Below are 136,333 nucleotides of genomic sequence, written 5' to 3'. Positions count from 1 at the left end.
TCATGAGCGCCCAGAATGTGCCTGACAGACGTCATTTCCCTAGTGCTCTCCTCCCCAGCAGAGACGTGTGCAGGTGGTTGGGGCCTGCCCTTGAGTGTCTGGACTCCCTTCCACAGCCCCAGCTCAGGGAAGCAGCTCCTCAGCTAAGACCTGTAGGAGGCGCGGGGCGCCCCCGCCGGGAAGCCTAATTTACAGCATGCCGGAAGCGAGCCTCCTCAGTACAAGAGAAGGCAGCCCAGCTGCGTGCGAATGCAATCAGTACTTTGGCGGAGCCGAGTGCCCCTCCAGTACGGCAGAGCTCCAGCTCTGCTCAAAGGCCCGATCTCTCATAGTTGCTGGCGTGAGCCTCCTGTGCCCTGGGCGAGCCTTGCCCAGACTTGCCTCGCGTAGGCTTCCTGTCCAGAAAGGAGCGGGCTGCGCGAGACTGGGAGATTCTACTGGCGCCTTCCTGGCCTCAGCTCCACTCCTGCCTTGCCTTTGCACCTAGTCCCCAGGCGTTCTTGTGGAGGGCTTAGTTGCCGGTGGGTTGCACACTGCCAAGCGCTCCAGCAGTGAGGGCTCTATTAGAGGCAATGGGAGGGCAACTGCAGGGCTCCTCCAGCGGTTGCTTGACCGCCCAGACTCAGCACAGCACGGAGAGCCCAAGGCTCACAGGGCCCCTGGCTGGGGTCTGCAGCCCCACACACGCGGAGGCTAACTCAGTTAGCGCCTAGATGGTGCCTGACAGACGTCATTTCCCTAGTGCTCTCCTCCCCAGCAGAGACGTGTGTAGGTGGTTGGGGCCTGCCCCTGCGTGTCTGGGCTCCAGTCCACAGCCCCAGCTCAGGGATGCATCTCCTGAGCCAAGACCTGTGGGAGGCGCAGGGGGCCCCTCCTGGAAGCCTAGTTTACAGCATGCGGGAAGCCAGCCTCCTCGGGAGAAGAGAAGGCAGGCCTGCTCTGTGCGGCTGCATTCACTGCTTTGGCGGAGCCGAGTGCGCCTCCAGTACGGCAGAGCTCCAGCTCTGCTCAGAGTCCGGATCTGGCAGAGTTGCTTGCGTTAGGCTGCTCTGTCCTGGGCGAGCCTTTCCCAGACTTGCCTCGCACATAGGCTTCCAGTTCAGGAAGGAGCTGGCTGCGCGCGACTGGGAGATGCTGATGGCGCCTTCCTGGCCTCAGCTCCACTCCTGCCTTGCCTTTGCACCTAGTTCACAGGCGTTCCTGTGGAGGGCTTAGTTGCCGGTGGGTTGCACACTGCCAAGCGCTCCAGCAGTGAGGGCTCTATTAGAGGCAATGGGAGGGCAACTGCAGGGCTCCTCCAGCGGCTGCTTGACCGCCCGGCTCAGCACAGCACGGAGAGCACAAGGCTCACAGGGCCCCTGGCTGAGGTCTGCAGCCCCACACACGCGGATGCCGAGTCGGTGAGCGCGCAGAAGGTGCCTGACAGACGTCATTTCCCTAGTGCTCTCCTCCCCAGCAGAGACGTGTGCAGGTGTTTGGGGCCTGCCCCTGCGTGTCTGGGCTCCCGTCCACAGCCCCAGCTCAGGGAAGCAGCTCCTGAGTCAAGAACTTTGGGAGGCGCGTGGGGCCTCGCCTGGAAGCCCAGTTTACAGCACGCGGGAAGCCAGCCTCCTCGGGAGAAGAGAAGGCAGCCCGACTGCGTGCGGCTGCATTCATTGCTTGGGCGGAGCCGAGTGCGCTTCCAGTACGGCAGAGCTCCAGCACTGCTCAGAGGCCCGATCTGGCAGAGTTGCTGGCGTGAGGCTGCTCTGCCCTGGGCGAGCCTTGCCCAGACTTGCCTCGCGTAGGCTGCCTCTCCAGAAAGGAGCGGGCTGTGCGAGACTGGGAGATGCTACTGGCGCCTTCCTGGCCTCAGCTCCACTCCTGCCTTGCCTTTGCAGCTAGTCCCCAGGCGTTCTTGTGGAGGGCTTAGTTGCCAGTGGGTTGCACACTGCCAAGCGCTCCAGCAGTGAGGGCTCTATTAGAGGCAATGGGAGGGCAACTGCAGGGCTCCTCCAGCGGCTGCTTGACCGCCCAGACAGCACAGCACGGAAAGCACAAGGCTCACAGGGCCCCTGGCTGGGGTCTGCAGCCCCACACACCAGAGGCGAACTTCGGGAGCGCCCAGAAGGTGCCTGACAGACGTCATTTCCCTAGTGCTCTCCTCCCCAGCAGAGACGTGTGCAGGTGGTTGGGGTCTGCCGTTGAGTGTCTGGACTCCCTTCCACAGCCGCAGCTCAGGGAAGCAGCTCCTCAGCTAAGACCTGTAGTAGGCGCGGGGCGCCCCCGCCGGGAAGCCTAGTTTACAGCATGCCGGAAGCGAGCCTCCTCAGTACAAGAGAAGGTAGCCCAGCTGCGTGCGGATGCAATCCGTACTTTGGCGGAGACGAGTGCCCCTCCAGTACGGCAGAGCTCCAGCTCTGCTCAAAGGACCGATCTCTCATAGTTGCTGGCGTGAGCCTCCTGTGCCCTGGGCGAGCCTTGCCCAGACTTGCCTCGCGTTAGGCTTCCAGTCCAGAAAGGAGCGGGCTGCACGAGACTGGGAGATGCTACTGGCGCCTTCCTGGCCTCAGCTCCACTCCTGCCTTGCATTTGCACCTAGTCCCCAGGCGTTCTTGTGGAGGGCTTAGTTGCCGGTGGGTTGCACACTGCCAAGCGCTCCAGCAGTGAGGGCTCTATCAGAGGCAAAGGGAGGGCTACTGCAAGTCGCCTCTTGCGTTTGCTTGACCGCCCAGACTCAGTACAGCACGGAAAGCACAAGGCTCATAGGGCCCCTGGCTGGGGTCTGCAGCCCCACACACCAGAGGCGAACTTCGGGAGCGCCCAGAAGGTGCCTGACAAACGTCATTTCCCTAGTGCTCTCCTCCCCAGCAGAGACGTGTGCAGGTGGTTTGGACCTGCCCCTGCGTGTCTGGGCTCCCGTCCACAGCCCCAGCTCAGGGAAGCAGCTCCTCAGCCAAGACCTGTAGGAGGCGTGGGGCGCCCCCGCCTGGAAGCCTAGTGCACAGCATGCGGGAAGCGAGCCTCCTTGGGAGAAGAGGAGGCAGCCCAGATGCGTGCGGCTGCAATCACTGCTTGGGCGGAGCCGAGTGCGCCTCCAGTACGAGAGAGCTCCACCTCTGCTCAGAGTCCCGATCTGGCAGAGTTGCTGGCCTGAGGCTGCTCTGCCCTGGGCGAGCCTTGCCCAGACTTGCCTCGCGGTAGGCTTCCAGTCCAGGAAGGAGCAGGCTGCGCGAGACTGGGAGATGCTACTGGCGCCTTCCTGGCCTCAGCTCCACTCCTGCCTTGCCTTTGCACCTAGTCCCCAGGCGTTCCTGTGGAGGGCTTAGTTGCCTGTGGGTTGCACACTGCCAAGCGCTCCAGCAGTGAGGGCTCTATTAGAGGCAATGGGAGGGCAACTGCAGGGCTCCTCCAGCGGTTGCTTGACCGCCCAGACTCAGCACAGCACGGAGAGCACAAGGCTCACAGGGCCACTGGCTGGGGTCTGCAGCCCCACACACCGGAGGTGAACTCCGGGAGCGCCCAGAAGGTGCCTGACAGACGTCATTTCCCTAGTGCTCTCCTCCCCAGCAGAGACGTGTGTAGGTGGTTGGGGCCTGACCCTGCATGTCTGGGCTCCAGTCCACAGCCCCAGCTCAGGGAAGCAGCTCCTGAGCCAAGACATGTGGGAGGCGCAGGGGGCCCCTCCTGGCAGCCTAGTTTACAGCATACGGGAAGCCAGCCTCCTCGGGAGAAGAGAAGGCAGCCCTGCTGTGTGCGGCTGCATTCACTGCTTTGGCGGAGCCGAGTGCGCCTCCAATACGGCAGAGCTCCAGCTCTGCTCAGAGTCCAGATCTGGCAGAGTTGCTTGAGTTAGGCTGCTCTTTCCTGGGCGAGCCTTGCCCAGAGTTGCCTCGCGGCTAGGCTTCCAGTCCAGGAAGGAGCGGGCTGCGCGAGACTGGGAGATGCTGCTGGCGCCTTCCTCGCCTCAGCTCCACTCCTGCCTTGCCTTTGCACCTAGTCCCCAGGCGTTCTTGTGGAGGGCTTAGTTGTCGGTGGGTTGCATACTGCCAAGCGCTCCAGCAGTGAGGGCTCTATCAGAGGCTAATGGAGGGCTACTGCAAGTCGCCTCTTGCGTTTGCTTGACCGCCCAGACTCAGCACAGCACGGAAAGCACAAGGCTCACAGGGCCCCTGGCTGGGGTCTGCAGTCCCACACACGCGGAGGCTAAATCAGTTAGCGCCCAGAAGGTGCCTGACAGACGTCATTTCCCTAGTGCTCTCCTCCCCAGCAGAGACGTGTGTAGGTGGTTGGGGCCTGCTCCTGCGTGTCTGGGCTCCAGTCCACAGCCCCAGCTCAGGGAAGCAGCTCCTGAGCCAAGACATGTGGGAGGCGCGGGGGGCCTCGCCTGGAAGCCTAGTTTACAGCATGCGGGAAGCGAGCCTCCTCGGGAGAAGAGAAGGCAGCCCGGCTGCGTGCGGCTGCATTCACTGATTGGGCGGAGCCGACTGAGCTTCCAGTACGGCAGAGCTCCAGCACTACTCAGAGGCCCGATCTGGCAAAGTTGCTGGCGTGAGTCTGCCCTGCCCTGGGCGAGCCTTGCCCAGACATGCCTCGCGTAGGCTTCCTGTCCAGAAAGGAGCGGGCTGCGCGAGACTGGGAGATGCTACTGGCACCTTCCTGGCCTCAGCTCCACTCCTGCATTGCCTTTGAACCTAGTCCCCAGGCGTTCTTGTGTACGGCTTAGTTGCCAGTGTGTTGCACACTGCCAAGCGCTCCAGCAGTGAGGGCTCTATTAGAGGCAAAGGGAGGGCAACTGCAAGTTTCCTCTTGCAGTTGCTTGACCGCCCAGACTCAGCACAGCACGGAGAGCACAAGGCTCACAGGGCCCCTGGCTGGGGTCTGCAGCCCCACACACGCGGCGCCGAGTCGGTGAGCGCGCAGAAGGTGCCTGACAGACGTCATTTCCCTAGTGCTCTCCTCCCCAGCAGACACGTGTGCAGGTGGTTGGGGCCTGCCCCTGCGTGTCTGGGCTCCTGTCCACAGCCCCAGCTCAGGGAAGCAGCTCCTGAGCCAAGACCTGTGGGAGGCGCAGGGGGCCCCGCCGGGAAGCCTAGTTTACAGCATGCGGGAAGCGAGACTCCTCGGGAGAAGAGGAGGCAGCACAGCTGCGTGCGGCTGCAATCAATACTTTGGCGGAGCCGAGTGCCCCTCCAGTGCGGCCGTGCTCCAGCTCTGCTCAGAGGCCCGATCTGGCAGAGTTGCTGGCGTGAGGCTGCTCTGCCCTGGGCGAGCCTTGCCCAGACTTGCCTCGCGGCTAGGCTTCAAGTCCAGGAAGGAGCAGGCTGCGTGAGACTGGGAGATGCTACTGGCTCCTTCCTGGCCTCAGCTCCACTCCTGCCTTGCCTTTGCACCTAGTCCCCAGGCGTTCTTGTGGAGGGCTTAGTTGCCGGTGGGTTGCACACTGCCAAGCGCTCCAGCAGTGAGGGCTCTATTAGAGGCAATGGGAGGGCAACTGCAGGGCTCCTCCAGCGGTTGCTTGACCGCCCAGACTCAGCACAGCACGGAGAGCAAAAGGCTCACAGGGCCCCTGGCTGGGGTCTGCAGCCCCACACTCCGGAGGTGAACTCCGGGAGAGCCCAGAAGGTGCCTGAGAGACGTCATTTCCCTAGTACTCTCCTTCCCAGAAGAGACGTGTGCAGGTGGTTGGGGCCTGCCCCTGCGTGTCTGGGCTTCCGTCCACAGCCCCAGCTCAGGGAAGCAGCTCCTGGGTCAAGACCTTTGGGAGGCGCGGGGGGCCTCGCCTGGAAGCCTAGTTTACAGCATGCGGGAAGCGAGTCTCCTCGGGAGAAGAGAAGGCAGCCCGGCTGCGTGCGGCTGCATTCACTGCTTGGGCGGAGCCGAGTGCGCTTCTAGTACGGCAGAGCTCCAGCACTGCTCAGAGGCCCGATCTGGCAGAGTTGCTGGCGTGAGGCTGCTCTGCCCTGGGCGAGCCTTGCCCAGACTTGCCTCGCATAGGCTTCCTGTCCAGAAAGGAGCGGGCTGCCGGAGACTGGGAGATGCTACTGGCGCCTTCCTGGCCTCAGCTCCACTCCTGCCTTGCCTTTGCACCTAGTCCGCAGGCGTTCTTGTGGACGGCTTATTTGCCGGTGTGTTGCACACTGCCAAGCGCTCCAGCAGTGAGGGCTCTATTAGAGGCAAAGGGAGGGCAACTGCAAGTTTCCTCTTGCGGTTGCTTGACCGCCAGGACTCAGCACAGCACGGAGAGCCCAAGGCTCACAGGGCCCCTGGCTGGGATCTGCAGCCCCACACACGCGGAAACTGACTCGGTGAGCGCCCAGAAGGTGCCTGACAAACGTCATTTCCCTAGTGCTCTCCTCCCCAGCAGAGACGTGTGCAGGTGGTTTGGACCTGGCCCTGCGTGTCTGGGCTCCCGTCCACAGCCCCAGCTCAGGGAAGCAGCTCCTCAGCCAAGACCTGTAGGAGGCGTGGGGCGCCCCCGCCTGGAAGCCTAGTGCACAGCATGCGGGAAGCGAGCCTCCTTGGGAGAAGAGGAGGCAGCCCAGATGCGTGCGGCTGCAATCACTGCTTGGGCGGAGCCGAGTGCGCCTCCAGTACGAGAGAGCTCCACCTCTGCTCAGAGTCCCGATCTGGCAGAGTTGCTGGCCTGAGGCTGCTCTGCCCTGGGCGAGCCTTGCCCAGACTTGCTTCGCGGTAGGCTTCCAGTCCAGGAAGGAGCAGGCTGCGCGAGACTGGGAGATGCTACTGGCGCCTTCCTGGCCTCAGCTCCACTCCTGCCTTGCCTTTGCACCTAGTCCCCAGGCGTTCCTGTGGAGGGCTTAGTTGCCTGTGGGTTGCACACTGCTAAGCGCTCCAGCAGTGAGGGCTCTATTAGAGGCAATGGGAGGGCAACTGCAGGGCTCCTCCAGCGGTTGCTTGACCGCCCAGACTCAGCACAGCACGGAGAGCACAAGGCTCACAGGGCCCCTGGCTGGGGTCTGCAGCCCCACACACCGGAGGTGAACTCCGGGAGCGCCCAGAAGGTGCCTGACAGACGTCATTTCCCTAGTGCTCTCCTCCCCAGCAGAGACGTGTGTAGGTGGTTGGGGCCTGACCCTGCATGTCTGGGCTCCAGTCCACAGCCCCAGCTCAGGGAAGCAGCTCCTGAGCCAAGACATGTGGGAGGCGCAGGGGGCCCCTCCTGGCAGCCTAGTTTACAGCATACGGGAAGCCAGCCTCCTCGGGAGAAGAGAAGGCAGCCCTGCTGTGTGCGGCTGCATTCACTGCTTTGGCGGAGCCGAGTGCGCCTCCAATACGGCAGAGCTCCTGCTCTGCTCAGAGTCCGGATCTGGCAGAGTTGCTTGAGTTAGGCTGCTCTTTCCTGGGCGAGCCTTGCCCAGAGTTGCCTCGCGGCTAGGCTTCCAGTCCAGGAAGGAGCGGGCTGCGCGAGACTGGGAGATGCTGCTGGCGCCTTCCTCGCCTCAGCTCCACTCCTGCCTTGCCTTTGCACCTAGTCCCCAGGCGTTCTTGTGGAGGGCTTAGTTGCCGGTGGGTTGCATACTGCCAAGCGCTCCAGCAGTGAGGGCTCTATCAGAGGCTAATGGAGGGCTACTGCAAGTCGCCTCTTGCGTTTGCTTGACCGCCCAGACTCAGCACAGCACGGAAAGCACAAGGCTCACAGGGCCCCTGGCTGGGGTCTGCAGTCCCACACACGCGGAGGCTAAATCAGTTAGCGCCCAGAAGTTGCCTGACAGACGTCATTTCCCTAGTGCTCTCCTCCCCAGCAGAGACGTGTGTAGGTGGTTGGGGCCTGCTCCTGCGTGTCTGGGCTCCAGTCCACAGCCCCAGCTCAGGGAAGCAGCTCCTGAGCCAAGACATGTGGGAGGCGCGGGGGGCCTCGCCTGGAAGCCTAGTTTACAGCATGCGGGAAGCGAGCCTCCTCGGGAGAAGAGAAGGCAGCCCGGCTGCGTGCGGCTGCATTCACTGCTTGGGCGGAGCCGACTGAGCTTCCAGTACGGCAGAGCTCCAGCACTACTCAGAGGCCCGATCTGGCAAAGTTGCTGGCGTGAGTCTGCCCTGCCCTGGGCGAGCCTTGCCCAGACATGCCTCGCGTAGGCTTCCTGTCCAGAAAGGAGCGGGCTGCGCGAGACTGGGAGATGCTACTGGCACCTTCCTGGCCTCAGCTCCACTCCTGCATTGCCTTTGAACCTAGTCCCCAGGCGTTCTTGTGTACGGCTTAGTTGCCAGTGTGTTGCACACTGCCAAGCGCTCCAGCAGTGAGGGCTCTATTAGAGGCAAAGGGAGGGCAACTGCAAGTTTCCTCTTGCGGTTGCTTGACCGCCCAGACTCAGCACAGCACGGAGAGCACAAGGCTCACAGGGCCCCTGGCTGGGGTCTGCAGCCCCACACACGCGGCGCCGAGTCGGTGAGCGCGCAGAAGGTGCCTGACAGACGTCATTTCCCTAGTGCTCTCCTCCCCAGCAGACACGTGTGCAGGTGGTTGGGGCCTGCCCCTGCGTGTCTGGGCTCCTGTCCACAGCCCCAGCTCAGGGAAGCAGCTCCTGAGCCAAGACCTGTGGGAGGCGCAGGGGGCCCCGCCGGGAAGCCTAGTTTACAGCATGCGGGAAGCGAGACTCCTCGGGAGAAGAGGAGGCAGCACAGCTGCGTGCGGCTGCAATCAATACTTTGGCGGAGCCGAGTGCCCCTCCAGTGCGGCCGTGCTCCAGCTCTGCTCAGAGGCCCGATCTGGCAGAGTTGCTGGCGTGAGGCTGCTCTGTCCTGGGCGAGCCTTGCCCAGACTTGCCTCGCGGCTAGGCTTCAAGTCCAGGAAGGAGCAGGCTGCGTGAGACTGGGAGATGCTACTGGCTCCTTCCTGGCCTCAGCTCCACTCCTGCCTTGCCTTTGCACCTAGTCCCCAGGCGTTCCTGTGGAGGGCTTAGTTGCCGGTGGGTTGCACACTGCCAAGCGCTCCAGCAGTGAGGGCTCTATTAGAGGCAATGGGAGGGCAACTGCAGGGCTCCTCCAGCGGTTGCTTGACCGCCCAGACTCAGCACAGCACGGAGAGCAAAAGGCTCACAGGGCCCCTGGCTGGGGTCTGCAGCCCCACACTCCGGAGGTGAACTCCGGGAGAGCCCAGAAGGTGCCTGAGAGACGTCATTTCCCTAGTACTCTCCTTCCCAGAAGAGACGTGTGCAGGTGGTTGGGGCCTGCCCTTGCGTGTCTGAGCTTCCGTCCACAGCCCCAGCTCAGGGAAGCAGCTCCTGGGTCAAGACCTTTGGGAGGCGCGGGGGGCCTCGCCTGGAAGCCTAGTTTACAGCATGCGGGAAGCGAGTCTCCTCGGGAGAAGAGAAGGCAGCCCGGCTGCGTGCGGCTGCATTCACTGCTTGGGCGGAGCCGAGTGCGCTTCTAGTACGGCAGAGCTCCAGCACTGCTCAGAGGCCCGATCTGGCAGAGTTGCTGGCGTGAGGCTGCTCTGCCCTGGGCGAGCCTTGCCCAGACTTGCCTCGCATAGGCTTCCTGTCCAGAAAGGAGCGGGCTGCCGGAGACTGGGAGATGCTACTGGCGCCTTCCTGGCCTCAGCTCCACTCCTGCCTTGCCTTTGCACCTAGTCCGCAGGCGTTCTTGTGGACGGCTTATTTGCCGGTGTGTTGCACACTGCCAAGCGCTCCAGCAGTGAGGGCTCTATTAGAGGCAAAGGGAGGGCAACTGCAAGTTTCCTCTTGCGGTTGCTTGACCGCCAGGACTCAGCACAGCACGGAGAGCCCAAGGCTCACAGGGCCCCTGGCTGGGATCTGCAGCCCCACACACGCGGAAACTGACTCGGTGAGCGCCCAGAAGGTGCCTGACGAACGTCATTTCCCTAGTGCTCTCCTCCCCAGCAGAGACGTGTGCAGGTGGTTTGGACCTGGCCCTGCGTGTCTGGGCTCCCGTCCACAGCCCCAGCTCAGGGAAGCAGCTCCTCAGCCAAGACCTGTAGGAGGCGTGGGGCGCCCCCGCCTGGAAGCCTAGTGCACAGCATGCGGGAAGCGAGCCTCCTCGGGAGAAGAGAAGGCAGCCCTGCTGTGTGCGGCTGCATTCACTGCTTTGGCAGAGCCAAGTGCGCCTCCAGTACGGCAGAGATCCAGCTCTGCTAAGAGGCCCGATCTGGCAGTGTTGCTGGCGTGAGGTTGCTCTGCCCAGGGCAAGTTTGCCCAGACTTGCCTTGCGGCTAGGCTTCCAGTACAGGAAGGAGCAGGCTGCGCGAGACTGGGAGATGCTCCTGGCGCCTTCCTGGCCTCAGCTCCACTCCTGCCTTGCCTTTGCACCTAGTCCCCAGGCGTTCTTGTGAAAGGCTTAGTTGCCGGTGGGTTGCACACTGCCAAGCGCTCCAGCAGTGAAGGCTCTATTAGAGGCAAAGGGAGGGCAACTTCAAGATTCCATGTGCGGTTGCTTGACCGCCCAGACTCAGCACAGCACGGAGAGCACAAGGCTCAAAGGGTCCCTGGCTGGGGTCTGCAGCCCCACACACGCGGAGGCTGACTCGGTGAGCGCCCAGAAGGTGCCTGACAGACGTCATTTCCCTAGTGCTCTCCTCCCCAGCAGAGACGTGTGCAGGTGGCTCGGGCCTGCCCTTGAGTGTCTGGAATCACTTCCACAGCCCCAGCTCAGGGAAGCAGCTCTTTAGCTTAGACTTGTAGGAGGAGCGGGGCGCCCCCGCCTGGAAGCCTAGTGCACAGCATGCGGGAAGCGAGCCTCCTCGGCAGAAGAGAAGGCAGCCCAGCTGCGTGCGGCTGCAATCACTGCTTTGGCGGAGCCGAGTGCCCTTCCAGTACGGCATAGCTCCAGCTCTGCTCAAAGGCCCGATCTGGCAGAGTTGCTTCCTTGAGGCTGTTGTGCCCTGGGCGAGCCTTGCCCAGACTTGCCTCGCGTAGGCTTCCTGTCCAGAAAGGAGCGGGCTGCGCGAGACTGGGAGATGCTACTGGCGCCTTCCTGGCCTCAGCTCCACTCCTGCCTTGCCTTTGCACCTAGTCCCCAGGCGTTCTTGTGGACGTCTTAGTTGCCGGTGTGTTGCACACTGCCAAGCGCTCCAGCAGTGAGGGCTCTATTAGAGGCAAAGGGAGGGCATCTGCAAGTTTCCTCTTGCGGTTGCTTGACCGCCCAGACTCAGCACAGCACGGAGAGCCCAAGGCTCACAGGGCCCCTGGCTGGGGTCTGCAGCACCACACACGCGGAAACTGACTCGGTGAGCGCCCAGAAGGTGCCTGACAGACGTCGTTTCCCTAGTGCTCTCCTCCACAGCAGAGAAGTGTGCAGGTGCTTGGGGCCTGTCCCTGCGGGTCTGGGCTCCCGTCCACAGCCCCAGCTCAGGGAAGCAGCTCCTCAGCTAAGACCTGTAGGAGGCGCGGGGCGCCCCCGCCTGGAAGCCCAGTTTATAGCATGCCGGAATCGAGCCTCCTCAGTACAAGAGAAGGCAGCCCAGCTGCGTGCGGCTGGAATCAGTACTTTGGCGGAGCCGAGTGCCCCTCCAGTACGGCAGAGTTCCAGCTCTGCTCAAAGTCCCGATCTCTCATAGTTGCTGGCGTGAGGCTGCTGTGCCCTGGGCGAGCCTTGCCCAGACTTGCCTCGCGTTAGGCTTCCAGTCCAGAAAGGAGCGGGCTTCGTGAGACTGGGAGATGCTACTCGCGCCTTCCTGGCCTCAGCTCAACTCCTGCCTTGCCTTTGCACCTAGTCCCCAGGCGTTCTTGTGGAGGGCTTAGTTGCCGGTGTGTTGCACACTGCCAAGCGCTCCAGCAGTGAGGGCTCTATTAGAGGCAAAGTGAGGGCAACTGGAAGTCTATTCTTACGGTTGCTTGACCGCCGAGACTCAGCACAGCACGGAGAGCCCAAGGCTCACAGGGCCCCTGGCTGGGGTCTGCAGCACCACACACGCGGAGGCTGACTCGGTGAGCGCCCAGAAGGTGCCTGACAGACGTCATTTCCCTAGTGCTCTCCTCCCCAGCAGAGACGTGTGCAGGTGGTTAGGTCCTGCCGCTGCATTTCTGGGCTCCCGTCCACAGCCCCAGCTCAGGGAAGCAGCTCCTCAGCCAAGACCTGTGGGAGGCGCAGGGGGCCCCGCCTGGAAGCCTAGTTTACAGCATGCGGAAACCGAGCCTCATTGGGAGAAGGGGAGCCAGCCCAGCTGCGTGCGGCTGCAATCACTGCTTTGGCGGAGTCGAGTGCCCCTCCATTACGGCAGAGCTCCAGCTCTGCTCAGAGACCCGATCTGGCAGAGTTGTTGGCGTGAGGCTGCTCTCCCCTGGGCGAGCCTTGCCCAGACTTGCCGCACGTTATGCTTCCAGTCCAGAAAGGAGCGGGCTGCGTGAGACTGGGAGATGCTACTGGCGCCTTCCTGGCCTCAGCTCCACTCCTGCCTTGCCTTTGCACCTAGTCCCCAGGCGTTCTTGTGGAGGGCTTAGTTGCCGGTGGGTTGCACACTGCCAAGCGCTCCAGCAGTGAGGGCTCTATTAGAGGCAATGGGAGGGCAACTGCAGGGCTCCTCCAGCGGTTGCTTGACCGCCCAGACTCAGCACAGCACGGAGAGCACAAGGCTCACAGGGCCCCTGGCTGGGGTCTGCAGCCCCACACACCGGAGGTGAACTCCGGGAGCGCCCAGAAGGTGCCTGACAGACGTCATTTCCCTAGTGCTCTCCTCTCCAGCAGAGACGTGTGCCCGTGCCTGGGGCCTGCCCCTGCGTGTCTGGGCTCCCGTCCACAGCCCCAGCTCAGGGAAGCAGCTCCTGAGCCAAGACCTGTGGGAGGCGCAGGTGGCCCCGCCTGGAAGCCTAGTTTACAGCATGAGGGAAGCGAGCCTCCTCCGGAGAAGAGAAGGCAGCCCTGCTGTGTGCGGCTGCATTCACTGCTTTGGCGGAGCCGAGTGCGCCTCCAGTACGGCAGAGCTCCAGCTCTGCTCAGAGGCCCGATCTGACAGAGTTCCTGGCGTTAGGCTGCTCTGTCCTGGGCGAGCCTTGCCCAGACTTGCCTCACACATAGTCTGCCAGTCCAGGAAGGAGCGGGCTGCGCGAGCCTGGGAGATGCTACTCGCGCTTTCCTGGCCTCAGCTCCACTCCTGCCTTGCCTTTGCACCTAGTCCCCAGGCGTTCTTGTGGAAGGCTTAGTTGCCAGTGGGTTGCACACTGCCAAGGGCTCCAGCCGTCAGGGCTCTATTAGAGGCAAAGGGAGGGCTACTGCAAGTCGCCTCTTGCGTTTGCTTGACCGCCCAGACTCTGCACAGCACGGAAAGCACAAGGCTCACAGGGCCCCTGGCTGGGGTCTGCAGCCCCACACACGCGGAGGCTGACTCGGTGAGCGCCCAGAAGGTGCCTGACAGACGTCATTTCCCTAGTGCTCTCCTCCCCAGCAGAGACGTGTGCAGGTGGTTTGGGCCTGCCCCTGCGTGTCTGGGCTCCCGTCCACAGCCCCAGCTCAGGGAAGCACCTCCTCAGCCAAGACCTGTGGGAGGCGCAGGGGGCCCCGCCTGGAAGCCTAGTTTACAGCATGCGGGAAGCGAGCATCCTCGGGAGAAGAGAAGGCAGCCCTGCTGTGTGCGGTGCATTCACTGCTTTGGCGGAGCCGAGTGCGGCTCCAGTACGGCAGAGAGCCAGCTCTGCTCAGAGGCCCGATCTGGCAGAGTTGCTGGCGTGAGGCTGCTCTGCCCTGGGCGAGCCTTGCCCAGACTGGCCTCGCGGCTAGGCTTCCAGTCCAGGAAGGAGCAGGCTGCGCGAGACTGGGTGATTCTCCTGGCGCCTTCCTGGCCTCAGCTCCACTCCTGCCTTGCCTTTGCACCTAGTCCCCAGGCGTTCTTGTGGAGGGCTTAGTTGCCGGTGGGTTGCACACTGCCAAGCGCTCCAGCAGTGAGGGCTCTATTAGCGGCAATGGGAGGGCAACTGCAGGGCTCCTCCAGCGGTTGCTTGACCGCCCAGACTCAGCACAGCACGGAGAGCACAAGGCTCACAGGGCCCCTGGCTGGGGTCTGCAGCCCCACACACGCGGAGGCTGACTCGGTGAGCGCCCAGAAGGTGCCTGACAGACGTCATTTCCCTAGTGCTCTCCTCCCCAGCAGAGACGTGTGCAGGTGGTTTGGGCCTGCCCCTGCGTGTCTGGACTCCCATCCACAGCCCCAGCTCAGGGAAGCAGCTCTTGAGCCAAGACCTGTGGGAGGCGCAGGGGGCCCCGCCTGCAAGCCTAGTTTACAGCATGCGGGAAGCGAGCCTCCTCGGGAGAAGAGAAGGCAGCCCTGCTGCGTGTGGCTGAATTCACTACTTTGGCGGAGCCGAGTGCGCCTCCAGTACGGCAGAGCTCCATCTCTGCTCAGAGGCCCGATCTGGCAGAGCTGCTGGCGTGAGGCTGCTATGCCCTGGGCGAGCCTTGCCCAGACTGGCCTCGCGGCTAGGCTTCCAGTCCAGGAAGGAGCATGCTGTGCAAGACTGGGAGATGCTACTGGCGCCTTCCTGGCCTCAGCTCCACTCCTGCCTTGCCTTTGCACCTAGTCCCCAGGCGTTCTTGTGGAGGGCTTAGTAGCCGGTGTGTTGCACACTGCCAAGCGCTCCAGCAGTGAGGGCTCTATTAGAGGCAAAGGGAGGGCTACTGCCAGTCGCCTCTTGCGTTTTGCTTGACCGCCCAGACTCAGCACAGCACGGAAAGCACAAGGCTCACAGGGCCCCTGGCTGGGGTCTGCAGCCCCACACACCGGAGGCGAAATCCGGGAGCACCCAGAAGGTGCCTGACAGACGTCATTTCCCTAGTGCTCTCCTCCCCAGCAGAGACGTATGCAGGTGGCTGGGGCCTGCCCTTGAGTGTCTGGACTCCCTTCCACAGCCCCACCTCAGGGAAGCAGCTCCTTAGCTAAGACTTGTAGGAGGAGCGGGGCGCCCCCGCCTGGAAGCCTAGTGCACAGCATGCGGGAAGCGAGCCTCCTCGGTAGAAGAGAAGGCAGCCCACTGCGTGCGGCTGCAATCACTGCTTTGGCGGAGCCGAGTGCCCTTCCAGTACGGCAGAGCTCCAGCTCTGCTCAAAGGCCCGATCTGGCAGAGTTGCTTCCTTGAGGCTGTTGTGCCCTGGGCGAGCCTTGCCCAGACTTGCCTCGCGTAGGCTTCCTGTCCAGAGAGGAGCGGGCTGCGCGAGACTGGGAGATGCTACTGGCGCCTTCCTGGCCTCAGCTCCACTCCTGCCTTGCCTTTGCACCTAGTCCCCAGGCGTTCTTGTGGACGTCTTAGTTGCCGGTGGGTTGCACACTGCCAAGCGCTCCAGCAGTGAGGGATCTATTAGAGGCAATGGGAGGGCAACTGCAGGGCTCCTCCAGCGGTTGCTTGACCGCCCAGACTCAGCACAACACGGAGAGCACAAGGCTCACAGGGCCCCTGGCTGGGGTCTGCAGCCCCACACACGCGGAGGCTGACTCGGTGAGCGCCCAGAAGGTGCCTGACAGACGTCATTTCCCTAGTGCTCTCCTCCCCAGTAGAGACGTGTGCAGGTGGTTTGGTCCTGCCCCTGCGTGTCTAGACTCCCGTCCACAGCCCCAGCTCAGGGAAGCAGCTCCTGAGCCAAAACATGTGGGAGGGGTAGGTGGCCCCGCCTGGAAGCCTAGTTTACAGCATGCGGGAAGCGAGCCTCCTCCGGAGAAGAGAAGGCAGCCCTGCTGTGTGCGGCTGCATTCACTGCTTTGGCGGAGCTGAGTGCGCTTCCAGTACGGCAGAGCTCCAGCTCTGCTCAGAGGCCCGATCTGGCAGAGTTGCTGGCGTGAGGCTCCTCTGCCCTGGGCAAGCCTTGCCCAGATTTTCCTCTCACCTAGGCTTCCATTCCAGGAAGGAGCGGGCTGCGCGAGACTGGGAGATGCTACTGGCGCCTTCCTGGCCTCAGCTCTACTCCTGCCTTGCCTTTGCACCTAGTCCCCAGGCGTTCTTGTGGAGGGCTTAGTTGCCGGTGGGTTGCACACTGCCAAGCGCTCCAGCAGTGAGGGCTCTATTAGAGGCAAAGTGAGGGCAACTGGAAGTCTATTCTTACGGTTGCTTGACCGCCGAGACTCAGCACAGCACGAAGAGCACAAGGCTCACCGGGCCCCTGGCTGGGTTCTGCAGCCCCACACACGCGGATGCTGACTCGGTGAGTGCCCAGAATGTGCCTGACAGACGTCATTTCCCTAGTACTCTCCTCCCCAGCAGAGACGTGTGCAGGTGGTTAGGGCCTGCCCCTGCTTTTCTGGGCTCCCGTCCACAGCCCCAGCTCAGGGAAGCAGCTCCTCAGCCAAGACCTGTGGGAGGCGCAGGGGGCCCCGCCTGGAAGCCTAGTTTACAGCATGCGGAAAGCGAGCCTCATTGGGAGAAGGGGAGCCAGCCCAGCTGCGTGCGGCTGCAATCACTGCTTTGGCGGAGTCGAGTGCCCCTCCATTACGGCAGAGCTCCAGCTCCGCTCAGAGGCCCGCTCTGGCAGAGTTGCTGGCGTGAGGCTGCTCTGCCCAGGGCGAGCTTTGCCCAGACTTGCCTCTCGGCTACGCTTCCATTCCAGGAAGGAGCAGGGTGGGCGAGACTGGGAGATGCGACTGGCGCCTTCCTGGCCTCAGCTCCACTCCTGCCTTGCCTTTGCACCTAGTCTCCAGGCGTTCTTGTGAAAGGCTTAGTTGCCGGTGGGTTGCACACTGCCAAGCGCTCCAGCCGTGAGGGCTCTATTAGAGGCAAAGGGAGGGCTACTGCAAGTCGCCTCATGCGTTTGCTTGACCGCCCAGACTCAGCACAGCACGGAAAGTACAAGGCTCACAGGGCCCCTGGCTGGGGTCTGCAGCCCCACACACCGGAGGGGAACTCCGGGAGCGCCCAGAAGGTGCCTGACAGACGTCCTTTCTCTAGTGCTCTACTTCCCAGCAGAGACGTGTGCAGGTGGTTGGGGCCTGCCCTTGAGTGTCCGGACTCCCTTCCACAGCCCCAGGTCAGGGAAGCAGCTCCTCAGCTAAGACCTGTAGGAGGCGCGGGGCGCCCCCGCCTGGAAGCCCAGTTTATAGCATGCTGGAAGCGAGCCTCCTCAGTACAAGAGAAGGCAGCCCAGCTGCGTGCGGCTGCAATCAGTACTTTGGCGGAGCCGAGTGGCCCTCCAGTACGGCAGAGCTCCAGCTCTGCTCAAAGGCCCGATCTCTCATAGTTGCTGGCATGAGGCTGCTGTGCCCTGGGCGAGCCTTGCCCAGACTTGCCTCGCGTTAGGCTTCCAGTCCAGAAAGGAGCGGGCTGCGCGAGACTGGGAGATGCTACTGGCGCCTTCCTGGCCTCAGCTCCACTGCTGCCTTGCCTTTGCACCTAGTCCCCAGGCGTTCTTGTGGAGGGCTTAGTTGCCGGTGGGTTGCAAACTGCCAAGCGCTCCAGCAGTGAGGGCTCTATTAGAGGCAAAGTGAGGGCAACTGGAAGTCTATTCTTACGGTTGCTTGACCGCCGAGACTCAGCACAGCACGGAGAGCCCAAGGCTCACAGGGCCCCTGGCTGGGGTCTGCAGCCCCACACACGCGGAAACTGACTCGGTGAGCGCCCAGAAGGTGCCTGACAGACGTCATTTCCCTAGTGCTCTCCTCCCCAGCAGAGACATGTGCAGGTGGTTGGGGCCTGCCCCTGCGTGTCTGGGCTACCGTCCACAGCCCCACCTCAGGGAAGCAACTCCTCAGCCAAGACCTGTGGGAGGCGCAGGGGGCCCCGCCTGGAAGCCCAGTTTACAGCATGCAGGAAGAGAGCCTCCTTGGGAGAAGGGGAGGCAGCCCAGCTGCGTGCGGCTGCAATCACTGCTTTGGCGGATCCGAGTGCCCCTCCATTACGGCAGAGCTCCAGCTCTGCTCAGAGGCCCGATCTGGCAGAGTAGCTGGCGTGAGGCTGCTCTGCCCTGGGCGAGCCTTGCCCAGACTTGCCTCACGTTAGGCTTCCAGTCCAGAAAGGAGCGGGCTGCGTGAGACTGGGAGATGCTACTGGCGCCTTCCTGGCCTCAGCTCCACTCCTGCCTTGCCTTTGCACCTAGTCCCCAGGCGTTCTTGTGGAGGGCTTAGTTGCCGGTGGGTTGCACACTGCCAAGCGCTCCAGCAGTGAGGGCTCTATTAGAGGCAACGGGAGGGCAACTTCAAGTTTCCTTGTGCAGTTGCTTGACCGCCCAGATTCAGCACAGCACGGAAAGCACAAGGCTCACAGGGCCCCTGGCTGGGGTCTGCATCCCCACACACGCGGAGGCTGACTCGGTGAGCGCCCAGAAGGTGCCTGACAGACGTCATTTCCCTAGTGCTCTCCTCCCCAGCAGAAACGTGTGCAGGTGGTTTGGGCCTGCCCCTGCGTGTCTGGGCTCCCGTCCTCAGCCCCAGCTCAGGGGAGCAGCTCCTTAGCCAAGACCTTTGGGAGGCGCAGGGTGCTCCGCCTGGAAGCCTAGTTTACAGCATGCGGGAAGCGAGCCTCCTCGGGAGAAGAGAAGGCAGCCCTGCTGTGTGCGGCTGCATTCACTGCTTTGGCGGAGCCGAGTGCGCCTCCAGTATGGCAGAGCTCCAGCTCTGCTCAGAGGCCCGATCTGGCAGAGTTGCTGGCGTGAGGCTGCTCTGCCCTTGGCGAGCCTTGCCCAGACTTGCCTCGCGGCTAGGCTTCCAGTCCAGGAAGGAGCAGGCTGCGCGAGACTGGGAGATGCTCCTGGCGCCTTCCTGGCCTCAGCTCCACTCCTGCCTTACCTTTGCACCTAGTCCCCAAGCGTTCTTGTGGGGGGCTTAGTTGCCGGTGGGTTGCACACTGCCAAGCGCTCCAGCAGTGAGGGCTCTATTAGAGGAAATGTGAGGGCTACTGCAGGGCTCCTCCAGCGGTTGCTTGACCGCCCAGACTCAGCACAACACGGAGAGCACAAGGCTCACAGGGCCCCTGGCTGGGGTCTGCAGCTCCACACACGCGGAGGCTGACTAGGTGAGCGCCCAGAAGGTGCCTGACAGACGTCAATTCCCTAGTGCTCTCCTCCCCAGCAGAGACGTGTGCAGGTGGTTGGGGCCTGCCCCTGCGTGTCTGGGCTCCCGTCCACAGCCCCAGCTCAGGGAAGCAGCTCCTCAGCTAAGACCTGTAGGAGGCGCGGGGCGCCCCCGCCTGGAAGCCCAGTTTATAGCATGCTGGAAGCGAGCCTCCTCAGTACAAGAGAAGGCAGCCCAGCTGCGTGCGGCTGCAATCAGTACTTTGGCGGAGCCGAGTGGCCCTCCAGTACGGCAGAGCTCCAGCTCTGCTCAAAGGCCCGATCTCTCATAGTTGCTGGCATGAGGCTGCTGTGCCCTGGGCGAGCCTTGCCCAGACTTGCCTCGCGTTAGGCTTCCAGTCCAGAAAGGAGCGGGCTGCGCGAGACTGGGAGATGCTACTGGCGCCTTCCTGGCCTCAGCTCCACTCCTGCCTTGCCTTTGCACCTAGTCCCCAGGCGTTCTTGTGGAGGGCTTAGTTGCCGGTGGGTTGCACACTGCCAAGCGCTCCAGCAGTGAGGGCTCTATTAGAGGCAAAGTGAGGGCAACTGGAAGTCTATTCTTACGGTTGCTTGACCGGCGAGACTCAGCACAGCACGGAGAGCCCAAGGCTCACAGGGCCCCTGGCTGGGGTCTGCAGTCCAACACACGGGGAGGCTGACTCCGTGAGCATCCAGAAGGTGCCTGACAGACGTCATTTCCCTAGTGCTCTCCTCCCCAGCAGAGACATGTGCAGGTGGTTGGGGCCTGCCCCTGCGTGTCTGGGCTCCCGTCCACAGCCTCAGGTCAGGTAAGCAGCTCCTGAGTCATGACCTGTGGGAGGCGCGGGGGGCCCCACATGGAAGCCTAGTTTACAGCATGTGGGAAGCGAGCCTCCTCGGGAGAAGAGAAGGCAGCCTGGCTGCGTGCGGCGGCATTCACTGCTTTGGCGGAGCCGAGTGCGCCTCCAGTACGGCAGAGCTCCAGCTCTGCTCTGAGGCCCGATGTGGCAGAGTTGCTGGCGTTAGGCTGCTCTGTCCTGGGAGAGACTTGCCCAGACTTGCCTCTCACATAGGCTTCCAGTCCTGAAGGAGCGGGCTGCGCGAGACTGGGAGATGCTACTGGCGCCTTCCTGGCCTCAGCTCCACTCCTGCCTTGCCTTTGCACCTAGTCCCCAGGCGTTCTTGTGGAGGGCTTAGTTGCCGGTGGGTTGCACACTGCCAAGCGCTCCAGCAGTGCGGGCTCTATTAGAGGCAATGGGAGGGCAAATGCAGGGCTCCTCCAGCGGTTGCTTGACCGCCCAGACTCAGCACAGCACGGAGAGCACAAGGCTCACAGGGCCCCTGGCTGGGGTCTGCAGCCCCACACACGCGGAGGCTGACTCGGTGAGCGCCCAGAAGTTGCCGGACAGACGTCATTTCCCTAGTGCTCTCCTCCCCAGCAGAGACGTGTGCCGGTGCTTGGGGCCTGCCCCTGCGTGTCTGGGCTTCCATCCACAGCCCCAGCTCAGGGAAGCAGCTCCTGAGCCAAGACCTGTGGGAGGCGCAGGGGGCCCCGCCTGGAAGCCTAGTTTACAGCATGCGGGAAGCGAGCCTCCTCGGGAGAAGAGAAGGCAGCCCTGCTGCGTGCCGCTGAATTCACAGCTTTGGCAGAGCCGAGTGCGCCTCCAGTACGCAGAGCTCCATCTCTGCTCAGAGGCCCGATCTGGCAGAGCTGCTGGCGTGAGGCTGCTCTGCCCTGGGCTAGCCTTGCCCAGACTTGCCTCGCGGCTAGGCTTCCAGTCCAGGAAGGAGCATGCTGTGCGAGACTGGGAGATGCTACTGGCGCCTTCCTGGCCTCAACTCCACTCCTGCCTTGCCTTTGCACCTAGTCCCCAGGCGTTCTTGTGGAGGGCTTAGTAGTCGGTGTGTTGCACACTGCCAAGCGCTCCAGCAGTGAGGGCTCTATTAGAGGCAAAGGGAGGGCTACTGCAAGTCGCCTCTTGCGTTTTGCTTGACCGCCCAGACTCAGCACAGCACGGAAAGCACAAGGCTCACAGGGCCCCTGGCTGGGGTCTGCAGCCCCACACACCGAAGGCGAACTCCGGGAGCACCCAGAAGGTGCCTGACAGACGTCATTTCCCTAGTGCTCTCCTCCCCAGCAGAGACGTGTGCAGGTGGCTCGGGCCTGCCCTTGAGTGTCTGGACTCCCTTCCACAGCCCCAGCTCAGGGAAGCAGCTCCTCAGCTAAGACTTGTAGGAGGAGCGGGGCGCCCCCGCCTGGAAGCCTAGTGCACAGCATGCGGGAAGCGATCCTCCTCGGTAGAAGAGAAGGCAGCCCAGCTGCGTGCGGCTGCAATCACTGCTTTGGCGGAGCCGAGTGCCCTTCCAGTACAGCAGAGCTCCAGCTCTGCTCAAAGGCCCGATCTGGCAGAGTTGCTTCCGTGAGGCTGTTGTGCCCTGGGCGAGCCTTGCCCAGACTTGCCTCGCGTAGGCTTCCTGTCCAGAAAGGAGCGGGCTGCGCGAGACTGGGAGATGCTACTGGCGCCTTCCTGGCCTCAGCTCCACTCCTGCCTTGCCTTTGCACCTAGTCCCCAGGCGTTCTTGTGGACGTCTTAGTTGCCGGTGTGTTGCACACTGCCAAGCGCTCCAGCAGTGAGGGCTCTATTAGAGGCAAAGGGAGGGCATCTGCAAGTTTCCTCTTTCGGTTGCTTGACCGCCCAGACGCAGCACAGCACGGAGAGCCCAAGGCTCACAGGGCCCCTGGCTGGGGTCTGCAGCCCCACACACGCGGAGGCTGACTCGGTGAGCGCCCAGAAGGTGCCTGACAGACGTCATTTCCATAGTGCTCTCCTCCCCAGCAGAGACGTGTGCAGGTGGTTAGGTCCTGCCGCTGCATTTCTGGGCTCCCGTCCACAGCCCCAGCTCAGGAAGCAGCTCCTGAGCCAAGACCTGTGGGAGGCGCAGGGGGCCCCGCCTGGAAGCCTAGTTTACAGCATGCGGAAAGCGAGCCTCATTGGGAGAAGGGGAGCCAGCCCAGCTGCGTGCGGCTGCAATCACTGCTTTGGCGGAGTCGAGTGCCCCTCCATTACGGCAGAGCTCCAGCTCTGATCAGAGACCCGATCTGGCAGAGTTGTTGGCGTGAGGCTGCTCACCCCTGGGCGAGCCTTGCCCAGACTTGCCGCACGTTATGCTTCCAGTCCAGAAAGGAGCGGGCTGCGTGAGACTGGGAAATGCTACTGGCGCCTTCCTGGCCTCAGCTCCACTCCTGCCTTGCCTTTGCACCTAGTCCCCAGGCGTTCTTGTGGAGGGCTTAGTTGCCGGTGGGTTGCACACTGCCAAGCGCTCCAGCAGTGAGGGCTCTATTAGAGGCAATGGGAGGGCAACTGCAGGGCTCCTCCAGCGGTTGCTTGACCGCCCAGACTCAGCACAGCACGGAGAGCACAAGGCTCACAGGGCCCCTGGCTGGGGTCTGCAGCCCCACACACCGGAGGTGAACTCCGGGAGCGCCCAGAAGGTGCCTGACAGACGTCATTTCCCTAGTGCTCTCCTCTCCAGCAGAGACGTGTGCCCGTGCCTGGGGCCTGCCCCTGCGTGTCTGGGCTCCCGTCCACAGCCCCAGCTCAGGGAAGCAGCTCCTGAGCCAAGACCTGTGGGAGGCGCAGGTGGCCCCGCCTGGAAGCCTAGTTTACAGCATGCGGGAAGCGAGCCTCCTCCGGAGAAGAGAAGGCAGCCCTGCTGTGTGCGGCTGCATTCACTGCTTTGGCGGAGCCGAGTGCGCCTCCAGTACGGCAGAGCTCCAGCTCTGCTCAGAGGCCCAATCTGACAGAGTTCCTGGCGTTAGGCTGCTCTGTCCTGGGCGAGCCTTGCCCAGACTTGCCTCACACATAGTCTTCCAGTCCAGGAAGGAGCGGGCTGCGCGAGACTGGGAGATGCTGCTGGCGCCTTCCTGGCCTCAGCTCCACTCCTGCCTTGCCTTTGCACCTAGTCCCCAGGCGTTCTTGTGGAAGGCTTAGTTGCCGGTGGGTTGCACACTGCCAAGCGCTCCAGCCGTCAGGGCTCTATTAGAGGCAAAGTGAGGGCAACTGGAAATGTATTCTTACGGTTACTTGACCGCCCAGACTCAGTACAGCACGGAGACACAAGGCACACAGGGCCCCTGGCTGGGGTCTGCAGCCCCACACACGCGGAGGCTGACTCGGTGAGTGCCCAGAAGGTGCCTGACAGACGTCATTTCCCTAGTGCTCTCCTCCCCAGCAGAGACGTGTGCAGGTGGTTGGGGCCTGCCCCTGCGTGTCTGGGCTCCCGTCCACAGCCCCAGCTCAGGGAAGCAGCTCCTCAGCCAAGACCTGTAGGAGGCGCTGGTCGCCTCCGCCTGGAAGACTAGTGCACAGCATGCGGGAAGCGAGCCTCTTCAGGAGAAGAGAAGGCAGCCCTGCTGTGTGCAGCTGCGTTCACTGCTTTGCCGAGCCGAGTTTGCTTCCAGTACGGCAGAGCTCCAGCTCTGCTCAGAGGCCCGATCTGGCAGAGTTGCTGGCGTGAGTCTGCTCTGCCCTGGGCGAGCCTTGCCCAGACTTGCTGCGGCTAGGCTTCCATTCCAGGAAGGAGCGGGTTGCGCTAGACTGGGAGATGCTACTGGCGCCTTCCTGGCCTCAGCTCCACTCCTGCCTTGCCTTTGCAGCTAGTCCCCAGGCGTTCTTGTGGAGGGCTTAGTTGACGGTGGGTTGCACACTGCCAAGCGCTCCAGCAGTGAGGGCTCTATTAGAGGCAATGGGAGGGCAACTGCAGGGCTCCTCCATCGGTTGCTTGACCGCCCAGACTCAGCACAGCACGGAGAGCACAAGGCTCACAGGGCCCCTGGCTGGGGTCTGCAGCCCCACACACGCGGAGGCTGACTCGGTGAGCGCCCAGAAGGTGCCTGACAGACGTCATTTCCCTAGTGCTCTCCTCCCCAGCATAAACGTGTGCAGGTGGTTTGGGCCTGCCCCTGCGTGTCTGGGTTTCCGAACACAGCCCCAGCTCAGGGAAGCAGCTCCTCAGCCAAGACCTGTAGGAGGCTTGGGGCGCCCCCGCCTGGAAGCCTAGTGCACAGCATGCGGGAAGCGAGCCTCCTTGGGAGAAGAGGAGTCAGCCCAGATGCGTGCGGCTGCAATCACTGCTTGGGCGGAGCGGAGTGCGCCTCCAGTACGAGAGAGCTCCAGCTCTGCTCAGAGGCCCGATCTGGCAGAGGGCTGATGTGAGGCTGTCTGCCCTTGGCGAGCCTTGCCCAGACTTGCCTTGCGGCTAGGCTTCCAGTCCAGAAAGGAGGGGGCTGTGCGAGACTGGGAGATGCTACTGGCGCCTTCCTGGCCTCAGCTCCACTCCTGCCTTGCCTTTGCACCTAGTCCCCAGGCGTTCTTGTGGAGGGCTTAATTGCCCGGGGGTTGCACACTGACAAGCGCTCCAGCAGTGAGGGCTCTATTAGAGGCAATTGGAGGGCAACTGCAGGGCTCCTCCAGCGGTTGCTTGACCGCCCAGACTCAGCACAGCACGGAGAGCACAAGGCTCACAGGGCCCCTGGCTGGGGTCTGCAGCCCCACACACGCGGAGGCTGACTCGGTGAGCGCCCAGAAGGTGCCTGACAGACGTCATTTCCCTAGTGCTCTCCTCCACAACAGAGACGTGTGCAGGTGGTTGGGGCCTGCCCCTGCGTGTCTGGGCTCCCGTCCACAGCCCCAGCTCAGGGAAGCAGCTCCTGAGCCAAGACCTGTGTGAGGCGCAGGGAGCGCCGCCTGGAAGCCTAGTTTTCAGCATGCGGGAAGCGAGCCTCCTCTGGAGAAGAGGAGGCAGCCCTGCTGTGTGCGGCTGCATTCACTGCTTTGGCGGAGCCGAGTGCGCCTCCAGGACGGCCGAGCTCCAGCTCTGCTCAGAGACCCGATCTGGCAGAGTTGCTGGCCTGAGGCTGCACTGCCCTGGGCGAGCCTTGCCCAGACTTCGCTCGCGGTGGGCTTCCAGTCCAGGAAGGAGCAGGCTGCGCGAGACTGGGAAATGCTACTGGCGCCTTCCTGGCCTCAGCTCCACTCCTGCCTTGCCTTTGCACCTAGTCCCCAGGCGTTCCTGTGGAGGGCTTAGTTGCCGGTGGGTTGCACACTGCCAAGCGCTCCAGCAGTGAGGGCTCTATTAGAGGTAATGGGAGGGCAACTTCAGGGCTCCTCCAGCGGTTGCTTGACCGACCAGACTCAGTACAGCACGGAGAGCACAAGGCTCACAGGGCCCCTGGCTGGGGTCGGCAGCCCCACACACGCGGAGGCTGACTCGGTGAGCGTCCAGAAAGTGCCTGACAGACGTCATTTCCCTACTGCTCTCCTCCCCAGCAGAGACGTGTGCAGGTGGTTGGGGCCTGCCCCTGCGTGTCTGGGCTCCCGTCCACAGCCCCAGCTCAGGGAAGCAGCTCCTCAGCCAAGACCTGTAGGAGGCGCGGGGCGCCCCCGCCTGGAAGCCTAGTGCACAGCATGCGGGAAGCGAGCCTCTTCAGGAGAAGAGAAGGCAGCCCTGCTGTGTGCAGCTACGTTCACTGCTTTGCCGAGCCGAGTTCGCCTCCAGTACGGCAGAGCTCCAGCTCTGCTCAGAGGCCCGATCTGGCAGAGTTGCTGGCGTGAGTCTGCTCTGCCCTGAGCGAGCCTTGCCCAGACTTGCTGCGGCTAGGCTTCCAGTCCAGAACGGAGCGGGCTGCGCGAGACTGGGAGATGCTACTGGCGCCTTCCTGGCCTCAGCTCCACTCCTGCCTTGCCTTTGCAGCTAGTCCCCAGGCGTTCTTGTGGAGGGCTTAGTTGCCGGTGGGTTGCACACTACCAAGCGCTCCAGCAGTGAGGGCTCTATTAGAGGCAATGGGAGGGCAACTGCAGGGCTCCTCCAGCGGTTGCTTGACCGCCCAGACTCAGCACAGCACGGAGAGCACAAGGCTCACAGGGCCCCTGGCTGGGGTCTGCAGCCCCACACACGCGGAGGCTGACTCGGTGAGCGCCCAGAAGGTGCCTGACAGACGTCATTTCCCTAGTGCTCTCCTCCCCAGCAGAGACGTGTGCAGGTGGTTGGGGCCTGCCCCTGCGTGTCTGGGCTCCCGTCCACAGCCCCATCTCAGGGAAGCAGCTCCTGAGCCAAGACCTGTGTGAGGCGCAGGGAGCGCCGCCTGGAAGCCTAGTTTACAGCATGCGGGAAGCGAGCCTCCTCTGGAGAAGAGGAGGCAGCCCTGCTGTGTGCGGCTGCATTCACTGCTTTGGCGGAGCCGAGTGCGCCTCCAGGACGGCCGAGCTCCAGCTCTGCTCAGAGACCCGATCTGGCAGAGTTGCTGGCCTGAGGCTGCTCTGCCCTGGGCGAGCCTTGCCCAGACTTGGCTGGCGGTAGGCTTCCAGTCCAGGAAGGAGCAGGCTGCGCGAGACTGGGAAATGCTACTGGCGCCTTCCTGGCCTCAGCTCCACTCCTGCCTTGCCTTTGCACCTAGTCCCCAGGCGTTCCTGTGGAGGGCTTAGTTGCCGGTGTGTTGCACACTGCCAAGCGCTCCAGCAGTGAGGGCTCTATTAGAGGTAATGGGAGGGCAACTTCAGGGCTCCTCCAGCGGTTGCTTGACCGACCAGACTCAGTACAGCACGGAGAGCACAAGGCTCACAGGGCCCCTGCCTGGGGTCTGCAGCCCCACACACGCGGAGGCTGACTCGGTGAGCGCCCAGAAGGTGCCTGACAGACGTCATTTCCCTAGTGCTCTCCTCCCCAGCAGAGACGTGTGCAGGTGGTTTGGGCCTGCCCCTGCGTGTCTGGGCTCCCGACCACAGCCCCAGCTCAGGGAAGCAGCTCCTCAGCCAAAACCTGTAGGAGGCGCGGGGCGCCCCCGCTTGGAAGCCTAGTGCACAGCATGCGGGAAGCGAGCCTCCTTGGGAGAGGTGGAGGCATCCCAGACCCGTGAGGCTGCAATCACTCCTTGGGCGGAGCCGAGTGCGCTTCCACTACGTCAGAGTTCCAGCTCAGCTCAGAGGCCCGATCTGGCAGAGTGCTGGCGTGAGGCTGCTCTGCTCTCAGCGAGCCTTGCCCAGACTTGCCTCGCGGCTAGGCTTCCAGTCCAGAACGGAGCGGGCTGCGTGAGACTGGGAGATGCTACTGGAGCCTTCCTGGCCTCAGCTCCACTCCTGCCTTGCCTTTGCACCTAGTCCCCAGGCTTTCTTGTGGAGGGCTTAGTTGCTGGTGGGTTGCACACTGCCAAGCGCTCCAGCAGTGAGGGCTCTATTAGAGGCAATGGGAGGGCAACTGCAGGGCTCCTCCAGCGGTTGCTTGACCGCCCAGACTCAGCACAGCATGGAGAGCACAAGGCTCACAGGGCCACTGGCTGGGGTCTGCAGCCCCACACACGTGGAGGCTGACTCGGTGAGCGCCCAAAAGGTGCCTGACAGACGTCATTTCCCTAGTGCTCTCCTCCCCAGCAGAGACGTGTTCAGGTGGTTGGGGCCTGCCCCTGCGTGTCTGGGCTTCCAAACACAGCCGCAGCTCAGGGAAGCAGCTCCTCAGCCAAGACCTGTAGGAGGCGTGGGGCGCCCCCGCCTGGAAGCCTAGTGCACAGCATGTGGGAAGCGAGCCTCCTTGGGAGAAGAGGAGGCAGCCCAGATGCGTGCGGCTGCATTCACTGCTTGGGCAGAGCGGAGTGCGCCTCCAGTACGAGAGAGCTCCAGCTCTGCTCAGAGACCCGATCTGGCAGAGTTGCTGGCCTGAGGCTGCTCTGCACTGGGCGAGCCTTGCCCAGACTTGCCTCGCGGCTAGGCTTCCAGTCCAGAAAGGAGCGGACTGCGCGAGACTGGGAGATGCTACTGGCGCCTTCCTGGCCTCAGCTCCACTCCTGCATTGCCTTTGCACCTAGTCCCCAGGCATTCTTGTGGAGGGCTTAGTTGCCGGTGGGTTGCACACTGCCAAGCGCTCCAGCTTGAGGGCTCTATTAGAGGCAAAGTGAGGGCAACTGGAAGTCTATTCTTACGGTTGCTTGACCGCCCAGACTCAGCACAGCACGGAGAGCACAAGGCTCACAGGGCCCCTGGCTGGGGTCTGCAGCCCCACACACGCGGAGGCTGACTCGGTGAGCGCCCAGAAGGTGCCTGACAGACGTCATTTCCCTAGTGCTCTCCTCCCCAGCAGAGACGTGTGCAGGTGCTTGGGGCCTGCCCCTGCGTGTCTGGGCTCCCGTCCTCAGCCCCAGCTCAGGGGAGCAGCTCCTGAGCCAAGACCTTTGGGAGGCGCAGGGTGCTCCGCCTGGAAGCCTAGTTTACAGCATGCGGGAAGCGAGCCTCCTCGGGAGAAGAGAAGGCAGCCCTGCTGTGTGCGGCTGCATTCACTGCTTTGGCGGAGCCGAGTGCGCCTCCAGTATGGCAGAGCTCCAGCTCTGCTCAGAGGCCCGATCTGGCAGAGTTGCTGGCGTGAGGCTGCTCTGCCCTTGGCGAGCCTTGCCCAGACTTGCCTCGCGGCTAGGCTTCCAGTCCAGGAAGGAGCAGGCTGCGCGAGACTGGGAGATGCTCCTGGCGCCTTCCTGGCCTCAGCTCCACTCCTGCCTTACCTTTGCACCTAGTCCCCAAGCGTTCTTGTGGGGGGCTTAGTTGCCGGTGGGTTGCACACTGCCAAGCGCTCCAGCAGTGAGGGCTCTATTAGAGGAAATGTGAGGGCTACTGCAGGGCTCCTCCAGCGGTTGCTTGACCGCCCAGACTCAGCACAACACGGAGAGCACAAGGCTCACAGGGCCCCTGGCTGGGGTCTGCAGCTCCACACACGCGGAGGCTGACTCGGTGAGCGCCCAGAAGGTGCCTGACAGACGTCAATTCCCTAGTGCTCTCCTCCCCAGCAGAGACGTGTGCAGGTGGTTGGGGCCTGCCCCTGCGTGTCTGGGCTCCCGTCCACAGCCCCAGCTCAGGGAAGCAGCTCCTCAGCTAAGACCTGTAGGAGGCGCGGGGCGCCCCCGCCTGGAAGCCCAGTTTATAGCATGCTGGAAGCGAGCCTCCTCAGTACAAGAGAAGGCAGCCCAGCTGCGTGCGGCTGCAATCAGTACTTTGGCGGAGCCGAGTGGCCCTCCAGTACGGCAGAGCTCCAGCTCTGCTCAAAGGCCCGATCTCTCATAGTTGCTGGCATGAGGCTGCTGTGCCCTGGGCGAGCCTTGCCCAGACTTGCCTCGCGTTAGGCTTCCAGTCCAGAAAGGAGCGGGCTGCGCGAGACTGGGAGATGCTACTGGCGCCTTCCTGGCCTCAGCTCCACTCCTGCCTTGCCTTTGCACCTAGTCCCCAGGCGTTCTTGTGGAGGGCTTAGTTGCCGGTGGGTTGCACACTGCCAAGCGCTCCAGCAGTGAGGGCTCTATTAGAGGCAAAGTGAGGGCAACTGGAAGTCTATTCTTACGGTTGCTTGACCGGCGAGACTCAGCACAGCACGGAGAGCCCAAGGCTCACAGGGCCCCTGGCTGGGGTCTGCAGTCCAACACACGGGGAGGCTGACTCCGTGAGCATCCAGAAGGTGCCTGACAGACGTCATTTCCCTAGTGCTCTCCTCCCCAGCAGAGACATGTGCAGGTGGTTGGGGCCTGCCCCTGCGTGTCTGGGCTCCCGTCCACAGCCTCAGGTCAGGTAAGCAGCTCCTGAGTCATGACCTGTGGGAGGCGCGGGGGGCCCCACATGGAAGCCTAGTTTACAGCATGTGGGAAGCGAGCCTCCTCGGGAGAAGAGAAGGCAGCCTGGCTGCGTGCGGCGGCATTCACTGCTTTGGCGGAGCCGAGTGCGCCTCCAGTACGGCAGAGCTCCAGCTCTGCTCTGAGGCCCGATGTGGCAGAGTTGCTGGCGTTAGGCTGCTCTGTCCTGGGAGAGACTTGCCCAGACTTGCCTCTCACATAGGCTTCCAGTCCTGAAGGAGCGGGCTGCGCGAGACTGGGAGATGCTACTGGCGCCTTCCTGGCCTCAGCTCCACTCCTGCCTTGCCTTTGCACCTAGTCCCCAGGCGTTCTTGTGGAGGGCTTAGTTGCCGGTGGGTTGCACACTGCCAAGCGCTCCAGCAGTGCGGGCTCTATTAGAGGCAATGGGAGGGCAAATGCAGGGCTCCTCCAGCGGTTGCTTGACCGCCCAGACTCAGCACAGCACGGAGAGCACAAGGCTCACAGGGCCCCTGGCTGGGGTCTGCAGCCCCACACACGCGGAGGCTGACTCGGTGAGCGCCCAGAAGTTGCCGGACAGACGTCATTTCCCTAGTGCTCTCCTCCCCAGCAGAGACGTGTGCCGGTGCTTGGGGCCTGCCCCTGCGTGTCTGGGCTTCCATCCACAGCCCCAGCTCAGGGAAGCAGCTCCTGAGCCAAGACCTGTGGGAGGCGCAGGGGGCCCCGCCTGGAAGCCTAGTTTACAGCATGCGGGAAGCGAGCCTCCTCGGGAGAAGAGAAGGCAGCCCTGCTGCGTGCCGCTGAATTCACAGCTTTGGCAGAGCCGAGTGCGCCTCCAGTACGCAGAGCTCCATCTCTGCTCAGAGGCCCGATCTGGCAGAGCTGCTGGCGTGAGGCTGCTCTGCCCTGGGCTAGCCTTGCCCAGACTTGCCTCGCGGCTAGGCTTCCAGTCCAGGAAGGAGCATGCTGTGCGAGACTGGGAGATGCTACTGGCGCCTTCCTGGCCTCAACTCCACTCCTGCCTTGCCTTTGCACCTAGTCCCCAGGCGTTCTTGTGGAGGGCTTAGTAGTCGGTGTGTTGCACACTGCCAAGCGCTCCAGCAGTGAGGGCTCTATTAGAGGCAAAGGGAGGGCTACTGCAAGTCGCCTCTTGCGTTTTGCTTGACCGCCCAGACTCAGCACAGCACGGAAAGCACAAGGCTCACAGGGCCCCTGGCTGGGGTCTGCAGCCCCACACACCGAAGGCGAACTCCGGGAGCACCCAGAAGGTGCCTGACAGACGTCATTTCCCTAGTGCTCTCCTCCCCAGCAGAGACGTGTGCAGGTGGCTCGGGCCTGCCCTTGAGTGTCTGGACTCCCTTCCACAGCCCCAGCTCAGGGAAGCAGCTCCTCAGCTAAGACTTGTAGGAGGAGCGGGGCGCCCCCGCCTGGAAGCCTAGTGCACAGCATGCGGGAAGCGATCCTCCTCGGTAGAAGAGAAGGCAGCCCAGCTGCGTGCGGCTGCAATCACTGCTTTGGCGGAGCCGAGTGCCCTTCCAGTACAGCAGAGCTCCAGCTCTGCTCAAAGGCCCGATCTGGCAGAGTTGCTTCCGTGAGGCTGTTGTGCCCTGGGCGAGCCTTGCCCAGACTTGCCTCGCGTAGGCTTCCTGTCCAGAAAGGAGCGGGCTGCGCGAGACTGGGAGATGCTACTGGCGCCTTCCTGGCCTCAGCTCCACTCCTGCCTTGCCTTTGCACCTAGTCCCCAGGCGTTCTTGTGGACGTCTTAGTTGCCGGTGTGTTGCACACTGCCAAGCGCTCCAGCAGTGAGGGCTCTATTAGAGGCAAAGGGAGGGCATCTGCAAGTTTCCTCTTTCGGTTGCTTGACCGCCCAGACGCAGCACAGCACGGAGAGCCCAAGGCTCACAGGGCCCCTGGCTGGGGTCTGCAGCCCCACACACGCGGAGGCTGACTCGGTGAGCGCCCAGAAGGTGCCTGACAGACGTCATTTCCATAGTGCTCTCCTCCCCAGCAGAGACGTGTGCAGGTGGTTAGGTCCTGCCGCTGCATTTCTGGGCTCCCGTCCACAGCCCCAGCTCAGGAAGCAGCTCCTGAGCCAAGACCTGTGGGAGGCGCAGGGGGCCCCGCCTGGAAGCCTAGTTTACAGCATGCGGAAAGCGAGCCTCATTGGGAGAAGGGGAGCCAGCCCAGCTGCGTGCGGCTGCAATCACTGCTTTGGCGGAGTCGAGTGCCCCTCCATTACGGCAGAGCTCCAGCTCTGATCAGAGACCCGATCTGGCAGAGTTGTTGGCGTGAGGCTGCTCACCCCTGGGCGAGCCTTGCCCAGACTTGCCGCACGTTATGCTTCCAGTCCAGAAAGGAGCGGGCTGCGTGAGACTGGGAAATGCTACTGGCGCCTTCCTGGCCTCAGCTCCACTCCTGCCTTGCCTTTGCACCTAGTCCCCAGGCGTTCTTGTGGAGGGCTTAGTTGCCGGTGGGTTGCACACTGCCAAGCGCTCCAGCAGTGAGGGCTCTATTAGAGGCAATGGGAGGGCAACTGCAGGGCTCCTCCAGCGGTTGCTTGACCGCCCAGACTCAGCACAGCACGGAGAGCACAAGGCTCACAGGGCCCCTGGCTGGGGTCTGCAGCCCCACACACCGGAGGTGAACTCCGGGAGCGCCCAGAAGGTGCCTGACAGACGTCATTTCCCTAGTGCTCTCCTCTCCAGCAGAGACGTGTGCCCGTGCCTGGGGCCTGCCCCTGCGTGTCTGGGCTCCCGTCCACAGCCCCAGCTCAGGGAAGCAGCTCCTGAGCCAAGACCTGTGGGAGGCGCAGGTGGCCCCGCCTGGAAGCCTAGTTTACAGCATGCGGGAAGCGAGCCTCCTCCGGAGAAGAGAAGGCAGCCCTGCTGTGTGCGGCTGCATTCACTGCTTTGGCGGAGCCGAGTGCGCCTCCAGTACGGCAGAGCTCCAGCTCTGCTCAGAGGCCCAATCTGACAGAGTTCCTGGCGTTAGGCTGCTCTGTCCTGGGCGAGCCTTGCCCAGACTTGCCTCACACATAGTCTTCCAGTCCAGGAAGGAGCGGGCTGCGCGAGACTGGGAGATGCTGCTGGCGCCTTCCTGGCCTCAGCTCCACTCCTGCCTTGCCTTTGCACCTAGTCCCCAGGCGTTCTTGTGGAAGGCTTAGTTGCCGGTGGGTTGCACACTGCCAAGCGCTCCAGCCGTCAGGGCTCTATTAGAGGCAAAGTGAGGGCAACTGGAAATGTATTCTTACGGTTACTTGACCGCCCAGACTCAGTACAGCACGGAGAACACAAGGCACACAGGGCCCCTGGCTGGGGTCTGCAGCCCCACACACGCGGAGGCTGACTCGGTGAGTGCCCAGAAGGTGCCTGACAGACGTCATTTCCCTAGTGCTCTCCTCCCCAGCAGAGACGTGTGCAGGTGGTTGGGGCCTGCCCCTGCGTGTCTGGGCTCCCGTCCACAGCCCCAGCTCAGGGAAGCAGCTCCTCAGCCAAGACCTGTAGGAGGCGCTGGTCGCCTCCGCCTGGAAGACTAGTGCACAGCATGCGGGAAGCGAGCCTCTTCAGGAGAAGAGAAGGCAGCCCTGCTGTGTGCAGCTGCGTTCACTGCTTTGCCGAGCCGAGTTTGCTTCCAGTACGGCAGAGCTCCAGCTCTGCTCAGAGGCCCGATCTGGCAGAGTTGCTGGCGTGAGTCTGCTCTGCCCTGGGCGAGCCTTGCCCAGACTTGCTGCGGCTAGGCTTCCATTCCAGGAAGGAGCGGGTTGCGCTAGACTGGGAGATGCTACTGGCGCCTTCCTGGCCTCAGCTCCACTCCTGCCTTGCCTTTGCAGCTAGTCCCCAGGCGTTCTTGTGGAGGGCTTAGTTGACGGTGGGTTGCACACTGCCAAGCGCTCCAGCAGTGAGGGCTCTATTAGAGGCAATGGGAGGGCAACTGCAGGGCTCCTCCATCGGTTGCTTGACCGCCCAGACTCAGCACAGCACGGAGAGCACAAGGCTCACAGGGCCCCTGGCTGGGGTCTGCAGCCCCACACACGCGGAGGCTGACTCGGTGAGCGCCCAGAAGGTGCCTGACAGACGTCATTTCCCTAGTGCTCTCCTCCCCAGCATAAACGTGTGCAGGTGGTTTGGGCCTGCCCCTGCGTGTCTGGGTTTCCGAACACAGCCCCAGCTCAGGGAAGCAGCTCCTCAGCCAAGACCTGTAGGAGGCTTGGGGCGCCCCCGCCTGGAAGCCTAGTGCACAGCATGCGGGAAGCGAGCCTCCTTGGGAGAAGAGGAGTCAGCCCAGATGCGTGCGGCTGCAATCACTGCTTGGGCGGAGCGGAGTGCGCCTCCAGTACGAGAGAGCTCCAGCTCTGCTCAGAGGCCCGATCTGGCAGAGGGCTGATGTGAGGCTGTCTGCCCTTGGCGAGCCTTGCCCAGACTTGCCTTGCGGCTAGGCTTCCAGTCCAGAAAGGAGGGGGCTGTGCGAGACTGGGAGATGCTACTGGCGCCTTCCTGGCCTCAGCTCCACTCCTGCCTTGCCTTTGCACCTAGTCCCCAGGCGTTCTTGTGGAGGGCTTAATTGCCCGGGGGTTGCACACTGACAAGCGCTCCAGCAGTGAGGGCTCTATTAGAGGCAATTGGAGGGCAACTGCAGGGCTCCTCCAGCGGTTGCTTGACCGCCCAGACTCAGCACAGCACGGAGAGCACAAGGCTCACAGGGCCCCTGGCTGGGGTCTGCAGCCCCACACACGCGGAGGCTGACTCGGTGAGCGCCCAGAAGGTTCCTGACAGACGTCATTTCCCTAGTGCTCTCCTCCACAACAGAGACGTGTGCAGGTGGTTGGGGCCTGCCCCTGCGTGTCTGGGCTCCCGTCCACAGCCCCAGCTCAGGGAAGCAGCTCCTGAGCCAAGACCTGTGTGAGGCGCAGGGAGCGCCGCCTGGAAGCCTAGTTTTCAGCATGCGGGAAGCGAGCCTCCTCTGGAGAAGAGGAGGCAGCCCTGCTGTGTGCGGCTGCATTCACTGCTTTGGCGGAGCCGAGTGCGCCTCCAGGACGGCCGAGCTCCAGCTCTGCTCAGAGACCCGATCTGGCAGAGTTGCTGGCCTGAGGCTGCACTGCCCTGGGCGAGCCTTGCCCAGACTTCGCTCGCGGTGGGCTTCCAGTCCAGGAAGGAGCAGGCTGCGCGAGACTGGGAAATGCTACTGGCGCCTTCCTGGCCTCAGCTCCACTCCTGCCTTGCCTTTGCACCTAGTCCCCAGGCGTTCCTGTGGAGGGCTTAGTTGCCGGTGGGTTGCACACTGCCAAGCGCTCCAGCAGTGAGGGCTCTATTAGAGGTAATGGGAGGGCAACTTCAGGGCTCCTCCAGCGGTTGCTTGACCGACCAGACTCAGTACAGCACGGAGAGCACAAGGCTCACAGGGCCCCTGGCTGGGGTCGGCAGCCCCACACACGCGGAGGCTGACTCGGTGAGCGTCCAGAAAGTGCCTGACAGACGTCATTTCCCTACTGCTCTCCTCCCCAGCAGAGACGTGTGCAGGTGGTTGGGGCCTGCCCCTGCGTGTCTGGGCTCCCGTCCACAGCCCCAGCTCAGGGAAGCAGCTCCTCAGCCAAGACCTGTAGGAGGCGCGGGGCGCCCCCGCCTGGAAGCCTAGTGCACAGCATGCGGGAAGCGAGCCTCTTCAGGAGAAGAGAAGGCAGCCCTGCTGTGTGCAGCTACGTTCACTGCTTTGCCGAGCCGAGTTCGCCTCCAGTACGGCAGAGCTCCAGCTCTGCTCAGAGGCCCGATCTGGCAGAGTTGCTGGCGTGAGTCTGCTCTGCCCTGAGCGAGCCTTGCCCAGACTTGCTGCGGCTAGGCTTCCAGTCCAGAACGGAGCGGGCTGCGCGAGACTGGGAGATGCTACTGGCGCCTTCCTGGCCTCAGCTCCACTCCTGCCTTGCCTTTGCAGCTAGTCCCCAGGCGTTCTTGTGGAGGGCTTAGTTGCCGGTGGGTTGCACACTACCAAGCGCTCCAGCAGTGAGGGCTCTATTAGAGGCAATGGGAGGGCAACTGCAGGGCTCCTCCAGCGGTTGCTTGACCGCCCAGACTCAGCACAGCACGGAGAGCACAAGGCTCACAGGGCCCCTGGCTGGGGTCTGCAGCCCCACACACGCGGAGGCTGACTCGGTGAGCGCCCAGAAGGTGCCTGACAGACGTCATTTCCCTAGTGCTCTCCTCCCCAGCAGAGACGTGTGCAGGTGGTTGGGGCCTGCCCCTGCGTGTCTGGGCTCCCGTCCACAGCCCCAGCTCAGGGAAGCAGCTCCTGAGCCAAGACCTGTGTGAGGCGCAGGGAGCGCCGCCTGGAAGCCTAGTTTACAGCATGCGGGAAGCGAGCCTCCTCTGGAGAAGAGGAGGCAGCCCTGCTGTGTGCGGCTGCATTCACTGCTTTGGCGGAGCCGAGTGCGCCTCCAGGACGGCCGAGCTCCAGCTCTGCTCAGAGACCCGATCTGGCAGAGTTGCTGGCCTGAGGCTGCTCTGCCCTGGGCGAGCCTTGCCCAGACTTGGCTGGCGGTAGGCTTCCAGTCCAGGAAGGAGCAGGCTGCGCGAGACTGGGAAATGCTACTGGCGCCTTCCTGGCCTCAGCTCCACTCCTGCCTTGCCTTTGCACCTAGTCCCCAGGCGTTCCTGTGGAGGGCTTAGTTGCCGGTGTGTTGCACACTGCCAAGCGCTCCAGCAGTGAGGGCTCTATTAGAGGTAATGGGAGGGCAACTTCAGGGCTCCTCCAGCGGTTGCTTGACCGACCAGACTCAGTACAGCACGGAGAGCACAAGGCTCACAGGGCCCCTGCCTGGGGTCTGCAGCCCCACACACGCGGAGGCTGACTCGGTGAGCGCCCAGAAGGTGCCTGACAGACGTCATTTCCCTAGTGCTCTCCTCCCCAGCAGAGACGTGTGCAGGTGGTTTGGGCCTGCCCCTGCGTGTCTGGGCTCCCGACCACAGCCCCAGCTCAGGGAAGCAGCTCCTCAGCCAAAACCTGTAGGAGGCGCGGGGCGCCCCCGCTTGGAAGCCTAGTGCACAGCATGCGGGAAGCGAGCCTCCTTGGGAGAGGTGGAGGCATCCCAGACCCGTGAGGCTGCAATCACTCCTTGGGCGGAGCCGAGTGCGCTTCCACTACGTCAGAGTTCCAGCTCAGCTCAGAGGCCCGATCTGGCAGAGTGCTGGCGTGAGGCTGCTCTGCTCTCAGCGAGCCTTGCCCAGACTTGCCTCGCGGCTAGGCTTCCAGTCCAGAACGGAGCGGGCTGCGTGAGACTGGGAGATGCTACTGGCGCCTTCCTGGCCTCAGCTCCACTCCTGCCTTGCCTTTGCACCTAGTCCCCAGGCTTTCTTGTGGAGGGCTTAGTTGCTGGTGGGTTGCACACTGCCAAGCGCTCCAGCAGTGAGGGCTCTATTAGAGGCAATGGGAGGGCAACTGCAGGGCTCCTCCAGCGGTTGCTTGACCGCCCAGACTCAGCACAGCATGGAGAGCACAAGGCTCACAGGGCCACTGGCTGGGGTCTGCAGCCCCACACACGTGGAGGCTGACTCGGTGAGCGCCCAAAAGGTGCCTGACAGACGTCATTTCCCTAGTGCTCTCCTCCCCAGCAGAGACGTGTTCAGGTGGTTGGGGCCTGCCCCTGCGTGTCTGGGCTTCCAAACACAGCCGCAGCTCAGGGAAGCAGCTCCTCAGCCAAGACCTGTAGGAGACGTGGGGCGCCCCCGCCTGGAAGCCTAGTGCACAGCATGTGGGAAGCGAGCCTCCTTGGGAGAAGAGGAGGCAGCCCAGATGCGTGCGGCTGCATTCACTGCTTGGGCAGAGCGGAGTGCGCCTCCAGTACGAGAGAGCTCCAGCTCTGCTCAGAGACCCGATCTGGCAGAGTTGCTGGCCTGAGGCTGCTCTGCACTGGGCGAGCCTTGCCCAGACTTGCCTCGCGGCTAGGCTTCCAGTCCAGAAAGGAGCGGACTGCGCGAGACTGGGAGATGCTACTGGCGCCTTCCTGGCCTCAGCTCCACTCCTGCATTGCCTTTGCACCTAGTCCCCAGGCATTCTTGTGGAGGGCTTAGTTGCCGGTGGGTTGCACACTGCCAAGCGCTCCAGCTTGAGGGCTCTATTAGAGGCAAAGTGAGGGCAACTGGAAGTCTATTCTTACGGTTGCTTGACCGCCCAGACTCAGCACAGCACGGAGAGCACAAGGCTCACAGGGCCCCTGGCTGGGGTCTGCAGCCCCACACACGCGGAGGCTGACTCGGTGAGCGCCCAGAAGGTGCCTGACAGACGTCATTTCCCTAGTGCTCTCCTCCCCAGCAGAGACGTGTGCAGGTGCTTGGGGCCTGCCCCTGCATGTCTGGGCTCCCGTCCACAGCCCCAGCTTAGGGAAGCAGCTCCTAAGCCAAGACATGTGGGATGCGCACGGGGCCCCGCCTGGAAGCCTAGTTTACAGCATGCGGGGAGCGAGCCTCCTCGGGAGAAGAGAAGGCAGCCCTGCTCTGTGTGGCGGCATTCACTGCTTTGGCGGAGCCAAGTGCGCCTCCAGTACTGCAGAGCTCCAGCTCTGCTCAGAGGCCCTATCTGGCAGAGTTGCTGGCGTGAGGCTGCTCTGCCCTGGGCGAGCTTTGCCCAGACTTGCCTCGCGGCTAGGCTTCCAGTCCAGGAAGGAGCAGGCTGCGCGAGACTGGGAGATGCTACTGGCGCCATCCTGGCCTCAGCTCCACTCCTGCCTTGCCTTTGCACCTAGTGCCCAGGCGTTCTTGTGAAAGGCTTAGTTGCCGGTGGGTTGCAAACTGCCAAGCGCTCCAGCCGTGAGGACTCTATTAGAGGCAAAGGGAGGGCTACTGCAAGTCGCCTCTTGCGTTTGTTGACCGCCCAGACTCAGCACAGCACGGAAAGTACAAGGCTCACAGGGCCCCTGGCTGTGGTCTGCAGCCCCACACACCGGAGGGAAACTCCGGGAGCGCCCAGAAGGTTCCTGACAGATGTCATTTCCCTAGTGCTCTCCTCCCCAGCAGAGATGTGTGCAGGTGGTTGGGGCCTGCCCCTGCGTTTCTGGGCTCCCGTCCACAGCACCAGCTCAGGGAAGGAGTTCCTGAGCCAAGACCTGTGGGAGGCGCAGGGGGCCCCGCCTGGAAGCCTAGTTAACAGATTGCGGGAAGCGAGCCTCCTCAGGAGAAGAGAAGGCAAGCCGGCTGCGTGCGGCTGCATTCACTGCTTGGGCGGAGCCGAGTGCGCTTCCAGTACGGCAGAGCTCCAGCACTGCTCAGAGCCCCGATTTGGCAGAGTTGCTGGCGTGAGGCTGCTCTGCCCTGGGGGAGCCTTGCCCAGACTTGCCTCGCACATAGGCTTCCAGTCCAGAAAGGAGCAGGCTGCGCGAGACTGGGAGATGCTACTGGCGCCTTCCTGGCCTCAGCTCCACTCCTGCCTTGCCTTTGCACCTAGTCCCCAGGCGTTCTTGTGGAGCGCTTAGTTGCCGGTGGGTGGCACACTGCCAAGCGCTCCAGCAGTGAGGGCTCTATTAGAGGCAATGGGAGGGCAACTGCAGGGCTCCTCCAGAGGTTGCTTGACCGCCCAGACTCAGCACAGCACAGAGAGCACAAGGCTCACAGGGCCCCTGGCTGGGGTCTGCAGCCCCACACACGCGGAGGCTAACTCAGTGAGCGCCCAGAAGGTGCCTGACAGACGTCATTTCCCTAGTGCTCTCCTCCCCAGCAGAGACGTGTGCAGGTGGTTGGGGCCTGCCCCTGCGTGTCTGGGCTCCTGTCCACAGCCCCAGCTCAGGGAAGCAGCTCCTGAGCCAAGACCTGTGGGAGGCGCAGGGGGCCCCTCCTGGAAGCCTAGGTAACAGCATGCGGGAAGCGAGACTCCTCGGGAGAAGAGGAGCCAGCCCAGCTGCGAGCGGCTGCAATCAATACTTTGGCGGAGCCGAGTGCCCCTCCAGTACGGCAGTGCTCCAGCTCTGCTCAGAGGCCCGATCTGGCAGAGTTGCTGGCGTGAGGCTGCTCTGCCCTGGGCGAGCCTTGCCCAGACTTGCCTCGCGGCTAGGCTTCCAGTCCAGGAAGGAGCAGGCTGCGCGAGACTGGGAGATGCTACTGGCGTCTTCCTGGCCTCAGGTCCACTCCTGCCTTGCCTTTGCACCTAGTCCCCAGGCGTTCTTGTGGAGGGCTTAGTTGCCTTTGGGTTGCACACTGCCACGCGATCCAGCAGTGAGGGCTCTATTAGAGGCAATGGGAGGGCAACTGCAGGGCTCCTCCAGCGGTTGCCTGACCGCCCAGACAGCACAGCACGGAGAGCCCAAGGCTCACAGGGCCCCTGGCTGGGGTCTGCAGCCCCACACACCGGATGGGAATTCCGGGAGCGCCCAGAAGGTGCCAGACAGACCTCATTTTCCTACTGCTCTCCTCCCCAGCAGAGACGTGTGCAGGTGCTTGGGGCCTGCCCCTGCATGTCTGGGCTCCCGTCCACAGCCCCAGCTTAGGGAAGCAGCTCCTAAGCCAAGACATGTGGGATGCGCACGGGGCCCCGCCTGGAAGCCTAGTTTACAGCATGCGGGGAGCGAGCCTCCTCGGGAGAAGAGAAGGCAGCCCTGCTCTGTGTGGCGGCATTCACTGCTTTGGCGGAGCCAAGTGCGCCTCCAGTACTGCAGAGCTCCAGCTCTGCTCAGAGGCCCTATCTGGCAGAGTTGCTGGCGTGAGGCTGCTCTGCCCTGGGCGAGCTTTGCCCAGACTTGCCTCGCGGCTAGGCTTCCAGTCCAGGAAGGAGCAGGCTGCGCGAGACTGGGAGATGCTACTGGCGCCATCCTGGCCTCAGCTCCACTCCTGCCTTGCCTTTGCACCTAGTGCCCAGGCGTTCTTGTGAAAGGCTTAGTTGCCGGTGGGTTGCAAACTGCCAAGCGCTCCAGCCGTGAGGACTCTATTAGAGGCAAAGGGAGGGCTACTGCAAGTCGCCTCTTGCGTTTGTTGACCGCCCAGACTCAGCACAGCACGGAAAGTACAAGGCTCACAGGGCCCCTGGCTGTGGTCTGCAGCCCCACACACCGGAGGGAAACTCCGGGAGCGCCCAGAAGGTTCCTGACAGATGTCATTTCCCTAGTGCTCTCCTCCCCAGCAGAGATGTGTGCAGGTGGTTGGGGCCTGCCCCTGCGTTTCTGGGCTCCCGTCCACAGCACCAGCTCAGGGAAGGAGTTCCTGAGCCAAGACCTGTGGGAGGCGCAGGGGGCCCCGCCTGGAAGCCTAGTTAACAGATTGCGGGAAGCGAGCCTCCTCAGGAGAAGAGAAAGCAAGCCGGCTGCGTGCGGCTGCATTCACTGCTTGGGCGGAGCCGAGTGCGCTTCCAGTACGGCAGAGCTCCAGCACTGCTCAGAGCCCCGATTTGGCAGAGTTGCTGGCGTGAGGCTGCTCTGCCCTGGGGGAGCCTTGCCCAGACTTGCCTCGCACATAGGCTTCCAGTCCAGAAAGGAGCAGGCTGCGCGAGACTGGGAGATGCTACTGGCGCCTTCCTGGCCTCAGCTCCACTCCTGCCTTGCCTTTGCACCTAGTCCCCAGGCGTTCTTGTGGAGCGCTTAGTTGCCGGTGGGTGGCACACTGCCAAGCGCTCCAGCAGTGAGGGCTCTATTAGAGGCAATGGGAGGGCAACTGCAGGGCTCCTCCAGAGGTTGCTTGACCGCCCAGACTCAGCACAGCACAGAGAGCACAAGGCTCACAGGGCCCCTGGCTGGGGTCTGCAGCCCCACACACGCGGAGGCTAACTCAGTGAGCGCCCAGAAGGTGCCTGACAGACGTCATTTCCCTAGTGCTCTCCTCCCCAGCAGAGACGTGTGCAGGTGGTTGGGGCCTGCCCCTGCGTGTCTGGGCTCCTGTCCACAGCCCCAGCTCAGGGAAGCAGCTCCTGAGCCAAGACCTGTGGGAGGCGCAGGGGGCCCCTCCTGGAAGCCTAGGTAACAGCATGCGGGAAGCGAGACTCCTCGGGAGAAGAGGAGCCAGCCCAGCTGCGAGCGGCTGCAATCAATACTTTGGCGGAGCCGAGTGCCCCTCCAGTACGGCAGTGCTCCAGCTCTGCTCAGAGGCCCGATCTGGCAGAGTTGCTGGCGTGAGGCTGCTCTGCCCTGGGCGAGCCTTGCCCAGACTTGCCTCGCGGCTAGGCTTCCAGTCCAGGAAGGAGCAGGCTGCGCGAGACTGGGAGATGCTACTGGCGTCTTCCTGGCCTCAGGTGCACTCCTGCCTTGCCTTTGCACCTAGTCCCCAGGCGTTCTTGTGGAGGGCTTAGTTGCCTTTGGGTTGCACACTGCCACGCGATCCAGCAGTGAGGGCTCTATTAGAGGCAATGTGAGGGCAACTGCAGGGCTCCTCCAGCGGTTGCCTGACCGCCCAGACAGCACAGCACGGAGAGCCCAAGGCTCACAGGGCCCCTGGCTGGGGTCTGCAGCCTCACACACCGGATGGGAATTCCGGGAGCGCCCAGAAGGTGCCAGACAGACCTCATTTTCCTACTGCTCTCCTCCCCAGCAGAGACGTGTGCAGGTGCTTGGGGCCTGCCCCTGCATGTCTGGGCTCCCGTCCACAGCCCCAGCTTAGGGAAGCAGCTCCTAAGCCAAGACATGTGGGATGCGCACGGGGCCCCGCCTGGAAGCCTAGTTTACAGCATGCGGGGAGCGAGCCTCCTCGGGAGAAGAGAAGGCAGCCCTGCTCTGTGTGGCGGCATTCACTGCTTTGGCGGAGCCAAGTGCGCCTCCAGTACTGCAGAGCTCCAGCTCTGCTCAGAGGCCCTATCTGGCAGAGTTGCTGGCGTGAGGCTGCTCTGCCCTGGGCGAGCTTTGCCCAGACTTGCCTCGCGGCTAGGCTTCCAGTCCAGGAAGGAGCAGGCTGCGCGAGACTGGGAGATGCTACTGGCGCCATCCTGGCCTCAGCTCCACTCCTGCCTTGCCTTTGCACCTAGTGCCCAGGCGTTCTTGTGAAAGGCTTAGTTGCCGGTGGGTTGCAAACTGCCAAGCGCTCCAGCCGTGAGGACTCTATTAGAGGCAAAGGGAGGGCTACTGCAAGTCGCCTCTTGCGTTTGTTGACCGCCCAGACTCAGCACAGCACGGAAAGTACAAGGCTCACAGGGCCCCTGGCTGTGGTCTGCAGCCCCACACACCGGAGGGAAACTCCGGGAGCGCCCAGAAGGTTCCTGACAGATGTCATTTCCCTAGTGCTCTCCTCCCCAGCAGAGATGTGTGCAGGTGGTTGGGGCCTGCCCCTGCGTTTCTGGGCTCCCGTCCACAGCACCAGCTCAGGGAAGGAGTTCCTGAGCCAAGACCTGTGGGAGGCGCAGGGGGCCCCGCCTGGAAGCCTAGTTAACAGATTGCGGGAAGCGAGCCTCCTCAGGAGAAGAGAAGGCAAGCCGGCTGCGTGCGGCTGCATTCACTGCTTGGGCGGAGCCGAGTGCGCTTCCAGTACGGCAGAGCTCCAGCACTGCTCAGAGCCCCGATTTGGCAGAGTTGCTGGCGTGAGGCTGCTCTGCCCTGGGGGAGCCTTGCCCAGACTTGCCTCGCACATAGGCTTCCAGTCCAGAAAGGAGCAGGCTGCGCGAGACTGGGAGATGCTACTGGCGCCTTCCTGGCCTCAGCTCCACTCCTGCCTTGCCTTTGCACCTAGTCCCCAGGCGTTCTTGTGGAGCGCTTAGTTGCCGGTGGGTGGCACACTGCCAAGCGCTCCAGCTTGAGGGCTCTATTAGAGGCAACGTGAGGGCAACTGGAAGTCTATTCTTACAGTTGCTTGACCGCCCAGACTCAGCACAGCACGGAGAGCACAAGGCTCTCAGGGCCCCTGGGTGGGGTCTACAGCCCCACACACGCCGAGGCTGACTCGGTTAGTGCCCAGAAAGTGCCTTACAGACGTCATTTCCCTAGTGCTCTCCTCCCCAACAGAGACGTGTGCAGTTGGTTGGGGCCTGCCCTTGAGTGTCTGGACTCCCTTCCACAGCCCCAGCTCAGGGAAGCAGCTCCTCAGCTAAGACCTGTAGGAGGCGCGGGGCGCCCCCGCCGGGAAGCCTAGTTTACAGCATGCCGGAAGCGAGCCTCCTCAGTACAAGAGAAGGCAGCCCAGGTGCGTGCGGCTGCAATCAGTACTTTGGCGGAGCCGAGTGCCCCTCCAGTATGGCAGAGCTCCAGCTCTGCTCAAAGGCCCGATCTCTCAGAGTTGCTGGCGTGAGGCTGCTGTGCCCTGGGCGAGCCTTGCCCAGACTTGCCTCGCGTTAGGCTTCCAGTCCAGAAAGGAGCGGGCTGCGCGAGGCTGGGAGATGCTACTGGCGCCTTCCTGGCCTGAGCTCTACTCCTGCCTTGCCTTTGCACCTAGTCCCCAGGCGTTCTTGTGGAGGGCTTAGTTGCCGGTGGGTTGCACACTGCCAAGCGCTCCAGCAGTGAGGGCTCTATTAGAGGCAATGGGAGGGCAACTGCAGGGCTCCTCCAGCGGTTGCTTGACCGCCCAGACTCAGCACAGCACGGAGAGCACAAGGCTCACAGGGCCCCTGGCTGGGGTCTGCAGCCCCACACACCGGAGGGGAACTCCGGGAGCGCCCAGAAGGTGCCTGACAGACGTCATTTCCCTAGTGCTCTCCTCCCCAGCAGAGACGTGTGAAGGTGGTTGGGGCCTGCCCTTGAGTGTCTGGACTCCCTTCCACAGCCCCAGCTCAGGGAAGCAGCTCCTCAGCTAAGACCTGTAGGAGGCGCGTGGCGCCCCCACCGGGAAGCCTAGTTTACAGCATGCCGGAAGCGAGCCTCCTCAGTACAAGAGAAGGCAGCACAAGTGCGTGCGGCTGCAATCAGTACTTTGGCGGAGCCGAGTGCCCCTCCAGTATGGCAGAGCTCAAGCTCTGCTCAAAGGCCCAATCTCTCAGAGTTGCTGGCGTGAGGCTGCTGTGCCCTGCGCGAGCCTTTCCCAGACTTGCCTCGCGTTAGGCTTCCAGTCCAGAAAGTAGCAGGCTTCGCGAGACTGGGAGATGCTACTGGCGCCTTCCTGGACTCAGCTCCACTCCTGCCTTGCATTTGCACCTAGTCCCCAGGGGTTCTTGTGGAGGGGGTAGTTGCCAGTGTGTTGCACACTGGCAAGCGCTCCAGCAGTGAGGTCTCTATTAGAGGCAATGGGAGGGCAACTGCAGGGCTCCTCCAGCGGCTGCTTGACCGCCCAGACTCAGCACAGCATGCAGAGCACAAGACTCACAGGGACCCTGGCTGGGGTCTGCAGCCCCACACACGCGGAGGCCGAGTCGGTGAGCGCGCAGAAGGTGCCTGACAGACGTCATTTCCCTAGTGCTCTCCTCCCCAGCAGAGACATGTGCAGGTGGTTGGGGCCTGGCCCTGCGTGTCTGGGCTCCTGTCCACTGCCACACCTCAGGGAAGCAGCTCCTCAGCCAAGACCTGTGGGAGGCGCAGGTGGCCCCGCCTGGAAGCCTAGATTACAGCATGCGGGAAGCGGGCCTCCTTGGGAGAAGGTGAGGCAGCCCAGCTGCGTGCGGCTGCAATCACTGCTTAGGCGGATCCGAGTGCCCCTCCATTACGGCAGAGCTCCAGCTCTGCTCAGAGGCCCGATCTGGCATAGTTGCTGGCGTGAGGCTGCTCTGCCCTGGGCGAGCCCTGCCCAGACTTGCCGCACGTTAGGCTTCCAGTCCAGATAGGAGCGGGCTGCGTGAGACTGGGAGATGCTACTGGCGCCTTCTTGGCCTCAGCTCCACTCCTGCCTTGCCTTTGCACCTAGTCCCCAGGCGTTCTTGTGAAAGGCGTAGTTGCCAGTGGGTTGCACACTGCCAAGCGCTCCACCAGTGAGGGCTCTATTAGAGGCAATGGGAGGGCAACTGCAGGGCTCCTCCAGCGGTTGCTTGACCGCCCAGACTAAGCACAGCACGGAGAGCACAAGGCTCACAGGGCCCCTGGCTGGGGTCTGCAGCCCCACACACGCGGAAGCTGACTCGGTGAGCGCCCAGAAGGTGCCTGACAGACGTCATTTCCCTATTGCTCTCCTCCCCAGCAGAGACGTGTGCAGGTTGTTTGGGCCTGCCCCTGCGGTTCTGGACTCACGTCCACAGCCCCAGCTCAGGGAAGCAGCTCCTGAGCCAAGACATGTGGGAGGCGCAGGTGGCCCCGCCTGGAAGCCTAGTTTACAGCATGCGGGAAGCGAGCCTCCTCGGGATAAGAGAAGGCAGCCCTGCTGTGTGCGGCTGCAATCACTGCTTTGGCAGAGCCGAGTGCGCCTCCAGTACGGCAGAGCTCCAGCTCTGCTCAGAGGCCTGATCTGGCAGAGTTGCTGGCGTGAGGCTGCTCTGCCCTGGGCGAGCATTGCCCAGACTTGCCTCTCGGCTAGGCTTCCAGTCCAGGAAGGAGCAGGCTGCGCGAGACTGGGAGATGCTACTGGCGCCTTCCTGGCCTAACCTCCACTCCTGCCTTGCCTTTGCACCTAGACCCCAGGCATTCTTGTGGAGGGCTTAGTTGCCGGTGGGTTGCACACTGCCAAGCGCTCCAGCAGTGAGGGCTCTATTAGAGGCAATGGGAGGGCAACTGCAGGGCTCCTCCAGCGGTTGCTTGACCGCCCAGACTCAGCACAGCACGGAGAGCACAAGGCTCACAGGGCCCCTGGCTGGGGTCTGCAGCCCCACACACCGGAGGGGAACTCCGGGAGCGCCCAGAAGGTGCCTGACAGACGTCATTTCCCTAGTGCTCTCCTCCCCAGCAGAGACGTGTGAAGGTGGTTGGGGCCTGCCCTTGAGTGTCTGGACTCCCTTCCACAGCCCCAGCTCAGGGAAGCAGCTCCTCAGCTAAGACCTGTAGGAGGCGCGTGGCGCCCCCACCGGGAAGCCTAGTTTACAGCATGCCGGAAGCGAGCCTCCTCAGTACAAGAGAAGGCAGCACAAGTGCGTGCGGCTGCAATCAGTACTTTGGCGGAGCCGAGTGCCCCTCCAGTATGGCAGAGCTCAAGCTCTGCTCAAAGGCCCAATCTCTCAGAGTTGCTGGCGTGAGGCTGCTGTGCCCTGCGCGAGCCTTTCCCAGACTTGCCTCGCGTTAGGCTTCCAGTCCAGAAAGTAGCAGGCTTCGCGAGACTGGGAGATGCTACTGGCGCCTTCCTGGACTCAGCTCCACTCCTGCCTTGCATTTGCACCTAGTCCCCAGGGGTTCTTGTGGAGGGGGTAGTTGCCAGTGTGTTGCACACTGGCAAGCGCTCCAGCAGTGAGGTCTCTATTAGAGGCAATGGGAGGGCAACTGCAGGGCTCCTCCAGCGGCTGCTTGACCGCCCAGACTCAGCACAGCATGCAGAGCACAAGACTCACAGGGACCCTGGCTGGGGTCTGCAGCCCCACACACGCGGAGGCCGAGTCGGTGAGCGCGCAGAAGGTGCCTGACAGACGTCATTTCCCTAGTGCTCTCCTCCCCAGCAGAGACATGTGCAGGTGGTTGGGGCCTGGCCCTGCGTGTCTGGGCTCCTGTCCACTGCCACACCTCAGGGAAGCAGCTCCTCAGCCAAGACCTGTGGGAGGCGCAGGTGGCCCCGCCTGGAAGCCTAGATTACAGCATGCGGGAAGCGGGCCTCCTTGGGAGAAGGTGAGGCAGCCCAGCTGCGTGCGGCTGCAATCACTGCTTAGGCGGATCCGAGTGCCCCTCCATTACGGCAGAGCTCCAGCTCTGCTCAGAGGCCCGATCTGGCATAGTTGCTGGCGTGAGGCTGCTCTGCCCTGGGCGAGCCCTGCCCAGACTTGCCGCACGTTAGGCTTCCAGTCCAGATAGGAGCGGGCTGCGTGAGACTGGGAGATGCTACTGGCGCCTTCTTGGCCTCAGCTCCACTCCTGCCTTGCCTTTGCACCTAGTCCCCAGGCGTTCTTGTGAAAGGCGTAGTTGCCAGTGGGTTGCACACTGCCAAGCGCTCCACCAGTGAGGGCTCTATTAGAGGCAATGGGAGGGCAACTGCAGGGCTCCTCCAGCGGTTGCTTGACCGCCCAGACTAAGCACAGCACGGAGAGCACAAGGCTCACAGGGCCCCTGGCTGGGGTCTGCAGCCCCACACACGCGGAAGCTGACTCGGTGAGCGCCCAGAAGGTGCCTGACAGACGTCATTTCCCTATTGCTCTCCTCCCCAGCAGAGACGTGTGCAGGTTGTTTGGGCCTGCCCCTGCGGTTCTGGACTCACGTCCACAGCCCCAGCTCAGGGAAGCAGCTCCTGAGCCAAGACATGTGGGAGGCGCAGGTGGCCCCGCCTGGAAGCCTAGTTTACAGCATGCGGGAAGCGAGCCTCCTCGGGATAAGAGAAGGCAGCCCTGCTGTGTGCGGCTGCAATCACTGCTTTGGCAGAGCCGAGTGCGCCTCCAGTACGGCAGAGCTCCAGCTCTGCTCAGAGGCCTGATCTGGCAGAGTTGCTGGCGTGAGGCTGCTCTGCCCTGGGCGAGCATTGCCCAGACTTGCCTCTCGGCTAGGCTTCCAGTCCAGGAAGGAGCAGGCTGCGCGAGACTGGGAGATGCTACTGGCGCCTTCCTGGCCTAACCTCCACTCCTGCCTTGCCTTTGCACCTAGACCCCAGGCATTCTTGTGGTGGGCTTAGTTGCCGGTGGGTTGCACACTTCCAAGAGCTCCATCTTGAGGGCTCTATTAGAGGCAAAGTGAGGGCAAGTGGAAGTCTATTCTTACGGTTGCTTGCCGCCCAGACTCAGCACAGCACGGAGAGCACAAGGCTCACAGGGCCCCTGGCTGTGGTCTGCAGCCCCACACACCGGAGGTGAACTCCGGGAGCGCCCAGAAGGTGCCTGAGTGCCGGCATTTCCCTAGTGCTCTCCTCCCAGGCAGAGACGTGTGCAGGTGGTTGGGGCCTGCCCCTGCGTGTCTGATCTCCCGTCCACAGCCTCAGCTCATGGAAGCAGCTCCTGAGCCAAGACCTGTGGGAGGCGCAGGGGGCCCAGTCTGGAAGCCTAGTTTACAGCATGCAGGAAGCGAGCCTCCTCCGGAGAAGAGAAGGCAGCACTGCTGTGTGCGGCTGCATTCACTGCTTTGGCGGAGCCGAGTGCGCCTCCAGTACGGCAGAGCTCCAGCTCTGCTCAGAGTCCCGATCTGGCAGAGTTGCTGGCGTTAGGCTGCTCTGTCCTGGGCGAGCCTTGCCCAGACTTGCCTCACACATAGGCTTCCATTCCAGGATGGAGCGGGCTGCGCGAGACTGGGAGATGCTACTGGCGCCTTCCTGGCCTCAGCTCCACTCCTGCTTTGCCTTTGCACCTAGTCCCCAGGCGTTCTTGTGGAGGGCTTAGTTGCCGGTGGGTTGCACACTGCCAAGCGCTCCAGCAGTGAGGGCTCTATTAGAGGCAATGGGAGGGCAACTGCAGGGCTCCTCCAGCGGTTGCTTGACTGCCCAGACTCAGCACAGCACGGAGAACACAAGGCTCACAGGGCCCCTGGCTGGGGTCTTCAGCCCCACACACCGGATGTGAACTCCGGGAGCGCCCAGAAGGTGCCTGAGAGACGTCATTTCCCTAGTGCTCTTCTTCCCAGCAGAGACGAATGCAGGTGGTTGGGGCCTGATCCTGCGTGTCTGGGCTCCCGTCCACAGCTCCAGCTCAGGGAAGCAGCTCCTGAGCCAAGACCTGTGGGAGGCGCAGGGGGCCCCGCCTGGAAGCCTAGATTACAGCATGCGGGAAGCGAGCCTCCTTGGGAGAAGGTGAGGCAGCCCAGCTGCGTGCGGCTGCAATCACTGCTTTTGCGGATACGAGTGCCCCTCCATTACGGCAGAGCTCCAGCTCTGCTCAGAGGCCCGCTCTGGCAGAGTTGCTTGCATGAGTCTGCTCTGCCCTGGGCGAGCCTTGCCCAGACTTGCCTCACGTTAGGCTTCCAGTCCAGATAGGAGCGGGCTGCGTGAGACTGGGAGATGCTACTGGCGCCTTCCTGGCCTCAGCTTCACTCCTGCATTGCCTTTGCACCTAGTCCCCAGGCGTTCTTGTGAAAGGCTTAGTTGCCGGTGGGTTGCACACTGCCAAGCGCTCCAGCCGTGAGGGCTCTATTAGAGGCAAAGGGAGGGCTACTGCAAGTCGCCTCTTGCGTTTGCTTGACCGCCCAAAATCTGCACAGCACGGAAAGCACAAGGCTCACAGGGCCCCTGGCTGGGGTCTGCAGCCCCACACACCGGTGTGGAACTCCGGGAGCGCCCAGAAGGTGCCTGACAGACGTCATTTCCCTAGTGCTCTCCTCCCCAGCAGAGACGTGTGCAGGTGGTTGGGGCCTGCCCTTGAGTGTCTGGACTCCCTTCCACAGCCCCAGCTCAGGGAAGCAGCTCCTCAGCTAAGACCTGTAGGATGCGCGGGGCGCCCCCGCCTGGAAGCCTAGTTTACAACATGCCGGAAGCGAGCCTCCTCAGTACAAGAGCAGGCAGCCCAGCTGCGTGCGGCGGCAATCACTACTTTGGCAGAGCCGAGTGCCCCTCCAGTACGGCAGAGCTCCAGCTCTGCTCAAAGGCCCGATCTCTCAGAGTTGCTGGCGTGAGGCTGCTGTGCCCTGGGCGAGCCTTGCCCAGACTTGCCGCACGTTAGGTTTCCAGTCCAGAAAGGAGCGGCCTGGGCGAGACTGGGAGATGCTACTGGCGCCTTCCTGGCCTCAGCTCCACTCCTGCCTTGCCTTTGCACCTAGTCCCCAAGCGTTCTTGTGGAGGGCTTAGTTGCCGGTGGGTTGCACACTGCCAAGCGCTCCAGCAGTGACGGCTCTATTAGAGCCAATGGGAGGGCAACTGGAAGTCAATTCTTACGGTTGCTTGAACGCCGAACTCAGCACAGCACGGAGAGCACAAGGATCACAGGGCTACTGGCTGGGGTCTGCAGCCCCACACACGCGGATGCTGACTCGGTGAGCGCCCAGAAGGTGCCTGACAGACGTCATTTTCCTAGTGCTCTCCTCCCGAGCAGAGACGTGTGGAGGTGGTTAGGGCCTGCCCCTGCGTTTCAGGGCTCCCGTCCAAAGCCCCAGCTCAGGGAAGCAGCTCCTGAGCCAAGACCTGTGGGAGGCGCAGGGTGCCCCGCCTGGAGGCCTAGTTTACAGCATGCGGGAAGCGAGCCTCCTTGGGAGAAGGTGAGGCAGCCCAGCTGCGTGCGGCTGCAATCACTGCTTTGGCGGATCCGAGTGCCCCTCCATTACGGCAGAGCTCCATCTCTGCTCAGAGGCCCGATCTGGCAGAGGTGCTGGCGTGAGGCTGCTCTGCCCTGGGCGAGCCTTGCCCAGACTTGCCGCACGTTAGGCTTCCAGTCCAGATAGGAGCGGGCTGCGTGAGACTGGGAGATGCTACTGGAGCCTTCCTGGCCTCAGCTCCACTCCTGCCTTGCCTTTGCACCTAGTCCCCAGGCGTTCTTGTGAAAGGCGTAGTTGCCAGTGGGTTGCACACTGACAAGCGCTCCAGCAGTGAGGGCTCTATTAGAGGCAATGGGAGTGCAACTGCAGGGCTCCTCCAGCGGTTGCTTGACCGCCCAGACTCAGCACAGCACGGAGAGCACAAGGCTCACAGGGCCCCTGGCTGGGGTCTGCAGCCCCACACACCGGAGGCGAAGTCCGGGAGCGCCCAGAAGGTGCCTGAAAGACGTCATTTCCCTAGTGCTCTCCTCCCCTGCAGAGACGTGTGCAGGTGGTTGGGGCCTGCCCCTGCGTGTCTGGGCTCCCGTCCAAAGCCTCAGCTCAGGGAAGGAGTTCCTGAGCCAAGACCAGTGGGAGGCGCAGGGGGCTCAGCCTGAAAGCCTAGTTTACAGCATGCGGGAAGCGAGCCTCCTCGGGAGAAGTGAAGGCAGGCCGGCTGCATGCGGCTGCATTCACTGCTTGGGCGGGGCCGAGTGCGCTTCCAGTACGGCAGAGCTCCAGCACTGCTCAGAGGCCCGATCTGGCAGAGTTGCTGGCGTGAGGCTGCTCTGCCCTGGGCAAGCCTTGCCCAGACTTGCCTCGCACATAGGCTTCCAGTCCAGAAAGGAGCAGGCTGGGCGAGACTGGGAGATGCTACTGGCGCCTTCCAGGCCTAAGCTCCACTCCTGCCTTGCCTTTGCACCTACTCCCCAGGCGTTCTTTTGAAGGGCTTAGTTGCCGGTGGGTTGCACACTGCCAAGCGCTCCAGCAGTGAGGGCTCTATTAGAGGCAATGGGAGGGCAACTGCAGGGCTCCTCCAGCGGTTTCTTGAACGCCCAGACTTAGCACAGCACGGAGAGCACAAGGCTCACAGGGCCCTTTGGCTGGGGTCTGCAGCCCCACACACGCGGAGGCCGAGTCGGTGAGCGTGCAGAAGGTGCCTGACAGACGTCATTTCCCTAGTGCTCTCCTCCCCCGCAGAGACGTGTGCAGGTGGTTGGGTCCTGCCCCTGCGTGTCTGGGCTCCTGTCCACAGCCCCAGCTCAGGGAAGCAGCTCCTGAGCCAAGACCTGTGGGAGGCGCAGGGTGCCCCGCCTGGAAGTCTAGTTTACAGCATGCGGGAAGCGAGCCTCCTTGGGAGAAGGTGAGGCAGCCCAGCTGCGTGCGGCTGCAATCACTGCTTTGGCGGATCCGAGTGCCCCTCCATTACGGCAGAGCTCCAGCTCTGCTCAGAGGCCCGATCTGGCAGAGTTGCTGGCGTGAGGCTGCTCTGCCCTGGGCGAGCCTTGCCCAGACTTGCCGCACGTTAGGCTTCCAGTCCAGATAGGAGCGGGCTGCGTGAGACTGGGAGATGCTACTGGAGCCTTCCTGGCCTCAGCTCCACTCCTGCCTTGCCTTTGCACCTAGTCCCCAGGCGTTCTTGTGAAAGGCGTAGTTGCCAGTGGGTTGCACACTGACGAGCGCTCCAGCAGTGAGGGCTCTATTAGAGGCAATGGGAGTGCAACTGCAGGGCTCCTCCAGCGGTTGCTTGACCGCCCAGACTCAGCACAGCATGGAGAGCACAAGGCTCACAGGGCCCCTGGCTGGGGTCTGCAGCCCCACACACCGGAGGCGAACTCCGGGAGCGCCCAGAAGGTGCCTGAAAGACGTCATTTCCCTAGTGCTCTCCTCCCCTGCAGAGACGTGTGCAGGTGGTTGGGGCCTGCCCCTGCGTGTCTGGGCTCCCGTCCAAAGCCTCAGCTCAGGGAAGGAGTTCCTGAGCCAAGACCAGTGGGAGGCGCAGGGGGCTCAGCCTGAAAGCCTAGTTTACAGCATGCGGGAAGCGAGCCTCCTCGGGAGAAGTGAAGGCAGGCCGGCTGCATGCGGCTGCATTCACTGCTTGGGCGGAGCCGAGTGCGCTTCCAGTACGGCAGAGCTCCAGCACTGCTCAGAGGCCCGATCTGGCAGAGTTGCTGGCGTGAGGCTGCTCTGCCCTGGGCGAGCCTTGCCCAGACTTGCCTCGCACATAGGCTTCCAGTCCAGAAAGGAGCAGGCTGGGCGAGACTGGGAGATGCTACTGGCGCCTTCCAGGCCTAAGCTCCACTCCTGCCTTGCCTTTGCACCTAGTCCCCAGGCGTTCTTTTGAAGGGCTTAGTTGCCGGTGGGTTGCACACTGCCAAGCGCTCCAGCAGTGAGGGCTCTATTAGAGGCAATGGGAGGGCAACTGCAGGGCTCCTCCAGCGGTTGCTTGAACGCCCAGACTTAGCACAGCACGGAGAGCACAAGGCTCACAGGGCCCTTTGGCTGGGGTCTGCAGCCCCACACACGCGGAGGCCGAGTCGGTGAGCGTGCAGAAGGTGCCTGACAGACGTCATTTCCCTAGTGCTCTCCTCCCCCGCAGAGACGTGTGCAGGTGGTTGGGTCCTGCCCCTGCGTGTCTGGGCTCCTGTCCACAGCCCCAGCTCAGGGAAGCAGCTCCTAAGCCAAGACCTGTGGGAGGCGCAGGGGGCCCCGTCTGGAAGCCTAGTTTACAGCAGGCGGGAATCGAGAATCCTCGGGAGAAGAGGAGCCAGCCCAGCTGCGTGCGGCTGCAATCAATACTTTGGCGGAGCCGAGTGCCCCTCCAGTACGGCAGTGCTCCAGCTCTGCTCAGAGGCCCGATCTGGCAGAGTTGCTGGCGTGAGGCTGCTCTGCCCTGGGCGAGCCTTGCCCAGACCTGCCTCGCGGCTAGGCTTCCAGTCCAGGAAGGAGCAGGCTGCGTGAGACTGGGAGATGCTACTGGCGCCTTCCTGGCCTCAGCTCCACTCCTGCCTTGCCTTTGCACCTAGTCCCCAGGCTTTCTTGTGGAGGGCTTAGTTGCCGGTGGGTTGCACACTGCCAAGCGCTCCAGCAGTGAGGGCTCTATTAGAGGCAATGGGAGGGTAACTGCAGGGCTCCTCCAGCGGTTGCTTGACCGCCCCGACAGCACAGAACGGAGAGCCCAAGGCTCACAGGGTCCCTGGCTGGGGTCTGCAGCCCCACACACCGGAGGGGAATTCCGGGAGCGCCCAGAAGGTGCCAGACAGACGTCATTTTCCTAGTCCTCTCCTCCCCAGCAGAGACGTATGCAGGTGTTTGGGGCCTGCCCTTGAGTGTCTGGCCTCCCTTCCACAGCCCCAGCTCAGGGAAGCAGCTCCTCAGCTAAGACCTGTAGGAGGCGCGGGGCGCCCCCGCCGGGAACTCTAGTTTACAGCATGCCGGAAGCGAGCCCCCTCAGTACAAGAGAAGGCAGCCCAGCTGCGTGCGGATGCAATCAGTACTTTGGCGGAGCCGAGTGCCCCTCCAGTACGGCAGAGCTCCAGCTCTGCTCAAAGGCCCGATCTCTCATAGTTGCTGGCGTGAGCCTCCTGTGCCCTGGGCGAGCCTTGCCCAGACTTGCCTCGCGTTAGGCTTCCAGTCCAGAAAGGAGCGGGCTGCGCGAGACTGGGAGATGCTACTGGCGCCTTCCTGGCCTCAGCTCCACTCCTGCCTTGCCTTTGCACCTAGTCCCCAGGCGTTCTTGTGGAGGGCTTAGTTGCCGGTGGGTTGCACACTGCCAAGCGCTCCAGCAGTGAGGGCTCTATCAGAGGCAAAGGGAGGGTTACTGCAAGTCGCCTCTTTCGTTTGCTTGACCGCCCAGAATCAGCACAGCACGGAAAGCACAAGGCTCACAGGGCCCCTGGCTGGGGTCTGCAGCCCCACACACCGGAGGCGAACTCCGGGAGCGCCCAGAAGGTGCCTGAAAGACGTCATTTCCCTAGTGCTCTCCTCCCCAGCAGAGACGTGTGCAGGTGGTTGGGGCCTGCCCCTGCGTGTCTGGGCTCCCGTCCACATCCCCAGCTCAGGGAAGGAGTTCCTGAGCCAAGACCTGTGGGAGGCGCAGGGGGCCCCGCCTGCAAGCCTAGTTTACGGTATGCGGGAAGCGAGCCTCCTCGGGAGAAGTGAAGGCAGGCCGGCTGCGTGCGGCTGCATTCACTGCTTGGGCGGAGCCGAGTGCGCTTCCAGTACGGCAGACCTCCAGCACTGCTCAGAGGCCCGATCTGGCAGAGTTGCTGTCGTGAGGCTGCTCTGCCCTGGGCGAGCCTTGCCCAGACTTGCCTCGCACATAGGCTTCCAGTCCAGAAAGGAGCAGGCTGCGCGAGACTGGGAGATGCTACTGGCGCCTTCCTGGCCTCAGCTTCACTCCTGCCTTTCCTTTGCACCTAGTCCCCAGGCGTTCTTGTGGAGGGCTTAGTTGCCGGTGGGTTGCACACTGCCAAGCGCTCCAGCAGTGAGGGCTCTATTAGAGGCAATGGGAGGGCAACTGCAGGGCTCCTCCAGCGGTTGCTTGAACGCCCAGACTTAGCACAGCACGGAGAGCACAAGGCTCACAGGGCCCTTTGGCTGGGGTCTGCAGCCCCACACACGCGGAGGCCGAGTCAGTGAGCGTGCAGAAGGTGCCTGACAGACGTTATTTCCCTAGTGCTCTCCTCCCCCGCAGAGACGTGTGCAGGTGGTTGGGTCCTGCCCCTGCGTGTCTGGGCTCCCGTCCACAGCCCCAGCTCAGGGAAGCAGCTCCTGAGCCAAGACCTGTGGGAGGCGCAGGGGGCCCCGCCTGGAAGCCTAGTTTACAGCATGCGGGAAGTGAGCCTCCTCGGGAGAAGAGAAGGCAGCCCTGCTGTGTGGGGCTGCATTCACTGCTTTGGCCGAGCCGAGTGCGCCTCCAGTACGGCAGAGCTCCAGCTCTGCTCAGAGACCCGATCTGGCAGAGCTGCTGGCGTGAGGCTGCTCTGCCCTGGGCGAGCCTTGCCCAGATTTGCCTCGCGGCTAGGCTTCCAGTCCAGGAAGGAGCAGGCTGCGCGAGACTTGGAGATGCTGCTGGCGCCTTCCTGGCCTCAGCTCCACTCCTGCCTTGCCTTTGCACCTAGTCCCCAGGCGTTCTTGTGGAGGGTTTAGTTGCCGGTGGGTTGCACACTGCCAAGCGCTCCAACAGTGAGGGTCCTATTAGAGGCAAAGGGAGGGCTACTGCAAGTAGCCTCTTGCGTTTTCTTGACCGACCAGACTCAGCACAGCACGGAAAGTACAAGGCTCACAGGGCCCCTGGCAGGGGTCTGCAGCCCCACACACCGGAGGGGAATTTCGGGAGCGCCCAGAAGGTGCCAGACAAACGTCATTTTCCTAGTGCTCTCCTCCCCAGCAGAGACGTGTGCAGGTGGTTGGGGCCTGCCCTTGAGTGTCTGGACTCCCTTCCACAGCCCCAGCTCAGGGAAGCAGTTCCTCAGCTAAGACCTGTAGGAGGCGCGGGGCGCCCCCGCCGGGAAGCCTAGTTTACAGCATGCCGGAAGCGAGCCTCCTCAGTACAAGAGAAGGCAGCCCAGGTGCGTGCGGCTGCAATCAGTACTTTGGCGGAGCCGAGTGCCCCTCCAGTATGGCAGAGCTCCAGCTCTGCTCAAAGGCCCGATCTCTCAGAGTTGCTGGCGTGAGGCTGCTGTGCCCTGGGTGAGCCTTGCCCAGACTTGCCTCGCGTTAGGCTTCCAGTCCAGAAAGGAGCGGGCTGTGCGAGACTGGGAGATGCTACTCGCGCCTTCCTGCCTCAGCTCCACTCCTGCCTTGCCTTTGCACCTAGTCCCCAGGCGTTCTTGTGAAGGGCTTAGTTGCCAGTGGGTTGCACACTGCCAAGCGCTCCAGCAGTGAGGCCTCTATTAGAGGCAATGGGAGGGCAACTGCAGGGCTCCTCCAGCGGTTGCTTGACCGCCGACTCAGCACAGCACGGAGAGCACAAGGCTCACAGGGCCCCTGGCTGGGGTCTGCAGCCCCACACACCGGAGGTGAACTCCGGGAGCGCCCAGAAGGTGCCTGAGTGCCCTCATTTCCCTAGTGCTCTCCTTCCCTGCAGAGACGTGGGCAGGTGGTTGTGGCCTGCCTCTGCGTGTCTGGGCTCCCATCCACAGCCTCAGCTCAGGGAAGCAGCTCCTGAGTCAAGACCTGTGGGAGGCGCGGGGGGCCCCACCTGGAAGCCTAGTTTACAGCATGCGGGAAGCGAGCCTCCTCGGGAGAAGAGAAGGCAGCCCTGCTGTGTGCGGCTGCAATCACTGCTTTGGCAGAGCCGAGTGCGCCTCCAGTATGGCAGAGCTCCAGCTCTGCTCAGAGGCCTGATCTGGCAGAGTTGCTGGCGTGAGGCTGCTCTGCCCTGGGCGAGCATTTCCCAGACTTCCCTCTCGGCTAGGCTTCCAGTCCAGGAAGGAGCAGGCTGCGCGAGACTGGGAGATGCTACTGGCGCCTTCCTGGCCTAAGCTCCACTCCTGCCTTGCCTTTCCACCTAGACCCCAGGCGTTCTTGTGGAGGGCTTAGTTGCCGGTGGGTTGCACACTGCCAAGCGCTCCAGCAGTGACGGCTCTATTAGAGGCAATGGGAGGGCAACTGGAAGTCAATTCTTACGGTTGCTTGAACGCCGAGACTCAGCACAGCACGGAGAGCACAAGGATCACAGGGCCACTGGCTGGGGTCTGCAGCCCCACACACGCGGAGGCTGACTCGGTGAGCGCCCAGAAGGTGCCTGACAGACGTCATTTTCCTAGTGCTCTCCTCCCCAGCAGAGACGTGTGCAGGTGGTTAGGGCCTGCCCCTGCGTTTCTGGGCTCCCGTCCAAAGCCCCAGCTCAGGGAAGCAGCTCCTGAGCCAAGACCTGTGGGAGGCGCAGGGGGCCCTGCCTGGAAGCCTAGTTTACAGCATGCGGGAAGCGAGCCTCCTTGGGAGAAGGGGAGCCAGCCCAGCTGCGTGCGGCTGCAATCACTGCTTTGGCGGAGTCGAGTGCCCCTCCATTACGGCAGAGCTCCAGCTCTGCTCAGAGGCCTGATATGGCAGAGTTGCTGGCGTGAGGCTGCTCTGCCCTGGGCGAGCCTTGCCCAGACTTGCCGCACGTTAGGCTTCCAGTCCCGAGAGGAGCGGGCTGCGTGAGACTGGGAGATGCTACTGGCGCCTTCCTGGCCTCAGCTCCACTCCTGCCTTGCCTTTGCACCTAGACCCCAGGCGTTCTTGTGGTGGGCTTAGTTGCCGGTGGGTTCCACACTTCCAAGAGCTCCAGCTTGAGGGCTCTATTAGAGGCAAAGTGAGGGCAAGTAGAAGTCTATTCTTACGGTTGCTTAACCGCCAAGACTCAGCACAGCATGGAGAGCACAAGGCTCACAGGGCCCCTGGCTGGGGTCTGCAGCCCCACACACGCGGAGGCTGACTCGGTGAGTGCCCAGAAGGTGCCTGACAGACGTCATTTCCCTAGTGCTCTCCTCCCCAGCAGAGACGTGTGCAGGTGGTTGTGGCTTGCCCCTGCGTGTCTGGGCTCCCGTCCACAGCCCCAGCTCAGGGAAGCAGCTCCTCAGCCAAGACCTGTAAGAGGCGCGGGGCGCCCCCGCCTGGAAGCCTAGTGCACAGCATGCGGGAAGCGAGCCTACTCGAGAGAAGAGAAGGCAGCCCTGCTGTTTGCGGCTACATTCATTGCTTTGGCGGAGCCGAGTGCCCCTCCAGTACGGCAGAGCACCAGCTCTGCTCAGAGGCCTGATATGGCAGAGTTGCTGGCGTGAGGCTGCTCTTCCCTGGGCGAGCCTTGCCCAGACTTGCCGCACGTTAGGCTTCCAGTCCCGAAAGGAGCGGGCTGCGTGAGACTGGGAGATGCTACTGGCGCCTTCCTGGCCTCAGCTCCACTCCTGCCTTGCCTTTGCACCTAGTCCCTAGGTGTTCTTGTGGAGGGCTTAGTTGCCGGTGGGTTGCACCCTGCCAAGCGCTCCAGCAGTGTGGGCTCTATTAGAGGCAATGGGAGGGCAACTGCAGGGCTCCTCCAGCGGTTGCTTGACCGCCCAGACTCAGCACAGCACGGAGAGCACAAGGCTCACAGGACCCCTGGCTGTGGTCTGCAGCCCCACACACCTGAGGTGAACTCCGGGAGCGCCCAGAAGGTGCCTGAATGCCGGCATTTCCCTAGTGCTCTCCTCCCAGGCAGAGACGTATGCAGGTGATTGGGGCCTGCGCCTGCGTGTCTGATCTCCCGTCCACAGCCCCAGCTCAGGGAAGCAGCTCCTGAGACAAGACCTGTGGGAGGCGCAGGTGGCCCCGCCTGGAAGCCTAGTTTACAGCATGCGGGAAGCGAGCCTCCTCCGGAGAAGAGAAGGCAGCCCTGCTGTGTGCGGCTGCATTCACTGCTTTGGCGCAGCCGAGTGTGCCTCCAGTACGGCAGAGCTCCAGCTCTGCTCAGAGGCCCGATCTGACAGAGTTGCTGGCGTTAGGCTGCTCTGCCCTGGGCGAGCCTTTCCCAGACTTGCTTCACACATAGGCTTCCAGTCCAGGAAGGAGCGGGCTGCGCGAGGTTGGGAGATGCTGCTGGCGACTTCCTGGCCTCAGTTCCACTCCTGCCTTGCCTTTGCACCTAGTTCCCAGGCGTTCCTGTGGAGGGCTTAGTTGCCGGTGGGTTGCACACTGCCAAGCGCTCCAGCAGTGAGGGCTCTATTAGAGGCAATGGGAGGGCAACTGCAGGGCTCCTCCAGCGGCTGCTTGACCGCCCAGACTCAGCACAGCACGGAGAGCACAAGGCTCACAAGGCCCCTGGCTGGGGTCTGCAGCCCCACACACGCGGAGGCCGAGTCGGTGAGCGCGCAGAAGGTGCCTGACAGACGTCATTTCCCTAGTGCTCTCCTCCCCAGCAGAGACGTGTGCAGGTGGTTGGTGCCTGCCCTTGAGTGTCTGGACTCCCTTCCACAGCCCCAGCTCAGGGAAGCAGCTCCTCAGCTAAGACCTGTAGGAGGCGCGGGGCGCCCCCGCCGGGAAGCCTAGTTTACAGTATGCCGGAAGCGAGCCTCCTCAGTACAAGAGAAGGCAGCCGAGCTGCGTGCGGCTGCAATCAGTACTTTGGCGGAGCCGAGTGCCCCTCCAGTACGGAAGAGCTCCAGCTCTGCTCAAAGGCCCGATCTCTCATAGTTGCTGGCGTGAGCCTCCTGTGCCCTGGGCGAGCCTTGCCCAGACTTGCCTCGCGTTAGGCTTCCAGTCCAGAAAGGAGCGGGCTGCGCGAGACTGGGAGATGCTACTGGCGCCTTCCTGGCCTCAGCTCCACTCCTGCCTTGACTTTGCACCTAGTCCCCAGGCGTTCTTGTGGAGGGCTTAGTTGCCGGTGGGTTGCACACTGCCAAGCGCTCCAGCAGTGAGGGCTCTATCAGAGGCAAAGGGAGGGCTACTGCAAGTCGCCTCTTACGTTTGCTTGACCGCCCAGACTCAGCACAGCACGGAAAGCACAAGGCTCACAGGGCCCCTGGCTGGGGTCTGCAGCCCCACACACCGGAGGCGAACTCCGGGAGCGCCCAGAAGGTGCCTGAAAGACGTCATTTCCCTAGTGCTCTCCTCCCCAGCAGAGATGTGTGCAGGTTGTTGGAGCCTGCCCCTGCGTGTCTGGGCTCCCGTCCACAGCACCAGCTCAGCGAAGGAGTTCCTGAGCCAAGACCTGTGGGAGGCGCAGGGGGCCCCGCCTGGAAGCCTAGTTAACAGAATGCGGGAAGCGAGCCTCCTCAGGAGAAGAGAAGGCAAGCCGGCTGCGTGCGGCTGCATTCACTGCTTGGGCGCAGCCGAGTGCGCTTCCAGTACGGCAGAGCTCCAGGACTGCTCAGAGCCCCGATTTGGCAGAGTTGCTGGCGTGAGGCTGCTCTGCCCTGGGGAAGCCTTGCCCAGACTTGCCTCGCACATAGGCTTCCACTCCAGAAAGGAGCAGGCTGCGCGAGACTGGGAGATGCTACTGGCGCCTTCCTGGCCTCAGCTCCACTCCTGCCTTGCCTTTGCACCTAGTCCCCAGGCGTTCTTGTGGAGCGCTTAGTTGCCGGTGGGTGGCACACTGCCAAGCGCTCCAGCAGTGAGGGCTCTATTAGAGGCAATGTGAGGGCAACTGCAGGGCTCCTCCAGAGGTTGCTTGACCGCCCAGACTCAGCACAGCACAGAGAGCACAAGGCTCACATGGCCCCTGGCTGGGGTCTGCAGCCCCACACACGCGGAGGCTAACTCAGTTAGCGCCCAGAAGGTGCCTGACAGACGTCATTTCCCTAGTGCTCTCCTCCCCAGCAGAGACGTGTGTAGGTGGTTGGGGCCTGCCCCTGCGTGTCTGGGCTCCAGTCCACAGCCCCAGCTCAGGGAAGCAGCTCCTGAGCCAAGACCTGTGGGAGGCGCAGGGGGTCCCTCCTGGAAGCCTAGTTTACAGCATGCGGGAAGCCAGCCTCCTCGGGAGAAGAGAAGGCAGCCCTGCTGTGTGCGGCTGCATTCACTGCTTTGGCGGAGCCGAGTGCACCTCCAGTACGGCAGAGCTCCAGCTCTGCTCAGAGTCCGGATTTGGCAGAGTTGCTTGCGTTAGGCTGCTCTGTCCTGGGCGAGCCTTGCCCAGACTTGCCTCGCACATAGGCTTCCAGTCCAGGAAGGAGCGGGCTGCGCGAGACTGGGAGATGCTGCTGGCGCCTTCCTGGCCTCAGCTCCACTCCTGCCTTGCCTTTGCACCTAGTTCCCAGGCGTTCTTGTGGAGGGCTTAGTTGCCGGTGGGTTGCACACTGCCAAGCGCTCCAGCAGTGAGGGCTCTATTAGAGGCAATGGGAGGGCAACTGCAGGGCTCCTTCAGCGGCTGCTTGACCGCCCAGACTCAGCACAGCACGAAGAGCACAAGGCTCACAGGGCCACTGGCTGGGGTCTGCAGCCCCACACACGCGGAGGCCGAGTCGGTGAGCGCGCAGAAGGTGCCTGACAGACGTCATTACCTAGTGCTCTCCTCCCCAGCAGAGACGTGTGCAGGTGGTTGGGGCCTGCCCCTGCATGTCTGGGCTCCTGTCCACAGCCCCAGCTCAGGGAAGCAGCTCCTGAGCCAAGACCTGTGGGACGCACAATGGGCTCCTCCTGGAAGCCTAGGTAACAGCATGCGGGAAGCGAGACTCCTCGGGAGAAGAGGAGCCAGCCCAGCTGCGAGCGGCTGCAATCAATACTTTGGCGGAGCCGAGTGCCCCTCCAGTACGGCAGTGCTCCAGCTCTGCTCAGAGGCCCGATCTGGCGGAGTTGCTGGCGTTAGGCTGCTCTGTCCTGGGCGAGCCTTTCCCAGACTTGCTTCACACATAGGCTTCCAGTCCAGGAAGGAGCGGGCTGCGCGAGACTGGGAGATGCTCCTGGCGCCTTCCTGGCCTCAGCTCCACTCCTGCCTTGCCTTTGCACCTAGTCCCCAGGCGTTCTTGTGGAGGGCTTAGTTGCCGGTGGGTGGCACACTGCCAAGCGCTCCAGCAGTGAGGGCTCTATTAGAGGCAATGGGAGGGCAACTGCAGGGCTCCTCCAGCGGTTGCTTGACCGCCCAGACTCAGCAGAGCACGGAGAGCACAAGGTTCACAGGGCCCCTGGCTGGGGTCTGCAGCCCCACATACGCGGAAACTGACTAGGTGAGTGCCCAGAAGGTGCCTGACAGACGTCATTTCCCTAGTGCTCTCCTCCCCAGCAGAGACGTGTGCAGGTGCTTGGGGCCTGCCCCTGCGTGTCTGGGCTCCCGTCCACAGCCCCAGCTCAGGGAAGGAGCTTCTGAGCCAAGACCGGTGGGAGGCGCAGGGGGCCCTGCCTTGAAGCCTAGTTTACAGCATGCGGGAAGCGAGCCTCCTCGGGAGAAGAGAAGGCAGCCCTGCTGTGTGCGGCTGCATTCACTGCTTTGGCGCAGCCGAGTGTGCCTCCAGTACGGCAGAGCTCCAGCTCTGCTCAGAGTCCGGATTTGGCAGAGTTGCTTGCGTTAGGCTGCTCTGTCCTGGGTGAGCCTTGCCCAGACTTGCCTCGCACAAAGGCTTCCAGTCCAGGAAGGAGCGGGCTGCGCAAGACTGGGAGATGCTGCTGGCGCCTTCCTGGCCTCAGTTCCACTCCTGCCTTGCCTTTGCACCTAGTTCCCAGGCGTTCCTGTGGAGGGCTTAGTTGCCGGTGGGTTGCACACTGCCAAGCGCTCCAGCAGTGAGGGCTCTATTAGAAGCAATGGGAGGGCAACTGCAGGGCTCCTCCAGCGGCTGCTTGACCGCCCAGACTCAGCACAGCACGGAGAGCACAAGGCTCACAAGGCCCCTGGCTGGGGTCTGCAGCCCCACACACGCGGAGGCCGAGTCGGTGAGCGCGCAGAAGGTGCCTGACAGACGTCATTTCCCTAGTGCTCTCCTCCCCAGCAGAGACGTGTGCAGGTGGTTGGTGCCTGCCCTTGAGTGTCTGGACTCCCTTCCACAGCCCCAGCTCAGGGAAGCAGCTCCTCAGCTAAGACCTGTAGGAGGCGCGGGGCGCCCCCGCCGGGAAGCCTAGTTTACAGCATGCCGGAAGCGAGCCTCCTCAGTACAAGAGAAGGCAGCCGAGCTGCGTGCGGCTGCAATCAGTACTTTGGCGGAGCCGAGTGCCCCTCCAGTACGGAAGAGCTCCAGCTCTGCTCAAAGGCCCGATCTCTCATAGTTGCTGGCGTGAGCCTCCTGTGCCCTGGGCGAGCCTTGCCCAGACTTGCCTCGCGTTAGGCTTCCAGTCCAGAAAGGAGCGGGCTGCGCGAGACTGGGAGATGCTACTGGCGCCTTCCTGGCCTCAGCTCCACTCCTGCCTTGCCTTTGCACCTAGTCCCCAGGCGTTCTTGTGGAGGGCTTAGTTGCCGGTGGGTTGCACACTGCCAAGCGCTCCAGCAGTGAGGGCTCTATCAGAGGCAAAGGGAGGGCTACTGCAAGTCGCCTCTTACGTTTGCTTGACCGCCCAGACTCAGCACAGCACGGAAAGCACAAGGCTCACAGGGCCCCTGGCTGGGGTCTGCAGCCCCACACACCGGAGGCGAACTCCGGGAGCGCTCAGAAGGTGCCTGAAAGACGTCATTTCCCTAGTGCTCTCCTCCCCAGCAGAGACGTGTGCAGGTTGTTGGAGCCTGCCCCTGCGTGTCTGGGCTCCCGTCCACAGCACCAGCTCAGGGAAGGAGTTCCTGAGCCAAGACCTGTGGGAGGCGCAGGGGGCCCCGCCTGGAAGCCTAGTTAACAGAATGCGGGAAGCGAGCCTCCTCAGGAGAAGAGAAGGCAAGCCGGCTGCGTGCGGCTGCATTCACTGCTTGGGCGGAGCCGAGTGCGCTTCCAGTACGGCAGAGCTCCAGGACTGCTCAGAGCCCCGATTTGGCAGAGTTGCTGGCGTGAGGCTGCTCTGCCCTGGGGGAGCCTTGCCCAGACTTGCCTCGCACATAGGCTTCCACTCCAGAAAGGAGCAGGCTGCGCGAGACTGGGAGATGCTACTGGCGCCTTCCTGGCCTCAGCTCCACTCCTGCCTTGCCTTTGCACCTAGTCCCCAGGCGTTCTTGTGGAGCGCTTAGTTGCCGGTGGGTGGCACACTGCCAAGCGCTCCAGCAGTGAGGGCTCTATTAGAGGCAATGTGAGGGCAACTGCAGGGCTCCTCCAGAGGTTGCTTGACCGCCCAGACTCAGCACAGCACAGAGAGCACAAGGCTCACAGGGCCCCTGGCTGGGGTCTGCAGCCCCACACACGCGGAGGCTAACTCAGTTAGCGCCCAGAAGGTGCCTGACAGACGTCATTTCCCTAGTGCTCTCCTCCCCAGCAGAGACGTGTGTAGGTGGTTGGGGCCTGCCCCTGCGTGTCTGGGCTCCAGTCCACAGCCCCAGCTCAGGGAAGCAGCTCCTGAGCCAAGACCTGTGGGAGGCGCAGGGGGTCCCTCCTGGAAGCCTAGTTTACAGCATGCGGGAAGCCAGCCTCCTCGGGAGAAGAGAAGGCAGCCCTGCTGTGTGCGGCTGCATTCACTGCTTTGGCGGAGCCGAGTGCACCTCCAGTACGGCAGAGCTCCAGCTCTGCTCAGAGTCCGGATTTGGCAGAGTTGCTTGCGTTAGGCTGCTCTGTCCTGGGCGAGCCTTGCCCAGACTTGCCTCGCACATAGGCTTCCAGGCCAGGAAGGAGCGGGCTGCGCGAGACTGGGAGATGCTGCTGGCCCCTTCCTGGCCTCAGCTCGACTCCTGCCTTGCCTTTGCACCTAGTTCCCAGGCGTTCTTGTGGAGGGCTTAGTTGCCGGTGGGTTGCACACTGCCAAGCGCTCCAGCAGTGAGGGCTCTATTAGAGGCAATGGGAGGGCAACTGCAGGGCTCCTTCAGCGGCTGCTTGACCGCCCAGACTCAGCACAGCACGAAGAGCACAAGGCTCACAGGGCCACTGGCTGGGGTCTGCAGCCCCACACAAGCGGAGGCCGAGTCGGTGAGCGCGCAGAAGGTGCCTGACAGACGTCATTTCCCTAGTGCTCTCCTCCCCAGCAGAGACGTGTGCAGGTGGTTGGGGCCTGCCCCTGCATGTCTGGTCTCCTGTCCACAGCCCCAGCTCAGGGAAATAGCTCCTGAGCCAAGACCTGTGGGACGCGCAAGGGGCCCCTCCTGGAAGCCTAGGTAACAGCATGCGGGAAGCGAGACTCCTCGGGAGAAGAGGAGCCAGCCCAGCTGCGAGCGGCTGCAATCAATACTTTGGCGGAGCCGAGTGCCGCTCCAGTACGGCAGTGCTCCAGCTCTGCTCAGAGGCCCGATCTGGCAGAGTTGCTGGCGTGAGGCTGCTCTGCCCTGGGCGAGCCTTGCCCAGACTTGGCTCGCGGTAGGCTTCCAGTCCAGGAAGGAGCAGGCTGCGCGAGACTGGGAAATGCTACTGGCGCCTTCCTGGCCTCAGCTCCACTCCTGCCTTGCCTTTGCACCTAGTCCCCAGGCGTTCCTGTGGAGGGCTTAGTTGCCGGTGGGTTGCACACTGCCAAGCGCTCCAGCAGTGAGGGCTCTATTAGAGGTAATGGGAGGGCAACCTCAGGGCTCCTCCAGCGGTTGCTTGACCGACCAGACTCAGTACAGCACGGAGAGCCCAAGGCTCACAGGGCCCCTGGCTGGGGTCTGCAGCCCCACACACGCGGAGGCTAACTCGGTGAGCGCCCAGAAGGTGCCTGACAGACGTCATTTCCCTAGTGCTCTCCTCCCCAGCAGAGACGTGTGCAGGTGGTTTGGGCCTGCCCCTGCGTGTCTGGGCTCCCGACCACAGCCCCAGCTCAGGGAAGCAGCTCCTCAGCCAAGACCTGTAGGAGGCGCGGGGCGCCCCCTCCTGGAAGCCTAGTGCACAGCATGCGGGAAGCGAGCCTCCTTGGGAGAGGTGGAGGCATCCCAGACCCGTGAGGCTGCAATCACTCCTTGGGCGGAGCCGAGTGCGCTTCCACTACGTCAGAGTTCCAGCTCTGCTCAGAGGCCCGATCTGGCAGAGTGCTGGCGTGAGGCTGCTCTGCTCTCAGCGAGCCTTGCCCAGATTTGCCTCGCGGCTAGGCTTCCAGTCCAGAACGGAGCGGGCTGAGTGAGACTGGGAGATGCTACTGGCGCTTTCCTGGCCTCAGCTCCACTCCTGCCTTGCTTTTGCACCTAGTCCCCAGGCTTTCTTGTGGAGGGCTTAGTTGCCGGTGGGTTGCACACTGCCAAGCGCTCCAGCAGTGAGGGCTCTATTAGAGGCAATGGGAGGGCAACTGCAGGGCTCCTCCAGCGGTTGCTTGACCGCCCAGACTCAGCACAGCATGGAGAGCACAAGGCTCACAGTGCCCCTGGCTGGGGTCTGCAGCCCCACACACGCGGAAGCTAACTCGGTGAGCGCCCAAAAGGTGCCTGACAGACGTCATTTCCCTAGTGCTCTCCTCCCCAGCAGAGACGTGTTCAGGTGGTTGGGGCCTGCCCCTGCGTGTCTGGGCTTCCAAACACAGCCCCAGCTCAGGGAAGCAGCTCCTCAGCCAAGACCTGTAGGAGGCGTGGGGCGCCCCCGCCTGGAAGCCTAGTGCACAGCATGCGGGATGCGAGCCTCCTTGGGAGAAGAGGAGGCAGCCCAGATGCGTGCGGCTGCATTCACTGCTTGGGCGGAGCGGAGTGCGCCTCCAGTACGAGAGAGCTCCAGCTCTGCTCAGAGACCCGATCTGGCAGAGTTGCTGGCCTGAGGCTGCTCTGCCCTGGGCGAGCCTTGCCCAGACTTGCCTCGCGGCTAGGCTTCCAGTCCAGAAAGGAGCGGGCTGCGCGAGACTGGGAGATGCTAATGGCGCCTTCCTGGCCTCAACTCCACTCCTGCCTTGCCTTTGCACCTAGTCCCCAGGCATTCTTGTGGAGGGCATAGTTGCCGGTGGGTTGCACACTGCCAAGCGCTCAAGCTTGAGGGCTCTATTAGAGGCAAAGTGATGGCAACTGGAAGTCTATTCTTACGGTTGCTTGACCGCCCAGACTCAGCACAGCACGGAGAGCACAAGGCTCACAGGGCCCCTGGCTGGGGTCTGCAGCCCCACACACGCGGAGGCTGACTCGGTGAGCGCCCAGAAGGTGCCTGACAGACGTCATTTCCCTAGTGCTCTCCTCCCCAGCAGAGACGTGTGCAGGTGGTTGGGGCCGGCCCCTGCGTGTCTGGGCTCCCGTCCACAGCCCCAGCTCAGGGAAGGAGTTCCTGAGCAAAGACCTGTGGGAGGCGCAGGGGGCCCCGCCTGGAAGCCTAGTTTACAGCATGAGGGAAGCGAGCCTCCTCGGGAGAAGAGAAGGCAGGCCGGCTGCGTGCGGCTGAATTCACTGCTTGGGCGGAGCCGAGTGCGCTTCCAGTACGGTAGAGGTCCAGCACTGCTCAGAGGCCCGATCTGGCAGAGTTGCTGGCGTGAGGCCGCTCTGCCCTGGGCGAGCCTTGCCCAGACTTGCCTCGCACATAGGCTTCCAGTCCAGAAAGGAGCAGGCTGCGCGAGACTGGGAGATGCTACTGGCGCCTTCCTGGCCTCAGCTCCACTCCTGCCTTGCCTTTGCACCTAGTCCCCAGGCGTTCTTGTGGAGGGCTTAGTTGCCGGTGGGTTGCACACTGCCAAGCGCCCCAGCAGAGAGGGCACTATTAGAGGCAATGGGAGGGCAACTGCAGGGCTCCTCCAGCGGTTGCTTGACCGCCCAGACTCAGCACAGCACGGAGAGCACAAGGCTCACAAGGCCCCTGGCTGGGGTCTGCAGCCCCACACACGCGGAGGCCGAGTCGGTGAGCGCGCAGAAGGTGCCTGACAGACGTCATTTCCCTAGTGCTCTCCTCCCCAGCAGAGACGTGTGCAGGTGGTTGGGGCCTGCCCCTGGGTGTCTGGGCTCCTGTCCACAGCCCCAGCTCAGGGAAGCAGCTCCTGAGCCAAGACCTGTGGGAGGCGCAGGGGGCCCCGCCTGGAAGCCTAGTGTACAGCATGCGGGACGCGAGACTCCTCAGGAGAAGAGGAGCCAGCCCAGCTGCGTGCGGCTGCAATCAATACTTTGGCGGAGCCGAGTGCCCCTCCAGTACGGCAGTGCTCCAGCTCTGCTCAGAGGCCTGATCTGGCAGAGTTGCTGGCGTGAGGCTGCTCTGCCCTGGGCAAGCCTTGGCCAGACTTGCCTCGCGGCTAGGCTTCCAGTCCAGGAAGGAGCAGGCTGCGCGAGACTGGGAGATGCTACTGGCGCCTTCCTGGCCTCAGCTCCACTCCTGCCTTGCCTTTGCACCTAGTCCCCAGGCGTTCTTGTGGAGGGCTTAGTTGCCGGTGGGTTGCACACTGCCACGCGCTCCAGCAGTGAGGGCTCTATTAGAGGCAATGGGAGGGCAACTGCAGGGCTCCTCCAGCGGTTGCCTGACAGCCCAGACAGCACAGCACGGAGAGCACAAGGCTCACAGGGCCCCTGGCTGGGGTCTGCAGCCCCACACACCGGAGGGGAATTCCGGGAGCGCCCAGAAGGTGCCAGACAGACGTCATTTTCCTAGTGCTCTCCTCCCCAGCAGAGACGTGTGCAGGTGGTTGGTGCCTGCCCTTGAGTGTCTGGACTCCCTTCCACAGACCCAGCTCAGGGAAGCAGCTCCTCAGCTAAGACCTGTAGGAGGCGCGGGGCGCCCCCGCCGGGAAGCCTAGTTTACAGCATGCCGGAAGCGAGCCTCCTCAGTACAAGAGAAGGCAGCCGAGTTGCGTGCGGCTGCAATCAGTACTTTGGCGGAGCCGAGTGCCCCTCCCTTAAGGCAGAGCTCCAGCTCTGCTCAAAGGCCCGATCTCTCATAGTTGCTGGCGTGAGCCTCCTGTGCCCTGGGCGAGCCTTGCCCAGACTTGCCTCGCGTTAGGCTTCCAGTCCAGAAAGGAGCGGGCTGCGCGAGACTGGGAGATGCTACTGGCGCCTTCCTGGCCTCAGCTCCACACCTGCCTTGCCTTTGCACCTAGTCCCCAGGCGTTCTTGTGGAGGGCTTAGTTGCCGGTGGGTTGCACACTGCCAAGCGCTCCAGCAGTGAGGGCTCTATCAGAGGCAAAGGGAGGGCTACTGCAAGTCGCCTCTTCCGTTTGCTTGACCGCCCAGACGCAGCACAGCACGGAAATCACAAGGCTCACAGGGCCCCTGGCTGGGGTCTGCAGCCCCACACACCGGAGGCGAACTCCGGGAGCGCCCAGAAGGTGCCTGACAGACGTCATTTCCCTAGTGCTCTCCTCCCCAGCAGAGACGTGTGCAGGTGGTTGGGGCCTGCCCCTGCGTGTCTGGGCTCCCGTCCACAGCACCAGCTCAGGGAAGGAGTTCCTGAGCCAAGACCTGTGGGAGGCGCAGGGGGCCCCGCCTGGAAGCCCAGTTTACAGCATGTGGGAAACGAGCCTTCTTGGGAGAAGGGGAGGCAGCCCAGCTGCCTGCGGCTGCAATCACTGCTGGGCGGATCCGAGTGCCCCTCCATTACGGCAGAGGTCCAGCTCTGCTCAGATGCCCGATCTGGCAGAGTTGCTGGCGTGAGGCTGCTCTGCCCTGGGCAAGCCTTGCCCAGACTTGCCTCACGTTAGGTTTCCAGTCCAGGAAGGAGCAGGCTGCGCGAGACTGGGAGATGCTACTGGCGCCATCCTGGCCTCAGCTCCACTCCTGCCTTGCCTTTGCACCTAGTCCCCAGGCGTTCTTGTGAAAGGCTTAGTTGCCGGTGGGTTGCACACTGCCAAGCGCTCCAGCCGTGAGGACTCTATTAGAGGCAAAGGGAGGGCTACTGCAAGTCGCATCTTGCGTTTGCTTGACCGCCCAGACTCAGCACAGCACGGAAAGTACAAGGCTCACAGGGCCCCTGGCTGTGGTCTGCAGCCCCACACACCGGAGGGAAACTCCGGGAGCGCCCAGAAGGTGCCTGACATACGTCAATTCCCTAGTGCTCTCCTCCCCAGCAGAGACGTGTGCAGGTGGTTGGGGCCTGCCCTTGAGTGTCTGGACTCCCTTCCACAGCCCCAGCTCAGGGAAGCAGCTCCTCAGCTAAGACATGTAGGAGGCGCGGGGCGCCCCCGCCCGGAAGCCTAGTTTACAGCATGCCGGAAGCGAGCCTCCTCAGTACAAGAGAAGGCAGCCCAGCTGCGTGCGGCTGCAATCAGTACTTTGGCGTAGCCGAGTCCCCCTTCAGTATGGCAGAGCTCCAGCTCTGCTCAAAGGCCCGATCTCTCAAAGTTGCTTTCGTGAGGCTGCTGTGCCCTGGGCGAGCCTTGCCCAGACTTTCCTCGCGTTAGGCTTCCAGTCCAGAAAGGAGCGGGCTGCGCGAGACTGGGTGATGCTACTGGCGCCTTCCTGGCCTCAGCTCCACTCCTGCCTTGCCTTTGCACCTAGTCCCCAGGCGTTCTTGTGGAGGGCTTAGTTGCCGGTGGGTTGCACACTGCCAAGCGCTCCAGCAGTGAGGGCTCTATTAGTGGTAATGGGAGGGCAACTGCAGGGCTCCTCCAGCGGTTGCTTGACCGCCCAGACTCAGCACAGCACGGAAAGCACAAGGCTCACAGGGCCACTGGCTGGGGTCTGCAGCCCCACACACGCGGAGGCTGACTCGGTGAGCGCCCAGAAGGTGACTGTCAGACGTCATTTCCCTAGTGCTCTCCTCCCCAGCAGAGACGTGTGCAGGTGGTTTGTTCCTGACCCTGCGTGTCTGGGCTCCCGTTCACAGCCCCAGCTCAGGGAAGCAGCTCCTCAGCCAAGACCTGTAGGAGGCGCGGAGCGCCCCCGCCTGGAAGCCTAGTGCACAGCATGCGGGAAGCGAGCCTCCTTGGGAGAAGAGGAGGCAGCCCAGATGCGTGCGGCTGCAATCACTGCTTTGGTGGAGCCGAGTGCACCTCCAGTAGGGCAGAGCTCCAGCTCTGCTCAGAGGCCCGATCTGGCAGTGTGCTGGCGTGAGGCTGCTCTGCCCTGGGCGAGCCTTGCCCAGACTTGCCTCGCGGCTAGGCTTCTAGTCCAGAAAGGAGCGGGCTGTGTGAGACTGGGAGATGCTACTGGCGCCTTCCTGGCCTCAGCTCCACTCCTGCCTTGCCTTTGCACCTAGTCCCCTGGATTTCTTGTGGAGGGCTTAGTTGCCAGTGGGTTGCACACTGCCAAGCGCACCAGCTTGAGGGCTCTATTAGAGGCAAAGTGAGGGCAACTGGAAATGTATTCTTACGGTTACTTGACCCCCCAGACTCAGCACAGCACGGAGAACACAAGGCACACAGGGCCCCTGGCTGGGGTCTGCAGCCCCAAACACGCGGAGGCTGACTCGGTGAGTGCCCAGAAGGTGCCTGACAGACGTCATTTCCCTACTGCTCTCCTCCCCAGCAGAGACGTGTGCAGGTGGTTGGGGCCTGCCCCTGCGTGTCTGGGCTCCCTTCCACAGCCCCAGCTCAGGGAAGCAGCTCCTCAGCCAAGACCTGTAGGAGGCGCGGGGCGCCCCCGCCTGGAAGCTTAGTGCACAGCATGCGGGAAGCGAGCCTCTTCAGGAGAAGAGAAGGCAGCCCTGCTGTGTGCAGCTGCGTTCACTGCTTTGCCGAGCCGAGTTCGCCTCCTGTACGGCAGAGCTCCAGCTCTGCTCAGAGGCCCGATCTGGCAGAGTTGCTGGCGTGAGTCTGCTCTGCCCTGGGCGAGCCTTGCCCAGACTTGCTGCGGCTAGGCTTCCATTCCAGGAAGGAGCGGGCTGCGCGAGACTGGGAGATGCTACTGGCGCCTTCCTGGCCTCAGCTCCACTCCTGCCTTGCCTTTGCAGCTAGTCCCCAGGCGTTCTTGTGGAGGGCTTAGTTGCCGGTGCGTTGCACACTGCCAAGCGCTCCAGCAGTGAGAGCTCTATTAGAGGAAATGGGAGGGCAACTGCAGGGCTCCCCCAGCGGTTGCTTGACCGCCCAGACTCAGCACAGCATGGAGAGCACAAGGCTCACAGGGCCCCTGGCTGGGGTCTCCAGCCCCACACACGCGGAGGCTGACTCGGTGAGCGCCCAGAAGGTGACTGACCGACGTCATTTCCCTAGTGCTCTCCTCCCCAGCATAAACGTGTGCAGGTGGTTTGGGCCTGCCCCTGCGTGTCTGGGCTTCCGAACACAGCCCCAGCTCAGGGAAGCAGCTCCTCAGCCAAGACCTGTAGGAGGCGTGGGGCGCCCCCGCCTGGAAGCCTAGTGCACAGCATGCGGGAAGCGAGCATCCTTGGGCGAAGAGGAGGCAGCCCAGATGCGTGCGGCTGCAATCACTGCTTGGGAGGAGCGGAGTGCGCCTCCAGTACGAGAGAGCTCCAGCTCTGCTCAGAGGCCCGATCTGGCAGAGGGCTGATGTGAGGCTGTCTGCCCTTGGCGAGACTTGCCCAGACTTGCCTCGCGGCTAGGCTTCCAGTCCAGAAAGGAGGGGGATGCGCGAGACTGGGAGATGCTACTGGCGCCTTCCTGGCCTCAGATCCACTCCTGCCTTGCCTTTGCACCTAGTCCCCAGGCGTTCTTGTGGAGGGGTTAATTGCCCGGGGGTTGCACACTGACAAGCGCTCCAGCAGTGAGGTCTCTATTAGAGGCAATGGGAGGGCAACTGCAGGGCTCCTCCAGCGGTTGCTTGACCGCCAAGACTCAGCACAGCACGGAGAGCACAAGGCTCACAGGGCCTCTGGCTGGGGTCTGCAGCCCCACACACGTGGAGGCTGACTCGGTGAGCGCCCAGAAGGTGCCTGACAGACGTCATTTCCCTAGTGCTCTCCTCCCCAGCAGAGACGTGTGCAGGTGGTTGGGACCTGCCCCTGCGTGTCTGGGCTCCCGTCCACAGCCCCAGCTCAGGGAAGCAGCTCCTGAGCCAAGACCTGTGTGAGGCGCAGGGAGCGCCGCCTGGAAGCCTAGTTTACAGCATGCGGGAAGCGAGCCTCCTCTGGAGAAGAGGAGGCAGCCCTGCTGTGTGCGGCTGCATTCACTGCTTTGGCGGAGCCGAGTGCGCCTCCAGGAAGGCCGAGCTCCAGCTCTGCTCAGAGACCCGATCTGGCAGAGTTGCTGGCCTGAGGCTGCTCTGCCCTGGGCGAGCCTTGCCCAGACTTGGCTCGCGGTAGGCTTCCAGTCCAGGAAGGAGCAGGCTGCGCGAGACTGGGAAATGCTACTGGCGCCTTCCTGGCCTCAGCTCCACTCCTGCCTTGCCTTTGCACCTAGTCCCCAGGCGTTCCTGTGGAGGGCTTAGTTGCCGGTGGGTTGCACCCTGCCAAGCGCTCCAGCAGTGAGGGCTCTATTAGAGGTAATGGGAGGGCCACTGCAGGGCTCCTTCAGCGGTTGCTTGACCGCCCAGACTCAGCACAGCACGGAGAGCACAAGGCTCACAAGGCCCCTGACTGGGGTCTGCAGCCCCACACAGGCGGAGGCTGACTCGGTGAGCGCCCAGAAGGTGCCTGACAGACGTCATTTCCCTAGGGCTCCCCACCCCAGCAGAGAAATGTGCAGGTGGTTTGGGCCTGCCCCTGCGTGTCTGGGCTCTCGTCCACAGCCCCAGCTCAGGGAAACAGCTCCTCAGCCAAGAACTGAAGGAGGCGCGCGGCGCCCCCGCCTGGAATCCTAGTGCACAGCATGCGGGAAGCGACCCTCCTTGGGAGAAGAGGAGGCAGCCCAGATGCCTGCGGCTGCAATCACTGCTTGGGCGGAGCCGAGAGTGCCTCCTGTACGGCAGAGCTCCAGCTCTGCTCAGAGGCCCGATCTGGCAGAGTTGCTGGCGTGAGGCTGCTTTGCCCTGGGCGAGCCTTGCCCAGACTTGCCTCTCGGCTAGGCTTCCAGTGCAGGAAGGAGCAGGCTGCGCGAGATTTGGAGATGCTACTGGCGTCTTCCTGGCCTCAGCTCCACTCCTGCCTTGCCTTTGCACCTAGTCCCCTGGCGTTCTTGTGGAGGGCTTGTTGCCGGTGGGTTGCACACTGCCAAGCGCTCCAGCAGTGAGGGCTCTATTAGAGGCAATGGGAGGGCAACTGCAGGGCTCCTCCAGCGGTTGCTTGACCACCAAGACTCAGCACAGCACGGAGAGCACAAGGCTCACAGGGCCCCTGGCTGGGGTCTGCAGCCCCACACACGCGGAGGCTGCCTCGATGAGCGGCCAGAAGATGCCTGACAGACGTCATTTCCCTAGTGCTCTCCTCCCCAGCAGAGACGTGTGCAGGTGGTTGGGGCCTGCCCCTGAGTGTCTGGGCTCCCGTCCACAGCCCCAGCTCAGGGAAGCAGCTCCTGAGCCAAGACCTGTGGGAGGCGCAGGTGGCCCCGCCTGGAAGCCTAGTTTACAGCATGCGGGAAGAGACTCTCCTCGGGAGAAGAGGAGCCAGTCCAGCTGCGTGAGGCTGCAATCACTGCTTTGGCGGAGTCGAGTGCCCCTCCAGTGCGGCAGAGGTCCAGCTCTGCTCAGAGGCCCGATCTGGCAGAGTTGCTGGCTTGAGGCTGCTCTGCCCAGGGCGAGCTTTGCCCAGACTTGCCTCGCGGCTAGGCTTCCAGTCCAGGAAGGAGCAGGCTGCGCGAGACTAGGAGATGCTACTGGCGCCTTCCTGGCCTCAGCTCCTCTCCTGCCTTGCCTTTGCACCTAGTCCCCAGGTGTTCTTGTGAAAGGCTGAGTTACCGGTGGGTTGCACACTGCCAAGCGCTCCTGCCGTGAGGGCTCTATTAGAGGCAAAGGGAGGGCTACTGCAAGTCGCCTCTTGGTTTTGCTTGACCGCCCAGACTCAGCACAGCACGGAAAGTACAAGGCTCACAGGGCCCCTGGCTGGGGTCTGCAGCCCCACACACCGGAGGTGAACTCCGGGAGCGACCAGAAGGTGCCTGACAGACGTCATTTCCGTATTTCTCTCCTCCCCAGCAGAGACGTGTGCAGGTGGTTGGGGCCTGCCCCTGCGTGTCTGGGCTCCCGTCCACAGCCCCAGCTCAGGGAAGCAGCTCCTGAGCCAAGACCTGTGGGAGGCACAGGGGGCCCCGCCTGGAAGCCCAGTTTACAGCATGCGGGATGCGAGCCTCCTTGGGAGAAGGGGAGGCAGCCCAGCTGCGTGCGGCTGCAATCACTGCTTTGGCGGAGCCGAGTGCCCTTCCAGTACGGCAGAGCTCCAGCTATGCTCAAGGACAGATCTGGCAGAGCTGCTGGCGTGAGGCTTCTCTGCCCTGGGCGAACCTTGCCCAGACTTGCCTCGCGGCTAGGCTTCCAGTACAGGAAGGAGCAGGCTCCGCGAGACTGGGAGATGCTACTGGCGCCTACCTGGCCTCAGCTCCACTCCTGCCTTGCCTTTGCACCTAGTCCCCAGGCGTTCTTGTGGAGGGCTTAGTTGCCGGTGGGATGCACACTGCCAAGCGCTCCAGCAGTGAGGGCTCTATTAGAGGCAATGGGAGGGCAACTGCAGGGCTCCTCCAGCGGTTGATTGACCGCCCAGACTCAGCACAGCACGGAGAGCACAAGGATCACAGGGCCACTGGCTGGGGTCTGCAGCCCCACACACGCGGATGCTGACTCGGTGAGCGCCCAGAAGGTGCCTGACAGGCGTCATTTCCCTAGTGCTCTCCTCCCCGGCAGAGAAGTGTGCAGGTGGTTAGGGCCTGCCCCTGCGTTTCTGGGCTCCCGTCCGAAGCCCCAGCTCAGGGAAGCAGCTCCTCAGCCAAGACCTGTGGATTTCGCAGGTGGCCCCACCTGGAAGCCTAGTTTACAGTATGCGGGAACCGAGCCTCCTTGGGAGAAGGGGAGCCAGCCCAGCTGCGTGCGGCTGCAATCACTGCTTTGGCGGAGTCGAGTGCCCCTCCATTACGGCAGAGCTCCAGCTCTGCTCAGAGGCCCGATCTGGCAGAGTTGCTGGCGTGAGGCTGCTCTGCCCTGGGCGAGTATTGCCCAGACTTGCCTCTCGGCTAGGCTTCCAGTCCAGGAAGGAGCAGGCTGCGCGAGACTGGGAGATGCTACTGGCGCCTTCCTGGCCTAAGCTCCACTCCTGCCTTGCCTTTGCACCTAGACCCCAGGCGTTCTTGTGGTGGGCTTAGTTGCCGGTGGGTTGCACACTTCCAAGAGCTCCATCTTGAGGGCTCTATTAGAGGCAAAGTGAGGGCAAGTGGAAGTCTATTCTTACGGTTGCTTGCCGCCCAGACTCAGCACAGCACGGAGAGCACAAGGCTCACCGGGCCCCTGGCTGTGGTCTGCAGCCCCACACACCGGAGGTGAACTCCGGGATCGCCCAGAAGGTGCCTGAGTGCCGGCATTTCCCTAGTGCTCTCCTCCCAGGCAAAGACGTGTGCAGGTGGTTGGGGCCTGCCCCTGCGTGTCTGATCTCCCGTCCACAGCCTCAGCTCAGGGAAGCACCTCCTGAGCCAAGACCTGTGGGAGGCGCAGGGGGCCCGGTCTGGAAGCCTAGTTTACAGCATGCAGGAAGCGAGCCTCCTCCGGAGAAGAGAAGGCAGCACTGCTGTGTGCGGCTGCATTCACTGCTTTGGCGGAGCCGAGTGCGCCTCCAGTACGGCAGAGCTCCAGCTCTGCTCAGAATCCCGATCTGACACAGTTGCTGGCGTTAGGCTGCTCTGTCCTGGGCGAGCCTTGCCCAGACTTGCCTCACACATAGGCTTCCAGTCCAGGATGGAGCGGGCTGCGCGAGACTGGGAGATGCTACTGGCGCCTTCCTGGCCTCAGCTCCACTCCTGCTTTGCCTTTGCACCTAGTCCCCAGGCGTTCTTGTGGAGGGCTTAGTTGCCGGTGGGTTGCACACTGCCAAGCGCTCCAGCAGTGAGGGCTCTATTAGAGGCAATGGGAGGGCAACTGCAGGGCTCCTCCAGCGGTTGCTTGACTGCCCAGACTCAGCACAGCACGGAGAACACAAGGCTCACAGGGCCCCTGGCTGGGGTCTTCAGCCCCACACACCGGATGTGAACTCCGGGAGCGCCCAGAAGGTGCCTGAGAGACGTCATTTCCCTAGTGCTCTTCTTCCCAGCAGAGACGAATGCAGGTGGTTGGGGCCTGATCCTGCGTGTCTGGGCTCCCGTCCACAGCTCCAGCTCAGGGAAGCAGCTCCTGAGCCAAGACCTGTGGGAGGCGAAGGGGGCCCCGCCTGGAAGCCTAGTTTACAGCATGCGGGAAGCGAGCCTCCTTGGGAGAAGGTGAGGCAGCCCAGCTGCGTGCGGCTGCAATCACTGCTTTTGCGGATACGAGTGCCCCTCCATTACGGCAGAGCTCCAGCTCTGCTCAGAGGCCCGCTCTGGCAGAGTTGCTTGCATGAGCCTGCTCTGCCCTGGGCGAGCCTTGTCCAGGCTTGCCGCACGTTAGGCTTCCAGTCCAGATAGGAGCGGGCTGCGTGAGACTGGGAGATGCTACTGGCGCCTTCCTGGCCTCAGCTTCACTCCTGCATTGCCTTTGCACCTAGTCCCCAGGCGTTCTTGTGAAAGGCTTAGTTGCCGGTGGGTTGCACACTGCCAAGCGCTCCAGCCGTGAGGGCTCTATTAGAGGCAAAGGGAGGGCTACTGCAAGTCGCCTCTTGCGTTTGCTTGACCGCCCAAAATCTGCACAGCACGGAAAGCACAAGGCTCACAGGGCCCCTGGCTGGGGTCTGCAGCCCCACACACCGGTGGGGAACTCCGGGAGCGCCCAGAAGGTGCCTGACAGACGTCATTTCCCTAGTGCTCTCCTCCCCAGCAGAGACGTGTGCAGGTGGTTGGGGCCTGCCCTTGAGTGTCTGGACTCCCTTCCACAGCCCCAGCTCAGGGAAGCAGCTCCTCAGCTAAGACCTGTAGGATGCGCGGGGCGCCCCCGCCTGGAAGCCTAGTTTACAGCATGCCGGAAGCGAGCCTCCTCAGTACAAGAGCAGGCAGCCCAGCTGCGTGCGGCGGCAATCACTACTTTGGCAGAGCCGAGTGCCCCTCCAGTACGGCAGAGCTCCAGCTCTGCTCAAAGGCCCGATCTCGCAGAGTTGCTGGCGTGAGGCTGCTGTGCCCTGGGCGAGCCTTGCCCAGACTTGCCGCACGTTAGGTTTCCAGTCCAGAAAGGAGCGGCCTGGGCGAGACTGGGAGATGCTACTGGCGCCTTCCTGGCCTCAGCTCCACTCCTGCCTTGCCTTTGCACCTAGTCCCCAAGCGTTCTTGTGGAGGGCTTAGTTGCCGGTGGGTTGCACACTGCCAAGCGCTCCAGCAGTGACGGCTCTATTAGAGGCAATGGGAGGGCAACTGGAAGTCAATTCTTACGGTTGCTTGAACGCCGAACTCAGCACAGCACGGAGAGCACAAGGATCACAGGGCCCCTGGCTGGGGTCTGCAGCCCCACACAACGGAGGTGAACTCCGGGAGCGCCCAGAAGGTGCCTGATTGCCGTCATTTCCCTAGTGCTCTCCTCCCAGGCAGAGACGTGTGCAGGTGGTTAGGGCCTGCCCCTGCGTGTCTGAGCTCCCGTCCACTGCCCCAGCTCAGGGAAGCAGCTCCTGAGCCAAGACCTGTGGGAGGCGCAGGGGGCCCCGCCTGGAAGCCTAGTTTACAGCAAGCGGGAAGCGAGTCTCCTCGGGAGAAGAGGAGCCAGCCCAGCTGCGTGCGGCTGCAATCACTGCTTTGGCGGAGCCGAGTGCCCCTCCAGTACGGCACAGCTCCAGCTCGGCTCAGAGGCCCGATCTGGCAGAGTTGCTGGCGTGAGGCTGCTCTGCCCAGGGCGAGCTTTGCCCAGACTTGCCTCGCGGCTAGGCTTCCAGTCCAGGAAGGAGCAGGCTGCACGAGACTGGGAGATGCTACTGGAACCTTCCTGGCCTTAGCTCCACTCCTGCCTTGCCTTTGCACCTATACCCCAGGCGTTCTTGTGAAAGGCTTAGTTGCCGGTGGGTTGCACACTGCCAAGCGCTCCAGCCGTGAGGGCTCTATTAGAGGCAAAGGGAGGGCTACTGCAATTCCCTCTTGCGTTTGCTAGACCGCCCAGACTCAGTACAGCACGGAAAGCACAAGGCTCACAGGGCCCCAGGCTGGGGTCTGCAGCCCCACACACCGGAGGGGAACTCCGGGAGCGCCCAGAAGGTGCCTGACATACGTCATTTCCCTAGTGCTCTCCTCCCCAGCAGAGACGTGTGCAGGCGGTTGGGGCCTGCCCTTGAGTGTCTGGACTCCCTTCCACAGCCCCAGCTCAGGGAAACAGCTCCTCAGCTAAGACCTGTAGGAGGCGCGGGGCGCCCCCGCCGGGAAGCCTAGTTTACAGCATGCCGGATGCGAGCCTCCTCAGTACAAGAGAAGGCAGCCCAGGTGCGTGCGGCTGCAATCAGTACTTTGGCGGAGCCGAGTGCCCCTCCAGTATGGCAGAGCTCCAGCTCTGCTCAAAGGCCCGATCTCTCAGAGTTGCTGGCGTGAGGCTGCTGTGCCCTGGGCGAGCCTTGCCCAGACTTGCCTCGCGTTAGGCTTCCAGTCCAGAAAGGAGGAGGCTCCGCGAGCCTGGGAGATGCTACTGGCGCCTTCCTGGCCTCAGCTCCACTCCTGCCTTTCATTTGCACCTAGTCCCCAGGCGTTCTTGTGGAGGGCTTAGTTGCCAGTGGGTTGCACACTGCCAAGCGCTCCAGCAGTGAGGGCTCTATTAGAGGCAATGGGAGGGCAACTGCAGGGCTCCTCCAGCGGCTGCTTGACCGCCCAGACTCAGCACAGCACGGAGAGCACAAGGCTCACAGGGCCCCTGGCTGGGGTCTACAGCCCCACAAACGTGGAGGCCGAGTCGGTGAGCGCGCAGAAGGTGCCTGACAGACGTCATTTCCCTAGAGCTCTCCTCCCCAGCAGAGACGTGTGCAGGTGGTTGGGGCCTGCCCCTGCGTGTCTGGGCTCCTGTCCACAGCCCCAGCTCAGGGAAGCAGCTCCTGAGCCAAGACCTGTGGGAGGCTCAGGGGGCCCCGCCTGGAAGCCTAGTTTACAGCATGCGGGAAGCGAGACTCCTCGGGAGAAGAGGAGCCAGCCCAGCTGCGTGCGGCTGCAATCAATACTTTGGCAGAGCCGAGTGCCCCTCCAGTACGGCAGTGCTCCAGCTCTGCTCAGAGGCCCGATCTGGCAGAGTTGCTTGCGTGAGGCTGCTCTGCCCTGGGCGAGCCTTGCCCAGACTTGCCTCGCGGCTAGGCTTCCAGTCCAGGAAGGAGCAGGCTGCGTGAGACTGGGAGATGCTACTGGCGCCTTCCTGGCCTCAGCTCCACTCCTTCCTTGCCTTTGAACCTAGTCCCCAGACGTTCTTGTGGAGGGCTTAGTTGCCGGTGGGTTGCACACTGCCAAGCGCTCCAGCAGTGAGGGCTCTATTAGAGGCAATGGGAGGGCAACTGCAGGGCTCCTCCAGCGGTTGCTTGACCGCCCAGACAGCACAGCACGGAGAGCCCAAGGCTCACAGGGCCCCTGGCTGGGGTCTGCAGCCCCACACACCGGAGGGGAATTCCGGGAGCGCCCAGAAGGTGCCAGACAGACGTCATTTTCCTAGTGCTCTCCTCCCCAGCAGAGACGTGTGCAGGTGGTTGGGCCTGCCCTTGAGTGTCTGGACTCCCTTCCACAGCCCCAGCTCAGGGAAGCAGTTCCTCAGCTAAGACCTGTAGGAGGCGCTGGGCGCCCCCGCCGGGAAGCCTAGTTTACAGCATGCCGGAAGCGAGCCTCCTCAGTACAAGAGAAGGCAGCCAAGCTGCGTGCGATTGCAATCAGTACTTTGGCGGAGCCGAGTGCCCCTCCAGTACGGCAGAGCTCCAGCTCTGCTCAAAGGTCCGATCTCTCATAGTTGCTGGCGTGAGCCTCCTGTGCCCTGGGCGAGCCTTGCCCAGACTTGCCTCGCGTAGGCTTCCTGTCCAGAAAGGAGCGGGCTGCGCGAGACTGGGAGATGCTACTGGCGCCTTCCTGGCTTCAGCTCCACTCCTGCCTTGCCTTTGCAGCTAGTCCCCAGGCGTTCTTGTGGAGGGCTTAGTTGCCGGTGGGTTGCACACTGCCAAGCGCTCCAGCAGTGAGGCCTCTATTAGAGGCAATGGGAGGGCAACTGCAGGGCTCTTCCAGCGTTTGCTTGACCGCCCAGAATCAGCACAGCACGGAAAGCACAAGGCTCACAGGGCCCCTGGCTGGGGTCTGCAGCCCCAGACACCGGAGGCGATCTCCGGGAGCGCCCAGAAGGTGCCTGAAAGACGTCATTTCCCTAGTGCTCTCCTCCCCTGCAGACACGTGTGCAGGTGGTTGGGGCCTGCCCCTGCGTGTCTGGGCTCCCGTCCAAAGCCCCAGCTCAGGGAAGGAGTTCCTGAGCCAAGACCTGTGGGAGGCGCATGGGGCTCCGCCTTGAAGCCTAGTTTACAGCAAGCGGGAAGCGAGCCTCCTCGGGAGAAGAAAGGCAGGCCGGCTGCATGCGGCTGCATTCACTGCTTGGGCGGAACCGAGTGCGCTTCCAGTACGGCAGAGCTCCAGCACTGCTCAGAGGCCCGATCTGGCAGAGTTGCTGGCGTGAGGCTGCTCTGCCCTGGGCGAGCCTTGCCCAGACTTGCCTCGCACATAGGCTTCCAGTCCAGAAAGGAGCAGGCTCCGCGAGACTGTGAGATGCTACTGGCGCCTTCCAGGCCTAAGCTCCACTCCTGCCTTGCCTTTTCACCTAGTCCCCAGGCGTTCTTGTGAAGGGCTTAGTTGCCGGTGGGTTGCACACTGCCAAGCGCTCCAGCAGTGAGGGCTCTATTAGAGGCAATGGGAGGGCAACTGCAGGGTTCCTCCAGCGGTTGCTTGAACGCACAGACTCAGCACAGCACGGAGAGCACAAGGCTCACAGGGTCCCTGGTTGGGGTCTGCAGCCCCACACACGCGGAAGCTGACTCGGTGAGCGCCCAGAATGTGCCTGACAGACGTCATTTCCCTAGTGCTCTCCTCCACAGCAGAGACGAGTGCAGGTGGTTGGGGCCTGCCCCTGCGTGTCTGGGAACCCGTCCACAGCCCCACCTCAGGGAAGCAGCTCCTCAGCCAAGACTGTGGGAGGTGCAGGGGGCCCCGCCTGGAAGCATAGTTTACAGCATGCAGGAAGCGAGTCTCCTCGGGAGAAGAGGAGTCAGCCCAGCTGCTTGTAGCTGCAATCACTGCTTTGGCGGAGCCGAGTGCCCCTCCAGTACGGCAGAGCTCCAGCTCTGCTCAGAGGCCCTATCTGGCAGAGTTGCTGGCGTGAGGCTGCTCTGCCCAGGGCGAGCTTCGCCCAATCTTGCCTCGCGGCTAGGCTTCCAGTCCAGGAAGAAGCTGGCTGCGCGAGACTGGGAGATGCTATTGGCGCCTTCCTGGCCTCAGCTCCACTCTTGCCTTGCCTTTGCACCTAGTTCCCAGGCGTTCTTGTGGAGGGCTTAGTTGCCGTTGGGTTGCACACTGCCAAGCGCTCCAGCAGTGAGGGCTCTATCAGAGGCAAAGGGAGGGCTACTGCAAGTCGCCTCTTTCGTTTGCTTGACCGCCCAGACTCAGCACAGCACGGAAAGCACAAGGCTCACAGGGCCCCTGGCTGGGGTCTGCAGCCCCACACACCGGAGGCGAACTCCGGGAGCGCCCAGAAGGTGCCTGACAGACGTCATTTCCCTAGTGCTCTCCTCCCCAGCAGAGACGTGTGCAGGTGGTTGGGGCCTGCCCCTGCGTGTCTGGGCTCCTGTCCACAGCCCCTGCTCAGGGAAGCAGCTCCTGAGCCAAGACCTGTGGGAGGCGCAGGGGGCCCCGCCTGGAAGCCTAGTTTACAGCAGGGGGAAACGAGACTCCTCGGGAGAATAGGAGCCAGCCCAGATGCGTGCGGCTGCAATCAATACTTTGGCAGAGCCGAGTGCCCCTCCAGTACGGCAGTGCTCCAGATCTGCTCAGAGGACCGATCTGGCAGAGTTGCTGGCGTGAGGCTGCTCTGCCCTGGGCGAGCCTTGCCCAGACCTGCCTCACGGCTAGGCTTCCAGTCCAGGAAGGAGCAGGCTGCGTGAGAATGGGAGATGCTACTGGCGCCTTCCTGGCCTCAGCTCCACTCCTGCCTTGCCTTTGCACCTAGTCCCCAGGCTTTCTTGTGGAGGGTTTAGTTGCCGGTGGGTTGCACACTGCCAAGCGCTCCAGCAGTGAGGGCTCGATTAGAGGCAATGGGAGGGCAACTGCAGGGCTCCTCCAGAGGTTGCTTGACTGCCCAGACAGCACAGAACGGAGAGCCCAAGGCTCACAGGGCCCCTGGCTGGGGTCTGCAGCCCCACACACCGGAGGGGAATTCCGGGAGCGCCCAGAAGGTGCCAGACAGACGTCATTTTCCTAGTCCTCTCCTCCCCAGCAGAGACGTATGCAGTTGGTTGGGGCCTGCCCTTGAGTGTCTGAACTCCCTTCCACAGCCCCAGCTCAGGGAAGCAGGTCCTCAGCTAAGACCTGTAGGAGGCGCGGGGCGCCCCCGCCGGGTACTCTAGTTTACAGCATGCCGGAAGCGAGCCTCCTCAGTACAAGAGAAGGCAGCCCAGCTGCGTGCGGATGCAATCAGTACTTTGGCGGAGCCGAGTGCCCCTTCAGTACGGCAAAGCTCCAGCTCTGCTCAAAGGCCCGATCTCTCATAGTTGCTGGCGTGAGCCTCCTGTGCCCTGGGCCAGCCTTGCCCAGACTTGCCTCGCATTAGGCTTCCAGTCCAGAAAGCAGCGGGCTGCGCGAGACTGGGAGATGCTACTGGCGCCTTCCTGGCCTCAGCTCCACTCCTGCCTTGCCTTTGCACCTTGTCCCCAGGCGTTCTTGTGGAGGGCTTAGTTGCCGGTGGGTTGCACACTGCCAAGCGCTCCAGCAGTGAGGGCTCTATCAGAGGCAAAGGGAGGGCTACTGCAAGTCGCCTCTTTCGTTTGCTTGACCGCCCAGAATCAGCACAGCACGGAAAGCACAAGGCTCACAGGGCCCATGGCTGGGGTCTGCAGCCCCACACACCGGAGGCGAACTCTGGGAGCGCCCAGAAGGTGCCTGAAAGACGTCATGGCCCTAGTGCTCTCCTCCCCAGCAGAGACGTGTGCAGGTGGTTGGGGCCTGCCCCTGCGTGTCTGGGCTCCCGTCCACAGCCCCAGCTCAGGGAAGCAGCACCTGAGTCAAGACCTTTGGGAGGCGCGGGGGGCCTCGCCTGGAAGCCTAGTTTACAGCATGAGGGAAGCGAGCCTCCTCGGGAGAAGAGAAGGCAGCCCGGCTGCGTGCGGCTGCATTCACTGCTTGGGCGGAGCCGAGTGCGCTTCTAGTACGGCAGAGCTCCAGCACTGCTCAGAGGCCCGATCTGGCAGAATTGCTGGCGTGAGGCTGCTCTGCCCTGGGTGAGCCTTGCCCAGATTTGCCTCGCGTAGGCTTCCTGTCCAGAAAGGAGCGGGCTGCGCGAGACTGGGAGATGCTACTGGCGCCTTCCTGGCCTCAGCTCCACTCCTGCCTTGCCTTAGCACCTATTCCCCAGGCATTCTTGTGGACGGCTTAGTTGCCGGTGTGTTGCACACTGCCAAGCGCTCCAGCAGTGAGGGCTCTATTACAGGCAAAGTGTGGGCAACTGCAAGTTTCCTCTTGCGGTTGCTTGACCGCCCAGACTCAGCACAGCACGGAGAGCCCAAGGCTCACAAGGCCCCTGGCTGGGGTCTGCAGCCCCACCCACGTGGAAACTGACTCGGTGAGCGCCCAGAAGGTGCCTGACAGACGTCATTTCGCTAGTGCTCTCCTCCCCAGCAGAGACGTGTGCAGGTGCTTCGGGCCTGCCCCTGCGTGTCTGGGCTCACGTCCACAGCCCCAGCTCAGGGAAGCAGCTCCTAAGCCAATACATGTGGGATGCGCACGGGGCCCCGCCTGGAAGCCTAGTTTACAGCATGCGGGAAGCGAGCCTCCTCGGGAGAAGAGAAGGCAGCCCTGCTGTATGTGGCGGCATTCACTGCTTTGGCGGAGTCAAGTGCGCCTCAAGTACTGCAGAGCTCCAGCTCTGCTCAGAGGCCCTATCTGGCAGAGTTGCTGGCGTGAGGCTGCTCTGCCCTGGGCGAGCTTTGCCCAGACTTGCCTCGCGGCTAGGCTTCCAGTCCAGGAAGGAGCAGGCTGCGCGAGACTGGGAGATGCTACTGGCGTCTTCCTGGCCTCAACTCCACTCCTGCCTTGCCTTTGCACCTAGTCCCCAGGCGTTCTTGTGGAGGGCTTTGTTGCCTTTGGGTTGCACACTGCCACACGCTCCAGCAGTGAGGGCTCTATTAGAGGCAATGGGAGGGCAACTGCAGGGCTCCTCCAGCGGTTGCCTGACCGCCCAGACAGCACAGCACGGAGAGCCCAAGGCTCACAGGGCCCCTGGCTGGGGTCTGCAGCCCCACACACCGGAGGGGAATTCCGGGAGCGCCCAGAAGGTGCCAGACAGACGTCATTTTCCTACTGCTCTCCTCCCCAGCAGAGACGTGTGCAGGTGGTTGGTGCCTGCCCTTGAGTGTCTGGACTCCCTTCCACAGCCCCAGCTCAGGGAAGCAGCTCCTCAGCTAAGACCTGTAGGAGGCACGGGGCGCCCCCGCCGGGAAGCCTAGTTTACAGCATGCCGGAAGCGAGCCTCCTCAGTACAAGAGAAGGCAGCCCAGCTGCGAGCGAATGCAATCAGTACTTTGGCGGAGCCGAGTGCCCCTCCAGTACGGTAGAGTTCCAGCTCTGCTCAAAGGCCCGATCTCTCATAGTTGCTGGCGTGAGCCTCCTGTGCCCTGGGCGAGCCTTGCCCAGACTTGCCTCGCGTTAGGCTTCCAGTCCAGAAAGGAGCGGGCTGCGCGAGACTGGGAGATGCTACTGGCGCCTTCCTGGCCTCAGCTCCACTCCTGCCTTGCCTTTGCACCTAGTCCCCAGGCGTTCTTGTGGAGGGCTTAGTTGCCGGTGGGTTGCACACTGCCACGCGCTCCAGCAGTGAGGGCTCTATCAGAGGCAAAGGGAGGGCTACTGCAAGTCGCCTCTTGCGTTTGCTTGACCGCCCAGACGCAGCACAGCACGGAAACCACAAGGCTTACAGGGCCCCTGGCTGGGGTCTGCAGCCCCACACACGCGGAGGCTGACTCCTTGAGCGCCCAGTAGGTGCCTGACAGACGTCAATTCCGTAGTGCTCTCCTCCCCAGCAGAGACATGTGCAGGTGGTTGGGGCCTGCCCCTGCGTGTCTGGGCTACCGTCCACAGCCCCACCTCAGGGAAGCAGCTCCTGAGCCAAGACCTGTGGGAGGCGCAGGGGGCCCCGCCTGGAAGCCCAGTTTACAGCATGCGGGAAGCGAGCCTCCTCGGGAGAAGGGGAGGCAGCCCAGCTGCGTGTGGCTGCAATCACTGCTTTGGCGGATCCGAGTGCCCCTCCATTACGGCAGAGCTCCAGCTCTGCTCAGAGGCCCGATCTGGCAGAGTTGCTGGCGTGAGGCTGCTCTGCCCTGGGCGAGCCTTGCCCAGACTTGCCTCACGTTAGGCTTCAAGTCCAGGAAGGAGCTGGCTGCGTGAGACTGGGAGATGCTACTGGCGCCTTCTTGGCCTCAGCTCCACTCCTGCCTTGCCTTTGCACCTAGTCCCCAGGCGTTCTTGTGGAGGGCTTAGTTGCCGGTGGGTTGCACACTGCCAAGCTCTCCAGCAGTGAGGGCTCTATTAGAGGCAATGGGAGGGCAACTGCCGGGCTCCTCCAGCGGTTGCTTGACCGCCCAGACTCAGCACAGCACGGAGAGCCAAAGGCTCACAGGGCCCCTGGCTGGGGTCTCAGCCCCACACACCTGAGGTGAACTCCGGGAGCGCCCAGAAGGTGCCTGAGAGACGTCATTTCCCTAGTGCTCTCCTTCCCAGCAGAGACGAGTGCAGGTGGTTGGGGCCTGATCCTGCGTGTCTGGGCTCCCGTCCACAGCCCCAGCTCAGGGAAGCAGCTCCTGAGCCAAGACCTGTGGGAGGCGCAGGGGGCCCCGCCTGGAAGCCTAGTTTACAGCATGCGGGAAGCGAGCCTCCTCAGTACAAGAGAAGGCAGCCCAGCTGCGTGCGGCTGCAATCAGTACTTTGGCAGAGCCGAGTGACACTCCAGTACGGCAGAGCTCCAGCTCTGCTCAAAGGCCCGATCTCTCAGAGTTGCTGGCGTGAGGCTGCTGTGCCCTGGGCGAGCCTTGCCCAGACTTGCCGCACGTTAGGCTTCCAGTCCAGAAAGGAGCGGGCTGCGCGAGACTGGGAGATGCTACTGGCGCCTTCCTGGCCTCAGCTCCACTCCTGCCTTGCCTTTGAATCTAGTCCCCAGGCGTTCTTGTGGAGGGCTTAGTTGCCGATGGGTTCCACACTGCCAAGCGCTCCAGCAGTTAGGGCTCTATTAGAGGCAATGGGAGGGCAACTGCAGGGCTCCTCCAGCGGTTGCTTGACCGCCCAGACTCAGCACAGCACGGAGAGCACAAAGCTCACAGGACCCCTGGCTGGGGTCTGCAGCCCCACACACCTGAGGTGAACTCCGGGAGCGCCCAGAATGTGCCTGACAGATTTCATTTCCCTAGTGCTCTCCTCCCCAGCAGAGACATGTGCAGGTGTTTGTGGCCTATCCCTGCGTGTCTGGGCTCCCGTGCACAGCCCCACCTCAGGGAAGCAGCTCCTCAGCCAAGACCTGTGGGAGGCGCACGGGGCCCCGCCTGGAAGCCCAGTTTACAGCATGCGGGAAGCGAGCCTCCTTGGGAGAAGGGGAGGCAGCCCAGCTGCGTGAGGCTGCAATCACTGCTTTGGCGGTGCCTAGTGCCCCTCCAGTACGGAAGAGCTCAGGCTCTGCTCAGAGGCCGATCTGGCAGAGTTGCTGGCGTGAGGCTGCTCTGCCCTGGGCGAGCCTTGCCCAGACTTGCCTCACGTTGGGCTTCCAGTCCAGAAAGGAGCGGGCTGCGTGAGACTGGGAGATGCTACTGGCGCCTTCCTGGCCTCAGCTCCACTCCTGCCTTGCCTTTGCACCTAGTCCCCAGGCGTTCTTGTGGACGGCTTAGTTGCCGGTGTGTTGCACACTGCCAAGCGCTCCAGCAGTGAGGGCTCTATTAGAGGCAAAGGGAGGGCAACTGCAAGTTTCCTCTTGCAGTTGCTTGACCGCCCAGACTCAGCACAGCACGGAGAGCCCAAGGCTCACAGGGCCCCTGGCTGGGGTCTGCAGCCCCACACACACGGAAACTGACTCGGTGAGCGCCCAGAAGGTGCCTGACAGACGTCATTTCCCTAGTGCTCTCCTCCCCAGCAGAGACGTGTGCAGGTGCTTGGGGCCTGCCCCTGCGTGTCTGGGCTCCCGTCCACATCCCCAGCTCAGGGAAGCAGCTCCTGAGCCAAGACCTGTGGGAGGCGCAGGGGGCCCTGCCTGGAAGCCTAGTTTACAGCATGCGGGAAGCGAGCCTCCTCGGGAGAAGAGAATGCAGCCCTGCTGCGTGTTGCTGCATTCACTGCTTTGGCGGAGCCGAGTGCGCCTCCAGTACGGCAGAGCTCCAGCTCTGCTCAGAGGCCCGATCTGGCAGAGCTGCTGGCGTGAGGCTGCTCTGCCCTGCGCGCGCCTTGCCCAGAGTTTCCTCGCGGCTAGGCTTCCAGTCCAGGAAGGAGCAGGCTGCGCGAGACTGGGAGATTCTACTGGCGCCATCCTGGCCTCAGCTCCACTCCTGCCTTGCCTTTGCACCTAGTCCCCAGGCGTTCTTGTGGAGGGCTTAGTTGCCGGTGGGTTGCACACTGCCAAGTGCTCCAGCAATGAGGGCTCTATTAGAGGCAATGGGAGGGCAACTGCAGGGCTCCTCCAGCGGTTGCTTGACCGCCCAGACTCAGCACAGCACGGAGAGCACAAGGCTCACAGGGCCCCTGGCTGGGGTCTGCAGCCCCACACACGCGGAGGCCGAGTCGGTGAGCGCGCAGAAGGTGCCTGACAGACGTCATTTCCCTAGTGCTCTCCTCCCCAGCAGAGACGTGTGCCGGTGGTTGGGGCCTGCCCCTGCGTGTCTGGGCTCCTGTCCACAGCCCCAGCTCAGGGAAGCAGCTCCTGAGCCAAGACCTGTGGGAGGCGCAGGGGCCCCGCCTGGAAGCCTAGTTTACAGCATGCGGGAAGCGAGACTCCTCGAGAAAAGAGGAGCCAGCCCAGCTGCGTGCTGCTGCAATCAATACTTTGGCGGAGCCGAGTACCCCTCTAGTTCGGCCGTGCTCCAGCTCTGCTCAGAGGCCCGATCTGGCAGAGTTGCTTGCGTGAGGCTGCTCTGCCCTGGGCGAGCCTTGCCCAGATTTGTCTCCCGGCTAGGCTTCCAGTCCAGGAAGGAGCAGGCTGCGTGAGACTGGGAGAAGCTACTGGCGCCTTCCTGGCCTCAGCTCCACTCCTGCCTTGCCTTTTCACCTAGTCCCCAGGCGTTCTTGTGGAGGGCTTAGTTGCCGGTGGGTTGCACACTGCCACGCGCTCCAGCAGTGAGGGCTCTATTAGAGGCAAAGGGAGGGCTACTGCAAGTCGCCTCTTTCGTTTGCTTGACCGCCCAGACTCAGCACAGCACGGAAAGCACAAGGCTCACAGGGCCCCTGGCTGGGGTCTGCAGCGCCACACACCGGAGGGGAATTCCGGGAGCGCCCAGAAGTTGCCAGACAGACGTCATTTTCCTAGTTCTCTCCTCCCCAGCAGAGACGTGTGCAGGTGGTTGGAGCCTGCCCTTGAGTGTCTGGACTCCCTTCCACAGCCCCAGCTCAGGGAAGCAGCTCCTCAGCTAAGACCTGTAGGAGGCGCGGGGCGCCCCCGCCGGGAAGCCTAGTTTACAGCATGCCGGAAGCGAGCCTCCTCAGTACAAGAGAAGGCAGCCCAGCTGCGTGCGAATGCAATCAGTACTTTGGCGGAGCCGAGTGCCCCTCAAGTACGGCAGAGCTCCAGCTCTGCTCAAAGGTCCGATCTCTCATAGTTGCTGGCGTGAGCCTCCTGTGCCCTGGGCGAGCCTGCCCAGACTTGCCTCGCGTAGGCTTCCTGTCCAGAAAGGAGCGGGCTTCACGAGACTGGGAGATGCTACTGGCGCCTTCCAGGCCTCAGCTCCACTCCTGCCTTGCCTTTGCACCTAGTCCCCAGGCGTTCTTGTGGACGGCTTAGTTGCCGGTGTGTTGCACACTGACAAGCGCTCCAGCAGTGAGGGCTCTATTAGAGGCAAAGGGAGGGCAACCGCAAGTTTCCTCTTGCGGTTGCTTGACCGCCCAGACTCAGCACAGCATGGAGAGCCCAAGGCTCACAGGGCCCCTGGCTGGGGTCTGCAGCCAAACACACGCGGAAACTGACTCGATGAGCGCCCAGAAGGTGCCTGACAGACGTCATTTCCCTAGTGCTCTCCTCCCCAGCAGAGACATGTGCAGGTGGTTGGGCCCTGTCCCTGCGTGTCTGGGCTCCCGTGCACAGCCCCACCTCAGGGAAGCAGCTCCTCAGCCAAGACCTGTGGGAGGCGCACGGGGCCCCGCCTGGAAGCCCAGTTTAGAGCATGCGGGAAGCGAGCCTCCTTGGGAGAAGGGGAGGCAGCCCAGCTGCGTACGGCTGCAATCACTGCTTTGGCGGTGCCGAGTGCCCCTCCAGTACGGAAGAGCTCCAGCTCTGCTCAGAGGCCCGATCTGGCAGAGTTGCTGGCGTGAGGCTGCTCTGCCCTGGGCGAGCCTTGCCCAGACTTGCCTCACGTTAGGCTACCAGTCCAGAAAGGAGTGGGCTGCGCGAGACTGGGAGATGCTACGGGCGCCTTTCTGGCCTCAGCTCCACTCCTGCCTTGCCTTTGCACCTAGTCCCCAGGCGTTCTTGCGGAGGGCTTAGTTGCCGGTGGGTTGCACACTGCCAAACGCTCCAGCAGTGTGGGCTCTATTAGAGGCAATGGGAGGGCAACTGCAGGGCTCCTCCAGCGGTTGCTTGACCGCCCAGACTCAGCACAGCACGGAGAGCACAAGGCTCACAGGGCCCCTGGCTGGGGTCTGCAGCCCCACACACCGGAGGTGAACTCCGGGAGCGCCCAGAAGGTGCCAGACAGACGTCATTTTCCTAGTGCTCTCCTCCCCAGCAGAGACGTGTGCAGGTGGTTGGGGCCTGCCCTTGAGTGTCTGGACTCCCTTCCACAGCCCCAGCTCAGGGAAGCAGCTCCTCAGCTAAGACCTGTAGGAGGCGCGGGGCGCCCCCGCCGGGTACTCTAGTTTACAGCATGCCGGAAGCGAGCCTCCTCAGTACAAGAGAAGGCAGCCCAGCTGCGTGCGGATGCAATCAGTACTTTGGCGGAGCCGAGTGCCCCTCCAGTACGGCAGAGCTCCAGCTCTGCTCAAAGGCCCGATCTCTCATAGTTGCTGGCGTGAGCCTCCTGTGCCCTGGGCCAGCCTTGCCCAGACATGCCTCGTGTTAGGCTTCCAGTCCAGAAAGGAGCGGGCTGCGCGAGACTGGGAGATGCTACTGGCGCCTTCCTGGCCTCAGCTCCACTCCTGCCTTGCCTTTACACCTAGACCCCAGGCGTTCTTGTGGAGGGCTTAGTTGCCGGTGGGTTGCACACTGCCAAGCGCTCCAGCAGTGAGGGCTCTATCAGAGGAAAAGGGAGGGCTACTGGAAGTCGCCTCTTTCGTTTGCTTGACCGCCCAGAATCAGCACAGCACGGAAAGCACAAGGCTCACAGGGCCCCTGGCTGGGGTCTGCAGCCCCACACACCGGAGGCGAACTCTGGGAGCGCCCAGAAGGTGCCTGAAAGACGTCATGGCCCTAGTGCTCTCCTCCCCAGCAGAGACGTGTGCAGGTGTTTGGGGCCTGCCCCTGCGTGTCTGGGCTCCCGTCCACATCCCCAGCTCAAGGAAGGAGTTCCTGAGCCAAGACCTGTGGGAGGCGCAGGGGTCCCCGCCTGCAAGCCTAGTTTACAGCATGCGGGAAGCGAGCCTCCTCGGGAGAAGTGAAGGCAGGCCGGCTGCGTGCGGCTGCATTCACTGCTTGGGCGGAGCCGAGTGCGCTTCCAGTACGGCAGAGCTCCAGCACTGCTCAGAGGCCCGATCTGGCAGAGTTGCTGGCGTGAGGCTGCTCTGACCTGGGCGAGCCTTGCCCAGACTTGCCTCGCACATAGGCTTCCAGTCCAGAAAGGAGCAGGCTGCGCGAGACTGGGAGATGCTACTGGCGCCTTCCTGGCCTCAGCTCCACTCCTGCCTTTCCTTTGCACATAGTCCCCAGGCGTTCTTGTGGAGGGCTTAGTTGCCGGTGGGTTGCACACTGCCAAGCGCTCCAGCAGTGAGGGCTCTATTAGAGGCAAAGTGAGGGCAACTGGAAGTCTATTCTTATGGTTGCTTGACCGCCCAGACTCAGCACAGCACTTAGAGCACAAGGCTCACAGGGTCCCTGGCTGGGGTCTGCAGCCCCACACACGCGGAGGCTGACTCGGTGAGCGCCCAGAATGTGCCTGACAGACGTCATTTCCCTAGTGCTCTCCTCCACAGCAGAGACGTGTGCAGGTGGTTGGGGCCTGCCCCTGCGTGTCTGGGAACCCGTCCACAGCCCCACCTCAGGGAAGCAGCTCCTCAGCCAAGACCTGTGGGAGGTGCAGGGGGCCCCGCCTGGAAGCCTAGTTTACAGCATGCAGGAAGCGAGTCTCCTCGGGAAAAGAGGAGTCAGCCCAGGTGCTTGTGGCTGCAATCACTGCTTTGGCGGAGCCGAGTGCCCCTCCAGTACGGCAGAGCTCCAGCTCTGCTCAGAGGCCCTATCTGGCAGAGTTGCTGGCGTGAGGCTGCTCTGCCCAGGGCGAGCTTTGCCCATTCTTGCCTCGCGGCTAGGCTTCCAGTCCAGGAAGAAGCAGGCTGCGCGAGACTGGGAGATGCTCCTGGCGCCTTCGTGGCCTCAGCTCCAGTCTTGCCTTGCCTTTGCACCTAGTTCCCAGGCGTTCTTGTGGAGGGCTTAGTTGCCGGTGGGTTGCACACTGCCAAGCGCTCCATCAGTGAGGGCTCTATCAGAGGCAAAGGGAGGGCTACTGCAAGTCGCCTCTTTCGTTTGCTTGACCGCCCAGACTCAGCACAGCACGGAAAGCACAAGGCTCACAGGGCCCCTGGCTGTGGTCTGCAGCCCCACACACCGGAGGCGAACTCCGGAAGCGCCCAGAAGGTGCCTGACAGACGTCATTTCCCTAGTGCTCTCCTCCCCAGCAGAGACGTGTGCAGGTGCTTGGGGCCTGCCCCTGCGTGTCTGGGCTCCCGTCCACAGCCCCACCTCAGGGAACCAGCTCCTGAGCCAAGACCTGTGGGAGGCGCAGGGGGCCCTTACTGGAAGCCTAGTTTACAGCATGCGGGAAGCGGGCCTACTCGGGAGAAAAGAAGGCAGCCCTGCTGCGTGTGGCTGCATTCATTGCTTTGGCGGAGCCGAGTGCGCCTCCAGTACGGCAGAGCTCCAGCTCTGCTCAGAGGCCCGATCTGGCAGAGCTGCTGGCGTGAGGCTGCTCTGCCCTGGGCGAGCCTTGAACAGACTTGCCTCGCGGCTAGGCTTCCAGTCCAGTAAGGAGCAGGCTGCGCGAGACTGGGAGATTCTACTGGCGCCATCCTGGCCTCAGCTCCACTCCTGCCTTGCCTTTGCACCTAGTCCCCAGGCGTTCTTGTGGAGGGCTTAGTTGCCGGTGGGTTGCACACTGCCAAGCGCTCCAGCAGTGAGGGCTCTATTAGAGGCAATGGGAGGGCAACTGCAGGGCTCCTCCAGCGGTTGCTTGACCGCCAAGACTCAGCACAGCACGGAGAGCATAAGGTTCACAGGGCCCCTGGCTGGGGTCTGCAGCCCCACACACGCGGAGGCTAACTCAGTTAGCGCCCAGAAGGTGCCTGACAGACGTCATTTCCCTAGTGCTCTCCTCCCCAGCAGAGACGTGTGTAGGTGGTTGGGGCCTGCCCCGGCGTGTCTGGGCTCCAGTCCACAGCCCCAGCTCAGGGAAGCAGCTCCTGAGCCAAGACCTGTGGGAGGCGCAGGGGGCAACGCCTGGAAGCCTAGTTTACAGCATGCGGGAAGCGAGACTCCTCGGGAGAAGAGGAGCCAGCCCAGCTGCGTGCGGCTGCAATCAATACTTTGGCGGAGCCGAGTGCCCCTCCAGTACGGCAGTGCTCCAGCTCTGCTCAGAGGCCCGATCTGGCAGAGTTGCTTGCGTGAGGCTGCTCTGACCTGGGCGAGCCTTGCCCAGACCTGCCTCGCGGCTAGGCTTCCAGTCCAGGAAGGAGAAGGCTGCGTGAGACTGGGAGATGCTACTGGCGCCTTCCTGGCCTCAGAACCACTCCTGCCTTGCCTTTGCACCTAGTCCCCAGGCGTTCTTGTGGAGGGCTTAGTTGCCGGTGGGTTGCACACTGCCAAGCGCTCCAGCAGTGAGGGCTCTATTAGAGGCAATGGGAGGGCAACTGCAGGGCTCCTCCAGCGGTTGCTTGACCGCCCAGACAGCACAGCACGGAGAGCCAAAGGCTCACAGGGCCCCTGGCTGGGGTATGCAGCCCCACACACCGGAGGGGAATTCCGGGAGCGCCCAGAAGGTGCCAGACAGACGTCATTTTCCTAGTGCTCTCCTCCCCAGCAGAGACGTGTGCAGGGGGTTGGGTCCTGCCCTTGAGTGTCTGGACTCCCTTCCACAGCCCCAGCTCAGGGAAGCAGCTCCTCAGCTAAGACCTGTAGGAGGCGCGGGGCGCCCCCGCCGGGAAGCCTAGTTTACAGCATGCCGGAAGCGAGCCTCCTCAGTACAAGAGAAGGCAGCCCAGCTGCGTGCGAAGGCAATCAGTACTTTGGCGGAGCCGAGTGCCCCTCCAGTACGGCAGAGCTCCAGCTCTGCTCAAAGTTCCGATCTCTCATAGATGCTGGCGTGAGCCTCCTGTGCCCTGGGCGAGCCTTGCCCAGAGTTGCCTCGCGTAGGCTTCCTGTCCAGAAAGGAGCGGGCTGCGCGAGACTGGGAGATGCTACTGGCGCCTTCCTGGCCTCAGTTCCACTCCTGCCTTGCATTTGCAGCTAGTCCCCAGGCGTTCTTGTGGAGGGCTTAGTTGCCGGTGGGTTGCACACTGCCAAGCGCTCCAGCAGTGAGGGCTCTATTAGAGGCAATGGGAGGGCAACTGCAAGTCGCCTCTTGCGTTTGCTTGACCGCCCAGACTCAGCACAGCCCGGAGAGCACAAGGCTCACAGGGCCCCTGGCTGGGGTCTGCAGCCCCACACACCGGAGGTGAACTCCGGGAGCGCCCAGAAGGTGCCTGAGTGCTGTCATTTCCCTAGTGCTCTCCTCCCAGGCAGAGACTTGTGCAGGTGGTAGGGGCCTGCCCCTGCGTGTCTGAGCTACCGTCCACAGCCCCAGCTCAGGGAAGCAGCTCCTGAGCCAAGACCTGTGGGAGGCGCAGGGGGCCCCGCCTGTAAGCCTAGTTTACAGCATGCGGGAAGCGAGTCTCCTCGGGAGAAGAGGAGCCAGCCCAGCTGCGTGCGGCTGCAATCACTGCTTTGGCGGAGCCGAGTGCCCCTCCAGTACGGCAGAGCTCCAGCTCTGCTCAGAGGCCCGATCTGGCAGAGTTGCTGGCGTGAGGCTGCTCTGCCCAGGGCGAGCTTTGCCCAGACTTGCCTCGCGGCTAGGCTTGCAGTCCAGGAAGGAGCAGGCTGCGCGAGACTGGGAGATGCTACTGGCGCCTTCCTGGCCTCAGCTCCACTCCTGCCTTGCATTTGCACCTAGTCCCCAAGCGTTCTTGTGAAAGGCTTAGTTGCCGGTGGGTTGCACACTGCCAAGCGCTCTAGCCGTGAGAGCTCTATTAGAGGCAAAGGGAGGGCTACTGCAAGTCGCCTCTTGCGTTTGCTTGACCGCCCAGACTCAGCACAGCACGGAAAGTACAAGGCTCACAGGGCCCCTGGCTGGGGTCTGCAGCCCCACACACCGGAGGGGAACTCCGGGAGCGCCCAGAAGGTGCCTGACATACGTCATTTCCCTAGTGCTCTCCTCCCCAGCAGAGACGTGTGCAGGCGGTTGGGGCCTGCCCTTGAGTGTCTGGACTCCCTTCCACAGCCCCAGCTCAGGGAAGCAGCTCCTCAGCTAAGACCTGTAGGAGGCGCGGGGCGCCCCCACCGGGAAGCCTAGTTTACAGCATACCGGAAGCGAGCCTCCTCAGTACAAGAGAAGGCAGCCCAGCTGCGTGCGGCTGCAATCAGTACTTTGGCAGAGCCGAGTGCCCCTCCAGTATGGCAGATCTCCAGCTCTGCTCAAAGGCCCGATCTCTCAGAGTTGCTTGCGTGAGGCTGCTGTGCCCTGGGCGAGCCTTGCCCAGACTTGCCTCGCGTTAGGCTTCCAGTCCAGAAAGGAGCAGGCTCCGCGAGACTGCGAGTTGCTACTGGCGCCTTCCTGGCCTCAGCTCCACTCCTGCCTTGCATTTGCACCTAGTCCCCAGGCGTTCTTTTGGAGGGGTTAGTTGCCAGTGGGTTGCACACTGCCAAGCGCTCCAGCAGTGAGGGCTCTATTAGAGGCAATGGGAGGGCAACTGCAGGGCTCCTCCAGCGGCTGCTTGACCGCCCAGTCTCAGCACAGCACGGAGAGCAGAAGGCTCACAGGGCCCCTGGCTGTGGTCTGCAGTCCAACACACGGGGAGGCTGACACGGTGAGCGCCCAGAAGGTGCCTGACAGACGTCATTTCCCTAGTGCTCTCCTCCCCAGCAGAGACATGTGCAGGTGGTTGGGGCCTGGCCCTGCGTGTCTGGGCTCCCGTCCACAGCCCCACCTCAGGGAAGCAGCTCCTCAGCCAAGACCTGTGGGAGGCGCAGGGGCCCCGCCTGGAAGCCCAGTTTACAGCATGCGGGAAGCGAGCGTCCTTGGGAGAAGGGGAGGCAGCACAGCTGCGTGCGGCTGCAATCACTGCTTTGACGGATCCGAGTGCCCCTCCAGTACGGCAGAGCTCCAGCTCTGCTCAGAGGCCCGATCTGGCAGAGTTGCTGGCGTGAGGCTGCTCTGCCCTTGGCGAGCCTTGCCCAGACTTGCCGCACGTTAGGCTTCCAGTCCAGAAAGGAGCGGGCTGCGTGAGACCTGGAGATGCTACTGGCGCCTTCCTGGCCTCAGCTCCACTCCTGCCTTGCCTTTTCACCTAGTCCCCAGGCGTTCTTGTGGAGGGCTTAGTTGCCGGTGGGTTGCACACTGTCAAGCGCTCCAGAAGTGAGGGCTCTATTAGAGGCAATGGGAGGGCAACTGCAGGGCTCCTCCAGCGGTTGCTTGACCGCCCAGACTCAGCACAACACGGAGAGCAAAACGCTCACAGGGCCCCTGGCTGGGGTCTGCAGCCCAACACTCCGGAGGTGAACTCCGGGAGAGCCCAGAAGGTGCCTGAGAGACGTCATTTCCCTAGTGCTCTCCTCCCCAACAGAGACGTGTGCCGGTGCTTGGGGCCTGCCCCTGCGTGTCTGGGCTCCCGTCCACAGCCCCAGCTCAGGGAAGCAGCTCCTGAGCCAAGACCTGTGGGAGGCGCAGGGGGCCCCGCCTGGAAGCCTAGTTTACAGCATGCGGGAAGTGAGCCTCCTCGGGAGAAGAGAAGGCAGCCCTGCTGTGTGGGGCTGCATTCACTGCTTTGGCGGAGCCGAGTGCGCCTCCAGTACGGCAGAGCTCCAGCTCTGCTCAGAGACCCGATCTGGCAGAGCTGCTGGCGTGAGGCTGCTCTGCCCTGGGCGAGCCTTGCCCAGACTTGCCTCGCGGCTAGGCTTCCAGTCCAGGAAGGAGCAGGCTGCGCGAGACTTGGAGATGCTGCTGGCGCCTTCCTGGCCTCAGCTCCACTCCTGCCTTGCCTTTGCACCTAGTCCCCAGGCGTTCTTGTGGAGGGCTTAGTTGCCGGTGGGTTGCACACTGCCAAGCGCTCCAACAGTGAGAGTTCTATTAGAGGCAAAGGGAGGGCTACTGCAAGTAGCCTCTTGCGTTTTCTTGACCGACCAGACTCAGCACAGCACGGAAAGTACAAGGCTCACAGGGCCCCTGGCTGGGGTCTGCAGCCCCACACACCGGAGGTGAACTCCGGATGCGCCCAGAAGGTGCCTGACAGACGTCATTTCGCCTAGAGCTCTCCTCCCCAGCAGAGACGTGTGCAGGAGGTTAGGGCCTGCCCCTGCGTTTCTGGGCTCCCGTCCACAGCCCCAGCTCAGGGAAGCAGCTCCTCAGCCAAGACCTGTGGGAGGCGCAGGGGGCCCCGCCTGGAAGCCTAGTTTACAGCATGCGGGAAGCGAGTCTCCTCGGGAGAAGAGGAGCCAGCCCAGCTGCGTGCGGCTGCAATCACTGCTTTGGCGGAGCCGAGTGCCCCTCCAGTACGGCAGAGCTCCAGCTCTGCTCAGAGGCCCGATCTGGCAGAGTTGCTGGCGTGAGGCTGCTCTGCCCAGGGCGAGCTTTGCCCAGACTTGCCTCGCGGCTAGGCTTCCAGTCCAGGAAGGAGCAGGCTGCGCGAGACTGGGAGATGCTACTGGCACCTTCCTGGCCTTAGCTCCACTCCTGCCTTTCCTTTGCACCTAGACCCCAGGCGTTCTTGTGGAGGGCTTAGTTGCCGGTGGGTTGCACACTGCCAAGCGCTCCAGCCGTGAGGGCTCTATTAGAGGCAAAGGGAGGGCTACTGCAAGTCGCCTCTTGCGTTTGCTTGACCGCCCAGACTCAGCACAGCACGGAGAGCACAAGGCTCACAGGGCCCCTGGCTGGGGTCTGCAGCCCCACACACCGGAGGTGAACTCCGGGAGCGCCCAGAAGGTGCCTGAGTGCTGTCATTTCCCTAGTGCTCTCCTCCCAGGCAGAGACTTGTGCAGGTGGTAGGGGCCTGCCCTGCGTGTCTGAGCTCCCGTCCACAGCCCCAGCTCAGGGAAGCAGCTCCTGAGCCAAGACCTGTGGGAGGCGCAGTGGGCCCCGCCTGGAAGCCTAGTTTACAGCATGCGGGAAGCGAGTCTCCTCGGGAGAAGAGGAGCCAGCCCAGCTGCGTGCGGCTGCAATCACTGCTTTGGCGGAGCCGAGTGCCCCTCCAGTACGGCAGAGCTCCAGCTCTGCTCAGAGGCCCGATCTGGCAGAGTTGCTGGCGTGAGGCTGCTCTGCCCAGGGCGAGCTTTGGCCAGACTTGCCTCGCGACTAGGCTTCCAGTCCAGGAAGGAGCAGGCTGCGCGAGACTGGAAGATGCTACTGGCGCCTTCCTGGCCTCAGCTCCACTCCTGCCTTGCATTTGCACCTAGTCTCCAGGCGTTCTTGTGAAAGGCTTAGTTGCCGGTGGGTTGCACACTGCCAAGCGCTCCAGCCGTGAGAGCTCTTTTAGAGGCAAAGGGAGGGCTACTGCAAGTCGCCTCTTGCGTTTGCTTGACCGCCCAGACTCAGCACAGCACGGAAAGTACAAGGCTCACAGGGCCCCTGGCTGGGGTCTGCAGCCCCACACACCGGAGGGGAACTCCGGGAGCGCCCAGAAGGTGCCTGACATACGTCATTTCCCTAGTGCTCTCCTCCCCAGCAGAGACGTGTGAAGGCGGTTGGGGCCTGCCCTTGAGTGTCTGGACTCCCTTCCACAGCCCCAGCTCAGGGAAGCAGCTCCTCAGCTAAGACCTGTAGGAGGCGCGGGGCGCCCCCACCGGGAAGCCTAGTTTACAGCATACCGGAAGCGAGCCTCCTCAGTACAAGAGAAGGCAGCCCAGCTGCGTGCGGCTGCAATCAGTACTTTGGCAGAGCCGAGTGCCCCTCCAGTATGGCAGAGCTCCAGCTCTGCTCAAAGGCCCGATCTCTCAGAGTTGCTTGCGTGAGGCTGCTGTGCCCTGGGCGAGCCTTGACCAGACTTGCCTCGCGTTAGGCTTCCAGTCCAGAAAGGAGCAGGCTCCGCGAGACTGGGAGATGCTACTGGCGCCTTCCTGGCCTCAGCTCCACTCCTGCCTTGCATTTGCACCTAGTCCCCAGGCGTTCTTTTGGAGGGGTTAGTTGCCAGTGGGTTGCACACTGCCAAGCGCTCCAGCAGTGAGGGCTCTATTAGAGGCAATGGGAGGACAACTGCAGGGCTCCTCCAGCGGCTGCTTGACCGCCCAGACTCAGCACAGCACGGAGAGCAGAAGGCTCACAGGGCCCCTGGCTGTGGCCTGCAGTCCAACACACGGGGAGGCTGACACGGTGAGCGCCCAGAAGGTGCCTGACAGACGTCATTTCTCTAGTGCTCTCCTCCCCAGCAGAGACATGTGCAGGTGGTTGGGGCCTGGCCCTGCGTGTCTGGGCTCCCGTCCACAGCCCCACCTCAGGGAAGCAGCTCCTCAGCCAAGACCTGTGGGAGGCGCAGGGGCCCCGCCTGGAAGCCCAGTTTACAGCATGCGGGAAGCGAGCGTCCTTGGGAGAAGGGGAGGCAGCACAGCTGCGTGCGGCTGCAATCACTGCTTTGACGGAGCCGAGTGCCCCTCCAGTACGGCAGAGCTCCAGCTCTGCTCAGAGGCCCGATCTGGCAGAGTTGCTGGCGTGAGGCTGCTCTGCCCTTTGCGAGCCTTGCCCAGACTTGCCGCACGTTAGGCTTCCAGTCCAGAAAGGAGCGGGCTGCGTGAGACCTGGAGATGCTACTGGCGCCTTCCTGGCCTCAGCTCCACTCCTGCCTTGCCTTTGCACCTAGTCCCCAGACGTTCTTGTGGAGGGCTTAGTTGCCGGTGGGTTGCACACTGCCGAGCGCTCCAGCAGTGAGGGCTCTATTAGAGGCAATGGGAGGGCAACTGCAGGGCTCCTCCAGCGGTTGCTTGACCGCCCAGACAGCACAGCACGGAGAGCCCAAGGCTCACAGGGCCCCTGGCTGGGGTCTGCAGCCCCACACACCGGAGGGGAATTCCGGGAGCGCCCAGAAGGTGCCAGACAGACGTCATTTTCCTAGTGCTCTCCTCCCCAGCAGAGACGTGTGCAGGTGGTTGGGCCTGCCCTTGAGTGTCTGGACTTCCTTCCACAGCCCCAGCTCAGGGAAGCAGTTCCTCAGCTAAGACCTGTAGGAGGGGCGGGGCGCCCCCGCCGGGAAGCCTAGTTTACAGCATGCCGGAAGCGAGCCTCCTCAGTACAAGAGAAGGCAGCCCAGCTGCGTGCGATTGCAATCAGTACTTTGGCGGAGCCGAGTGCCCCTCCAGTACGGCAGAGCTCCAGCTCTGCTCAAAGGTCCGATCTCTCATAGTTGCTGGCGTGAGCCTCCTGTGCCCTGGGCGAGCCTTGCCCAGACTTGCCTCGCGGCTAGGCTTCCAATCCAGGAAGGAGCAGGCTGCGCGAGACTTGGAGATGCTCCTGGCGCCTTCCTGGCCTCAGCTCCACTCCTGCCTTGCCTTTGCACCTAGTTCCCAGGCGTTCTTGTGGAGGGCTTAGTTGCCGGTGGGTTGCACACTGCCAAGCGCTCCAGCAGTGAGGGCTCTATTAGAGGCAATGGGAGGGCAACTGCAGGGCTCCTCCAGCGGTTGCTTGACCGCCCAGACTCAGCACAGCACGGAGAGCACAAGGCTCACAGGGCCCCTGGCTGGGGTCTGCAGCCCCACACTCCGGAGGTGAACTCCGGGAGAGCCCAGAAGGTGCCTGAGAGTCGTCATTTCACTAGTGCTCTCCTCCCCAGCAGAGACGTGTGTAGGTGGTTGGGGCCTGCCCCTGCGTGTCTGGGCTCCAGTCCACAGCCCCAGCTCAGGGAAGCAGCTCCTGAGCCAAGACCTTTTGGAGGCGCAGGGGGCCCCTCCTGGAAACCTAGTTTACAGCATGCGGGAAGCCAGCCTCCTCGGGAGAAGAGAAGGCAGCCCTGCTGTGTGCGGCTGCATTCACTGCTTTGGCGGAGCCGAGTGCGCCTCCAGTACGGCAGAGCTCCAGCTCTGCTCAGAGTCCGGATCTGGCAGAGTTGCTTGCGTTAGGCTGCTCTGTCCTGGGCGAGCCTTGCCCAGACTTGCCTCGCACATAGGCTTCCAGTCCAGGAAGGAGCGGGCTGCGCGAGACTGGGAGATGCTGCTGGCGCCTTCCTGGCCTCAGCTCCACTCCTGCCTTGCCTTTGCACCTAGTTCCCAGGGGTTCCTGTGGAGGGCTTAGTTCCCGGTGGGTTGCACACTGCCAAGCGCTCCAGCAGTGAGGGCTCTATTAGAGGCAATGGGAGGGCAACTGCAGGGCTCCTCCAGCGGTTGCTTGACCGCCCAGACAGCACAGCACGGAGAGCCCAAGGCTCACAGGGCCCCTGGTTGGGGTCTGCAGCCCCACACACCGGAGGGGAATTCCGGGAGCGCCCAGAAGGTGCCAGACAGACGTCATTTTCCTAGTGCTCTCCTCCTCAGCAGAGACGTGTGCAGGTGGATGGGCCTGCCCTTGAGTGTCTGGACTTCCTTCCACAGCCCCAGCTCAGGGAAGCAGTTCCTCAGCTAAGACCTGTAGGAGGCGCGGGGCGCCCCCGCCGGGAAGCCTAGTTTACAGCATGCCGGAAGCGAGCCTCCGCAGTACAAGAGAAGGCAGCCCAGCTGCGTGCGATTGCAATCAGTACTTTGGCGGAGCCGAGTGCCCCTCCAGTACGGCAGAGCTCCAGCTCTGCTCAAAGGTCGATCTCTCATAGTTGCTGGCGTGAGCCTCCTGTGCCCTGGGCGAGCCTTGTCCAGACTTGCCTCGCGTAGGCTTCCTGTCCAGAAAGGAGCGGGCTGCGCGAGACTGGGAGATGCTACTGGCGCCTTCCTGGCTTCAGCTCCACTCCTGCCTTGCCTTTGCAGCTAGTCCCCAGGCGTTCTTGTGGAGGGCTTAGTTGCCGGTGGGTTGCACACTGCCAAGCGCTCCAGCAGTGAGGCCTCTATTAGAGGCAATGGGAGGGCAACTGCAGGGCTCCTCCAGCGGTTGCTTGACCGCCCAGACTCAGCACAGCACGGAGAGCAAAAGGCTCACAGGGCCCCTGGCTGGGGTCTGCAGCCCCACACTCCGGAGGTGAACTCCGGGAGAGCCCAGAAGGTGCCTGAGAGACGTCATTTCCCTAGTACTCTCCTTCCCAGCAGAGACGTGTGCAGGTTGTTGGGGCCTGCCCCTGCGTGTCTGGGCTCCGGTCCACAGCCCCAGCTCAGGGAAGCAGCTCCTGAGTCAAGACCAGTGGGAGGCGCGGGGGGCCTCCCCTGGAAGCCTAGTTTACAGCATGCGGGAAGCGAGCCTCCTCGGGAGAAGAGAAGGCAGCCCGGCTGCGTGCGGCTGCATTCACTGTTTGGGCGGAGCCGAGTGCGCCTCCAGTACGGCAGAGCTCCAGCTCTGCTCAGAGTCCGGATCTGGCAGAGTTGCTTGCGTTAGGCTGCTCTGTCTGAGCGAGCTTTGCTCAGACGTCCCTCGCACATAGGCTTCCAGTCCAGGAAGGAGCGGGCTGCGCGAGACTGGGAGATGCTTCTGGCGCATTCCTGGCCTCAGCTCCACTCCTGCCTTGCCTTTGCACCTAGTTCCCAGGCGTTCCTGTGGAGGGCTTAGTTGCCGGTGGGTTGCACACTGCCAAGCGCTCCAGCAGTGAGGGCTCTATTAGAGGCAATGGGAGGGCAATTGCAGGGGTCCTCCAGCGGTTGCTTGACCGCCCAGACAGCACAGCACGGAGAGCCCAAGGCTCACAGGGCCCCTGGCTGGGGTCTGCAGCCCCACACACCGGAGGGGAATTCCGGGAGCGCCCAGAAGGTGCCAGACAAACGTCATTTTCCTAGTGCTCTCCTCCCCAGCAGAGACGTGTGCAGGTGGTTGGGGCCTGCCCTTGACTGTCTGGACTCCCTTCCACAGCCCCAGCTCAGGGAAGCAGTTCCTCAGCTAAGACCTGTAGGAGGCGCGGGGCGCCCCCGCCGGGAAGCCTAGTTTACAGCATGCCGGAAGCGAGCCTCCTCAGTACAAGAGAAGGCAGCCCAGGTGCGTGCGGCTGCAATCAGTACTTTGGCGGAGCCGAGTGCCCCTCCAGTATGGCAGAGCTCCAGCTCTGCTCAAAGGCCCGATCTCTCAGAGTTGCTGGTGTGAGGCTGCTGTGCCCTGGGTGAGCCTTGCCCAGACTTGCCTCGCGTTAGGCTTCCAGTCCAGAAAGGAGCGGGCTGCACGAGACTGGGAGATGCTACTCGTGCCTTCCTGCCTCAGCTTCACTCCTGCCTTGCCTTTGCACCTAGTCCCCAGGCGTTCTTGTGGAGGGCTTAGTTGCCAGTGGGTTGCACACTGCCAAGCGCTCCAGCAGTGAGGCCTCTATTAGAGGCAATGGGAGGGCAACTGCAGGGCTCCTCCAGCGGTTGCTTGACCGCCCAGACTCAGCACAGCACGGAGAGCACAAGGCTCACAGGGCCCCTGGCTGGGGTCTGCAGCCCCACACACCGGAGGTGAACTCCGGGAGCGCCCAGAAGGTGCCTGAGTGCCCTCATTTCCCTAGTGCTCTCCTCCCAGGCAGAGACGTGTGCAGGTGGTTGGGGCCTGCCCCTGTGTGTCTGAGCTCCCGTCCACAGTCCCAGCTCAGGGAAGCAGCTCCTTAGCCAAGACCTGTGGGAGGCACAGGGGGCCCCACCTGGAAGCCTAGTTTACAGCATGCGGGAAGCGAGCCTCCTGGGGAGAAGAGAAGGCAGCCCTGCTGTGTGCGGCTGCATTCACTGCTTTGGCGGAGCCGAGTGCGCCTCCAGTACGGCAGAGCTCCAGCTCTGCTCAGAGGCCCGATCTGGCAGTGTTGCTGGTGTGAGCCTGCTCTGCCCAGGGCAAGTTTGCCCAGACTTGCCTTGCGACTAGGCTTCCAGTCCAGGAAGGAGCAGGCTGCGCGAGACTGGGAGATGCTACTGGCGCCTTCCTGGCCTCAGCTCCACTCCTGCCTTGCCTTTGCACCTAGTCCTCAGGCGTTCTTGTGAAAGGCTTAGTTGCCGGTGGGTTGCACACTGCCAAGCGCTCCAGCAGTGAAGGCTCTATTAGAGGCAAAGGGAGGGCAACTGCAGGGCTCCTCCAGCGGTTGCTTGACCGCCCAGACTCAGCACAGCACGGAGAGCACAAGGCTCACAGGGCCCCTGGCTGGGGTCTGCAGCCCCACACACCGGAGGCGAACTCCGGGAGCGCCCAGAAGGTGCCTGACAGACGTCATTTCCCTAGTGCTCTCCTTCCCTGCAGAGACGTGGGCAGGTGGTTGTGGCCTGCCTCTGCGTGTCTGGGCTCCCGACCACAGCCTCAGCTCAGGGAAGCAGCTCCTGAGTCAAGACCTGTGGGAGGCGCGGGGGGCCCCACCTGGAAGCCTAGATTACAGCATGTGGGAAGCGAGCCTCCTCGGGAGAAGAGAAGGCAGCCTGGCTGCTTGCAGCTGCATTCACTGCTTTGGCGGAGCCGAGTGCACCTCCAGTACGGCAGAGCTCCAGCTCTGCTCAGAGACCCGATCTGGCAGAGTTGCTGGCGTGAGGCTGCTCTGCCCTGGGCGAGCCTTGCCCAGACTTGCCTCGAGGCTAGGCTTCCAGTCCAGGAAGGAGCAGAATGCGCGATACTGGGAGATGATACTGGCGCTTTCCTGGCCTAAGCTCCACTCCTGCCTTGCCTTTGCACCTAGTCCCCAGGCGTTCTTGTGGAAGGCTTAGTTGCCGGTGGGTTGCACACTGCCAAGCGCTCCAGCAGTGAGGTCTCTATAGAGGCAATGGGAGGGCAACTGCAGGGCTCCTCCAGCGGTTGCTTGACCGCCCAGACTCAGCACAGCACGGAGAACACAAGGCTCACAGGGCCCCTGGCTGGGGTCTGCAGCCCGACACGAGCGGAGGCTGACTCGTTGAGCGCCCAGAAGTTGCCTGACAGACGTCATTTCCCTAGTGCTCTCCTCCCCAGCAGAGACGTGTGCAGGTGGTTGGGGCCTGACCCTGCGTGTCTGGGCTCCCGTCCACAGCCCCAGCTCAGGGAAGCAGCTCCTCAGCCAAGACCTGTAGGAGGCGCGGGGCGCCCCCTCCTGGAAGCCTAGTGCACAGCATGCGGGAAGCGAGCCTCCTTGGGAGAAGAGGAGGCACCCCGGATGCGTAGGGCTGCAATCACTGCTTGGGCGGAGCCGAGTGCGCCTCCAGTACCGCAGAGCTCCATCTCTGCTCAGAGGCCCGATCTGGCAGAGTGCTGGCGTAAGGCTGCTCTGCCCTTGGCGATCCTTGCCCAGACTTGCCTCGCGGCTAGGCTTCCAGCCCAGAAAGGAGCGGGCTGCGCGAGACTGGGAGATGCTACTGGCGCCTTCCTGGCCTCAGCTCCACTCCTGCCTTGCCTTTGCGCCTAGTCCCCAGGCGTTCTTGTGGAGGGCTTAGTTGCCGGTGGGTTGCACACTGCCAAGGGCTCCAGCTTGAGGACTCTATTAGAGGCAAAGTGAGGGCAACTGGAAGTCTATTCTTGCACTTGCTTGACCGCCCAGACTCATCACAGCACGGAGAGCACAAGGCTCTCAGGGCCCCTGGGTGGGGTCTACAGCCCCACACACGCGGAGGCTGACTCGGTTAGTGCCCAGAAAGTGCCTGACAGACGTCATTTTCCTAGTGCTCTCCTCCCCAGCAGAGACGTGTGCAGTTGGTTGGGGCCTGCCCTTTAGTGTCTGGACTCCCTTCCACAGCCCCAGCTCAGGGAAGCAGCTCCTCAGCTAAGACCTGTAGGAGGCGCGGGGCGCCCCCGCCGGGAAGCCTGGTTTACAGCATGCCGGAAGCGAGCCTCCTCAGTACAGGAGAAGGCAGCCCAGGTGCGTGCGGCTGCAATCAGTACTTTGGCGGAGCCGAGTGCCCCTCCAGTATGGCAGAGCTCCAGCTCTGCTCAAAGGCCCGATCTCTCAGAGTTGCTGGCGTGAGGCTGCTGTGCCCTGGGCGAGCCTTGCCCAGACTTGCCTCACGTTAGGCTTCCAGTCCAGAAAGGAGCGGGCTGCGCGAGGCTGGGAGATGCTACTGGCGCCTTCCTGGCCTCAGCTCTACTCCTGCCTTGCCTTTGGACCTAGTCCCCAGGCGTTCTTGTGGAGGGCTTAGTTGCCGGTGGGTTGCACACTGCCAAGCGCTCCAGCAGTGAGGGCTCTATTAGAGGCAATGGGAGGGCAACTGCAGGGCTCCTCCAGCGGTTGCTTGACCGCCCAGACTCAGCACAGCACGGAGAGCACAAGGCTCACAGGGCCCCTGGCTGGGGTCTGCAGCCCCACACACGCGGAGCCTGACTCGGTGAGCGCCCAGAAGGTGCCTGACAGACGTCATTTCCCTAGTGCTCTCCTCCCCAGCAGAGACGTGTGCAGGTGGTTGGGGCCTGCCCCTGCGTGTCTGGGCTCCCGTCCACAGCCCCAGCTCAGGGAAGCAGCTCCTGAGCCAAGACCTGTGTGAGGCGCAGGGAGCGCCGCCTGGAAGCCTAGTTTACAGCATGCGGGAAGCGAGCCTCCTCTGGAGAAGTGGAGGCAGCCCTGCTGTGTGCGGCTGCATTCACTGCTTTGGCGGAGCCGAGTGCGCCTCCAGGACGGCCGAGCTCCAGCTCTGCTCAGAGACCCGATCTGGCAGAGTTGATGGCCTGAGGCTGCTCTGCCCTGGGCGAGCCTTGCCCAGACTTGGCTCGCGGTAGGCTTCCAGTCCAGGAAGGAGCAGGCTGCGCGAGACTGGGAAATGCTACTGGCGCCTTCCTGGCCTCAGCTCCACTCCTGCCTTGCCTTTGCACCTAGTCCCCAGGCGTTCCTGTGGAGGGCTTAGTTGCCGGTGGGTTGCACACTGCCAAGCGCTCCAGCAGTGAGGGCTCTATTAGACGTAATGGGAGGGCAACTTCAGGGCTCCTCCAGCGGTTGCTTGACCGACCAGACTCAGTACAGCACGGAGAGCACAAGGCTCACAGGGCCCCTGGCTGGGGTCGGCAGCCCCACACACGCGGAGGCTGACTCGGTGAGCGTCCAGAAGGTGCCTGACAGACGTCATTTCCCTAGTGCTCTCCTCCCCAGCAGAGACGTGTGCAGGTGGTTTGTTCCTGACCCTGCGTGTCTGGGCTCCCGTCCACAGCCCCAGCTCAGGGAAGCAGCTCCTCAGCCAAGACCTGTAGGAGGCGCGGAGCGCCCCCGCCTGGAAGCCTAGTGCACAGCATGCGGGAAGCGAGCCTCCTTGGGAGAAGAGGAGGCAGCCCAGATGCGTGCGGCTGCAATCACTGCTTTGGTGTAGCCGAGTGCACCTCCAGTAGGGCAGAGCTCCAGCTCTGCTCAGAGGCCCGATCTGGCAGTGTGCTGGCGTGAGGCTGCTCTGCCCTGGGCGAGCCTTGCCCAGACTTGCCTCGCGGCTAGGCTTCTAGTCCAGAAAGGAGCGGGCTGTGTGAGACTGGGAGATGCTACTGGCGCATTCCTGGCCTCAGCTCAACTCCTGCCTTGCCTTTGCACCTAGTCCCCAGGATTTCTTGTGGAGGGCTTAGTTGCCAGTGGGTTGCACACTGCCAAGCGCACCAGCTTGAGGGCTCTATTAGAGGAAAAGTGAGGGCAACTGGAAATGTATTCTTACGGTTACTTGACCGCCCAGACTCAGCACAGCACGGAGAACACAAGGCACACAGGGCCCCTGGCTGGGGTCTGCAGCCCCAAACACGCGGAGGCTGACTCGGTGAGTGACCAGAAGGTGCCTGACAGACGTCATTTCCCTACTGCTCTCCTCCCCAGCAGAGACGTGTGCAGGTGGTTGGGGCCTGCCCCTGCGTGTCTGGGCTCCCGTCCACAGCCCCAGCTCAGGGAAGCAGCTCCTCAGCCAAGACCTGTAGGAGGCGTGGGGCGCCCCCGCCTGGAAGCCTAGTGCACAGCATGCGGGAAGCGAGCATCCTTGGGAGAAGAGGAGGCAGCCCAGATGCGTGCGGCTGCAATCACTGCTTGGGAGGAGCGGAGTGCGCCTCCAGGACGGCCGAGCTCCAGCTCTGCTCAGAGACCCGATCTGGCAGAGTTGCTGGCCTGAGGCTGCTCTGCCCTGGGCGAGCCTTGCCCAGAATTGCCTCGCGTTAGGCTTCCAGTCCAGAAAGGAGCGGGCTGCGCGAGGCTGGGAGATGCTACTGGCGCCTTCCTGGCCTCAGCTCCACTCCTGCCTTGCCTTTGCACCTAGTCCCCAGGCGTTCTTGTGGAGGGCTTAGTTGCCGGTGGGTTGCACACTGCCAAGCGCTCCAGCAGTGAGGGCTCTATTAGAGGCAATGGGAGGGCAACTGCAGGGCTCCTCCAGCGGTTGCTTGACCGCCCAGACTCAGCACAGCACGGAGAGCACAAGGCTCACAGGGCCCCTGGTTGGGGTCTGCAGCCCCACACACCGGAGGGGAACTCCGGGAGCGCCCAGAAGGTGCCTGAGTGCCATCATTTCCCTAGTGCTCTCCTCCAAGGCAGAGACATGTGCAGGTGGTTGCGGCCTGCCCCTGCGTGTCTGAGCTCCCGTTCACAGCCCCAGCTCAGGAAAGCAGCTCCTGAGCCAAGACCTGTGGGAGGCGCAGGGGGCCCCGCCTGGAAGCCTAGTTTACAGCATGCGGGAAGCGAGTCTCCTCGGGAGAAGAGGAGCCAGCCCAGCTGCGTGCGGCTGCAATCTCTGCTTTGGCAGAGCCGAGTGCCCCTCCAGTACGGCAGAGCTCCAGCTCTGCTCAGAGGCCCGATCTGGCAGAGTTGCTGGCGTGAGGCTGCTCTGCCCAGGGCGAGCTTTGCCCAGACTTGCCTCGCGGCTAGGCTTCCTGTCCAGGAAGGAGCAGGCTGCGCGAGACTGGGAGATGCTACTGGCGCCTTCCTGGCCTCAGCTCCACTCCTGCCTTGCCTTTGCACCTAGTCCCCAGGCTTTCTTGTGAAAGGCTTAGTTGCCAGTGGGTTGCACACTGCCAAGCGCTCCAGCCGTGAGGGCTCTATTAGAGGCAAAGGGAGGGCTACTGAGTGTCGCCTCTTGCGTTTGCTTGACGGCCCAGACTCAGCACAGCACGGAAAGTACAAGGCTCACAGGGCCCCTGGCTGGGGTCTGCAGCCCCACACACCGGAGGGGAACTGCGGGAGCGCCCAGAAGGTGCCTGACAGACGTCATTTCCCTAGTGCTCTCCTCCCCAGCAGAGACGTGTGAAGGTGGTTGGGGCCTGCCCTTGAGTGTCTGGACTCCCTTCCTCAGCCCCAGCTCAGGGAAGCAGCTCCTCAGCTAAGACCTGTAGGAGGCGCGGGGCGCCCCCACCGGGAAGCCTAGTTTACAGCATGCCGGAAGCGAGCCTCCTCAGTACAAGAGAAGGCAGCACAAGTGCGTGCGGCTGCAATCAGTACTTTGGCGGAGACGAGTGCCCCTCCAGTATGGCAGAGCTCAAACTCTGCTCAAAGGCCCGATCTCTCAGAGTTGCTGGCGTGAGGCTGCTGTGCCCTGCGCGAGCCTTGCCCAGACTTGCCTCGCGTTAGGCTTCCAGTCCAGAAAGGAGCGGGCTTCGCGAGACTGGGAGATGCTACTGGCGCCTTCCTGGCCTCAGCTCCACTCCTGCCTTGCATTTGCACCTAGTCCCCAGGCGTTCTTGTGGAGGGGGTAGTTGCCAGTGGGTTGCACACTGGCAAGCGCTCCAGCAGTGAGGGCTCTATTAGAGGCAATGGGAGGGCAACTGCAGTGCTCCTCCAGCGGCTGCTTGACCGCCCAGACTCAGCACAGCATGCAGAGCACAAGACTCACAGGGCCCCTGGCTGGGGTCTGCAGCCCCACACACGCGGAGGCCGAGTCGGTGAGCGCGCAGAAGGTGCCTGACAGACGTCATTTCCCTACTGCTCTCCTCCCCAGCAGAGACATGTGCAGGTGGTTGGGGCCTGGCCCTGCGTGTCTGGGCTCCCGTCCACTGCCCCACCTCAGGGAAGCAGCTCCTCAGCCAAGACCTGTGGGAGGCGCAGGGGGCCCCGCCTGGAAGCCTAGTTTACAGCATGCGGGAAGCGGGCCTCCTTGGGAGAAGGTGAGGCAGCCCAGCTGCGTGCGGCTGCAATCACTGCTTAGGCGGATCCGAGTGCCCCTCCATTACGGCAGAGCTCCAGCTCTGCTCAGAGGCCTGATCTGGCAGAGTTGCTGGCGTGAGGCTGTGCTGCCCTGGGCGAGCATTGCCCAGACTTGCCTCTCGGCTAGGCTTCCAGTCCAGGAAGGAGCAGGCTGCGCGAGACTGGGAGATGCTACTGGCGCCTTCCTGGCCTCAGCTCCACTCCTGCCTTGCCTTTGCACCTAGTCCTCAGGCGTTCTTGTGAAAGGCTTAGTTGCCGGTGGGTTGCACACTGCCAAGCGCTCCAGCAGTGAAGGCTCTATTAGAGGCAAAGGGAGGGCAACTGCAGGGCTCCTCCAGCGGTTGCTTGACCGCCCAGACTCAGCACAGCACGGAGAGCACAAGGCTCACAGGGCCCCTGGCTGGGGTCTGCAGCCCCACACACCGGAGGCGAACTCCGGGAGCGCCCAGAAGGTGCCTGACAGACGTCATTTCCCTAGTGCTCTCCTTCCCTGCAGAGACGTGGGCAGGTGGTTGTGGCCTGCCTCTGCGTGTCTGGGCTCCCGACCACAGCCTCAGCTCAGGGAAGCAGCTCCTGAGTCAAGACCTGTGGGAGGCGCGGGGGGCCCCACCTGGAAGCCTAGATTACAGCATGTGGGAAGCGAGCCTCCTCGGGAGAAGAGAAGGCAGCCTGGCTGCTTGCAGCTGCATTCACTGCTTTGGCGGAGCCGAGTGCACCTCCAGTACGGCAGAGCTCCAGCTCTGCTCAGAGACCCGATCTGGCAGAGTTGCTGGCGTGAGGCTGCTCTGCCCTGGGCGAGCCTTGCCCAGACTTGCCTCGAGGCTAGGCTTCCAGTCCAGGAAGGAGCAGAATGCGCGATACTGGGAGATGATACTGGCGCTTTCCTGGCCTAAGCTCCACTCCTGCCTTGCCTTTGCACCTAGTCCCCAGGCGTTCTTGTGGAAGGCTTAGTTGCCGGTGGGTTGCACACTGCCAAGCGCTCCAGCAGTGAGGTCTCTATAGAGGCAATGGGAGGGCAACTGCAGGGCTCCTCCAGCGGTTGCTTGACCGCCCAGACTCAGCACAGCACGGAGAACACAAGGCTCACAGGGCCCCTGGCTGGGGTCTGCAGCCCGACACGAGCGGAGGCTGACTCGTTGAGCGCCCAGAAGTTGCCTGACAGACGTCATTTCCCTAGTGCTCTCCTCCCCAGCAGAGACGTGTGCAGGTGGTTGGGGCCTGACCCTGCGTGTCTGGGCTCCCGTCCACAGCCCCAGCTCAGGGAAGCAGCTCCTCAGCCAAGACCTGTAGGAGGCGCGGGGCGCCCCCTCCTGGAAGCCTAGTGCACAGCATGCGGGAAGCGAGCCTCCTTGGGAGAAGAGGAGGCACCCCGGATGCGTAGGGCTGCAATCACTGCTTGGGCGGAGCCGAGTGCGCCTCCAGTACCGCAGAGCTCCATCTCTGCTCAGAGGCCCGATCTGGCAGAGTGCTGGCGTAAGGCTGCTCTGCCCTTGGCGATCCTTGCCCAGACTTGCCTCGCGGCTAGGCTTCCAGCCCAGAAAGGAGCGGGCTGCGCGAGACTGGGAGATGCTACTGGCGCCTTCCTGGCCTCAGCTCCACTCCTGCCTTGCCTTTGCGCCTAGTCCCCAGGCGTTCTTGTGGAGGGCTTAGTTGCCGGTGGGTTGCACACTGCCAAGGGCTCCAGCTTGAGGACTCTATTAGAGGCAAAGTGAGGGCAACTGGAAGTCTATTCTTGCACTTGCTTGACCGCCCAGACTCATCACAGCACGGAGAGCACAAGGCTCTCAGGGCCCCTGGGTGGGGTCTACAGCCCCACACACGCGGAGGCTGACTCGGTTAGTGCCCAGAAAGTGCCTGACAGACGTCATTTTCCTAGTGCTCTCCTCCCCAGCAGAGACGTGTGCAGTTGGTTGGGGCCTGCCCTTTAGTGTCTGGACTCCCTTCCACAGCCCCAGCTCAGGGAAGCAGCTCCTCAGCTAAGACCTGTAGGAGGCGCGGGGCGCCCCCGCCGGGAAGCCTGGTTTACAGCATGCCGGAAGCGAGCCTCCTCAGTACAGGAGAAGGCAGCCCAGGTGCGTGCGGCTGCAATCAGTACTTTGGCGGAGCCGAGTGCCCCTCCAGTATGGCAGAGCTCCAGCTCTGCTCAAAGGCCCGATCTCTCAGAGTTGCTGGCGTGAGGCTGCTGTGCCCTGGGCGAGCCTTGCCCAGACTTGCCTCACGTTAGGCTTCCAGTCCAGAAAGGAGCGGGCTGCGCGAGGCTGGGAGATGCTACTGGCGCCTTCCTGGCCTCAGCTCTACTCCTGCCTTGCCTTTGGACCTAGTCCCCAGGCGTTCTTGTGGAGGGCTTAGTTGCCGGTGGGTTGCACACTGCCAAGCGCTCCAGCAGTGAGGGCTCTATTAGAGGCAATGGGAGGGCAACTGCAGGGCTCCTCCAGCGGTTGCTTGACCGCCCAGACTCAGCACAGCACGGAGAGCACAAGGCTCACAGGGCCCCTGGCTGGGGTCTGCAGCCCCACACACGCGGAGCCTGACTCGGTGAGCGCCCAGAAGGTGCCTGACAGACGTCATTTCCCTAGTGCTCTCCTCCCCAGCAGAGACGTGTGCAGGTGGTTGGGGCCTGCCCCTGCGTGTCTGGGCTCCCGTCCACAGCCCCAGCTCAGGGAAGCAGCTCCTGAGCCAAGACCTGTGTGAGGCGCAGGGAGCGCCGCCTGGAAGCCTAGTATACAGCATGCGGGAAGCGAGCCTCCTCTGGAGAAGTGGAGGCAGCCCTGCTGTGTGCGGCTGCATTCACTGCTTTGGCGGAGCCGAGTGCGCCTCCAGGACGGCCGAGCTCCAGCTCTGCTCAGAGACCCGATCTGGCAGAGTTGATGGCCTGAGGCTGCTCTGCCCTGGGCGAGCCTTGCCCAGACTTGGCTCGCGGTAGGCTTCCAGTCCAGGAAGGAGCAGGCTGCGCGAGACTGGGAAATGCTACTGGCGCCTTCCTGGCCTCAGCTCCACTCCTGCCTTGCCTTTGCACCTAGTCCCCAGGCGTTCCTGTGGAGGGCTTAGTTGCCGGTGGGTTGCACACTGCCAAGCGCTCCAGCAGTGAGGGCTCTATTAGACGTAATGGGAGGGCAACTTCAGGGCTCCTCCAGCGGTTGCTTGACCGACCAGACTCAGTACAGCACGGAGAGCACAAGGCTCACAGGGCCCCTGGCTGGGGTCGGCAGCCCCACACACGCGGAGGCTGACTCGGTGAGCGTCCAGAAGGTGCCTGACAGACGTCATTTCCCTAGTGCTCTCCTCCCCAGCAGAGACGTGTGCAGGTGGTTTGTTCCTGACCCTGCGTGTCTGGGCTCCCGTCCACAGCCCCAGCTCAGGGAAGCAGCTCCTCAGCCAAGACCTGTAGGAGGCGCGGAGCGCCCCCGCCTGGAAGCCTAGTGCACAGCATGCGGGAAGCGAGCCTCCTTGGGAGAAGAGGAGGCAGCCCAGATGCGTGCGGCTGCAATCACTGCTTTGGTGTAGCCGAGTGCACCTCCAGTAGGGCAGAGCTCCAGCTCTGCTCAGAGGCCCGATCTGGCAGTGTGCTGGCGTGAGGCTGCTCTGCCCTGGGCGAGCCTTGCCCAGACTTGCCTCGCGGCTAGGCTTCTAGTCCAGAAAGGAGCGGGCTGTGTGAGACTGGGAGATGCTACTGGCGCATTCCTGGCCTCAGCTCAACTCCTGCCTTGCCTTTGCACCTAGTCCCCAGGATTTCTTGTGGAGGGCTTAGTTGCCAGTGGGTTGCACACTGCCAAGCGCACCAGCTTGAGGGCTCTATTAGAGGAAAAGTGAGGGCAACTGGAAATGTATTCTTACGGTTACTTGACCGCCCAGACTCAGCACAGCACGGAGAACACAAGGCACACAGGGCCCCTGGCTGGGGTCTGCAGCCCCAAACACGCGGAGGCTGACTCGGTGAGTGACCAGAAGGTGCCTGACAGACGTCATTTCCCTACTGCTCTCCTCCCCAGCAGAGACGTGTGCAGGTGGTTGGGGCCTGCCCCTGCGTGTCTGGGCTCCCGTCCACAGCCCCAGCTCAGGGAAGCAGCTCCTCAGCCAAGACCTGTAGGAGGCGTGGGGCGCCCCCGCCTGGAAGCCTAGTGCACAGCATGCGGGAAGCGAGCATCCTTGGGAGAAGAGGAGGCAGCCCAGATGCGTGCGGCTGCAATCACTGCTTGGGAGGAGCGGAGTGCGCCTCCAGGACGGCCGAGCTCCAGCTCTGCTCAGAGACCCGATCTGGCAGAGTTGCTGGCCTGAGGCTGCTCTGCCCTGGGCGAGCCTTGCCCAGAATTGCCTCGCGTTAGGCTTCCAGTCCAGAAAGGAGCGGGCTGCGCGAGGCTGGGAGATGCTACTGGCGCCTTCCTGGCCTCAGCTCCACTCCTGCCTTGCCTTTGCACCTAGTCCCCAGGCGTTCTTGTGGAGGGCTTAGTTGCCGGTGGGTTGCACACTGCCAAGCGCTCCAGCAGTGAGGGCTCTATTAGAGGCAATGGGAGGGCAACTGCAGGGCTCCTCCAGCGGTTGCTTGACCGCCCAGACTCAGCACAGCACGGAGAGCACAAGGCTCACAGGGCCCCTGGTTGGGGTCTGCAGCCCCACACACCGGAGGGGAACTCCGGGAGCGCCCAGAAGGTGCCTGAGTGCCATCATTTCCCTAGTGCTCTCCTCCAAGGCAGAGACATGTGCAGGTGGTTGCGGCCTGCCCCTGCGTGTCTGAGCTCCCGTTCACAGCCCCAGCTCAGGAAAGCAGCTCCTGAGCCAAGACCTGTGGGAGGCGCAGGGGGCCCCGCCTGGAAGCCTAGTTTACAGCATGCGGGAAGCGAGTCTCCTCGGGAGAAGAGGAGCCAGCCCAGCTGCGTGCGGCTGCAATCTCTGCTTTGGCGGAGCCGAGTGCCCCTCCAGTACGGCAGAGCTCCAGCTCTGCTCAGAGGCCCGATCTGGCAGAGTTGCTGGCGTGAGGCTGCTCTGCCCAGGGCGAGCTTTGCCCAGACTTGCCTCGCGGCTAGGCTTCCTGTCCAGGAAGGAGCAGGCTGCGCGAGACTGGGAGATGCTACTGGCGCCTTCCTGGCCTCAGCTCCACTCCTGCCTTGCCTTTGCACCTAGTCCCCAGGCTTTCTTGTGAAAGGCTTAGTTGCCAGTGGGTTGCACACTGCCAAGCGCTCCAGCCGTGAGGGCTCTATTAGAGGCAAAGGGAGGGCTACTGAGTGTCGCCTCTTGCGTTTGCTTGACGGCCCAGACTCAGCACAGCACGGAAAGTACAAGGCTCACAGGGCCCCTGGCTGGGGTCTGCAGCCCCACACACCGGAGGGGAACTGCGGGAGCGCCCAGAAGGTGCCTGACAGACGTCATTTCCCTAGTGCTCTCCTCCCCAGCAGAGACGTGTGAAGGTGGTTGGGGCCTGCCCTTGAGTGTCTGGACTCCCTTCCTCAGCCCCAGCTCAGGGAAGCAGCTCCTCAGCTAAGACCTGTAGGAGGCGCGGGGCGCCCCCACCGGGAAGCCTAGTTTACAGCATGCCGGAAGCGAGCCTCCTCAGTACAAGAGAAGGCAGCACAAGTGCGTGCGGCTGCAATCAGTACTTTGGCGGAGACGAGTGCCCCTCCAGTATGGCAGAGCTCAAACTCTGCTCAAAGGCCCGATCTCTCAGAGTTGCTGGCGTGAGGCTGCTGTGCCCTGCGCGAGCCTTGCCCAGACTTGCCTCGCGTTAGGCTTCCAGTCCAGAAAGGAGCGGGCTTCGCGAGACTGGGAGATGCTACTGGCGCCTTCCTGGCCTCAGCTCCACTCCTGCCTTGCATTTGCACCTAGTCCCCAGGCGTTCTTGTGGAGGGGGTAGTTGCCAGTGGGTTGCACACTGGCAAGCGCTCCAGCAGTGAGGGCTCTATTAGAGGCAATGGGAGGGCAACTGCAGTGCTCCTCCAGCGGCTGCTTGACCGCCCAGACTCAGCACAGCATGCAGAGCACAAGACTCACAGGGCCCCTGGCTGGGGTCTGCAGCCCCACACACGCGGAGGCCGAGTCGGTGAGCGCGCAGAAGGTGCCTGACAGACGTCATTTCCCTACTGCTCTCCTCCCCAGCAGAGACATGTGCAGGTGGTTGGGGCCTGGCCCTGCGTGTCTGGGCTCCCGTCCACTGCCCCACCTCAGGGAAGCAGCTCCTCAGCCAAGACCTGTGGGAGGCGCAGGGGGCCCCGCCTGGAAGCCTAGTTTACAGCATGCGGGAAGCGGGCCTCCTTGGGAGAAGGTGAGGCAGCCCAGCTGCGTGCGGCTGCAATCACTGCTTAGGCGGATCCGAGTGCCCCTCCATTACGGCAGAGCTCCAGCTCTGCTCAGAGGCCTGATCTGGCAGAGTTGCTGGCGTGAGGCTGTGCTGCCCTGGGCGAGCATTGCCCAGACTTGCCTCTCGGCTAGGCTTCCAGTCCAGGAAGGAGCAGGCTGCGCGAGACTGGGAGATGCTACTGGCGCCTTCCTGGCCTAAGCTCCACTCCTGCCTTGCCTTTGCACCTAGACCCCAGGCGTTCTTGTGGTGGGCATAGTTGCCGGTGGGTTGCACACTTCCAAGAGCTCCATCTTGAGGGCTCTATTAGAGGCAAAGTGAGGGCAAGTGGAAGTCTATTCTTACGGTTGCTTGCCGCCCAGCCTCAGCACAGCACGGAGAGCACAAGGCTCACAGGGCCCCTGGCTGGGGTCTGCAGCCCCACACACCGGAGGTGAACTCCGGGAGCGCCCAGAAGGTGCCTGAGTGCCGGCATTTCCCTAGTGCTCTCCTCCCAGGCAGAGACGTGTGCAGGTGGTTGGGGCCTGCCCCTGCGTGTCTGATCTCCCGTCCACAGCCTCAGCTCAGGGAAGCAGCTCCTGAGCCAAGACCTGTGGGAGGCGCAGGGGGCCCAGTCTGGAAGCCTAGTTTACAGCATGCAGGAAGCGAGCCTCCTCCGGAGAAGAGAAGGCAGCACTGCTGTGTGCGGCTGCATTCACTGCTTTGGCGGAGCCGAGTGCGCCTCCAGTACGGCAGAGCTCCAGCTCTGCTCAGAGTCCCGATCTGACAGAGTTGCTGGCGTTAGGCTGCTCTGCCCTGGGCGAGCCTTGCCCAGACCTGCCTCGCGGCTAGGCTTCCAGTCCAGGAAGGAGCAGGCTGCGTGAGACTGGGAGATGCTACTGGCGCCTTCCTGGCCTCAGCTCCACTCCTGCCTTGCCTTTGCACCTAGTCCCCAGGCTTTCTTGTGGAGGGCTTAGTTGCCGGTGGGTTGCACACTGCCAAGCGCTCCAGCAGTGAGGGCTCTAGTAGAGGCAATGGGAGGGCAACTGCAGGGCTCCTCCAGCGGTTGCTTGACCGCCCAGACAGCACAGAACGGAGAGCCCAAGGCTCACAGGGCCCCTGGCTGGGGTCTGCAGCCCCACACACCGGAGGGGAATTCCGGGAGCGCCCAGAAGGTGCCAGACAGACGTCATTTTCCTAGTCCTCTCCTCCCCAGCAGATACGTATGTAGGTGGTTTGGGCCTGCCCTTGAGTGTCTGAACTCACTTCCACAGCCCCAGCTCAGGGAAGCAGCTCCTCAGCTAAGACCTGTAGGAGGCGCGGGGAGCCCCCGCCGGGAAGCCTAGTTTACAGCATGCCGGAAGCGAGCCTCCTCAGTACAATAGAAGGCAGCCCAGGTGCGTGCGGCTGCAATAAATACTTTGACGGAGCCGAGTGCCCCTCCAGTATGGCAGAGCACCAGCTCTGCTCAAAGGCCCGATCTGGCAGAGTTGCTGGCATGAGGCTGCTTTGCCCTGGGCGAGCCTTGCCCAGACTTGCCTCTCGGCTAGGCTTCCAGTGCAGGAAGGAGCAGGCTGCGCGAGATTTGGAGATGCTACTGGCGTCTTCCTGGCCTCAGCTCCACTCCTGCCTTGCCTTTGCACCTAGTCCCCTGGCGTTCTTGTGGAGGGCTTGTTGCCGGTGGGTTGCACACTGCCAAGCGCTCCAGCAGTGAGGGCTCTATTAGAGGCAATGGGAGGGCAACTGCAGGGCTTCTCCAGCGGTTGCTTGACCGCCAAGACTCAGCACAGCACGGAGAGCACAAGGCTCACAGGTCCCCTGGCTGGGGTCTGCAGCCCCACACACTCAGAGGCTGCCTCGATGAGCGGCCAGAAGATGCCTGACAGACGTCATTTCCCTAGTGCTCTCCTCCCCAGCAGAGACGTGTGCAGGTGGTTGGGGCCTGCCCCTGCGTGTCTGGGCTCCCGTCCACAGCCCCAGCTCAGGGAAGCAGCTCCTGAGCCAAGACCTGTGGGAGGCGCAGGTGGCCCCGCCTGGAAGCCTAGTTTACAGCATGCGGGAAGCGAGTCTCCTCGGGAGAAGAGGAGCCAGTCCAGCTGCGTGAGCCTGCATTCACTGCTTTGGCGGAGCCGAGTGCCACTCCAGTGCGGCAGAGGTCCAGCTCTGCTCAGAGGCCCGATCTGGCAGAGTTGCTGGCTTGAGGCTGCTCTGCCCAGGGCGAGCTTTGCCCAGACTTGCCTCGCGGCTAGGCTTCCAGTCCAGGAAGGAGCAGGCTGCGCGAGACTAGGAGATGCTACTGGCGCCTTCCTGGCCTCAGCTCCACTCCTGCCTTGCCTTTGCACCTAGTCCCCAGGTGTTCTTGTGAAAGGCTTAGTTGCCGGTGGGTTGCACACTGCCAAGCGCTCCAGCCGTGAGGGCTCTATTAGAGGCAAAGGGAGGGCTACTGCAAGTCGCCTCTTGGGTTTGCTTGACCGCCCAGACTCAGCACAGCACGGAAAGTACAAGGCTCACAGGGCCCCTGGCTGGGGTCTGCAGCCCCACACACCGGAGGTGAACTCCGGGAGCGCCCAGAAGGTGCCTGACAGACGTCATTTCCCTATTTCTCTCCTCCGAGCAGAGACGTGTGCAGGTGGTTGGGGCCTGCCCCTGCGTGTCTGGGCTCCCGTCCACAGCCCCAGCTCAGGGAAGCAGCTCCTGAGCCAAGACCTGTGGGAGGCGCAGGGGGCCCCGCCTGGAAGCCCAGTTTACAGCATGCGGGATGCGATCCTCCTTGGGAGAAGGGGAGGCAGCCCAGCTGCGTGCGGCTGCAATCACTGCTTTGGCGGAGCCGAGGGCCCTTCCAGTACGGCAGAGCTCCAGCTATGCTCAAGGCCAGATCTGGCTGAGCTGCTGGCGTGAGGCTGCTCTGCCCTGGGCGAGCCTTGCCGAGACTTGTCTCACACATAGACTTCCAGTCCAGGAAGGAGCGGGCGGCGCGAGACTGGGAGATGCTACTCGCGCCTTCCTGGCCTCAGCTCCACTCCTGCCTTGCCTTTGCACCTAGTCCCCAGGCGTTCTTGTGGAGGTCTTAGTTGCCGGGCACACTGCCAAGCGCTCCAGCAGTGAGGGCTCTATTAGAGGCAATGGGAGGGCAACTGCAGGGCTCCTCCAGGGGTTGCTTGACCGCCCCGACTCAGCACAGCACGCAGAACACTAGGCTCACAGGGCCCCTGGCTGGGGTCTGCAGCCCCACACACCGGAGGTGAACTCTGGGAGCGCCCAGAAGTTGCCTGAGAGACGTCATTTCCCTAGTGCTCTCCTTCCCAGCAGAGACGAGTGCAGGTGGTTGGGGCCTGATCCTGCGTGTCTGGGCTCCCGTCCAAGCCCCAGCTCAGGGAAGCAGCTCCTGAGCCAAGACCTGTGGGAGGCGCAGGGGGCCCCGCCTGGAAACCTAGTTTACAGCATGCGGGAAACGAGCTTCCTCGGGAGAAGAGAAGGCAGCCCTGTTGTGTGCGGCTGCATTCACTGCTTTGGCGGAGCCGAGTGCGCCTCCAGTACGGCAGAGCTCCAGCTCTGCTCAAGGTCAGATCTGGCAGAGCTGCTGGCGTGAGGCTACTCTGCCCTGGGCGAACCATGCCCAGACTTGCCTCGCGGCTAGGCTTCCAGTCCAGGAAGAGCAGGCTGCGCGAAATTTGGAGATGCTACTGGCGCCTTCCTGGCCTCAGCTCCACTCCTCCCTTGCCTTTGCACCTAGTCCCCAGGCGTTCTTGTGGAGGGCTTAGTTGCCAGTGGGTTGCACACTGCCAAGCGCTCCAGCAGTGAGGGCTCTATTAGAGGCAAAGGGAGGGCTACTGCAAGTAGCCTCTTGCGTTTGCTGACCGCCCAGACTCAGCACAGCACGGAGAGCACAAGGCTCAAAGGGCCCCTGGCTGGGGTCTGAAGTCCCACACACACGGAAGCTGACTCGGTGAGCGCGCAGAAGGTGCCTGAGAGACGTCATTTCCCTAGTGCTCTCCTCCCCAGCAGAGACGTGTGCAGGTGGTTTGGGCCTGCCCCTGCGTGTCTGGGCTCCAGTCCACAGCCCCAGCTCAGGGAATCAGCTCATGAGCCAAGACCTGTGGTAGGCGCAGGGTGCCCCGCCTGGAAGCCTAGTTTACAGCATGCGGGAAGCGAGCCTCCTCGGGAGAAGAGAAGGCAGCCCTGCTGTGTGCGGCTGCATTCACTGCTTTGGCGGAGCCTAGTGTGCCTCCAGTACGGCAGAGCTCCAGCTTTGCTCAGAGCCCCGATCTGGCAGAGTGCTGGCGTGAGGCTGCTCTGCCCTGGTGGAGCCTTGCCCAGACTTGCCTCGAGGCTCCGCTTCTAGTTCAGAAAGGAGCGGGCTGCGCGAGACTGGGAGATGCTACTGGCGCCTTCCTGGCCTCAGCTCCACTGCTGCCTTGCCTTTGCACTAACTCCCCAGGCGTTCTTGTGGAGGGCTTAGTTACCGGTGGGTTGCACACTTCCAAGCGCTCCAGCTTGAGGGCTCTATTAGAGGCAAAGTGAGGGCAACTGGAAGTCTATTCTTACGGTTGCTTGACCGCCCAGACTCAGCACAGCACTTAGAGCACAAGGCTCACAGGATCCCTGGCTGGGGTCTGCAGCCCGAAACACGCGGAGGCTGACTCGGTGAGCGCCCAGAAGGTGCCTGACAGACGTCATTTCCCTAGTGCTCTCCTCCACAGCAGAGACGTGTGCAGGTGGTTGGGGCTTACCCCTGCGTGACTGGGCTCCCGTCCACAGCCCCAGCTCAGGGAATGAGTTCCTGAGCCAAGACCTGTGGGAGGCGCAGGGGGCCCCGCCTGGTAGCCTAGTTTACAGCATGCGGAATGCGAGCCTCCTCGGGAGAAGAGAAGGCAGGCCGGCTGCGTGCGGCTCCATTCACTGCTTGGGCGGAGCCGAGTGCGCTTCCAGTACGGCAGAGCTCCAGCACTGCTCAGAGGCCTGATCTGGCAGAGTTACTTGCGTTAGGCTGCTCTGTCCTGGGCGAGCCTTGCCCAGACTTGCCTCGCACATAGGCTTCCAGTCCAGGAAGGAGCGGGCTGCGTGAGACTGGGAGATGCTACTGGCGCCTTCCTGGCCTCAGCTCCACTCCTGCCTTGCCTTTGCACCTAGTCCCCAGGCGTTCTTGTGGAGGGCTTAGTTGCCGGTGGGTTGCACACTGCCAAGCGCTCCAGCCGTGAGAGCTCTATTAGAAGCAAAGGGAGGGCTACTGCAAGTCGCCTCTTGCGTTTGCTTGACCGCCCAGACTCAGCACAGCACGGAAAGTACAAGGCTCACAGGGCCCCTGGCTGGGGTCTGCAGCCCCACACACCGGAGGGGAACTCCGGGAGCGCCCAGAAGGTGCCTGGCAGACGTCATTTCCCTAGTGCTCTCCTCCCCAGCAGAGACGTGTGCAGGTGGTTGGGGCCTGCCCTTGAGTGTCTGGACTCCCTTCCACAGCCCCAGCTCAGGGAAGCAGCTCCTCAGCTAAGACCTGTAGGAGGTGCGGGGCGCCCCCGCCGGGAAGCCTAGTTTGCAGCATGCCGGAAGCGAGCCTCCTCAGTACAAGAAAAGGCAGCCCAGCTGCGTGCGGCTGCAATCAGTACTTTGGCAGAGCCGAGTGCCCCTCCAGTATGGCAGAGCTCCAGCTCTGCTCAAAGGCCCGATCTCTCAGAGTTGCTGGCGTGAGGCTGCTGTGCCCTGAGCGAGCCTTGCCCAGACTTGCCTCGCGTTAGGCTTCCAGTCCAGAAAGGAGCAGGCTCCGCGAGACTGGGAGATGATACTGGCGCCTTCCTGGCCTCAGCTCCACTCCTGCCTTGCATTTGCACCTACTCCCCAGGCGTTATTGTGGAGGGGTTAGTTGCCAGTGGGTTGCACACTGCCAAGCGCTCCAGCAGTGAGGGCTCTATTAGAGGCAATGGGAGGCCAACTGCAGGGCTCCTCCAGCGGTTGCTTGACCGCCCAGACTCAGCACAGCACGGAGAGCACAAGGCTCACAGGGCCCCTGGCTGGGGTCTGCAGTCCAACACACGCGGAGGCTGACTCGGTGAGCGCCCAGAAGGTGCCTGACAAACGTCATTTCCCTAGTGCTCTCCTCGCCAGCAGAGACATGTGCAGGTGGTTGGGGCCTGGCCCTGCGTGTCTGGGCTCCCGTCCACAGCCCCACCTCAGGGAAGCAGCTCCTCAGCCAAGACCTGTGGGAGGCGCAGGGGGCCCCGCCTGAAAGCCCAGTTTACAGCATGCGGGAAGCGAGCGTCCTTGGGAGAAGGGGAGGCAGCCCAGCTGTGTGCGGCTGCAATCACTGCTTTGGCGGAGCCAAGTGCCCCTCCAGTACGGCAGAGCTCCAGCTATGCTCAAGACCAGATCTGGCAGAGCTGCTGGTGTGAGGCTGCTCTGCCCTGGGCAAACCTTTCCCAGACTTGTCTCGCGGCTAGGCTTCCAGTCCTGGAAGGAGCAGGCTGCGCGAGACTGGGAGATGCTACTGGCGCCTTCCTGGCCTCAGCTCCACTGCTGCCTTGCCTTTGCACCTAGTCCCCAGGCGTTCTTGTGGAGGGCTTAGTTCCCGGTGGGTTGCACACTGCCAAGCGCTCCAGCAGTGAGGGCTCTATTAGAGGCAATGGGAGGGCAACTGCAGGGCTCCTCCAGCGGTTGCTTGACCGCCCAGACTCAGCACAGCATGGAGAGCACAAGGCTCACAGGGCCCCTGGGTGGGGTCTGCAGCCCCACACACCGGAGGTGAACTCCGGGAGCGTCCAGAAGGTGCCTGAGTGCCGTCATTTCCCTAGTGCTCTCCTCCCAGGCAGAGACGTGTGCAGGTGGTTGGGGCCTGCCCTTGAGTGTCTGGACTCCCTTCCACAGCCCCAGCTCAGGGAAGCAGCTCCTCAGCTAAGACCTGTAGGAGGCGCGGGGCGCCCCCGCCGGGAAGCCTAGTTTACAGCATGCCGGAAGCGAGCCTCCTCAGTACAAGAGAAGGCAGCCCAGCTGCGTGCGAAGGCAATCAGTACTTTGGCGGAGCCGAGTGCCCCTCAGTACGGCAGAGCTCCAGCTCTGCTCAAAGGTCCGATCTCTCATAGTTGCTGGCGTGAGCCTCCTGTGCCCTGGGCGAGCCTTGCCAAGACTTGCCTCGCGTAGGCTTCCTGTCCAGAAAGGAGCGGGCTGCGCGAGACTGGGAGATGCTACTGGCGCCTTCCTGGCCTCAGTTCCACTCCTGCCTTGCATTTGCAGCTAGTCCCCAGGCGTTCTTGTGGAGGGCTTAGTTGCCGGTGGGTTGCACACTGCCAAGCGCTCCAGCAGTGAGGGCTCTATTAGAGGCAATGGGAGGGCAACTGCAGGGCTCCTCCAGCGGTTGCTTGACCGACCAGACTCAGCACAGCACGGAGAGCACAAGGCTCACAGGGCCTCTGGCTGGGGTCTGCAGCCCCACACTCCGGAGGTGAACTCCGGGAGAGCCCAGAAGGTGCCTGAGAGACGTCATTTCCCTAGTACTCTCCTTCACAGCAGAGACGTGTGCAGGTGGTTGGGGCCTGCCCCTGCGTGTCTTGGCTCCCGTCCACAGCCCCAGCTCAGGGAAGCAGCTCCTGAGTCAAGACCTTTGGGAGACGTGGGGGTCCTCGCCTGGCAGCCTAGTTTACAGCATGCGGGAAGCGAGCCTCCTCGGGAGAAGAGAAGGCAGACCGGCTGCGTGCGGCTGCATTCCCTGCTTGGGCGGAGCCGAGTGCGCTTCTAGTACGGCAGAGCTCCAGCACTGCTCAGAGGCCCGATCTGGCAGAGTTGCTGGCGTGAGGCTGCTGTGTCCTGGGCGAGCCTTGCCCAGACTTGCCTCGCGGCTAGTCTTCCAGTCCAGGAAGGAGCAGGCTGCGCGAGACTGGGAGATTCTACTGGCGCCATCCTGGCCTCAGCTCCACTCCTGCCTTGCCTTTGCACCTAGTACCCAGGCGTTCTTGTGGAGGGCTTAGTTGCCGGTGGGTTGCACACTGCCAAGCGCTCCAGCAGGGAGGGCTCTATTAGAGGCAATGGGAGGGCAACTGCAGGCCTCCTCCAGCGGTTGCTTGACCGCCCAGACTCAGCACAGCACGGAGAGCACAAGGCTCACAGGGCCCCTGGCTGGGGTCTGCAGCCCCACACACGCAGAGGCTAACTCAGTTAGCGCCCAGAAGGTGCCTGACAGATGTCATTTCCCTAGAGCTCTCCTCCCCAGCAGAGACGTGTGTAGGTGGTTGGGGCCTGCCTCTGCGTGTCTGGGCTCCAGTCCACAGCCCCAGCTCAGGGAAGCAGCTCCTGAGCCAAGACATGTGGGAGGCGCAGGGGACCCCTCCTGGCAGCCTAGTTTACAGCATGCGGGAAACCAGCCTCCTCGGGAGAAGAGAAGGCAGCCCTGCTTTGTGCGGCTGCATTCACTGCTTTGGCGGAGCCGAGTGCGCCTCCAATACGGCAGAGCTCCAGCTCTGCTCAGAGTCCGGATCTGGCAGAGTTGCTTGAGTTAGGCTGCTCTTTCCTGGGCGAGCCTTGCCCAGACTTGCCTCGCACATAGGCTTCCAGTCCAGGAAGGAGCGGGCTGCGCGAGACTGGGAGATGCTGCTGGCGCCTTCCTGGCCTCAGCTCCACTCCTGCCTGCCTTTGCACATAGTTCCCAGGCGTTCCTGTGGAGGGCTTAGTTGCCGGTGGGTTGCACACTGCCAAGCGCTCCAGCAGTGAGGGCTCTATTAGAGGCAATGGGAGGGCAACTGCAGGGCTCCTCCAGCGGCTGCTTGATCGCCCAGACTCAGCACAGCACGGAGGCACAAGGCTCACAGGGCCCCTGGCTGGGGTCTGCAGCCCCACACACGCGGAGGCCGAGTCGGTGAGCGCGCAGATGGTGCCTGACAGACGTCATTTCCCTAGTGCTCTCCTCCCCAGCCGAGACGTGTGCAGGTGGTTGGGGCCTGGCCCTGCGTGTCTGGGCTCCTGTCCACAGCCCCAGCTCAGGGAAGCAGCTCCTGAGCCAAGACCTGTGGGAGGCGAAGGGGGCCCCGCCTGGAAGCCTAGTTTACAGCATGCGGGAAGCGAGACTCCTCGGGAGAAGAGGAGCCAGCCCAGCTGCGTGCGGCTGCAATCAATACTTTGGCGGAGCCGAGTACCGCTCTAGTACGGCCGTGCTCCAGCTCTGCTCAGAGGCCCGATCTGGCAGAGTTGCTTGTGTGAGGCTGCTCTGCCCTGGGCGAGCCTTGCCCAGACTTGCCTCGCGGCTAGGCTTCCAGTCCAGGAAGGAGCAGGCTGCGTGAAACTGGGAGAAGCTACTGGCGCCTTCCTGGCCTCAGCTCCACTCCTGCCTTGCTTTTGCACCTAGTCCCCAGGCGTTCTTGTGGAGGGCTTAGTTGCCGGTGGGTTGCACACTGCCAAGCGCTCCAGCAGTGAGGGCTCTATCAGAGGCAAAGGGAGGGCTACTGCAAGTCGCCTCTTTCGTTTGCTTGACCGCCCAGACTCAGCACAGCACGGAAAGCACAAGGCTCACAGGGCCCCTGGCTGGGGTCTGCAGCCCCACACACCGGAGGGGAATTCCGGGAGCGCCCAGAAGGTGCCAGACAGACGTCATTTTCCTAGTGCTCTCCTCCCCAGCAGAGACGTGTGCAGGTGGTTGGAGCCTGCCCTTGAGTGTCTGGACTCCCTTCCACAGCCCCAGCTCAGGGAAGCAGCTCCTCAGCTAAGACCTGTAGGAGGCGCGGGGCGCCCCCGCCGGGAAGCCTAGTTTACAGCATGCCGGAAGCGAGCCTCCTCAGTTCAAGAGAAGGCAGCCCAGCTGCGTGCGAATGCAATCAGTACTTTGGCGGAGCCGAGTGCCCCTCCAGTACGGCAGAGCTCCAGCTCTGCTCAAAGGTCCGATCTCTCATAGTTGCTGGCGTGAACCTCCTGTGCCCTGGGCGAGCCTTGCCCAGACTTGCCTCGCATAGGCTTCCTGTCCAGAAAGGAGCGGGCTGCGCGAGACTGGGAGATGCTACTGGCGCCTTCCAGGCCTCAGCTCCACTCCTGCCTTGCCTTTGCAGCTAGTCCCCAGGCGTTCTTGTGGACGGCTTAGTTGCCGATGTGTTGCACACTGACAAGCGCTCCAGCAGTGAGGGCTCTATTAGAGGCAAAGGGAGGGCAACTGCAAGTTTCCACTTGCGGTTGCTTGACCGCCCAGACTCAGCACAGCACGGAGAGCCCAAGGCTCACAGGGCCCCTGGCTGGGGTCTGCAGCCCCACACTCCGGAGGTGAACTCCGGGAGAGCCCAGAAGGTGCCTGACAGACGTCATTTCCCTAGTGCTCTCCTCCCCAGCAGAGACGTGTGCCGGTGCTTGGGGCCTGCCCCTGCGTGTCTGGGCTCCCGTCCACAGCCCCAGCTCAGGGAAGCAGCTCCTGAGCCAAGACCTGTGGGAGGCGCAGGGGGCCCCGCCTGGAAGCCTAGTTTACAGCATGCGGGAAGTGAGCCTCCTCGGGAGAAGAGAAGGCAGCCCTGCTGTGTGGGGCTGCATTCACTGCTTTGGCGGAGCCGAGTGCGCCTCCAGTACGGCAGAGCTCCAGCTCTGCTCAGAGACCCGATCTGGCAGAGCTGCTGGCGTGAGGCTGCTCTGCCCTGGGCGAGCCTTGCCCAGACTTGCCTCGCGGCTAGGCTTCCAGTCCAGGAAGGAGCAGGCTGTGCAAGACTTGGAGATGCTGCTGGCGCCTTCCTGGCCTCAGCTCCACTCCTGCCTTGCCTTTGCACCTAGTCCCCAGGCGTTCTTGTGGAGGGCTTAGTTGCCGGTGGGTTGCACACTGCCAAGCGCTCCAACAGTGAGGGTTCTATTAGAGGCAAAGGGAGGGCTACTGCAAGTAGCCTCTTGCGTTTTCTTGACCGACCAGACTCAGCACAGCACGGAAAGTACAAGGCTCACAGGGCCCCTGGCTGGGGTCTGCAGCCCCACACACCGGAGGTGAACTCCGGATGCGCCCAGAAGGTGCCTGACAGACGTCATTTCCCTAGTGCTCTCCTTCCCTGCAGAGACGTTGGAAGGTGGTTGGGGCCTGCCCCTGCGTGTCTGGGCTCCCGTCCACAGCCTCAGCTCAGGGAAGCAGCTCCTGAGCCAAGACATGTGGGAGGCGCAGGGGACCCCTCCTGGCAGCCTAGTTTACAGCATGCGGGAAGCCAGCCTCCTCGGGAGAAGAGAAGGCAGCCCTGCTGTGTGCGGCTGCATTCACTGCTTTGGCGGAGCCGAGTGCGCCTCCAATACGGCAGAGCTCCAGCTCTGCTCAGAGTCCGGATCTGGCAGAGTTGCTTGAGTTAGGCTGCTCTTTCCTGGGCGAGCCTTGCCCAGACTTGCCTCGCACATCGGCTTCCAGTCCAGGAAGGACCGGGCTGCTCGAGGCTGGAGATACTGCTGGCGCCTTCCTGCCCTCAGCTCCACTCCTACCTTGCCTTTGCACCTAGTTCCCAGGCGTTCCTGTGGAGGGCTTAGTTGCCGGTGGGTTGCACACTGCCAAGCGCTCCAGCAGTGAGGGCTCTAATAGAGGCAATGGGAGGGCAACTGCAGGGCTCCTCCAGCGGCTGCTTGACCGCCCAGACTCAGCACAGCACGGAGAGCACAAGGCTCACAGGTCCCCTGGCTGGGGTCTGCAGCCCCACACACGCGGAGGCCGAGTCGGTGAGCGCGCAGAAGGTGCCTGACAGACGTCATTTCCCTAGTGCTCTCCTCCCCAGCAGAGACGTGTGCAGGTGGCTGGGGCCTGCCCCTGCGTGTCTGGGCTCCTGTCCACAGCCCCAGCTCAGGGAAGCAGCTCCTGAGCAAAGACCTGTGGGAGGCGCAGGGGGCCCCGCCTGGAAGCCTAGTTTACAGCATGAGGGAAGCGAGACTCCTCGGGAGAAGAGGAGCCAGCCCACCTGCGTGCGGCTGCAATCAATACTTTGGCGGAGCCGAGTGCCCCTCCAGTACGGCAGTGCTCCAGCTCTGCTCAGAGGCCCGATCTTCCAGAGTTGCTTGCGTGAGGCTGCTCTGCCCTGGGCGAGCCTTGCCCAGACTTGCCTCGCGGCTAGGCTTCCAGTCCAGGAAAGAGCAGGCTGCGTGAGACTGGGAGATGCTACTGGCGCCTTCCTGGCCTCAGCTCCACTCCTGCCTTGCCTTTGCACCTAGTTCCCAGGCGTTCTTGTGGAGGGCTTAGTTGCCGGTGGGTTGCACACTGCCAAGCGCTCCAGCAGTGAGGGCTCTATTAGAGGCAATGGGAGGGCAACTGCAGGGCTCCTCCAGCGGTTTCTTGACCGCCCAGACAGCACAGCACGGAGAGCCCAAGGCTCACAGGGCCCCTGGCTGGGGTCTGCCGCCCCATACACCGGAGGGGAATTCCGGGAGCGCCCAGAAGGTGCCAGACAGACGTCATTTTCCTAGTGCTCTCCTCCCCAGCAGAGACGTGTGCAGGTGGTTGGGGCCTGCCCTTGAGTGTCTGGACTCCCTTCCACAGCCCCAGCTCAGGGAAGCAGCTCCTCAGCTAAGACCTGTAGGAGGCGCGGGGCGCCCCCGCCGGGAACTTTAATTTACAGCATGCCGGAAGCGAGCCTCCTCAGTACAAGAGAAGGCAGCCCAGATGCGTGCGAAGGCAATCAGTACTTTGGCAGAGCCGAGTGCCCCTCCAGTACGGCAGAGCTCCAGCTCTGCTCAAAGGTCCGATCTCTCATAGTTGCTGGCGTGAGCCTCCTGTGCCCTGGGCGAGCCTTGCCCAGACTTGCCTCGCGTAGGCTTCCTGTCCAGAAAGGAGCGGGCTGCGCGAGACTGGGAGATGCTACTGGCGCCTTCCTGGCCTCAGTTCCACTCCTGCCTTGCATTTGCAGCTAGTCCCCAGGCGTTCTTGTGGAGGGCTTAGTTGCCGGTGGGTTGCACACTCCCAAGAGCTCCAGCAGTGAGGGCTCTATTAGAGGCAATGGGAGGGCAACTGCAGGGCTCCTCCAGCGGTTGCTTGACCGACCAGACTCAGCACAGCACGGAGAGCACAAGGCTCACAGGGCCCCTGGCTGGGGTCTGCAGCCCCACACTCCGGAGGTGAACTCCGGGAGAGCCCAGAAGGTGCCTGAGAGACGTCATTTCCCTAGTACTCTCCTTCCCAGCAGAGACGTGTGCAGGTGGTTGGGGCCTGCCCCTGCGTGTCTTGGCTCCCGTCCACAGCCCCAGCTCCGGGAAGCAGCTCCTGAGTCAAGACCTTTGGGAAGCGTGGGGGGCCTCGCCTGGAAGCCTAGTTTACAGCATGCGGGAAGCGAGCCTCCTCGGGAGAAGAGAAGGCAGCCCGGCTGCGTGCGGCTGCATTCTCTGCTTGGGCGGAGTAGAGTGCGCTTCTAGTACGGCAGAGCTCCAGCACTGCTCAGAGGCCCGATCTGGCAGAGTTGCTGGCGTGAGGCTGCTGTGTCCTGGGCGAGCCTTGCCCAGACTTGCCTCGCGGCTAGTCTTCCAGTCCAGGATGGAGCAGGCTGCGCGAGACTGGGAGATGCTACTGGTGCCTTCCTGGCCTCAGCTCCACTCCTGCCTTGCCTTTGCACCTAGTCCCCAGGCGTTCTTGTGGAGGGCTTAGTTGCCGGTGGGTTGCACACTGCCAAGCGCTCCAGCAGTGAGGGCTCTATTAGAGGCAAAGTGAGGGCAACTGGAAGTCTATTCTTACGGTTGCTTGACCGCCCAGACTCAGCACAGCACTTAGAGCACAAGGCTCACAGGGTCCCTGGCTGGGGTCTGCAGCCCCACACACGCGGAGGCTGACTCGGTGAGCGCCCAGAATGTGCCTGACAGACGTCATTTCCCTAGTGCTCTCCTCCACAGCAGAGACGTGTGCAAGTGGTTGGGGCCTGCCCCTGCGTGTCTGGGAACCCGTCCACAGCCCCACCTCAGGAAAGCAGCTCCTCAGCCAAGACCTGTGGGAGGTGCAGGGGGCCCCGCCTGGAAGCCTAGTTTACAGCATGCAGGAAGCGAGTCTCCTCGGGAGAAGAGGAGTCAGCCCAGCTGCTTGTGGCTGCAATCACTGCTTTGGCGGAGCCGAGTGCCCCTCCAGTACGGCAGAGCTCCAGCTCTGCTAAGAGGCCCTATCTGGCAGAGTTGCTGGCGTGAGGCTGCTCTGCCCAGGGCGAGCTTTGCCCAATCTTGCCTCGCGGCTAGGCTTCCAGTCCAGGAAGAAGCAGGCTGCGCGAGACTGGGAGATGCTACTGGCGCCTTCCTGGCCTCAGCTCCACTCTTGCCTTGCCTTTGCACCTACTTCCCAGGCGTTCTTGTGGAGGGCTTAGTTGCCGGTGGGTTGCACACTGCCAAGCGCTCCATCAGTGAGGGCTCTATCAGAGGCAAAGGGAGGGCTACTGCAAGTCGCCTCTTTCGTTTGCTTGACTGCCCTGACTCAGCACAGCACGGAAAGCACAAGGCTCACAGGGCCCCTGGCTGGGGTCTGCAGCCCCACACACCGGAGGCGAACTCCGGGAGCGCCCAGAAGGTGCCTGACAGACGTCATTTCCCTAGTGCTCTCCTCCCCAGCAGAGACGTGTGCAGGTGCTTGGGGCCTGCCCCTGCGTGTCTGGGCTCCCGTCCACAGCCCCAGCTCAGGGAACCAGCTCCTGAGCCAAGACCTGTGGGAGGCGCAGGGGGCCCTAACTGGAAGCCTAGTTTACAGCATGCGGGAAGCGAGCCTACTCGGGAGAAAAGAAGGCAGCCCTGCTGCGTGTGGCTGCATTCACTGCTTTGGCGGAGCCGAGTGCGCCTCCAGTACGGCAGAGCTCCAGCTCTGCTGAGAGGCCCGATCTGGCAGAGCTGCTGGCGTGAGGCTGCTCTTCCCTGGGCGAGCCTTGCCCAGACTTGCCTCGCGGCTAGGCTTCCAGTCCAGGAAGGAGCAGGCTGCGCGAGACTGGGAGATTCTACTGGCGCCATCCTGGCCTCAGCTCCACTCCTGCCTTGCCTTTGCACCTAGTCCCCAGGCGTTCTTGTGGAGGGCTTAGTTGCCGGTGGGTTGCACACTGCCAAGCGCTCCAGCAGTGAGGGCTCTATTAGAGGCAATGGGAGGGCAACTGCAGGGCTCCTCCAGCGGTTGCTTGACCGCCCAGACTCAGCACAGCACGGAGAGCATAAGGTTCACAGGACCCCTGGCTGGGGTCTGCAGCCCCACACACGCGGAGGCTAACTCAGTTAGCGCCCAGAAGGTGCCTGACAGACGTCATTTCCCTAGTGCTCTCCTCCCCAGCAGAGACGTGTGTAGGTGGTTGGGGCCTGCCCCTGCGTGTCTGGGCTCCAGTCCACAGCCCCAGCTCAGGGAAGCAGCTCCTGAGCCAAGACCTGTGGGAGGCGCAGGGGGCAACGCCTGGAAGCCTAGTTTACAGCCTGTGGGAAGCGAGACTCCTCGGGAGAAGAGGAGCCAGCCCAGCTGCGTGCGGCTGCAATCAATACTTTGGCGAGGCGAGTGCCCCTCCAGTACGGCAGTGTTCCAGCTCTGCTCAGAGGCCCGATCTGGCAGAGTTGCTTGCGTGAGGCTGCTCTGCCCTGGGCGAGCCTTGCCCAGACTTGCCTCGCGGCTAGGCTTCCAGTCCAGGAAGGAGCAGGCTGCGTGAGACTGGGAGATGCTACTGGCGCCTTTCTGGCCTCAGAACCACTCCTGCCTTGCCTTTGCACCTAGTCCCCAGGCGTTCTTGTGGAGGGCTTAGTTGCCGGTGGGTTGCACACTGCCAAGCGCTCCAGCAGTGAGGGCTCTATTAGAGGCAATGGGAGGGCAACTGCAGGGCTCCTCCAGCGGTTGCTTGACCGCCCAGACAGCACAGCACGGAGAGCCAAAGGCTCACAGGGCCCCTGGCTGGGGTCTGCAGCCCCACACACTGGAGGGGAATTCCGGGAGCGCCCAGAAGGTGCCAGACAGACGTCATTTTCCTAGTGCTCTCCTCCCCAGCAGAGACGTGTGCAGGGGGTTGGGGCCTGCCCTTGAGTGTCTTGACTGCCTTCCACAGCCCCAGCTCAGGGAAGCAGCTCCTCAGCTAAGACCTGTAGGAGGCGCGGGGCGCCCCCACCGGGAAGCCTAGTTTACAGCATGCCGGAAGCGAGCCTCCTCTGCCGGGGTCCAGCCCCGGTGGATCCAGGGAATTCGAAGGGTGGACGGCGTTGGCGTGGAAAGACTTGTTTATTTATTAATATAAGATTAGATTAAGAAACTGTAGTGCAGTAGGAAGATTAAGTGGAGAAAGAGGGCTGAATAGCTTGGTTTACGCGGAAGACCAATAAAATTCCAGACAAGGAATTTGCACCATCTACGTTGGGCCCCCGGTGCCCGCTTGAATATCTAAGGGTGCCTCGCCTTAAGCTCCCTTTCTCGCGGATCTTAATAACCAGGGCAAATAAGTAGACCTGGCGAGCCTCCGCGCCCCAGATGGAAATTCAGCCTGAAATTAAAGTAAAGAGCAGAGGGAAGAAAAGGGAGAGAAAAAGAGAGAGAGAGAGAGACACGGGAGCCAGATTCCCGAGAAACCAGGCCGAGACTAGTCCGAGAAACTGGTCTGAGAATCTGGTCCGAGAATCTGGTCCCGTCCTTTATTGTTCAGAAGGCCTTTTATACTTTTGATAAAACATGGAGATCAATGGGTAACACAAAGTTATGCAGCGTTAGCAGTCCAGACTCTTATCAAAACCAGGCTTTTTTTTTTGCATACCTAATTGTATACACAAGTCTTAGGTAATTTACATCATCTTCCAACCAAAAGGGCCAATTAACATTTTACAGCCTTTTTTCTGATAAGGGTTTGTCAACCACAAGACTTATTTGTGTTGATCTTCCCAAGGTCTGGTGCCACTCTCGGAAAGCACTAAATAAAGTTACATTCTTACACAGCAAGGATACAGCAACTTATAACAAATAGAGGGAGTGCAGTGATTTACAGCAAAAGAGAAGCAATTAACTCAAAAGTCTAGTGTTGCTAACATCAAAACTACTATGTATCTTTTTCTACATCCTGCTTACATTAACATCCTTCCAGGTGCCTAAAAGATAAAGAATAAGGAGGTCTGGCAGCAATCCTTGAATCAACAGTGAAAACCCTCTACCAATATAATTTTTAACTCTTTAGAAAAGGCTCTGTATCTTTAAGATGCTTTTAAGCTTTGTGCCTCCCGTGGTTGGGGGGCTGTAAGCAATTCACAAGCTGTAAGAGGTCTGGGGAACCTGTTAGGCAGGCTAGAGAGCTATCAGAGGGGTTTAACTGAAACATCCCTTTCAAATGCAGAAGACTAAAACCCTGAATTGACTTTTTCCCAGAGAATACCAGAAAAGCAGAAAAGCAGAGCACAAAAGCCGGCAGATTTTTGTTGGGGTACATGCTTAGGAATTTCCAGAGGGGTCCCTGAAGTCTGAGCACGCCTTGCGTATGTCAGCTTCCTTCCTCATGACCTTGTCACGGGCGGGATTCCTCACACTGGCTCCCGGCACTCCTCAGTACAAGAGAAGGCAGCCCAGCTGCGTGCGAAGGCAATCAGTACTTTGGCGGAGCCGAGTGCCCCTCCAGTACGGCAGAGCGCCAGCTCTGCTCAAAGTTCCGATCTCTCATAGTTGCTGGCGTGAGCCTCCTGTGCCCTGGGCGAGCCTTGCCCAGACTTGCCTCGCGTAGGCTTCCTGTCCAGAAAGGAGCGGGCTGCGCGAGACTGGGAGATGCTACTGGCGCCTTCCTGGCCTCAGTTCCACTCCTGCCTTGCATTTGCAGCTAGTCCCCAGGCGTTCTTGTGGAGGGCTTAGTTGCCGGTGGGTTGCACACTGCCAAGCGCTCCAGCAGTGAGGGCTCTATTAGAGGCAATGGGAGGGCAACTGCAGGGCTCCTCCAGCGGTTGCTTGACCGCCCAGACTCAGCACAGCACGGAGAGCACAAGGCTCACAGGGCCCCTGGCTGGGGTCTGCAGCCCCACACTCCGGAGGTGAACTCCGGGAGAGCCCAGAAGGTGCCTGAGAGACGTCATTTCCCTAGTACTCTCCTTCCCAGCAGAGACGTGTGCAGGTGGTTGGGGCCTGCCCCTGCGTGTCTGGCCTCCCGTCCACAGCCCCAGCTCAGGGAAGCAGGACCTGAGTCAAGACTTTGGGAGGCGCGGGGGGCCTCGCCTGGAAGCCTAGTTTACAGCATGCGGGAAGCGAGCCTCCTCGGGAGAAGAGAAGGCAGCCCGGCTGCGTGCGGCTGCATTCACTGCTTGGGCGGAGCCGAGTGCGCTTCTAGTACGGCAGAGCTCCAGCACTGCTCAGAGGCCCGATCTGGCAGAATTGCTGGCGTGAGGCTGCTCTGCCCTGGGCGAGCCTTGCCCAGACTTGCCTCGCGTAGGCTTCCTGTCCAGAAAGGAGAGGGCTGCGCGAGACTGGGAGATGCTACTGGCGCCTTCCTGGCCTCAGCTCCACTCCTGCCTTGCCTTAGCACCTAGTCCCCAGGCATTCTTGTGGACGGCTTAGTTGCCGGTGTGTTGCACACTGCCAAGCGCTCCAGCAGTGAAGGCTCTATTACAGGCAAAGTGTGGGCAACTGCAAGTTTCCTCTTGCGGTTGCTTGACCGCCCAGACTCAGCACAGCACGGAGAGCCCAAGGCTCACAAGGCCCCTGGCTGGGGTCTGCAGCCCCACCCACGTGGAAACTGACTCGGTGAGCGCCCAGAAGGTGCCTGACAGACGTCATTTCGCTAGTGCTCTCCTCCCCAGCAGAGACGTGTGCAGGTGCTTCGGGCCTGCCCCTGCGTGTCTGGGCTCACGTCCACAGCCCCAGCTCAGGGATGCAGCTCCTGAGCCAAGACCTGTGGGAGGCGCAGGGGGCCCTGCCTGGAAGCCTAGTTTACAGCATGCGGGAAGCGAGCCTCCTCGGGAGAAGAGAAGACAGCCCTGCTGCGTGTGGCTGCATTCACTGCTTTGGCGGAGACGAGTGTGCCTCCAGTACGGCAGAGCTCCAGCTCTGCTCAGAGGCCCGATCTGGCAGAGCTGCTGGCGTGAGGCTGCTCTGCCCTGGACGAGCCTTGCCCAGACTTGCCTCGCGGCTAGGCTTCCAGTCCAGGAAGGAGCAGGCTGCGCGAGACTGGGAGATTCTACTGGCGCCATCCTGGCCTCAGCTCCACTCCTGCCTTCCCTTTGCACCTAGTACCCAGGCGTTCTTTTGGAGGGCTTAGTTGCCGGTGGGTTGCACACTGCCAAGCCCTCCAGCAGGGAGGGCTCTATTAGAGGCAATGGGAGGGCAACTGCAGGGCTCCTCCAGCGGTTGCTTGACCGCCCAGACTCAGCACAGCACGGAGAGCACAAGGCTCACAGGGCCCCTGGCTGGGGTCTGCAGCCCCACACACGCGGAGGCCGAGTCGGTGAGCGCGCAGAAGGTGCCTGACAGACGTCATTTCCCTAGTGCTCTCCTCCCCAGCAGAGAAGTGTGCAGGTGGCTGGGGCCTGCCCCTGCGTGTCTGGGCTCCTGTCC

Source organism: Capricornis sumatraensis, unplaced genomic scaffold (assembly GCF_032405125.1).
Source record: "Capricornis sumatraensis isolate serow.1 unplaced genomic scaffold, serow.2 scaffold10, whole genome shotgun sequence".
In the NCBI taxonomy this organism is placed as follows: domain Eukaryota; kingdom Metazoa; phylum Chordata; class Mammalia; order Artiodactyla; family Bovidae; genus Capricornis; species Capricornis sumatraensis.
Note: the sequence above shows the minus strand (reverse complement) of the source record.